At 41.6% G+C, this 144,179-nt stretch overlaps 5 protein-coding genes and 1 non-coding gene across 10 annotated transcripts; 3 read left to right on the forward strand and 3 right to left on the reverse strand.

The window, feature by feature from the left end:
• Window positions 1-1,268: 1,268 nt before the first annotated feature.
• rel (v-rel avian reticuloendotheliosis viral oncogene homolog) lies at window positions 1,269-15,583 on the reverse strand. The gene is made up of 11 exons (XM_026354638.1): window positions 15,494-15,583; window positions 15,006-15,044; window positions 13,371-13,510; window positions 13,108-13,256; window positions 12,268-12,359; window positions 5,324-5,464; window positions 4,411-4,515; window positions 3,997-4,215; window positions 3,804-3,869; window positions 3,650-3,715; window positions 1,269-3,536 (listed from the first exon to the last, which is right to left on the reverse strand). Exons 1-11 carry the CDS (start codon window positions 15,498-15,500, stop codon window positions 2,638-2,640), a joined length of 1,923 nt encoding a protein of 640 aa, XP_026210423.1. The 5' UTR covers window positions 15,501-15,583; the 3' UTR covers window positions 1,269-2,637.
• A 2,846-nt stretch (window positions 15,584-18,429) lies between these two features.
• Window positions 18,430-32,618, reverse strand: papolg (poly(A) polymerase gamma). The gene is made up of 24 exons (XM_026354441.1): window positions 32,324-32,618; window positions 31,429-31,587; window positions 30,999-31,065; window positions 30,745-30,826; window positions 27,378-27,487; window positions 27,048-27,101; window positions 26,368-26,479; window positions 25,225-25,314; window positions 24,883-25,021; window positions 24,688-24,760; window positions 23,310-23,430; window positions 23,053-23,137; window positions 22,336-22,389; window positions 22,085-22,204; window positions 21,644-21,753; window positions 21,093-21,214; window positions 20,831-20,988; window positions 20,570-20,670; window positions 20,193-20,395; window positions 19,934-20,017; window positions 19,785-19,841; window positions 19,596-19,699; window positions 19,359-19,459; window positions 18,430-19,239 (listed from the first exon to the last, which is right to left on the reverse strand). The coding sequence occupies exons 1-24, from the start codon at window positions 32,338-32,340 to the stop codon at window positions 19,064-19,066; spliced, it is 2,499 nt and encodes an 832-aa protein (XP_026210226.1). The 5' UTR covers window positions 32,341-32,618; the 3' UTR covers window positions 18,430-19,063.
• An 88-nt stretch (window positions 32,619-32,706) lies between these two features.
• haao (3-hydroxyanthranilate 3,4-dioxygenase) lies at window positions 32,707-39,116 on the forward strand. Of its 5 annotated transcripts, none has more exons than XM_026354443.1 (11): window positions 32,707-32,841; window positions 33,607-33,956; window positions 34,178-34,256; window positions 36,694-36,777; window positions 36,999-37,105; window positions 37,193-37,282; window positions 37,385-37,428; window positions 37,510-37,655; window positions 38,399-38,467; window positions 38,595-38,677; window positions 38,785-39,116. In XM_026354443.1, the coding sequence occupies exons 2-11, from the start codon at window positions 33,868-33,870 to the stop codon at window positions 38,855-38,857; spliced, it is 864 nt and encodes a 287-aa protein (XP_026210228.1). In that variant the 5' UTR covers window positions 32,707-32,841; window positions 33,607-33,867; the 3' UTR covers window positions 38,858-39,116. The 5 variants fall into 5 exon arrangements, with proteins under 5 accessions (XP_026210228.1, XP_026210231.1, XP_026210229.1 ...); XM_026354446.1 differs by having other exon boundaries at window positions 32,728-32,836; window positions 33,610-33,956; XM_026354444.1 differs by having other exon boundaries at window positions 32,729-32,822.
• An 86-nt stretch (window positions 39,117-39,202) lies between these two features.
• LOC113158370 (transmembrane protein 229b-like) lies at window positions 39,203-40,866 on the reverse strand (the record flags this gene model as incomplete). The annotated part of the gene is made up of 1 exon (XM_026354258.1): window positions 39,203-40,866. A coding segment is annotated over one exon (540 nt), but the record flags the coding sequence as incomplete, so codon positions are not given.
• A 2,979-nt stretch (window positions 40,867-43,845) lies between these two features.
• Window positions 43,846-45,959, forward strand: hcar1-3 (hydroxycarboxylic acid receptor 1-3). Its single transcript, XM_026353888.1, has 2 exons — window positions 43,846-43,997; window positions 44,499-45,959. The coding sequence occupies exon 2, from the start codon at window positions 44,554-44,556 to the stop codon at window positions 45,529-45,531; it is 978 nt and encodes a 325-aa protein (XP_026209673.1). The 5' UTR covers window positions 43,846-43,997; window positions 44,499-44,553; the 3' UTR covers window positions 45,532-45,959.
• Window positions 45,960-46,861: 902 nt separating this feature from the next.
• Window positions 46,862-46,955, forward strand: trnai-uau. Its single transcript has 2 exons — window positions 46,862-46,899; window positions 46,920-46,955. It is a non-coding gene; the product is annotated as a tRNA-Ile (tRNA).
• Window positions 46,956-144,179: the final 97,224 nt, after the last annotated feature.

The following is a 144,179-nucleotide window of genomic DNA, read 5'->3' on the forward strand; positions in this document are numbered from 1 at the left end:
AAATATTTCAGCAGGAAAATGCCAGACCTCATCTTGCACATGGTACCACAGCTTGGGTTCAAGGCCACACAGTTTGTGTCCACATCTGCCTCCTGTAGAGAACAATTGCCGACCTTTGAACAGCTGAAGACTTGTATCCAGCAGTAATGGGCAAATAATAATAATGGTGATGCAACACAGAGACACGTGTGTTGCCGCATTAAACTCTAATTTGCTGATATTTGCAAAATACAAGTAAATACTACTACCTTATTACAGATACTGCATAAAGGAGGTGTCAATCTACTCATCCAACTCTGGGTAAGAAGCAAACGACAGTGTTTGACTGATGGTTAAATTGGTTGCCCTAGCATAGAAAAGCAACACTCATTTGTGATACAGGCTAAATATTTAAACCACCAGTATTTTTACTTGGACATGAAAGTACCAGGTTTCATTTGCTAAAGCCAGTTTTCATTTTCCTCACTACCCACATTTCAACTTGAGTCTAGCTTTGTTAGGAAATTTGCTGTTGTTTTATTTGACTGAATTTAGACGAGGAAGATAATGTTTTGACTTTGACCAAAACATGACGATAAGTAATGTGATCATGGACGCAGTGTAAGTCAAACTGAAACTACAAAGGCATGTTGCTTAATCTGCTCACCACTTGGCTAAGGACACATAAAGAAACTAAATACAACTGATATTAGTCACTTTAAAGTATAGCTAGGAAAATTAAAGACAAACATAAGCTAAAAGTGAACCTTTACAAAGTCTAAATACTTCATATCATGACCATGGAAAAATGGTTTCTGATTGTCTGGTAGTCAGTTTAACCATATGGAAAAGACACTTACGTTAAATGTCAGATAACAGTAGCAGCACTGATCATCTACAGCATTACAGGTGAAACTAGGTTCAGTGGTAATGGAGTAATGGTAATAAAAAAACCATTACCAGGGCAAGATTTCAATTTAAATGTGCTACAATAACTTATTTAAAACCACACAGTAGACAGATGTGAAGTATAGGTGAGTTGACACTTTTAGAAATAGTTTGATTCAAGACATCTTGATGTTATATTTATAAATACACTTCATCTACTGTATGTGGCAATCTATATTATGGTCGTATGTAATATTACACTCACACTTGTCCTTCTTCTGGTCTATTTTTTTTTAACTTTCCTTGTTCAGCATTATCACGTTCACAAATTTATATTTGCCTGTTGTAGCAATTAAAACAGTGTAAGAATACAAAATCAAATTATTAAAAGTGACAAAAGATGTGGAAAACGGACATCCTTTATTAAGAAATGATCCTGTAAAAAACAAATAAAAGTCTTATTATCACAAGTATTAATCAAAAGATTTACTTTCATTAAAACAATAAAGCATAATAATAAAACATGTTAGGCTGAGTTCAGGCTAGAGGTGTCAAAGTTGCCTAGTTGGCTCCTGGCAGAAGCCAGTGACTCCCCATCTTCAACCATATGTCCCACCAAATTTCTCTTGAGCGAGGCACTAACTTTGTTTAAGCACATTATAAAAATGAATAAAATGATAACAACAACAATAACAAAAATCTTTGTCTATAAAACAGCTGGTAGAAATGTTCTGAGAACTCTGGATAGAACATGTGATCACCGGTATGACATAGTCATTACAAAGGAAAGACACAACTGAGTGAGCTTCCTCCCACTTCCTCAATGGAAATTTCAGTACCTCGCCAGTCCTTGAGTGTTTCAGCTAGGCTGCTTTCACTCTCAACTATGGCTAACGTGTATGTACAGAGTGCAATTAATAGCAAATACTCTGTTAAAAAATCATTAAACAGTGACACACCATAAGTGACAAGTAGAACATGTTACAAACAAATATAAACCCATGATTATAGGCTGTTGCACTGTACTTTTAAAATCCATTTACCTCTGCTTTATTTAAGATCAAACACCCAACAAAACATTCATTACTGTACAGCATGTTGACAGTGAATTCAGCTTCACCTGAGAAAGACAAAGAAAGAAAGTAGTACATTCACTTCTTCGGAAATCTAACTGTGGCTTTAAACCATCGCCACTGTTGTTTGATGACATCATCATCCTCATTATAAGTTAAGGCAGGTTTCACATACAGGTCTCAACCTTGCCTTGAGGACTGTTGAACCCATTATGAGCTCAGTTCTATTAACTACATTAGAACAATAATGCACCATTGCATATTTAAAAACCACCACATTTTGTAGGTCACTGGTACAGCTAGAACCTGTGTACAATGGTAAAATAGTACTTAATAAAACTTAAACATTATGGACTTGCATGGCCTATGTGATGTTTAAATTTAGTCAAGAAACCAAATTTGTTATAATTTAGTTTTCAAATTAGATTTGAATTGAATCAAATGTAGGAAGAATTCTTGATAATGTTAAGATGGAACTAGAGAGTCCTCAGCTATACCACAACGAAACCATCCAGTTGGCTCTCAATTGGCTCTCAATAAATTTGGTCACTGGTGTAATAACCCAAGCAAAAGACCACTGAGCCTCATCAGGTCAGGATGGGTGAAGCAAAACTCTGGCTTTGTAAGACTATACAAGACCAATGCCCTCCTTGGCGTTGCTTTTGTTTATTTCTTGATGCCAAAAGTGTTGCCCCATTTATTCGCTTTGCCGAGATGCTTTGATCCAGTCAGTCACTGTTGAAAAGTGGGGTTCTGAGCTTATGCCGTTGTTTGAGTATGGATGCTGCAGATTTTTAAGAGACTGGCCGTCTTGTCTCATGGGATCCATGTTGGTACCATTGCTCATAGGACGAGGAAGTAAGTTGGTGTAAGTATTTCCTTGACTCTCCCTTGGGGACGGCATGAGAGAAGCGCGGGTCTCTTGCCCCACTGTCATCTGGGGTTCCTGCTTCAGCTGGAAACTAGTCTGAGAGCCTCCTCCCATAAGGTTCTTCAGAAAATCATCCCCTTCTATTCCTTCAAGGAAGGGGTAAGAGCCCAACCCATGTGACCCCCCTCCACCTCCAGGTACTGACCCATTAAAGGTGTTCTGGGATGCACCGAGGGTATTGAAATTAGGCCACATAGTCTGAAGACCCTGATTCTGGTTGCCTAGATGGTTCTGGGCCCGGGTCTCAGAGGTTAGCTCATCTCTTTGGTGCTGCAGGTGGAAGAGAGGCTGGGAATCTGACTGGTTTATTGCAGTGGCCTGGGTGTCCAAGCACTGCAAGTCCCCCATGGAGAGCTGAGGGAGGGAGTTATTCTCACAGCTGTTTTGCTCCAACCTTTGGGGGTAACCAGATCCACGGTTTGGCTGCTGTTGTCTGTTGCTACTAGAACGCTGTAGATTGCTCATAGCACCAGACTGGTTTATGGTGACAGTGTCCATTGAGATTGCTGGGTTGGGATTTGCCCACTGATGGCCCATTTGTAAATTAGGAACCTGTGATGGCATCATTATGTTCTGAGTGCTTGGTTGGTAGGACTGGTTGAATACAGTAGATTGCTGATGCATCGTAGGTGTGGCCTGTTGCCTCTGGTACATGTTGCCGAAGTCTGGAAAACATAGTGACTTTTAGTGTCATGGCTGAGCTTTATTATCCTAATATGAATAGAAATGTTTTAATTGCCTGAATCATTGATTTTTGAGGGAAAATCCATTAAGTTACCTTTTCGCATGTGACTCTGTGACACTGCCTTGGCCCTGTTCATAGCTAGACCAGCAAAATGACCACCTAAAAAAGATAAGAGACAGTATGTTTGCTGACATGCAACATCCTTATACACGTGAAAATCTTTTTAGATGAGTAACACATCTCTTACTTGACAATCCAGACATCTTCATCAAGTTCTCTCTTCTGCGCTTCTTCTCATTGTAGCCATAAGGATCTAGAGAAAACACAAAATGGTCACATGTCATCTAACTGAGAACTAGTCCCCATGTCTTGGAACACTGCATAGAAAAATTATATTGATTGAAATACAGATTCAATAGGGTTCTGTCATCACTGCTCACCTTTGTCGTCGGGCAGATATCTGAAATCCATCGGCTCACTCACTTCCTGATCGGAAGGCCGCCGCAACTGCATGTGCACAGTGACCGACTCTGTTATAGAGGTGTTATAGTACTGCGGGGTCTTGAAGACAATGGCCACTTGGCGATGAACATCGGCTTGGGAGAAGGAGCCTTTGGCCTCCCAGCCGTCTGAGGAGAAGAATCGTACCTCGATGTCATCTGAAGGAAAGAGGGATGAAGGGATGACAGGAATGGAAAACTGAATGAACTGGGATGGACATTGTGAGTATAAAATGCAAAATGGATTGAATGAAGGTAAAAGAAGAGAAAACAGTGGAAAAATATGTAATATACTGCAAATGTGTATAATTAAAAAATGTTGATCAATTCTTTATTTATATGTTGATTACGTACCTTTCTGAACTTTGTCACAAAGTAGGAAAACCTCATCCCCTCCCTTAACACTGCCACTATTCCTGTTGACTCGGCAGATCCTCAGCTCGGCTGTGTTTGGGGCCCCTGATGATGAAGACAAGAAAGTTGAAAACATGCACATGCAACCAGTCAATAGATCCAACAAATAAGAAAAAAGTCAGATGGAATACTACACATACAACACAGATTTGCCCAAGGATAATGATGTCAGAAATTGTCTTTACTTGATCTGCTGGTGCACCACTGTACCGAAAAAAACTGCTTTTGTGACTCAGTGTAGCTAAGCATTATCTGCCTCCATTTAGAAAACAAAAAGCAGAGCCAGTTTACAGTTGAAGCCACACCATGTTGAGTCACATGTCACATGTCTGCTGTCAGAAGAGGAAGTGCTCCATGGTAACAGTGTTGTTTGAGGGTTAGTGTGTATAAAGCACTTCCCTTTTCTCAATGTGTGTGAGGAACACTGAGCTACTTCAGTAAGTGCAAAACATCAGACTGGACACATAAAAGCAGGTCTTGCAACAAACACTGACGTGAAAGCTGCGGCTGCAGGTACATGCTGTATGAGCTGTACGTGCAAACCCAGCCACTTGTGAAATGTCTCAACTGTTGCATAGCGCTGTTATGGCTTCATTTTTGTTAGGAGGACATTCATAAAAATCCATCTAATGGTATGAAATGACCTGAATATTAACACAAAAATATTTGTCTATTTAATGATGCGTTACCATCAGCTCTGTTAGGTGTGCCCCAAGGTGGCCACGCCTATCATCAGGTAGCCTGGATTCCCGTAAGTCACCCGTAACTGTTCAATAGTTTTATTATGTTCTCATCACTTGTAATTGCCTAACATTGACGTCAGCATGAACACAGACAGAGCTCAGCCACTTACTGTTGTCATAGATGGGGTTGGTGACAATAGGGCTGAGTGCTCGGGTGTACTGGCCGTTCTCGTCCTGCAGGAGAACCTGGATGCACAGGCGGACCACATTGAGGTCATACTCCTCCGTCTGCAGCAGCTGCTCACGTGGCACTGAGCACACAAACATGTCAATGTTAAATTGCAGTTAGGATATGTGAGTGAGAAAAAAAAACACACACACAATTTTTACTTTTAAAGGACCAGCTCACACAAAACATCAACAACTTGAGCCTAGTGAGCTCTGATAATGTTATATATAGTTATGTTCTTAGGTTCCTTTACTTTAAAGACACTATATAAATACTGAAGTACACTGAAACAGTCCCCCAAAAATGTGTTATTTAATTATAACAATGTTAGTATCATCAGCAAAATCATTATTTGATCATTAACGAGCAGCAGCATATTCAAGTTGTTGGTCAAGGTGGCACTAATTTCATGCTGTCATGTCTTGTGTTTTACAGGTAAAACTGTATGTTGGCAGACAGATGAGCTGGTCTAAATATTTCAGAAATTGCTGATCTAACCAGCACCTAACCATCTCTAGGGTTTACAGAGAATGGTCTGAAAAGGAGAAAAGATCTAGTGAGAGGCAGTTCTCTGGGGAAAATGCCTTGTTGCTGCCAGAAGGCAGAGGAGAGTGGTTGGACTGCAATAGTAACTCAAAAAAAGAAAACTAGTACAACCAAGGCGTGCAGAAGAGCATCTATGAATGCACAACACAGCAAACCTTGAAGCCCACAGCAATGAGTTCTAGGCTACAGCGATGAAAGACAAAATTAGGTGCTGTTCCTGTCAGTTGAGAACACGATACTGAGGCGTATTCACATGAGCTCACTAAAATTGGATATTAAAGTATTCATTATTATTATTATAGACTGAAATAACATTATCTGGGCTGATGAGTGCAACACAACTACAACAAATTTGTCATAAACAACATGAAAGCATGAATCCATCCTGCCTTCTATCATCAGTTGTTGTGATGGTGTAGAGATATTTTCTTGGGACACTTTGGACACCTTAGGACCAACTGAGAGTGAGCAAAATCCCACAGCCTGCTGAGCATTGTTGCTATCCATCCCCCTTCATTTACAGCGTACCCATCTTCTGATGCTTACTTCTTATCACAAAGCTAAAATCATCTCACACTGGTTTGTTAAACATGACAATAAGCTCACTGTACTGAAATGGCCTCCACACACCAGATCTGCATCCAATGGAGCACCTAGAACACCTTTGGAATGTGGTGGAACAGGATATTTGCATCATGGATGTCAAGCCGGCAAATCTGCACTAACTATGTGATGACTATCATGTTAATATGGACTAAAAGGAGTTTCCAGCACCTGGCAAAAGTAGGTCCTACCCAGATCTAGCAAGACGTACGCAACAATAATGAGTGTAAACAGATATTTAAATACTGCAGATACATTTATATAATGTTCACATGCTTTTGACACTTCATCTGTAGGCTGAAGAGTCCCCAAAGCCTCAACTTTGAATAAACATAAACACGTCACAGATAAGCTTTTTCTAGAGTCCCCCACTCACTCACACACTAACACACACACACACACAACATACATATATGCACACGTCACACATGCCGCCCTCAGAGGCAACAGACAAACACACTCTTTGCAGGGAGAGATTTTACTGAGAGACGCCCACACACCGACACACACACACCAGGCTTTCACATCTGCCCACTTTCTCTTCCTCCACCTCTCAATTTCTATCTATCGTGCTCAGGCTGAGGCCATCCCCGCCCACAACCTGTCGCTGCGGTGACGCTCTGCGACGTCACCTCAGGATGGAAACAAGTGTGCGTTAGTGTCTGTGTGTCTGTGCACATCACAGAGGTAAAAAATGAGACTCCCTGCATGAGTGACCAAGACGGCTCCTGACGTGTGTGAAAGTGATGGGACGTGTTTTAAACGTCTAACTTTCGAACAAATAGCAACGGCATTTCAAAATAATATAATTAGAATTTGGTTTTTAACTGCTGCAAACATACTCAATGGTAATATGTGGATGTTTGTGGCAGAAACACTTCTAACTCTTCTGCATTTCCAGTTTCTGATTGACTGAACGCATCTGGTCAATTAGAAAACAAGCAGGACAGTGACCTGCAAAGAGCGGGGTTAGTCGCCTCTGGATTCAACAAAAAACCTCAGTGCAATAACACACCAGATGAGGGAAACTCCTCAATCTCAATATGTCACTGGACATGATCAGCGCAGACAGCTGGCTAGGTATTTTTTCAGCTCTGTCCCTGCACGCACTGCTGGCACCAGTCATTATTCTCCTCGCAGCTCGATTCCAAGTGAAGTCACAGGTCATAAGTGCATTTGCGAGTGTAGTTCGCTTAGTCCGGAGTCGTCAGATTTGCGAGTTGTCAGCGTGACTGGGGTCTGTAGCTGCAGAATTAAGAAGCAGAGCAGCTACTAACATGTCTCTCCAAACATTATATATGCTACTCGAGCATTTTTGCTGACAAATGATACAGTGCACTAGACCAAAGTTGTCTGGAGCTGACATGAAGCTTCAGGTGTTGTTAACAAGCTCTATTAGATATCAGATCCAGCCAAAATATGTCTGGCTTTAACTATTATTACAATGTTATATTAGATGGCATATAGTGAAGTATACAGGATTTGTTTTAGAGAGTTAGATAAGAGGATCAACATCACTCTCATATGTTGATGTTAAATATGAAGCTTAGCTTAGCTGAAGATCTGGAAACAGGAGGAAACAGTGTAGCTCGATAATAAAGGCAACCAAATGTGTCTACAATTCGAAACGTGTCTAAATTGTTCAGTTTGTAAAAACAACAGTTTGTAAAAATAACAGCAAGACATGTTTTTGTTAACTTTAAAAAGAGCGTTTTCTACTATAGCCATAGCTTCACATTTATAAATTGATTCAGTGTTCTTGCCTAACTCCCAGCCAGGATATGAAAAAGCATATTTCATCAAAAATGTATTCTCTGCTGACTACACTGATTTTGAATTGCACTGTGGATTCAAAATATTATCCCTGACTCATGAAAATAATAATCATTTCATAACACTATATAGCATGCAGTGAGTATGTATGCTCACTGAGCAGAGGACTATTAGTGGCTTCAACAGTGGCAATAACAACAATGAATCCATGTGTAAATTGAACTATTAATTTCCTGGGTTAAATGTACAACTCAAGTGTTGCAGCTGCATTGATCTCTGCTCTATTTCTAATTTCTGTTTGGTCATCAGGTTTATGCTCTGTAGGAGGCAGAGACAGACACACAGTGGAGAAACTGAAGGAGGGAGAGATGAAGACTTGCTTATATACGAAAGCGGAACTGCTATAGCAAATATTGATGGAACATACTATGTTGGTCTGTATGCGTGAGTGTTTGTAGAGTCTGTTGATTAAATGAGGCAGATGCTGGACAGGTGCAGGAAAGTGGGTTGTAGGTAAAATAAGTGCGGTGGAAAGAAACCGTGCCCAGAGTCATTAGGCATCATGGCTGCATGAAGCTGAACCTGCAGGGAGGGAGGGCGGGAGCCAGGTCATTGGCTTTGGTAGTGACGGGACAGAGGTGGCGGGGGTCTCGAGATGAGTGGGAGGAAAAGTGCGGGGTAAGTGGTTAGTGTGAATGTAGGAGCACGCTGTGAGAGTGAGAAAGAAGGGGAGTTAGGTGCCAAGCCTCACCACAAAGAGTGTCTCCACTGCATGACTCACAGTGTCATCAGCTCTCATGACACACAATGTTCAATTTGTGTTTTACTGAGTCTGAGGCACTGACGCCAGAACCATATATAGTTATATGATGCATACATTCACCCTGCTATAGAACTACACAATATTTAACATTAACATTTTTGTTCCACGTAAACAGTGTTTCCTCTGAAATCTGCTTTATAGCACAAGAGTAGAAGATGAAAGGAAAACAAGTGTGTTAGTCCTCTTCAGTAAAGCAAAGACAAAGAGGAAGGACAAGTGGTGAAACACACAAAATATTCAGATTTATGGATTTGGATAATTACCAAACCAGTACCAACATTTCCCTACGTTCCTCTTCACCAAAATCTCAGCATTGACTTGCAACACAATAAGCCACAACTTCCAAATACAGAGTGTTGTATGAGTTTAAATATGGGTTAAAACAACAAAGTAATTCCCTCTGTTAGCCTTTCATTTTTAAATGAATAGTATTCACGGTTAGGCTACACAAGGACTAGGATCTTATGTGAATAGTGTGAAAGTATATAAGATCTACTGAGACATAATCACAACTTCGAAATGATTTTGGAACTTCAGCAAATTCTTACTGACCCTTATTTCAACCCATAGCTTTGCTTCTACTTATCTCATGATCGTGTTTAAAACAATTGCGATGAAATCTATCACTTTAATTATAGAAATCTAATTATAGACTGTTTCAGAGTTCCTGGAAAAAAAGAACTACCCCCCTATGTGAACTGAGTGAACATTTCCAGGTGCACCACCATAAAACTGAAATGTGCGGGAGTATTCAGACAGAAACATGTTACTATGTCACAGGCAGTATTCAGTTCTGTGTCATCACCAGTTCAGGTGAGGTCTACAGTGCAACAGTGACCTCATCAACTCTGTGATGTCCGTAGATGTCAATTGTTCTCCAATTGCTTGCACTAATACCGCTGATGTTGCACGAGGAGAGATCGAAAGGGTTTGTAAGTGTGCAAACTGTGGTTGTGCAAGTGTGTTAGGGCCGAGGTAAGGGGTGTTGGGGGTTGGTGGGGAAGCTGGTTTATCTCTCCCTGATGCAGGAAGCAGCTGAGTTTCACAGCAGAAGTGAGCTGAAGGGAGGGGAAGGTTAGAACCATGTGAAAGCAGCTGCCCATTACAGCATCTGTACAGAATATGTGATCAGTGTGTGCGGTTGTGCCGTGCATACCTGCACCCTGACCACTAACACCATCTTCACTGGACACAATCGTCTGAGTGTCGTACAGGTCTTGAATATCCATCGTCAGAGTGCTCAAACTGAACGCTGTACTTTAGTTACTTCATTTAGAAATCTCCTTGCTCTGCTCCTCTCAGTGTAACTCGACAGCTTCATCAGCTGAATATCAAAATATTCTAAATAAAACTGCCCATACATCTCAACAGTTAGTATTGTTGCTAGATTTTTAACTGCTGGATAATGGTGAGGCATCCTTATGGGAACAGCTCCTTCTGAACGAGTCATTTCTGGGATATCTAGTCACTCCCTATACTCCCTCTGAGATAAATATGCAGAAAACAATGGCCACTGGAATTGTGTGCTTCCATGTAAGCAAAGAATCTGGTGAAATTTCATCGACAAAATAAAAGAGTCTAAGAGGAGGCGTGTCTAAGCTAAGAAGAGGCGTGTCTAAGCCAACAAATATTCACTACGTGATCCCATAAACCACAGGAATCACACACTGTAATATCCATACTGGTAGCTGTAATGACATTTGTGTCTGATATGACTATTGCTGTTTCATGTGCTCCATTTCTAAGAACTTCCTCAGTCTGTTTTAGTTCTTTAATTCTAATGCTGATGCTTTCGAACAGCCTAGAGGACAGTTCAGTGTTTTTGTTAAGTCGCTCACCTGTCAGATTGTGTATCTGTGCACAGATACACAATAGCTGCTTACAAGTGACCGTGAAGTAGCAGCTATGAGTGCTTATGCAAAGTGAGAAAGTAAAAAGAGTAAATTCAAATCGTGGGGGCTCCGCTGAAGCCAGAAATGTGAATAATATAGTTATTTCAAAGCTGTTTCAATCACCACATTTGTCTCCTGCAATCCTGAAAACCCACGATAATACTGCACATCCTTCCCAATCTAATGACAGGATTTCCAACAAACACAGAACTGTACATGTTCGTATCAAACCTGCTCATAAACCTTCTGCTCCCTGCACACTTTTACAGACTGTGCCCTTCTCTTATTATCATCTTTGAGAGCTGGGGAACCCCCCTCTGTTCACCCTCCCCCTTTTTTTAATGAATCCTGCATTCCCAGCTCTCACGTGGCATCCTGCGCTCCGCTGAATTGAGCAACTGTGAGCAAGAATGGGGAAGTAGCTCGACGCCTGTTTGTACACGAGAACCGCCGTCTGTCTTCACCCCGAGGACCGCAGAATGAAAGCGCAGAGAGGAAATGGCACCGCTGTAGATAGCGCTGAGCTAAAAGAGCGGATTTCTGACTGCCTCGATGTTAGGAAAATCTTCTCAACCGTCTGAGAACTGGGTCAACAAGCATTTGAAAACAATTCTTTTGAAGTGTTTTGTACCTGAAGCGCCTGCAATAACAGCAAGCAGAAGTAAATGATAGCGGCAATTGTAGTAACAGCAGCAGAATTCAAATGAGTTATGTGGTTCTCTAAATGCAGTGGTGCTTCTATTTTATCTATATCTAATTACAATCTATATTAGTCAGATGTTTACGATTAGCTGGTCAAAATTACATTTAAGTTATATTTCCATTATTATACTTTCCAACAAAATCATTTAACAAGTAAGAGTCTTTTTTTAAGATGCTGATTTTTCAAAACAGCTGGACATTTTAGTTTTGCTTTTGTTTTTCTGTAATAACTGGAGTAAAGAATGCATTCGTTGGGGACTATTTTCATCTGGACTATAATACATCATTTATTTCTACTCGAGCTCACTCTAAGTCGGAGACATATAAGGATATGTATCACAAATTCTTATTTCATTGAATCACAAATCACTCTATTATTTTCTATCTTCCACACGACGCTGATGCAAAGACAACAGAAATGTCAATTGAGAATAGCTCATACATAAAAGAGGGGGGGCTACCTTTCTTTGGCATGGATGAAGAGGGTTAGACAGACCAGAAAAACCCATGAGGGAGAACAGAGTAATGTGGAGCATGTCGACTCACCGTTGAAGGGGTTGATGGCTCTGGTAATCCTCTGTACGATCGCCTCCTTCACCTCCCTTCTCCTCACGCACTGGATCCCCAGATTCTGAAAACTGAAAACATTCTAATAAGCAAAACACACGGGGCCCACACCTGAGTGACGTACCATCTAAACAAAAGGATGCTGTTGTGTATAAATTTGCGTGCAAAGGTCAAAGCGATGATGTAATTCCTGTCGCTTGTCTGGTTTGGCCAGTGAAGCACATTCAGGCAAATTTATCAAACGTTCATCAAACATTTACAAATGACATTCTGGTCGCATTTCATCCAAATGTATGGAAGCAATTCAACGTATGTACATAAATCTGGATTCACTACAAAAGTCCATGAGGGATTTGCAAATTATACACACACCAAAAGATCCTGACTCATTCACAGTCTCGCACACATGCTCGAGTACACACAGTTTTCTCTCTCTCTCAAGCACACAGTAAAAGGGTGATGTCAGTTGGGGAATTCCCATATTACCATCCACAGAACAGACATTGGTTTGACAAATATGCTTTGTGTGTGTGTGTGTGTTTGTGTGTGTATCTGTGTGTTTCCTCTGTATCTGAGAGGACACCGATTTACACTGGGCGCCTTCTGAAACTGCCAAGTGAAATACGAAATATTGTTAATAGAGAGCAAATTGATTACCTTGTGGTGTATACTCAAAAGAGAGAGTGTGTTTACTTATTTTGATGACAGCATGATGATTAAGACTGAGACTGACGGGATAATTGCTGCCGATGACGACAGTGAGAGTGAGGTTGCTGCAGAGTGTTTCTGGTTTGAGGGGTCTGTGGGAGGAGAACTCACGCGATCACTCTGCGGTCTGGACCGAACTCAGCCTCGTAGAATCCGTCCTTGCAGTCCTTCCCCACCAGGTCATGTGGATGTGGCCGGTACGGCTCGTTCTTCGTCACCAGGTAAACTCGCACCTTCCCTTTCCCGCAGTAATTCAGGATCTGGGGAGGAGGAGCAGCAGGTTGCTTTACCATACATATGTACAGTACGTTCACGGCCACGTATTAAGACCTGCATGCAGCCAATGTGCTCTGATGTCTTTGCATTTGACTGACCTGCAGGCTGGGGTAGGTCCTGTTGTTGTCGGAGCTCTTCTCGCCGGGGATGCTGCCGGCTGAGCGGCCCTCACACTTGTACCTGAAGCGCATTCCCCTCTGCTTCGGCTGCTCAAAGATCTGGATCGCCGGTTCGGCCACTGGAGAGCACATAAATTAAGAAAACAGTCAGTGAAGAAGTGCATGTCTGTAATGTTTGGATCACATCAGGTTTTGAGAAAGTAAATTCACTAACAGACCTACTTTCATCATCCACGACTCAGATAACTGGTTTAAAACGATTCGACTCAGAACAACAAATCAAATACTTCCTCCATAGTTTTACACATGGCTGCTAAACATATTTAAATAATTATTGCTCAATTTACTGCAATTACACTGGGTTAAACAGTCTGGGTGTTTCTTTTTTGTTTGTTTGCTTTTTAAGGCATTTGACTTTAGAAAGAAAAGGTGCAGATGATAAGACGGATGGCGGCTGAATTCCATTTAGCTGCTTCGTTTCAGGGTCCTGCTATTGCGCACACAGGCTCTCCATGACATTATCACGGCTTAACTGTAAGGTATGGAACCACTGTGAGTGGATTTAGTAACACTTGTGCTTTTCCTGCTATTAAGTCTAAATTACTGCTGTGAAAAAAGGCTCTGTAAATCTTTTTTTTTTTAACAAAATCATAAATGCCCTATTTTGACTTGGTATTTGCAGGAAATAGCAACTGATGATTGCTCTGTTCACACTGTGTCTTTATTTCCCCTTTTTGTTTTCTACACAAAGATGTGGCGCTGTTTAAATCTCTGCGCAATTAACTCTGTATTTGTGTGCGTAGCAGATTTTTGTTCTGCATTGTCTGGTTCAATAATCCAGTCGACCCTGATTCCGTAATTTGCATTTAGTTTAAACACATCGACATCTGCTGAAATGACACTATATGTATGCAACCTGTGTTTTAAGTAGCAAATCCTGCAATCACTGTTTGCAGTGAAAGCAGGCTTTGGCCGTTCTGCATCCAAATCAAGCCATCAAAGTTTTGTCAGTGCTACTTTTAATGTTTTGCATGAAGCTGAACCAGCCCCACATGATGCCAGTGTGACAGAGGAACTAAAGCCAATCCGGGAAGTGTGTCTGTTTTTGTCCTACAGTGTTTCCAGTGATTTAACAACACAAAAATGTGGTTATGTGGACATGACAGACGAGCGGCCAAAGTGAAGCGCGCGCACACAGATGCTATATATGCAAGTATGAAACAAGTCAAGTTACATTTCTGAAATATTTAAAAAAAACGTTGCCAATAAAAGGTGGCTTAGCTGTGTCCCGCCTTCCTCATTTTGCAGCAGACGCAGAATTGAAAGCTGATGTTGCTCACACACACAAACACACACACACACATATCCATTTATAACACAACATACAAACTCACTCACCACAAACTATAAAGATGATAGTTACAAGAAGCTCTGGTTATCACGTACACACACTCACACCACAGGTTTGAAAAAAAAAAAAAAAAAAACTAAACAAAAACAAAATGAGGAAGTGAAAAGCTACCAATACTGTGGGCTCTGTTTTTCCCACACACTGTATAAAGGTTGACTTGTAGAGACAGGCAGATCATTTTGACAGTATTAAAGTGCACTTACTTAGGTGTGGATCATCCCCTTGCATGGAGGACATAAGAACTGAGGAGGAAAAAATGTGACATATTGGAACAAATTACTCAAATCTATATGCAAATCTCATTCCAAACCGTGCTGGACAGCAGTGATACGTTGTGACAAAGTAATCACATTTCACTCAGACCGGTTGGTAGTGTTTTGTCAGCCCATTCACTTGTGCCGAAGCTGTCCTGTAATTACTGACACGACTGAAATCACACTGTCAATCATTGCAACAAGGAGGAAGTTTCACTGTTGTTAAACAGACTCCGTAAAAAGCATTTGACTGACTAAATACTGAAGTGCTGCTCTTATATAGTGATGACATTTTTTAATCTAATCTCCACTTGAGTCACGACCTGTTTTTAAACACAGGCCTGATTTTCAATAAAGGGGTTTAAAACCCTTCTGAAACCGGTCGCTCTACGTGATGCCACTGTTATTCTACAGTCAATAAAGGTGTTGCTACTCACCATCCATGATGCGCACACGCACTCTCGGTCGCACCGCAGCTCAGCGTCTCTCGGAGAAGAAGCAGTGTGGTGAGTGACGGCGAGCAGGAGGTGGTATTAGTGAGGAGCTGCTGCCGCGCGGGGATTTCCCCTCCGTCACGGCCCCGCCCCGCCCCCTTCGTCCGAACCCACCAATGACAGGCACGGGCAGGCGGTGACGTCACAGCAGCGACGCTAACTGCGCGTGTTTTTTTTTTTTTTTTTTTTCTTTTTCAAGCGGCGTCCGGGGAGTTTGCGTTTGAGAGACAGACGTGGAAACCGAGCCGCCGGATTCAAGAAACAATACACAGCCCGTAGGACAGCCACGAACAGCACAGCGTGCTCGAGTCAGACGCATAGGACCGAGATCGTGGGCCGTGAGAACGAACGCGAGCAAATAGAGGAGTCGCAGCGCGTCATGAGGCGCCCGCTGCCAGCACATGTGACCTGAAGCACGAACCACGAAGTTGAACTCCTGATGTCGACCAGGATAGAAAACAGTGACTTGGACATGCTGCTGTCATCTAACTGGTTTATGTCCAAATATTCAACAATTTAGGAAATACAGTTTAGGAAATAGTTATGTAAATAGTATTTTTTTTTTAGCTTAAATAATCTTAGTTTTTCTGCTACAGTTTATATCAGATTAATAGCAAAATTACTACAACTTAGTTGGAGCCAGTGAATACCTAGACGGTCTCTTTCTTAAAAAAAAGAAAGCTAAACAAAAATTAACATTTTAGAATATCTTCATAGGTTATTAACTAAGTTCACCGTGTTTCCAGTTAGCCGGTGCTATGCTAAGCTAACTGGCTTTTTTTGCTCCAAAACAAACTGCCACCCAACGGACTAAACTACATTTGTCTTTTTAATAAATAAGCATTTTGGGAAAGACACCATTTGTTTTTAAAAAAAGCAACAAACGTACAATTTTTTCTATCTGGATAGTTTCAGTTTTCATTAAATAGATTATTTTCCCCGTGACTTGGGTGTACTGGGAATTCACAAGAAGCACAAATTGGGTCTGGCTATTACCTGGTTTGTGTGAAATGAGATGGCAAACAGCAGCAGGTCATTACATGTGTAAACACAAACAGCATAGTGGCAGCGGTTATTAGAGGGCAGCTACACATAGTTTCATTACTGAAATCTCAATATACGGTCACAATGAAACTGGCTTTAATGAAACTGCACTCAAAGATTTTTTTTTTTTTATAATTTAAAGCTAATTCCTCATTTTCATATTAAAAGCTCATTCTTGATGCCATTGACAAAACAATCACAAAGTCTGTTGAGTAGCTGCTCTGGAGTTTCCTGTTGTATTCCTTAACTCAAGTGAAATCTGTCCTGTAGTAAACACAACAACTAATGTAATAATAAATGTAACAAAACACAGACACCAGAGTAGTCTTTAGGGGTTTAATGGGTGTACGGATTCATTTAAAGGAAGTGATAAACACATACAAAAATACCCTTTCAATACATTTTAGAAACAAACAACTAAATGACCTGTTTTGTTAAATGTTTCCAAAGAGCAAAACATGAGTTGTCCGAAACCAAGTGGTGCAGATTTTGTTCAAAAAGACCTACCTGCTATGAATGCTATTTAAAAAAAGATCACATGGTACAAATATGCAAATATAAATAAAGTGATAAGAAAACCCCCAAGAATTAATAATATGCCTTTTTGAAAAAAACTGTTCTCTGTACATTTAGTTGGGGAAACTGATGTTGGGGAAAAAAAGAGCCTGTATCCCGACTCTACCTGCTGCGATGAAGAGGGCGCTTCTTAAGCATCACTTTACACTTTTACTGTATACATATAACCTCTGTGCTGGAATCAAACACAAAGACACCCAGCTTCAGACCATAAAGATGGAGGATTGGGGCCCCTAGGTAGGAAAGGGGAGTGGGTGGTGGTGGTGGGGGGGTCTTCTAACCCACCTCACCCCCACCTTTGGCCCCAGGAGATGCCTTTTTAAGAACCTCCACAGGAGGCGCAGAGGGTTCAACACCCAAAACTAAGGGAATTCTGTCCGTCTCCCAACACAAGCGTGACCATCTATGCATGCACGCTCACACACAGTCAACCAGATATGCATGCACACACACATAAACCAGTACAACTCATCAAAAAGCTCTGAACCATTTTTTTTTCTCAACAAAGCACCACAAACTCTTTCATAGACATGGAACACGAAAACAACCACAACTTCGCTTCATCAGGATCAAGCTTCACTAACGGTGAAATGGTGCAGATGGTAGGGGTGAGTTTAATTTCTAATTTTTTTTTTGTTTTTGTTGTTTAGTCTTCCTGATAGACCAGAGGATAATATCAGGAGTCTATCAACCACAGATGTACACAAATGATGTTTAAACACTTTTTTGTGACTGTCCAGTGTTTGTGTTCTTGTGTTGACCACACTTACCTCTTTAGGACTTAAACGCACCGTGAAAAGTAGGTGTGACATTGTTGCGAAGCTACACTGAACAGAAGGATGTGCGTTGCGATTTGATATGGTTCTTCCAACACTCTATACTAGTCATTCCCGGAGCTTAACAGTGACTGAAAAGCTTTAAACCCGTTTGATCAGAAAATGCTTGTTTCCTGTCGAAAGGATGATCTCCTTGCTCTTACCTGCACCTGAGAAGTGTCTACGGTCACCTACCTACACACTGCAAGTTCATACTAACCTGGAGTCCCTCTGGGTGGTCGTGGTGGTCCAAAAAGTCGTGGTTGTGATATCCGTTTTATCCAAACAAACCCTCAATAAATCCTCCCTGCAACTGTATCCAAACCTATACAGTGTTTACAAAAAATATCCAGGGCCAGAGACATTTTTTTTTGGGGGGGGGGGGGGGGGGGGGGGGGGAGGGCTGTAGAGAAAAAAACAAAAACAAAAGAAAACAAACCAAAAAAAAACAAAACAAAACAAAAAAAAAAAAACATTTTTTGAAACTTTTTTCTTTTAGATAAAACTACAATGGTCAAAAGATTTAACAGTGATCTTTTGCATTTTTTTTAAGACAAAAAAGTTATGTACATCAACATTTACTGTACAGATTTCTGTTTAGGAGATGAAAAGAAAAGAAGAAGAAACAAAACAAAAATCAGCATACACTTGAAGTGCGTGTAGCAAGCGTCGATAAAGGTTCTGGGCTGTTTTAAAACATTAACTGGAAAGAAGGGAAAATCAACAGAAGAACAGCTCATTTTCTGTCTGTACTGTGTACATCTTTAAACACTCAGGGAGAAGATGAGTAGTTGCTTTAGTTCTCGTGTCAGGTATCTCCATGAAGTTGTGTTAAATTCCCTCTGGCTGTGAATGCAACAGAGGGCACTGACAACATTGACCAAATCGCCTAACCACTGGCAAATCTGTAATCTCTCAAGATTCGTGGAGAGGTGTCCATCCTGCTGCGTCACTCTTCAGACTGACTGACCTGAACACGCTCCCTTGTCCCTGTGTGAAGTCATCTTCTCGGTGTTTGACTTAACTGTAAAGTCCCACCTGTGTGTGTGTCTAGGAATCCAGTCTGCTAGTTGTGCGTTCAGGCTATGTGGATTCTGGCCTTCTCTGTTTCTTTCAGCCTCTTGGCCTGCTCCTCCAGAGTTGGGGAGTGGGGTCTCTTGGAGGCCGCTCCGTTCAGCGGGTCGGTGCCTCGGCTCACTAATGTGGGGATGGAGCTGACGACAGGGGGACCCATGTGTTTGGATGCCACGTGTTCTACAGGTAGAAACAGAGAGGACCAAAATCATCTTAGATCTTATTGCACTTCAGCCATTTGATGCTTGCAGAAATATTTAAGTCTGGTTGCTTGCTAGCAGGTCAAAACAGAAACTCACTTGAGCCAATGACTGGGATGGACATGCCCTTTTCCTCACTGGCAGGGGCAGCATCTGTGGTGAGGGTGCCTTCAAACACTGGGGGCTTGGGAGGTGTGATGCTGTAATGAATTGAATCGGACGACGGCCAATATGAAGTAAAGACGTTAGAAATGCAATCAAACACAAACATCGACAGTTTAAAGCATCCCGTGATGCAGGTAAAACAAACAAAAAAAGCAAATAGATGAAGCTCACTTGTGGCGGTTGAGGGCCAGTTTGATGGAATTTTTCACAACGCGACAACTGTTGCTGGCTGGAAGAGGCGAGGAGGCGTCTGGCAGCTCCATGCTGGGAAGTCTCTGAGGTAAAGAAACAACAAGAGTACCAATCAGAGCATGTACACTTTCAAGTCAAAACTGTTCAGGTTTGCAGAGAAGACATTACCTGTGTTCTTGAGGTATCAATGGTTGGAATGGGCTTAGCCTTTGATCCAAGTGGGGTCTAATGGTGGAGAGACAAAATGTGAAAATGTTACTTTTTATTGCCTGGCTTTCTGTAAACAGAAATGAAAGCAGACAGGAAACAACACTTGCCACATTGGGTGCTTCTGCATGTGGACAGGAGTCAGAGGATGGTGGGTATGGCTCTTTAAACGTAGAGTCGTCATTAGACACCGTCTGCAGCAAAAAAAAACAAACAAACCAAAAAAAAAAAAAACAGCATCAGTATCACAATATCTAGTCTGAATGACAGCTACTGCAAATGCCGTTCAATCTGCCACCAAGTTTAAAGTCATTCAGAACATATCCACACTGGTTCTCCCCCCCAGGAACTGAGAACACCCTCCTCTACCTCGGAGTCTTTGTGCCTCTTAGCCAGGTCCTCTTGTGTAGGCGAGTGTGGTCTCTTGGCAGGAGCCCCATTGACGGAGTCCTCCAGCCCATTGGGCTCCTCTCTGGGGCTGCTGGTGGTGTTGGGCTTCACGCTGCCACTGAGCACTGTGGTGACAGAGCTGCTGGCTGGCGGGGAGGGAGGCTTTGCTTTAACCGAGGGCTCTTCAGAATGAGAAAGAGTGAGATATTGAGGTTGGACTTTGGTTAGGTAATTGAATGTCAACTACACCATGTGACTCTTTATGCAGTCAGTAAATTTAACCAGACTAAGTAAAACCATGGTATGTTTCCATTCTTTATCAACTGGATCTGTGTCCTAGTCGCTGGGAAACTCACTTGAACCGATGACAGGGATAGACATGCCCTGGTCTTTAGCAGCTGGTGCGGCACTGGGTGCTGGGGAGCCTTCCACAAAAAGCTTCTTAGGTGGGCTGACACTGAAAAACACACAATTCAGAATAAAATATAGAACAGAGCATGTTGGGGGAAATCTAATAATTTAAGAAGAATAAGAACATTCAAGGTAAGAATGGTAACAAGGTAAGAACATTCAAACTTTCACAAGTGAAAGTAAACCAGCAGAAGAAACCAACGTACCCGTCATCAGTGTCAGATGCGGGTTTTGAGGGTTTGCTTGTTGGGGAGCTAAAAGGAGTTCCTGAGTCTGTGTCTCTGGAGCTGTCCAGGTGACTGCTGTCCAGAGACAACCTCTTGGAGTTCCCGCCGTTAGAGCTACGGTTCAACTCGGCTATGCTCTGCAAAAAAAGAGAAAAATGAAGTGACTCCTCCACTGAACATTATTAACAAAATAATTCTAAAACTCTAAAAATGATGAACGTGCCCAGGAAGACACCCTCACCCTCTTCTTCTTCTGCACCAGTTCAGGAGGAAGATACTGGTGGAGCTGCTTTTTCTTTACATGTGTTGCTTCGATCTTCATTCCTTCCTTCAGCATGTTGATGTTGTTGGCTTGTCTGTACACTGCAGAGGACAACGTGTCTTAAGAGTCACTGACATGTTTGCAAATGCTCTCTTTACAACACAGCCTTTTTGGGCACTGGCTATTTCTTGCACTTGGAACTTTGTTGTTATGGTATTATTTTCAAACATCTCTTGCTGTAACACATTAAGCCCTCATTATCTTTCTGTCTCTTGAATTCTGTGTCTGTTATGTTTGTTATATGGCTTTCACTCGCAGACTGCCACTATGCACCATTGCATAAAAGCCTGTTAAAAAGACATGTCTCAAAACACAAACTAGTAGTGTATTTCTATTTGTCCACTAAAAATGCTGCAAGAAGTGAAAAATGTGACAAAAAGTAGTAAATATGGAATAATATATTTATTAAATATTTGATATCTTTTGTTATATTATCTTACATGACTGGATTGTGGTACAACAGAACTTACCGGTGTCTGTGAAGGACTGAATGTCGTATGTCAGGTCAATGTTCACACTTTCTGCATTCTCCACTTTCTTGAAGATGATCCCAATGAACCACATGGATACAAAGTCATTCCTGAGATTTAAAATGAGAATAATTCTTAACGGTTCCCGACTGGCGCTTGTGGCGTTTGGCAGATGGGCAGAAAAATGAACGCTGACAGAACTTTCAGAGGTGTTGTCAATCAGTTCTACTGTAAGTGCCTGGTAACATCTTCACGCCTCACTACAGAAGCAGAACTCTTACTGTACATGCCAACAAGCTCCAATTATGAAGACAAACCAAAAGAAAAGACAATTAATAATTTATTCTCCTTAGAAAAGGTTTAACAATTAGCAGAATTTGTTCTTCTCTGATCCACAACTTTCTCACTCAGATCTCTGTAACATGGGTAAACTGGACTTACTCGTTGCGATTCTCTTTAGACCCTGGGAAGGACTGGGGGTTGACATGAGCCAGGGTAATATACTCATTTCTTTCAAGGTTTCCCACCAGGACACGGATCTTCGACTCCACCAGACCGATCCTGAGGGACAAACATCAGTTTGTATTCAGAGAGGTGATGACAATACATGTTGTCTTCACAGTACTGCGAGACTAACTCCAAGACTTATTTGTTTGAACAGATCCTATTTCTTAGTGTTCTCGAATGCTCACCATTCTAAGTGGTTTTCTTCTGTGGATGCACTGGCAGTCAGAACAATGTAATGCCTGCAGCACAAATCAGAAAATCAGTCAAGTCAGGTAAAGTGACAAATTCAAAATGTCTTTATAAAGCATTTACATTTGCTGTACACTTTCAAAACAAATTTATGATGTAATTTATGGTGTGAGAACCTTCCATGACATGAAAACCTCTCAAAACAAGCAGTATTTCTTGCATGTCTTTTCATTCTGAGGTGGTTTAGCAGCATTTTCACCGTCAGAAACAGGCTTCATTTTTCTCCACGGTGGAATGTTATTATAAAAACTATAACAACTATCACACCAGGTGACTAATGGAGCTCCAGTGATGGAGCAGTAGCAGCAGAAGCCGGCAGAAAAAGTCACTTGTGATACCATGTGGGAGGAACTTTCATAAACACGAGTCGACCAAACTCTCTACTGTCCACATGTGGATGAGTCAAATGTGCTTAAACTCCAAACCGCAAACAATAAGTTTGGTTGGAAAAAAAATTTAAGAATTGGCATCATCCAGTTTTAGTTTCAACAGCACAGTCTGTGGCCTGGTAGAACGGTTAAACATGCAAAAACAGTTTCCACACACTACTTTCTGCTTTTATAAAAAGGCAATTAAGCTTTTAAGTGTTTTATTCACACAAAATAAATTTAAAAAACCTCTCCCCATCTTTGACTGACAATATCAGTACGTACTTGTACTTTTGGAAAAAATTGGGTGGTTCAAAGAGTTTGGACCATTCTGCTTTTCCTTGAAGAATCTCATCTGTGACACTGAGACCTGTTCATGACACAAAGAGAGACAAAAGTTTGATACTTCCAGCATTAACGTGTTACTCAGATAAGCAGAAGGTTATGTATGTTTTCAAGAACTCGTCAAACAGGTTGACCAAAAGCACAAGCGTGCTTGTTTATGTATTTTCTGCCACTTCACTCCTGCAATTCTGCATTACCATATTTGAACTCCTCGCTCATGATGGTGCGCGTCGACGTCGAGACGTTGTACGTGGAGTTCTGCTGGGGGTAGGCAGGGGTGATGATGGGCATCAGGTGGTATCTGTCGGACGGGTTCACCTAAAAACACGGCACAGGGCACCACGGTTTGTTTCTCTGCAGGAACGAGAGCCCTCACAAACACATACGAACACACCCCGCCCACCATTTATAAACGAGTAGGATGACCTCACACCCACACACTGAAAAACACATCGACACCAAACGCCACACATCCCACACATGCAGTACATCCCTGTTCATTTCACTGTCTTCATGTTTCCCTCATTTGCATTTTTTCCTAAAGCGATGCAAGGAGTGAGGAATCATTCTTTAAGTGTCGTGTTTTTCTGTCAAATCTCGTGAAAGCTGCACACCTGGATCACCTGTCGTTTGGCTGCAACCTTGGAGTTTACATTTACACAGAAAATGTGACACACTCCCTAAATAATGAGTTCTAAATCACCAGTTTAAGTGCCGTTACTAGTTGCCATTTATTCTAAAATCCTGCAACATGGCAAAACAAATTTTCTCGTGCAACTTGAGCCTCAATATCAACTGCTTTGATCAGCAAATTAAACCATGATTCCATTTAAAGTATCTGTTTTAAGCTGGATTTTAGAGTGTCTCTGTTAAAAAGGTGGCTGTTATACTGCTTTTTAATCACCAAATAGTATTTCTGCACTTCATTTTGTTTTTGTTATTTATTAATAGTTTATATTGACAATGCCTCGTAGTAAAGAGAAGCTATGATTAAACATTCAGGAAACCACTTTCTATTGCACAGTGTTTTCTGGCTTTACTGTGACTGAATGGAAACGACACCAATTGACAATTGAAATGTGTTTATTGCTGAAGGGTTACTACACACATAACAGCAGTTACAGCAGCTGGAAGGCTTTCATAGTACTAACTGGTTTGGGAGAAGTAACTTTATATGGAAAACAGGAAAAAAAGAAAAAATCTATCCAAAGACCTGGCCTTAGAACTGCAAATGGATGGGGTCTTTTACTTTTTGGCTGTGAGCCACTATGCACATTAGTACAAGAGTTCTTGACATGAGTTTATGGGCAAATGAAGACACAAGAGTGCGTAAAGGTATACTTAGTAAATCGTTACTGCACTGCACACAGCTCTGTCATTTAACTGACCACACAGGATTTGACTGCAGCTCTACAGAGCTAATCAACTGCTAATATGTTTTCAGTGAAGGTGTGTGTCTGTAAAAGACGTCCATGAAGGAGGTCTTCCTTGCTTCAAGCTGCTCTGGGAAAACTCCTACGGGGGCATAATAAGATTATAAACACATGGAAATAAAAACATTGGTGTCATACTCACTCTGGGATCCCACACTGGTAAATTCAGGTTACTGTCCTCGGGTTGTTTCAATAGCACAGGATTCGGCCACTCCCTGCAGAGTTAAAGGTTGACATTTGTACTATAAGAACGTATAAAATTCCACTCCAACATAGCTGTGAAGTGCTGCCACCAAGTGGAAAATTAAGTGATAGCTGCAAAGTGCCTGATTCTCACCATTTCGAGAAAACCAAGAAGAACTTGTGGACAAGTGTGGCAGCCACAGCGTTGGGGTAGAGCTGGCAGGTCCTGGCCACCAGCATGGCCCACGACACTCCACCCAGGAATCCCAGCATGTTGGAGTAGATGCCACGACCTACAGACAACACATTACAACATAAATCTATTATGCTATCCAAAATTTGAGCACTGGGAGGACATCTGTAATTGGAACTCTAATAACTTTAGCTAACAACATTGATATAATAGACTGAATGTGACCCATGAATGCAACAAAGTGGAATAAGAGCAAACATGCAGTGAAAATCAACAATCTGAAACTGTTCTGAATGCACTTACGTTTCGCCCACAGTTTGATGGCTCTCAATGTCAGCCTGAAATTTTCTTTGTTTGGCACAAGGTACAAAATTTCATCAGTCACTCTACAACCTGTAATAAGAAAGCTTTGTGAACCTCTGCTGGAAATTGTCAGACAACCATCACACACACACAGTTCAAACCACCGTTTAGATTAACACACACTTCAGTAAATTTGTTGTTGCACGCTGCTCAGAACCTAGCTAATGCCATCGCTAGGTGGAGGAGGGGAGCTCTCAGTGACACGAAAAGTGCAGCTCACCAGAATTAAAGAATTCCCTGAAGGAAGAAGTAATTTAATCAAATACAAAAGTAAGTCCTTGACGAAAACCTGCTTGCAGCCAAAATAACAAAATGGCTTCAGCACATGCCTCCGACTGTCCTTGGGTTTGCTGAACAGCCAAAATACAGACTAGAGCCCCACTAAGCTGCCATAAAGATGGCAGCTCCCAAACATCCAGTCTGATGGAGCTTGAGTAGATCTGGTCTAACAAAACTTGTAGAGATTTAGGAATGAAAGAGTGAATATGTGATCACTTATCGGGCTCTGACAGACTTAGGGAGAGTCAGCCAGCACTGGGTGAAGCTGCTCTTAGCTACTCTGGAGCACAAATATGGAACCAACTTCCTGACAAAGTTAAATGTTATGAAATCTAACCATTTGCCTTTGTATTAATCGGCTTTCTGCTGCATTTTATTTACTCAATTGACTGTGGGGTAATTTGTTTTTAACCATTACTGCACTGTAGCTGTATTTTCTGATCTACTTTGTCTAATCGTATCGTGATTTCATTGCAGGTGTAATTTTTAATCTATTATTATGTTTGGTAATTTAACATTTATTTCATAGCTTGACATTGAGAGAGGCAGAGAGGACACATGGGAAGAGAAACCTTTGTAAATAATGTCACGTCGTTAGTTACAAGATGTTAAGTGTAGACCAGTGGGAAGGGGGAAAAAAAGAAGAAAAAAGGAAATTTCATCCAATCAAAATAAATTGGAAAAGACAAAACTAGATCTCGGGGTGATGTATGTCACTCACATGTAGACTTTTTATATTAACTACCTGTTAGACTTAGACATTTTACTGTATGTATACACTCTGGACTGTGCCGTGTATCATACCGTTAAGGCTGCGGATACACCGAATGTCCAAGTTTCTCAGGATAGAGTCTCCCCTTAGGTCCAGGTTGTCTGGAATGGACTGTAAGGCCAGTCTGGCAAAAAGCAGATCAATCTGGGAAGAGAGAATCAAGATTAAAATAGTACACATGAAATTGATCATATCTGCTAATCCTGTTCAGGAAGGTTCAAATTTCTGAATTGGTGATGTCAGGATCAAATAGAAAAACTGTCCGATTCTAAATACTATAATTTACAGAGAAATGGACAAATCCCACTCTCCTACAGAAATGACAACCTAGTCCAAAGAAATAAGTCACAGTAAGATGACTAAAAGCTGGCCCACCAACCAGCTTGTAGTTTTTTCATGGGTTGGTTCATGGGTTTCTACACAGTCTAGAATAACCTCTCCAATTGTTTCTTCTGACACAAACTGTTGATTTAAACTTCCATTTGTAGCTACTGCATTAGAGAGTTATGGCGGACATTATATTTAGTCACAATCCTGAAGAACACATACTATAAAATCCAATGCAAAACACTGATTATGTCATTACTGAGTAATCTGTGTGTGGTTTTACATCCCTGTAATCTACTATTCAACAATCCAGATGAAAACAGGTCAAAACCGAGGAATTTCTGATGTCAACAATGACAGTTAATTGCATCTAATATTAACTCACCTCTATTCCATCAAATTTGAATTTTATCACTGGTACAAAAGCATCCTCAACAGCCTTAAAGCAGGGAGAGAGAAAGAGAAGACAGACGATATTAAAAACAAATCTGGGACATGCTGAAGTCACATGGCTGACTGGCATCACCACAGGATGAAATCAAACACCAGATGAACAAGAGGTGAAAACAGTTTGCAGACTGTAATATGCCAAAGTATAATTACATTTCCAGCAAACTACTACTTAAATATTATGCAAGTCTTTCAGAACGGCTGCAAGGTCAGTGGGTTCAAGTGGGAGTGACTAGATTTGTTGTTTTGTTTTAATGACACTTACCCTCAAATCTTTGATTTCTTCATGCTGTTTCAATTTTTCAAAGAACGACTGGAAAAAGTCACTTCTCTCCACATGGCGTGGAGCCACACATAAGGCATCAATATCAGCTCCTGTAAGGAAAAGTTAATTTGATTAGTGTGATGTTGTGCTGCTCAGCAGGTTAAATAGCTGTTGACTTCAGTAACCTCATAATAACTTTGGACAAAGCTGCTACATTCAAGGTTACAGAGAGTGTGATAACCACCATTGGGTAAACAACTTTGACCGAAGGTTCAAGCAGAGTAGCAGTAAATTTTATTCACTCCAGCTACCAACTGATGAATTCTCTTTCAGTTTGAGACGGTCGTAGCCTATAAAATATAAACTGTTTTGATATTTTAAACAAACATAACCACATACACAATGCTCTACTGTGTTTGTCCAACTCTACTCTCTGTCACAATAACCAGCTTCTACAATGCAGTGTTTCTGCCGGCAACATATCTCCATAGCTACAGCGGAAAAATTACATGATTAGATATCGACTTAATGAATCGATTAACTAATCAAACACTTTGGTGACTCGCTCAGGAATGGCACTATTAGGCTGTAATTATACCATCATTCAGCAGACGCTCTTAAAAAGCTCTAATAATCACCATCTGTTTGAAGACATTTTTGCACAGGCTGTCCTCTGCTCTCCTGATTCCACCTGAAGATAAGAGGATTCAGGTAGATCAGGGGTGTTAAACTCAATCGCACAGGGGGCCAAAACTCAAAGCACACTTGGGTGGTGGGCCGAACTGGATAAACAGACTAAAACTAAATTTTTTGAACATAAATATGAATCGAAACAGACAGGATACAATATTATTCCCAAATAAATTAACTTAAAATATTTTGCTCTCCATAAAAATATCAAAATTATATAGATTAAAAATATGAAAATGCTGCAAATAAAATCTGGAACAAAACTTCAAAATTGTGCTTTTAAGTTAAAATGATAAATCAAAACATTCCATTTCTCAGATTATTTTCCTTAATTACAGCCACATTTGCTCCACAAAGACATGCAGGTTAACCTGCAATGTCAGTAAACATATACTCAGCCTCCCACTGGTTTCAGCTTTTCTCTTAACCGTTGTTTGGAGCTGGCTCTGACTTGAAATTAGGGTTGTATATATCAACAGACATTTGATTGATCTGACGTATTTGACGCAGGTAGCCCATCGTTCGGTAAGGCAGCTGTTGCGCTGCATTAAGGGATTTGTAGTTTGCGTTATCGGCACTTCATATTGGCCCTTTAAAAAAAGATATATAAAATGATCTTGCAGCCTGGATATAATTGTACGCCAGGCCGAAGATGGCCCGCAGGCCTTGAGTTTGACACATATGAGGTAGATAATAAGTCATTCACAAACAATGCTAAGTTAAGGACAAATCCAGTGTTCTTTACAGTCCTATTTTGTTTGAAGTGAGCTCAAATTCTGGATGGACGATAGGAGCAGACTTGTTAAAGCCGTAACTGACATTTGATGGAGAACAGTCAGTACTAAACTGCAGAAGCAAACTTATACTTAATATGTTTGAGTGATATTCTGGTATCAACATTCAAGTGAAATGTAGAGACTGTGGGGGGGAAAAAAAGAGTGTGTGTGTGTGTGTGTGTGTGTGTGTGTGTGTATGTTCAGACACAAAACCATATAATGTGGGGTGTCACAGAGGTGACTAGTGTTTTCTATGAGGAACAACATGTTGCAGGTTATAGGCAGCTACTTTCCTTTTTGTATGTATTCATGCAAGGTCTCAGCTTTAGGTTAGTGAAGATACGTTGTGCTATAAATACAGGAAACACTCATATATTTTATTTTGTAAGAGGCATTTTTAGACATTGTACTACACCAAAGAAGATCACCTCAACTTGGTATATATGAACTGTGCTATGCAATTAAAGTTATTTTTTAAATGTGTTATATGTGTTATAAATTAGATTTGTTATTTGTCTTAACAGGTCATCAAACAAAATATGATTTGGGAAAGTTTTGGAAAGGTGGTGAAAAAGCTAGTTTTGAGCTCTCTACTTTACTTAAAACACACAATTTTGATTTCTTATTTTCAAATGCGCTAAAATATTTGCATCATTCATTCAATAAATCTCCATTCAAGTTTTTTCGTATAACAAAAGCATAATCTACGATAATCTAAAGCATCAGCTATTTACAAACTTGAACTAGTGGAACTACTGCACTGTTTCAAATCAGCTAAACTCTTAAACTTTTGTATATATTTATTTTGTTTCTGTTGTCAGCCTCCTGAGGGAGTTTGGAACTGTGACTCAGTATTTTATAATCCCAATGTCATCTGGAAAAACAGTGATGACAACTGCTCTGTAGTCAGCTATAGTTGGATTAAAGTGAGTGACCACAGTGAAGGTTAAAAGGGGACAAAAGGTTTACTTTACTGCTACAGACACTGTCCATGGGCTGGCTTAAGTCAGTGTACTGGAAATGACTAAGCCATACACAAAACCAGCCCGTCAGTGTTTTAGCAAGAAACTGACATGGTTTTAAGGGAGAAATGTCTTTGGACTGGATGGAAGGCTAAAGCAGAGAGATGACTGTCCTTTTCACACAAAACAGTGAGCTTGTCAATTTTTGTAGGTGCTGAATATCACTGACATCTAGACATATTTTAATTAACAGCAAATCCACAAGTAACTGGATAACAAGCCAAAATGAAACTTGAATTTAATCTGCTGTCAGGTTTGTTTCCTCTGAGACAACCTGTCGCGACGGCCATTTGTGATCACTTGCTTGTTTAAAGAAGCTGGTACTCGGAACCACATTTACATCAATGCCTTCAGCCTGCACCAAGCCAGTGTTTACTCGGTTTTCAGAGCTTAAAACTAGTCTTTTGAAAACACTCAATAGCAGTTGAATATGACAATGGCAGCCTTGTGCTTAGTGCGGTCAGTGCAAACTGAGCTTTTCAAAAACAATGATGCATGCCTGCTTCGACAGGGTGGAGTGTTGTGTGACAGTAGTAGTCCGTTATCTCCATCTCTGTCCATTTTGTCGGCTGATAGAGCCAAATGATGCTATTTTTATGGATAAAATTGCGACTTGCCTTAATTAACTAATATTAAAAACACTACATTTTATTTATGTTTTTATAACAGTTAGATAAACATGTTTTGTATTAGGTTAGTTTATGTACATCTGTACAAAAATAAATATATTGGATTTTATTATATGTTAACTCTTCCTATTTCTTAAACTACAAAAAAGGTGCAATATTGCCTACAGGTCAGCATCTGTATTGCAAAACACTCCAAGTGCTGCACCTGAAAGTATTTTTTGCTTGTCCACTGCTTACAAATACCACATACCTTTTGTATGCACTCCAAGACGATATGAACCAAATGTAAATATCTTGCCGCCAACACAGCTAATAGCTGATGGTGGAAGGTTCTATGGAGAAAAGAAGCAAATACTGTGAAGTCGGTATGACTTTCTCCTTCTTTACGGCAAGAAAAAAAAGTAAGAAAGCTTGAACTGCTTCATGTTATGGCCTCTGATTTGATAGTCCCATTAACGACTCTGCAATGCTTTATAATGCCTACAACGGTACAAATCAACATACCTTTAATTCACTGATCTCTGCGATCCATTCTTTAACAAAGTTATTCAACTTCCCAAGAACTGCAAGTCTGAAAGGAGAAACAACTTTCAGCATGCATGTCTTTTAACTCATCATATGGAGAGACTGACCATGATGTTAAAATGTGTATTCAAGCATTGATGCATATGCTGCACATTTGTTTAAAGTACAATCTGACAAAACTGTGCTAAATACAACATTTAAAAAAAAAAACCTACATGCATGTGATATTATATATAGCATATCTGTAGCTACAGGGTCATCACGATCTTGTGCGCACCCCTTGTAAGTGTAGTTGTGATTCATGCAACGAAAGGCGTGCAATCAAGATGTCTACTAGCAGTGGTATGGCAAATATAAAACAACAACAACAATAATAATAATAATTATTATTATTATACCAATTCCTCACCTATGGTTCAATTCTTCTTCATCTTCAAACACTCCAAAAGGTTTCATAGCATCACAGAGTTTCTTGGTGTACTGGTGGTCTATTTCTCTGGGAGGTGCAAGGCTAATGGCAGAGGTGATGCCATAGTGTTTCTGAGGCTGCTGCCCACTAGGCATGGTGCTGCGAGGGAACAAGACATGGGAAATGACAGCTACTACAAAAGCCAATAAATGTTCACCGTTCCATGTCAATGATTCAACCTTTCCTTAAACAATGAACATGATGTGAAACAACAACTCGTTACCAAGTGAACACTTTATCAGCCCTAGACAACATGTAACATATCATTGTTTGGCTGTTTCTATTCCTCTTTCTATTACCGCGTACCCATGTGTAAACAGTTAGCCACATGCTACTGGAGCAATGCGACTCACACATAACTTAAATAAAATGCACGTAGTTAAGCGTAATTCCAAATATGAGAAGATAATCTGCCAAATTTGCTGAAACGTGTTTGCAATGTGCCACTTACTATTCTATGTCAGCTAGCGGTGAACAGACGTTAGCCGACAGGCTACAAACAGGTTGGGAAGCGAGATGAAACTGGCTAATTTAGCAAGTTAGCAAATGTTCACTGGATGCTACGGAAGAATTTTGCGCCATTTACTCACTTTTAGATTAAACGCTTTGTAACAGTGACGTCTTCTCAAACAATAATAAACGAAAGACTTTATTTTTAAGGCACATTTACAGTTAGCAACAACAAACAAGCGAGCTAGCCAACATCGGTGGCTGTAGGCCTTGTTTGGTTGTTGTGACAGTTGGCTAACGTTAGCTTTTAGCCTATTCTTTAAGACTCTGTAAAACGCAAATTAAAATGCTTATAAGTGGAAAATGTTGCTCATGCATGACTTACCTTGACATTTCTTTCATGACACTCTAAAAAGCTTGCACGATTTTTTAGCTATAAACTCGTAAAAAAACTAAGAAACTCAGCAAGTGGAAATGATAACAGCTTCGACCTGATTACAACAATGGTCACTTTCCAGAGAGCAGTTCAAACCTTCCCACTGAACCGGAATCACTTCTTATAAGATAACGTTTCACTTCGTAATCCTGAAAGAACATTCATATCTTATTACATTCACCAAAACACAAGGCCGTTTGGATACTAGCAGCTAAACACGCGTTTACTCGCTGTTACGACTTTTTTTTTTTTTTTTATTCAAAACTACAAATGTAACGGCATCTGTCGGAAACAACGTCTGCGCGCCGCACGCCGAGCAACCATCGCCGGGAGGCGCCTCCTCTCTGAGGCCACAGATCATGTGACCGCCGAGGCCCGACGACGCCGCGGAGCTCGACTGTTTCCAGCAAAGCGAGCGGCAACGTGTCGTCTACTTCTGAGAAGCGAGGTGGCTGTGGAGGAGTAAAGTACCAGATGTTCCTTGTCGGGTTTAAGCAGCATATTATTATGTCTAAAATGATATGTATAGATAGATAAGCTTTGCGCTGTGAATACTGTGAACAGGAGGTAGCATAAAAGCTAACTGATGTTGGAGATTTTGTGTAAACTAGCGTCAAGCTTGTCAAATGTAATGTTTACAACTTGGAAAAAACTTTCCCCTCGCTCTTCTAAACTATTAAATGTTCAGTGAATTGCTCAAGGTTATTTAGTTAGTAAACGTACGTTAAAAAGTTGGGTGTAAGTTAATATAACAAGTCATTTTAACAGTAGTACTGTTTGATAAAATGTAACTGGTGGTTGCAGTTGGGACACAGTGACCTAACATTCATTTATTTCGGCCCTGTTTGTACTACACAAGATATTTCAGTGAGATTTAGTGTATTTTTGTGTGCAAAATAAAACTACATAGTGTGTCTGATATTGTCGTGTGCTGTTGTGTCCACCAGGGAGCGCCTCCAGACCTGGAAGATGATTATTGCCTGTTGTGACTTATACGAATTTACTATCACAGTATAACTACTAATAATATTCTAACTGCAAAAATAGGAGATCACATTAAAGCCTTTGTTAAGACTGTCTATAGTGTCCATATGTACATTAGATACATTTTTATTGTTATATAGCATGAAAATATTTATTCTTGGACAATGTTGAAGTTCTAATATTCACTTGTTTCTGTTTCTTGGAGGTTACTTCCTGATTTCTGACATGTGATACTTTGAATTTTCCAGCAGAAACCTTCCACGCAGTGCTGCATGTTACCAGCTTCACTTCATGAGTGTTGCAGTGGACTTGTACTACCAGTCATTATAGTGCAAGCAATCTTTAACCTGTGCAAGTAAACTAAGGTCCTCCCCATTTGGCACACACATCACACACATCTACTTCTGCATTTTGGACTCTCAGTATCATTGTGTGATCTGGTCGCAGCAGCAGACTTCTCAGAGAGGAACCCAGTGATTTAAAAAAGCAAAAAACAAACAAAACAAAGCATGAATAACAACCCTGCTCTTGTACATGTGGAAAAATGGATCGCAGAGAACCAGAATGCTTTTCTGCCACCAGTGTGCAACAAACTTATGTGAGTGATGCCTTTTGCTTTGTTATTAGACATGTTGTTCTATGTGTGTAATTACAGGGGGCTCTTTTGGCAAAACAGCTGATTATTTCACAAGAATTTAGACTGAAACTTTTCTCACATCTGAAAGTGTGCAATTAGTCGCACACAAACAAATAAACCGCTGACTTCCTCTGACTATTTGAGGACACATAGTGAGTACATGATTGTCTTTAATTCCTCAGGCACTTTTCCCAGTTGAATATCATGTTTGTTGGAGGCCCAAATACCAGGAAGGATTATCATATAGAGGAAGGCGAGGAGGTAAGAGAGAAGTAATGATTTAATATAATAAACTGGTAGAAATTACATTAGTCAATATTATACATGCAAAATCTAACCAGCTAACACATTTCTGTATTGTTTATTGTGCTATATATCATGAATTTACCATCTGGCCATACACAGACTGCTTACAAATATCATATTTATTAATGTGAAATAAACCATTCTGCACAGAGTATTTTTACTTATGGTACTTCATATGTTTACTTAAGCTAAAACCTTTGTACTTTACTTACATAACAGCATAATGAGCTTCTAACAGAGTATGTAACTGATATTACTAAAATACAAATCACGCAGCTCACTGGAATCTATGGGCCACTAGATTCCTGTTCTTTTCTTGCCTACAATTTATGATTTAAAATTTTTATATTTACAGTGAACTACATATCATGTCACTGCTTTCAGTTCCCCACAAAATAGCTGCCTTTAAACGTTATCCCTCCCCCCCTAACTAGGGCAAACTCCACCACACTTTTGCAAAGCTAAGTCAAATTGTTTTGGCTGCTTGCCACTACTTTTACAATAGTTTAAATTTTTTTGTTAGTTTGTTAGAAAACCACCTGTCCCCGTTTCGAGATGGTATGAGTACCACTGTTATCTGTGTCATGAGTATGAACTATGTATGGAACTCAGCAGCAGAGATAGTACAACCCTGAAGACAAAAGAACAGGTCTGCTGATGTTATCTATATGCCAGTGACGTCCAACCATTCCATAACTCTTAGTACTGACAATGATAAAGGTGCTGTGGTTTAAGGTTTCCAGTAGTTTAAAGGCAGAAGCAGCAGCAGCTTTCCATAATTTAATGTTGACAGTATGGTGGGTTGTATAATGGTTTTTGAAGTTTACAGCGTCAGAGTTTAGTGTAGAGGGTGGTCAGATGACAGCACATGGGACACGTAACCTGAAATAAGCTTTTATACTTTGTATAAATTGTAGGGTTGTGGTAACTTTCTGAACTTTAGTTTTTAGTCAAATTGTTGATACAGTAGAACCAGAGGTGCTACTTTTTTCCATTGTGAAGGGGGAGACAGGAAATAAGAAGAGAGAAAAGCCAAATCTATTGCATTAATTCATGCACATCACTTTTACAGAATGTAACAATAATTGCTTTTTGTACGCCTTATAGAAATGTGGGTTATAGTAGTAGTAGTACATGCAGTGGCATGGAGCAGGGATTAGGAGTGAATAATACTTATGTCTCACTTATGCCTACATTTTTCATGTTCAGACTTGTAGGTTGAAGGTGCCATGGGGGAAAAACTATGTTGTGTGCAAACTAAATATACATTTACAAAGAGACATCACTGAAGTTTGTCAACTCAGTTTGGATTCAGAAATGATACAAATAGATATGAATTAGTTCAGACACTCTACATTGTAAGATAGAAACGGTCATAGAGTTTAGGCTCTTTGATTTCACTGACTTCACGGGCACATGTGACAGATTTAATCATTAATCATCCCTTCAACCATCACACTCATAATCTGTAATCACCTACTCACCCGCTAATTATAAGAGCGGACATTTTAGGCACTGCACACAGCTTTAGCATTTTCAGTTTTATTACGATTAGTGTGCTAATTATTCTGTGAAGGTGATCAAGATGTGGTAAATGACACTTAACTTTGTCTCCAGCAATTATACTGTATGTTGCCTATGTGATTAAGGCATCATTGGTTTATGATGACTCTTCATCACATTGTATAAAAGTACGAAATCATCTGAACTACTTTATGTTACTACTTTTCTGGATCCAAACTAAGCCAATAAATGTCAGGGATGTTTGTGCATGGGCATTCCCTTCTGTTCATGTTACCATGCGTACAATCAGCCTGATAGATCTTTCAGGTAATGTGTGCACATCTGCACATAGCTCCCTGTCTCTGTTCTGCACAGTGAGCACTTCTCTTCAATACACCAACCACAATTCATCAATTTAATCACTCATCATTGTAAAGTGGTGCCTATTGGGTGTTGGCTGTCTTCTTCCAGTTTGCACGATCAGGAGGATGTTACCGTGGAAACAGCACTGTTTGCACACAACAACAGCTAACCTGCTATTAGCTATTAGCTCTGTAGTATAACGTGATGTATGATTTACTTTACTGCTGTGGCACCTGAATTTGCCCTTGGAGCATTAAAGGTGATCAAAAGGGTTACCTCACCTAATCAATGTGTTTTGGCATTGTACACATGTCTGATTAAAATACTCCTGACTGGACATAGTTTTCATTTATGACAGACAGTCAGATATTGGATTTTGGCATCATGTGGCTAAATACCCTGTATAGTTAGTTACATCTTTAATGCTGGATGCAGTGTGTGCCATAAAGAATTATCCAACAAATGTAAGCACAGATCGACAGAGCCCCCTTGATCCAATACTATTCTTCTGTTGTGTTCTACATAGCTATTCTACCAGCTGAAGGGAGACATGTGTCTGAAAGTGATTGAAAATGGCAAACACAAGGACGTGCACATCAAAGAGGGAGAGGTAAGCTCTAATATACCTCTATATGCCTTTTTTTAGCTATAACATACTGAGTGCAAATCACTCAGCAACTCTTCCTATCACTATCACTTTTAAGTCGCTGTGGATAAAAGCGTCTGCTAAATGACTAAATGTAAATGTAAATGTATCACTGCTTTCAATAGACGTTTTGTAATCAAAATAAATTTACCAATTTACACAGTGCTTTTGTTCTCAATTCATAGATGTTCCTGCTTCCAGCGCGGGTTCCACACTCCCCCCAGAGACAGGCCAACACCGTGGGACTAGTGGTAGAGAGGAGACGACTGCTGACTGAAACTGACTGCCTGAGGTTAACTAATATATCTTGTCTCCTCTTTTCTTGCAAGTTTTTCTTAACTGTTTCAAAGCAGCATTAAAGAGGAGTCTGTGTTCTCAGGTACTATGTAGAAAACACCACTGATATCCTGTTTGAGAGATGGTTCTACTGTCAGGATCTAGGAACGCAACTGGTGCCAGTAATCAAGGAGTAAGGCATCTTTCCGTCTTTATTGTTAGGCACACAGTCACAGACCCCTTCTATGAGATCAGCTTATTGGTCTTAATACCATAGTTGACCTTGTACTTACAGGTTTATGGCATCAAAGCAGAACAAAACAGGAAAACCTGATCCAAGTGAGTTCTTCTAAAATGTCTAGTGCTTACTGTTACAATTTGTATGTGACATTACAGTCGCTGTATCTTTTGCATGAACAGATGAAGTCTTCAGAGAGCCTCCGTTCCAGCTGAACACCATGAACGTGATGTCACCTTTCTCTTTCAAAGACTGGCTGGACAAACAGAGGCCGTCACTGGCCAGCGGCAAGCCTGTCGACATGTTTGGAGTTCAGTTTGAGACAGAGGTACAAGTAGTCTTTGTTTTTTTGTTATCAGCCAGAATGTAGATTTGCATTGTAGCACGAAGTACTGTATGCTGTCAATTAGTGATTTGCCATCAAATACACGCTAAATATATGTATATTTTGTTCTTTCTTCTAACCATGCTGTGATTGAACATAACTGTATGTTACAAACTTGCAGTGCTAATTTCATTTCATTTAAAGTTCAGTATTGTTTCCTTATACCTATGATACATGTGTATCTTCTTCCAAAATACGCTTTTGGTACACAGTAGGAAGCAGTAAGTATTTAGTTGCCTAATTAATGCCGTAAAACTGCCTGTAAATCATAGGCTGTATTGACTGTTGCCAACCTATGTCATTTAGTGTCAAACTTCAAAGACAGCTCACCTTGGAGATTTTCCAATAAGTGATTTCTATTTCTTTCTCAATGTAAGCAAGCATGTCTTCAAAATGACATGCTTGCTTACATATATGCTGTATATATACAGTAAGTTAAAGTGTTTAGCTGACACAATGTGCCATTTTAACACCTTTAACACCTGAAAGCCTTAAGCCAAAGGGATTGATAAAGTGCAAATACATCTCAGGTAGAGCCTGTAGGCATTTTCCTGCTTCTGGAAATCCCCTCTGATTTCCCTCTGAGATGAAAAACATGCTTCAGTGTATATTTCTAAAATTAAAAGGCAAAATATTGTACTGTAGATGCAAAGGTGCTACTATTCTCCTTGTTCTGATCCCGACAGGCTATGGTGTTCGGATTTGGGCTAACAGAGACAACCGTACGACAAAGTGACGTGTGGATTTGGCAACTGGTATGTTCCCTAAGAAAATGTTTGTTCTGTGGCCGCTTGTTTCCAAGGAGTCTATCTGTGTAATAATCCCCAACCAAAACAGTGTCCATCTTGTCCCTTCTCTTCTCTTTCTCTCTGTGTTTCTCAGGAGGGATCCTCCCGAGTTACTGTGAATGAGCAGGAGTTCACTCTGTCCGCAGGAGACAGTTTGCTTATTCCTGAACAGAGCAAGTGAGTCATTATTATCATTATTAATCATATGTAGGTTTAAAGCATTGCTTGATTTGGCAGCAATGACTTGACATAGCTACTAGGAAATGGCTTCTTCTTCTTAATAGGTACCAGTGGCAGAGAGACAAGACGACCGTTGCCCTGTTTGTGGTTCAGAACCCTGAGCGGAAGAGAACCTGACCATGACCTGCCAGTTTATACAAATAGGCACTATCCTGTACCCATACTGCACATAAGAGTCAGTGTTAATTGTAGTAGTGAAGTTGTGTATCGTCACATGCAATAATGTATATCCGATAGTCATATCATATATCTTCTGTTATGTGTTAAAAATTTGCTTTGACACCATTCAGTGTTAATGTGCACAGGAATGTGTAACTGGAATTCTAATTTGCACTTTGATGTAATTAATTGTATAATTAAAGGTACTTCTACATTATAGTCTTTACTGTTCTGAGCAAAACAAACACATAAATAGAAAGAAATCTATGTTGTGAGTTTGTCTGAACACACTTTCACCTTAACAGTTAAGTAATTTAATGGTTTCAACTTGTTGAAATTCATGTTGTATATAATGAATTCACCCATGACTGGATCAGAATATTCCTAATGTGAACTGTGGGAAAGTGATCAGAAACATTATCAGTATTATCAGCCTCCTTTCATGCTGCCAACTTCTCTCACGCTACAGTCTCAGTCCCATCTGATCCTGTTGGCTGAACGGATGAGCCATGCAGGTTTATGTGCCTGCAAAATCACCTTGCTATCAAATGATATTTAACATTCCCTGCCAAGTTCATCTTGCCAGATTCTTATTCAATCAACGCTGTATGATTCAGTAAGAGCTTTCCAGGGCAGCCAGACGTGACTGGGCACGACCTCAGAGCAGCAGTGTCTGTGAAAAAAGCTTCGACAATAACTGTTGATGTAGTAGGATTTCACTGAATCATATTTTGCAGGAATTACTGATCAAGTTTCTTTAGAATGAAACCCCAAACGGTGGAGATGTGGACTTTTTTGCATGAGAAACAGCGAGTTTCCTTGAGCATGATATTTTTGGAGCAGTGTTTCCTGTTAAGACTAGACGTCTGACCTACATGTCCAGTTCATTTTTATTTACGCTATTAGCAGACTGTAATCAATTTACATCTCACTAAATAGTCAGAATTAGAGATTAAAGCATTTTTGAAGCAGCAGTTTAGCATTTTGGAACAATAAATAACTTTTTAATTAAGATTTCAGTTACAAAGGAAATACCACTCTCATGTCTGAGTTCAGAGTTGGACCCTTTACCCAACCTGATTAGCTCCAGAGACCTCAAGCAAAATGTAAATGTTCTTGGCGACTAGCTGGTGAACGTGGCAACTTCCTGTGGTCTGGTCATCACCTTGACTTTGCTAAACAAGGAGTGGACCAGGGCCAAACTAACTTAACTAACTTATAATAATTAAAACTGTTAATATTGTTTATACTCCAGGTCTGTTTAGGTTGAATTTACATTATTCCTTTATAACTATAGTTTAAGTGCATCATATTAACCAATATTTAATCAAATTCAATTCAAATGTTTTAAACTCACATTAATGTGGTATCTATATTCATATTTTGTGGCTGTTTTTGGAAGCACATGATTCCAGACTGATCTCAGTTCAGTTGTGCAGTCTTATTCTCAGCGTGTTCCTGATCACATGCTGCTCTGTTATAAATGCTGCCGCAGCCCAGGGTAGTGCATATTCCAGAGTCACCAGTCCATGCAGGTTGTACCTATGCCCCGAGTAGTCCCAGGGACAAGCTCCCAGCAGCCTCAGCCCTGACCCCCAGCTGAACTCCCATAGGTAAATGAACATGGTGTGGACTATGAGACGCACAGGCAGGGGCTGATGTAGAGCCAGTAGACAGGCTCTAAGGCTCTCCATGAGATAGATGGCGGTGGCATACATGGGGAGCGCCCACAGGCTGCTGTGGCCTGCCAGCCTTCTGTCCCGGGTGCTGCACCAGTCCCACACAGCAGTGAAGGCCACCTCACAGAGGCAGCCATGCAACGCGTAGACATAGAGACGAACTAGAGCAGAGGGGGGATGGCTGGGGATGTTGCCACGTGCGTCTGCTGGGGCACCGATCCCTGTCAAAAAGAAACACACTAATGTGCATTGTGGTATGTTTGGAGAGTTTATAAGAGAATTGGGTATATTTAAAGTTTAAAGCTCCTGAAGTGCAAAAGTATATCTGTTGGACTTATATTGTGAAATTTAGCTCCATTAATGAAAACTATTAAAATACAACAAAGTAATGATTCAGTATTTTTTAAAAAGATGATTGATGCTACTCTAAAGCAACAACAAACAAAATAGCAACAATTTCTTGCTGTGAGGAGGCAAGGCAAGAGGAACCGATTGTGGACACATTTAAAAACAATTGACATTATTCCTGTGTCTCTTTCTGATGTAGCTCAGATACTCAACTGGCAGCTTATTAGCCACACCAAGCTAAAAGTAAGGCAGCCATACAAAGAGCTGGCATTTTTATTGTCATTTATAGGTTGTAGGCGTTGTTGCGCGCCTGTTGAACTTTACTGTATTATACATCTGTTATTCAGCCTACACTCATTTAAATACACGGATCAGCCACAACATTGAATTCACCTGCTGGGTTCAAAGTCGCGGTGGACAGAGGGACAAATTTAATGTGTATGTTGGATTTAATATTGTGGCTGATCAGCCTAAATAGGATAATTAAAAAGATGGAAAAGGTGTATTAAACATATTAGTTTTATCTGGTGTACCTTAAAAACATTTTTTGACAATCCAGTATTTATCTAAACATACATTTCAGCATTTATTTTAGCACAATCTTCATATTAAGCCTTAATTAAGTCTAAAGTTGTATTACATTTTTGTATTACATTTTTTGTCTTTGTGGAAGAGACCATCTTTTATGTAGTTCTTTTTTTCCTATTCATTTCTCATCCAGTGCGTCTTCATCCCAACAACACAGGAAACAAATTGTGTACATGCTTTTAATGTGGATTAACAGGTTAAAACCCAGCTTAGCAAATTAAAGGCTCGGGAAATGTTAACAGATTTTCACTTTGCACTATAAAAGAGCGCAATTCATCAAAGCCTAGAAGTTGGTTACGTCTTTTCAAAGTACACTGCTGAACAGTCAAGAGCAGTTCTAAATAAGCATCAAATCAAACTCCATATCTACACTATTTCACTCACTACAACTAAATAAAGGACAGACTGACAACAAATGACATACCAAGCATAGAAGTGTGCCATTCTGCAATCGTCAAAGATCATGGTAACATATAGAATGAACAGCAACAATCCTCACCTTGGTCATTACTATCTTGCTTTCTCGCATTTCGTTTTCTCTCCTCCATCCCTGGGCAGCATATGGGTCTATGTGACTTTCTAATCCTTTTGCTTCCTTGTGTGTCTGTGTGTGTGTGTGTGTGTGTGTGGGGATGTTGGGCTAAACATTAAGCTGCTCAATGTTATCAGTGAGACAGTAATGTCCCTGTCACAGGCTGAGGTTGTGAACCAAGAGAGAGACACCCGGAAGAAAACCTGGACCACACGAGGGCAAAATGTGTCTATGTGTGTGTGTAGTACCAGTGCTAGTATTGATCCTACGGTGGCTGATTGAATGTTCTCTTCTTGACCAACTAAGTGTGCACATACGTGTATTGATGTATGCAAACTTCATGGGTCAGCATGGGGGTTATCAGTGCACCACAGTAGCAGGGTGTGCCAGAGAAGCTGCTCAAAAATAGGCACGCATTGATAGATGACAATGAAGAACTGAGTTTGACTCTGACAACTAGAGCTATTCAAAATTTGTGTCATGATCCAAAGCACAGCTTTAAGAGCAGAAGTGTCAGCCTGATTTTCAGTCCACACCTACGGTCTGGAACAAACTACAAGATGGATTAAAATGTTTTATTTTTTGTATGTTCAGAAAGTCTCTTGCATACACACACACACACACACACGCATATATATTTGTATTGTACTTATATACAAATGGGTGCAGAGGTCTACCAATACAGGTTCTAGCACGTAGGATAACCCTAAAACCACTGCTGGGTTTTCTGAGTCTGTTATGTGTGAGCTCTAATAAAACAGTTAGATGACCTCTAGACAGAGTCCAATGGTCAGAGCAAACATACCGTGAGGGATGTGAAGGGGGACTGGACTAGTATGGATGGTACTGACCATGAAGTTGTTGAACTGACAAATGTGTGTGTGTGTGTGTGTGTGTGTGTGTGTGGGTGGCTTTATTGTATTGTTGTGTAAAGGAAGTTTGCTTAGGGAAATTAATATTCTCAAAAAAAAAAACAAAACATAGTGGCTTCATTTGTTGCTAAAGTCAAGTCAGTCGTCCTCAATCTGGCCTCGGTCTGGTACGCTGAATTTGATACCCCCCCGAATTTAGTTTAAACTAATGTATGTGACTGAAATGCCACAGGATGAGTTGAAGAATGGGAGAAAACTAAAAGTGAAATGAGATGAGATGAGATAAAAAGCACTGAGATGCAAGGAAGTGAGATGAGATTCAATTCAATGCAATGACAATATGCAATAAGGCCACAGGACATAGGATACAGTGTGATAATGAGGAGATGCAGTAAAATGTGACTGAAGTTAGATTCATTTTAATAGAGAGAAGCGTAATACTCTTCAAATGCAAGGAGAACCGTTTCAGATAAGATGAGATGAGGTTGAATGAGGTGCAATGTGAGGTTGTAATGAGCTGAAATTAACTCACTCAAATAAGCTAATTACCTTAGTTCAAATGAGTGAGAGTAATAAAAATAACATTTCCCTACACATTCAAAAAGCTGTAATGCAGGTAATTACATTTATGTATAAATACAGATCATTTAGGAGTTTAAAGCACAGAGCGCAGCATAAATTACTGCAGTAGAGGTGTACGACCGGCAGCTTTACACCTATGTATGTAATGATGAAAACGAGGTGACTTGAGGTTAAACATACTCAATAATGATTGTTGTCAACAAATAAAAAAAAATGATGATCATTGTCTGTTGACCTTCCCAGACAAATCAAATGGCAAAGGCATTTTTGAAACACAAGGAAGTGCTGGAAGGTGTTTATTGAACTGGGTTTAAAATACCAGAAGTGATTGTCTCATAGCTTGTTCTGACAAGCCCTCATGAGGAACCAGCTTCTGCACAGGGAATGTCACAACAATCTTGCATCTCACTTTTACTATGCCAGCTTGAGGTTTGCACACGCTAGACAGCTCTGAGTTCTGAAAACGAGCCTCTGCTGGAATTAAGCAATTACTCCGGGTGAGTACTGGTTCTTTTTTCTGTTATCTCATTATTAACACTGGAAAATGATCACATACGATGTCATGCAAGTCTCACGCGGAGACAATGTTTTATAACGTACAAATAGGAAAAAATTGAAATTCTTTTTGCACAGTTTTACACATTTACCCATTCGCTGTAGTGATGCTGAAAGTATGCTTTCTCATTTCAAATCTGACTCATTGATTTGTGAAATGGATAGTTTGGATTGAACGCCTTGTAAGGTACAAATACATGGCTAAGTAACTCAGTGCTTTTAGTGCTGATTTAAATTTCTTAAAACAAGATATTATCAACTAATCGATTGTGGGTTATTATACATGAACCACTTGTCTATACATAAAGCTGCACCTTACCCTGGTTCTGTTGTTCTTCAAGTCAATTTTAGGGCATGTACTGTAGCTAACGATCTTTGGCTTTAACTATTTGTTCTGAGATTTGTTGGTCTCAAATCTGTTTCTCCATCCTTCTCTCCTCAAGATTTGTTGAAGATTAACAGCTGTGAAAATAACAAAGAGATCGGATTGCATTTGAAATGAGTTTGGAGGCAAACAACACTTACATGCATTGCCCACATAGAGACGAAATTGGGGGATTGTTCCTGGCCATCGTCATGAGCATTGAGATGACTGTGGGCCTGCCAGGGAACGCAATCGCCCTGTGGATTTTCTGTTTCCGCATGAAGCTCTGGAAACCCCACACTCTCTTCCTCCTTAACCTGGTTCTTGCTGACTTCCTGCTCATCATCAGCGTGCCTTTCCGTATCGACACCCACCTGCGGAATGAAGACTGGGTGTTTGGACCCGTTTGGTGCCGCATCAACCACTTCATGCTGACTGTCAATCGCTCTGCCAGCATTGCATTCATGACAGTTGTGGCACTGCATCGCTACTTTAAGGTGGTTCATCCTCATAGCTGCATCAAGCGTATGACTACAACTCAGGCGGGTTGGCTCACAGGCCTCATATGGATTAGTGTAACCAGCCTTTCGATTCCACTGTTAACCACCAACCTCCTCCGCAAGCATAACAACATCTCCCTGTGTCGCAGCTTCAGTGCCTATAAGGAAGTCCCTCCATCCATAATGTTACACTATATGGCCTTTATTCTAGAATTCCTTCTGCCATGGGTTTTGTTGCTTTACTGCTCGGTCCGGATTGCCTACGTCCTGCGCCAACGACGGATGGATAAGCAGAAGAAGGTACGGAGGGCTATTGTAGCAGTCAGGGTGATCAGTCTGGTGTTCACTATCTGCTTCATGCCAGGTGTCATCACAGGTCTGGGAGCAATGTACATCAAGGAGTTCCGCCCCACGGACTGCACAACTTACACAGGGTTCACCCAGGCCTTTAAAGTGTGCCTTGCTTTCCTCTACCTCAGCAGCACTTTGGACCCTGTCATCTACTGTTTCTCCAGCTCCATGTTTCGTGACATCCTGAAGAGTTCCATTTGCCACCTCTGCTTTGCAAAGAAGAGTTTCAGATCAGTCAGCAGCCTATCCATTAACGACTAAAATGAAATTAAACAAGCAAGTTAAAAAAGTATTCTGCATCTTAGTAGAAGGACTGAGGTACAAGCTTCATATTGAGACACATTGTGCAGCCTTTTATTCATGTTGGACTTATGTTATTAAACTCTGTGGAAAAGTGGACCGTCCTCAACTATCTGCCAAACACCACCGTGATAGATTATTTGAAGGAAAGAACAGCACGTGCATCAGTGCACATACTGACCGCTTCGAGAACTTTCACCATACAAGACACACACACTAACACTAGCTTAATAGTTAGGTACTAGGTATACACTGGCTAATGCTTGTAAAACTAAACAGTAGAGAGAAGTAGTAGTAGAGCACAACACGGCAAGAGAGTTTCTGCATCTGTTCAATGTTAATTCTGTGTGTAGAAGGAATGTGAACATAAATAAAGTCAATAACCTGAATGTGTGTGGTGATTTGTTGCATCTGTTTCTTTCTACTGTTACTATCAGAGGTGTTTATAATCACATACACACCTCTGTAACACCTCTGTTTATATGTGAGCACATACAGCAAAGCAGAGCAGTGGACTGATACATTTCAACTACAGCTCCTGGAGAGTCAGGAGGTAGGTGCTGAGTAGATTCTAATGGTTAGGTTATACCATGTAACTGGGTAATGGTGTTGGTATTATTATGGTGGTTACTGCTACTGTTTCTTCTTAATAACAGCTCACTGTATCGTGATCTATTATGCCAGTTTCTAACTTTGGCAAGGGCAGCGAAACAAAGACAGATGTAGCCCCAGAATAAAATATAGATCATAAGTGAAGCATAATATGGTCACTTTAAAAGGATCAATAATGGTGTAGGTGAAGGTTCTCAGTCGTCCAGGGGAAGTTATCTGTTGTTTGAGTCATGACAACTCGCTACTCATCTAAGTAGCTTCTTCAGTCTGACTGACTCAACTTCCAGATAATAATAAGAAGAAGAATGGTTTGTTTTCTGATTCCACCCAAAAGCAGCAAATGGATGAAATCACTGATACACACCCATAAGAATCCACTAACGTACTGACCCTAACCAAAGACTGACTGTCTGTTGTCTGTTGTAGCATATGTATGTGTTTTGTATAGTGTCACCGATTACTGTGCTTCACACGGTTTAATTACGTTTCGTGGAACAACGCAGCGTTAATGTCGACATATTTCGATAAGTCTATAATTCTGTTGTCGTAGTTATATGTCCGATAGAAACGATCGCGGCGGACAAGTATTGGTAAAATACAAAACACCATAAAAAGAATACCAACACGCACATCAGCAGTACTGTTGTATATAAAACCATCTGCGACTCGCTCACAGTGAGCTCCAGTGGCGCAATCGGTTAGCGCGCGGTACTTATATGACAGTACACTGTAGAGCAATGCCGAGGTTGTGAGTTCGAGCCTCACCTGGAGCAGTCTTTTTGCTGCTGACTCACTGTGTGTCCAGTCCACTTCTTACCACCAAGCTTTTAGTAAGGTCGATTGCACGTCTCTGCTCGCCGTCTTAATCCTGTTAACCGACTCATCAAAGACAACGTAGTGCTTACAGGTCGTATTTGCCATGAATAAGTCATTTTGAGGAGCATATCAGGTGTCTTTCCTCCAGATCGTTTAGCCTCAAGGATGCTGTGCATGCACAGACGCAGAAACATCATGTTGTAGTAACATGGCATTTAAATAGTACATTTAAGAAACAGAAACTCTTATAGTTGTACTTCAGCTCCACCGTCAGCAGGGTGCAGCATTTCTCCATCTTAGCCGCACAGATGATGCTCACATGAAATCAGCACATGCACTTTATGTACGCTGACATTTCACACCATTCTCCAAAAATAATCCGATTAAATAACATATTAAAGTTTAGATGTTTCAAATTTGATATAAATATATATAACATATGTTAAAAGATCAGTCTCCTAGAAAAACTTGCTCCATTAAAAACATAGATCTAAAACTCTTGAGCAATGTAAAAAAATAATTGCCACGCAAAAACCAACTTGCATTTAATTTTCATCAAGCGATGATTATCAGGAGTCAGTGTTAATTATGTGTTCAATGAATTGTCACTGACTTGACATAACGAAGGCCTGTGCTGCCACTGGGGGTCGCTGTTGTCCACTGTTTGGACATTTTTTTGTCTGTTGCAGATTGTGATTGCTTGAATATAACTGGCTGTGTCTGCTATTTGAATGAAAACAGTTGGTCCAGTTTTGTGCACCCCCCCCCCCCCCCCCGTGTATTTCTGTATGTGCGCGTGTTCTCATCTCTCTACACGTTTCACAAAAAAAAAAAAAACTGATATGATCCAAACCTCGGCCCGACACACACCAGTTTCAACTGTCTTAACTCAAAGTGCGTGAGTATGATTGACTGTCACAAGCTCAAGAACAGGGCTAATGTAGAAAACATGGTTCGCTGAGAGACTGCAACTTCCTCCATTATGATAAGGCCAGATGTAATAGGCATGAGATCATCGTTTTGCAAAACCTGCTGAAGTGTGTGTGTGTGTGTGTGTTTGTGCTTGCAAAGAGCTCTTGATAATTCAAACAAGCAAGATAGGAAAAATTCTCCAAACCTCCACGAGACGTTACCCAGTTTTGTCTGATCCAGAAAACACTCACATTTACTCTGACATGTTCATCAATGACCCTATCATCACAGAGCCGTACTTGTTTCTGCAAACATTTGCAGGAGAGCCTTTTCATTCTGCCAGTGTTGTCTTGTCTCCCCCTCCTCCCACAGCCGACCTCTCTCCCCTGACTCACCTCCCAACATAAAGCAGTTGATGACTTTATTTGTGTGTCTGTTGGAACAAATGTCAAAGTGGAGGGAAAGTGAAACGGTGTGCGATGTCTTGATAGGTTTAGTGTAAAGAGCCTAGAGATACCTTAATATGGGGGGAAATTCTGGTTGTATCCACCAGAAATAATCTACTTTATGAAGACTTAGAAACTCTTGGGGTGGGGTCTAAACTTTGCTGATCACACAGCATCTTACACGTGCTGCGTTAAATAAAAACACAAACATTGCACACGTGTTCTTTTGACACATCATTGGGCTTATGCACATAATATTTCTCAGGCTTTGACCCTGCTGTGAAAATGCAAATCAGCAGCAGTCCACTGACCAGCTCGTTCTAATGGAGAGGGCGTGTGCATGAATCGTGATAGTGATAAAGATAGTGACAGTGCAAAGCGCGATAGCGAGGTGAGAATTTGTGTTTGACTGAGTGGGCTGGAAAGCAATGACGGCAGAGAAACACACACAGACTGTGTGTGTGATGAACGAGAGCTGAGAATAAACAGAACCTGAAGGCACCTTAACTGCAAGTCTGTAGATGCTGTGACGAAGGCCTGTAATCATATCTGTGCCCTGATGTGGCCGGAGGCATTGATAGTTCTCTCAATACCCACTAGCCGTCTTCATGCACACATACAGATTGTGCAAAGACGATCTTTTCGGTTAAATGCACTTGTCATGAATGCAAACCACCTGTTGTTATAATGAATCCTTACTTACCTGTTTAGACCTATTATCTTTCCAATAATTGCTTCTCACAGCAGCACTTTGTGCCAAAAGGGTGTGGGAAGGTAACAGTAGAGCCTACTGTACATACACTGACATACACAGATGAGCACTAACACAGATATTGCTGTAACTGTTAAGAGTTTGACCTACAATGTCAAATACAGCACTCACATGCTGCAATTGTATGTTAAGCTCTTTAGATCCGAACCCCCAACCCGTTACTAACCACGCAGCTATGTGTCACAAGCTATAATTTACATCTGCCTTCGGTTAACTCTCCGAGCGTTCACTCACTATCTAGCTGTCTGACAGCTCCCAGGCCCAGCTGTTATGTATTGTGGCCCTTGGGTTTTGTTCATTACGTGTGAAGGTATAATTATTATCATTATTGTTTTTCCTTCCACTGCTCTCTCAAGCCCGGAGCAACTGCACTGATGAGGCGCTTGTCAAGCTGCCGAAAGGAAGTGATGTCATCTTGCCTGGCTGTACATCAGCAAACTGTGAGGTCAAAGGTGTGTCTCGTCAAAAGGGGATGGGTGTGTGTGTGCGTGTTGGATGTATCCTAAGGCCAGGGAGGGTGAATGAGTTTTGAGGAAGACGTGAGATAATGTTTTGTTACTGGCAATCCAATTGTGGGACTTTTCTTCATGGGAAGCGTTGGTTGAATTATCAAGGTCATCTGGTATAGAATTCCCAGACGTGTCACTGACATTTTTAAAGCCTCTACTTTCTCAAGGTCAACCGTGAATGTGAACATCATCTGCATCTTCATGTTCAGGAGCTCAACAGCAGTTGTGGCGGTGTGTGTGTGTGTGTGTATGTGGAGAGGGGGGTGGCTGGGGATACGACTCGGACATTATCATACTGTGCTGCTCTCACCGGTCACACAGTGAATTTCATCTGAATGCAAACAAACCCTGTGTTTGTGAGGTATTTTGTCTCTTATATGCAAATTTGTGTTCCATCACAATGGTTGCATGACAATTTAGATTTCCACAATTTACCTCACCTACTAATAAGGTCAAACCTTATTCTAACCCTAAAACACTAGTCTTAACCCCCGAAATTGCTCTTTAAACATCCTTCTCATTGTGAGGACTGGCTAAAATGTCCTCACTTGGTAAAACTGTCTTCAGTCGTATGGTGAAAAATGCATGCTGGTCCTCACGATGATAGCTGTACAAACAAACCCAAACACTTTTCCCTGAACACACTTTTCCCTGAAATGACAGTGGATTTAAAGGATTTGCTGCACCTTCACTCTTTATGTACGCTCTCTTGGGGTAGGTATGCAACATGTTGTATGGATCAGTGTGTGTATACTGTTGGTGCTCATTACCTTTCTTTATACCCAGGACACTTGTACTTGAAACTCCTTCATGTCTGCAACTTTAGAAAAAGTCCCAGCACGGTTTAAGGCTTAAGTAAAAAAAAAAAAGCAGCATGGGGAGTATTATCACTGAAGCCAGAGACTTGTTTGTATCCCAGCCTCCACCCCCTCCTCTGCCCCCTGGGCCTAGCAGGGCCCAGTGAACGACCACATCCTCTACAACATGCCTTCCCATCCAGATAGATGTCACAAATAATGGAGGGGGGGGGGGGGGGGGGGGGGGCGCTGGGAGTTTGTTTGATTTATGTGTGCGCAGAGCCCTCTAGAAAAGGAAAAGTGTATGACCTGACGCAGGGCCAAGATCCTTAAAAGGGTCCTTCCTGAGAGACTGCGCCAGGCAGCATTCTTGGCTGGGCTGACCTGAGCTCATCAGCGAGCGAGAGGAGAGAGTTTTCATACTGTACGCCGTTAAGAACAACGTGGATCCTGCTGCAGCAGTTGTTGCTCTATCTGCGTTTTCCCACGGTCAGTTTGCATTTGTACACGAACGCACACACGCTTTTAACATCCCTACATTACTTTAAAACATCTGTTTCTGCCACATTAAACACACACACACACACATAGGAGCTTCCCTTTGGTCACCATGACATGTGTGTTTACTGCTTTGTTGCCACAACAAACACCATAATCTTCATTTTGACATGAGCCAGGTGTGTTTCATCAATCCCTCCAAATACTTAATATGGACGCGGTGATTTATAATGCGTCCATTGTGTCCAGTTTGCTCACTGTGTAGCAATCACAGCATGAGTCAGACATGGATGGTATAAATAACAGAACGATGACCTTTGATAGAGGAAGCGGCGTGTCTGATCCTGTGCCAGTGTGACTGTGTACACTACCTTTAGGGCCAGCTTAACATGACCGCGGACGGAAAAGGAGGGAAGCGCCGGCTGATTAGTCTGTTTGTGTATTTGCTGAACGTGTGTGTGTGTGTATGTGTTTGTCTTGGCAAAGACTCTTGTCGTGTGTCAGCACATTATAAGGTGTTTTTCTAATGAATAAATCAATAAATGAATCTTTTTTTTCTCTTTGATCTTTACATGTAATTTTGCGTGTGACATTATTCTTAATGTGGATTCTCATTTTGCACGCATGCAGTGTGTGAGGGGGCAACATCCACCTATGAATATTTTCTAAGGCGTCACAATAGAAGATAAATCAGTCAGAACCATTGACTGTAGTTAAGCAGCTAAGATGCCGCATGTTGCTTCAACTTGATTTGTGCTGGGGCGTGGTCAACAGGGCGGCCAATCAGATGTTGCGGCGGCCTCTGCCACCACTGTCCACCCCATCTGGCCACACGCCTTCAGAAACATGTGGCGTTGACCCTGGTGCCACCCCTGCCAGAGTCAGAAGATGGTACGTACTTGTAGCACCTTCAACACTCACACAAGTGAGGTTGAAACAAATAAAACCTGTTATGAATAATTAAAAAGAATTTGCACCACAGTTCTAATGACATGTTGTGTTTGAAGCTGGATATTGATGCAGTGCTGCCATCTGGTTCATACCCAGTGTCTGTACAGTAAGTGAATGCATGCGAACAAAAAGCATGGCCCCTATTCCTCTTCCTTCACTGCACACACCTGTATCAGCGTCTCCTGCAGGCAGACTGGGCACAACCAGGCGCACGTGCGTGTGCGCATTAGTCCTAAATGCTGTGTGGATCTGTTGGCGCCTGGCCTATCGCTCCCTGTGGGCACATGAAGGGTGGGTTATGGTGCTGGGGACTGGGAGCTGCTGACATGACCGCCCAGTTCAAAGAGATGGAGCAGGAGATGCAGGCCGAGAATGAACAGAGAGCCCTTTATATTCACCTTGGCTTAAACTCCCCCCAGTCGGCAAGTGGCCTTACAGGTGCTGCATAGTGCTGCTGAGGCTCTGTGATATGCCAGAATCTAAAAAAAAAAAAAAAAACGTACACTACAATATCCCGTGTATTTCAATGACAGGTAAGTGTTGACAGATGCAGTGCTGTAGTGGAGTGTGTGAAAATATCACAAGCCTGTTTCTCCCACTCTGTTTGGTCAGAGGTTTACGTCTTCTGAGTCCACCTCGACACCCTCAAGCGTCCGAGACCAGTTCACATTAGATCCCTGGGTGCAGTAGCACTTGCTTTGGAACAACTGCTCTTTAGTATTACACAATGCACTCTCCGATTGCTGATCCTCCCGATTTTCCTCTTCATTATGGCTTTCTGTTGATCATCATCTTCATCTTTCCTCTCCACCTTTTTTCCTCTCCTCTCATCTCCTCTCACTCTGGAACCTCCACTAGCAATGGCACAGATTTATTTTCCACTGGCTCCATGCAGCAGCTCATTAAAGTTCTCCCATTGGTATTATTCCATTGGCTTTCTATGTAACACCATTCTTCTCTGCCCTTTATATAGGCTGCCTGTTGCACAGTGTTTCTAACCTGCAGTCCATGCACCTACACCTGGCTGTAGATACTGTTGTACTTGCGCCCAGGCACCCTACCCTGCCTCAGAGCCGAGGCAAATTGCCTTCCACGATTTTTTATTTTTCCTGTATTTTTAAACTTTAACATACTTTTATGATCCCTTCCTAAGGGTTGACTATGATAACACTTGTTGCTGGCGCAGGCTTAAGTGTACACTGGCAGGGTCGGGCAGGTGTCACTCAGCAGGCTCTTGCCGTTTTATTAATAGTTTTATGTTTCGCCACATAACGACTCTGAATGTGGCTATTCAGCAGACGCCGAGAGGAAGGGTTGGTGAGCAAAGCAAAGCAAAGGAAGCCGTGTGTGACCTTCGCAAGGACTGGCTAAGTTAAACTGCTACGCTGTGCCAGTGTGTGATATGAAATGGGAACGATCTGGGGGGCGTCAGTTGTTTGTGTATGTGTGTGTGTGTGTGTGTGTGTGTGTGTGTGTGTGTGTGTGTGTGTGTGTGTGTGTCTGTGTGTGTGTGTGTGTGAAGGAAGGGAGGGGAGTAGCTGACATCACTCCTTCCAATACTGAAGGGGTTGTTATTGTTGCCATTCTCAGCTCAGAGGAGCTGGAGCTACAGCGACGGCAACAACATTTCTGTTGGACATCACAGCGGCGCTGTCATTTCCTACTGTATACACACACACACACACACACACACACAGAGACACAAATGCACACATGGCAAGACACAGTCACACTGGCACACACATTCTCACACATACGTAAGCATGAAAGAAGACCAACATACTTCCCACACACACACACACACACACACACACACACACACACACACACACACACACACACACACACACACACACCACACACTAGCAGATAATTTCCAGTTTAATTACAGAGTGTAGAGCTGACAGCGCTGCATTATCACCCCTGGTGAAACCGCCAATTATGGCTCAACATCAGCTGTAAATCTGCCCATCTTAATAAGCTAAAGCTGGGCTGGGGGGAGTTACACCTCAGTGTGTGTGTGCGTGTGTGTGTGTGTGTGTGTGTGTGTGTGCATGGGTACAAGTAGGCACTTGCTTGCACATGTTGCCCAGACTCGGGGCTTAAACACATTTGGCTGCATGCAAAGAACATGCTTTCGGGGGAAATTTATGAAGCCTGACAGCCCAGTGCGGGGGAAGCACTTATTTTCACTGGATGGAGTTTAAAGGTGCAATCTGGAATTTATTTGACCATCCAAACTCACATGCATTAAAAAGTTAAACATTTGGGAAATAGCTGATGGGAATTAAGCTTTCTTTAAAACTTTGTTAAGCCATAGTAACTTGACACAAATGTCAGAAGTGAACGGACCTTTGATGCATTGCATAAAAAAGACGTACACTTAGGTGTGTAACTGTAACTTAAGTAGCGTGACACCAATTCAGTGGGGACACTGTAAAGAAATAAGTGCTAAACATATTAAATTCAAACAATCTGCAGGATGTTTTCTTTGAAATAACACAACAGTTATGTAGTTTAGTATAAAATCCAAATTATACATACATTTAAATTACAACCATAGTCACAAAAAACAAAGCATGCACATACTGGAAAGCACTGACTAGTATGGTACAACATGGAAAGTATATGAGTTGATTGATTGCATGTTATTAGCAGCAATTGGAAGCAGTTAATTGCCACCAGTTGTGTTGGGGAAGCTACTTGTAGTTAGCTACTAAATTGACCACGTGAACACACAATACCTCGTTACGTATTTTCAGAGGCTGCGTCAACATCAGCATAGGAAACAGTCAGCGGTTTAATGCTTCTTTCCTCTTTAAGTTGTGTGTTGGACGTGATTAGTTAGTTAGTCTCCATGGAGTTTAATTGGTTTGATCAGTAGCTACATTTTTGCAGTGGTGGCCAGGATTTCTCAACAGAGAAATGTTTGTGTCACTAAATCAGTGAAACTGAGTTTTACCTTTGTGTTATAAAAGTTTGCTTGTGTGGTGGTTGAATTCATAGGAGGTAAAATGTATCACTGATGAGCTTGATGAAAATGTTTCCTTCATGTCTGACAGTGTAAGTAGGTGTTAGTCATATCAAATGGAAAGCAAACATTTCCTCTTCCTTTCAATTTCAGTTTGGAATGAAAACAGACAGAAGGCATAGAGTCCATCTCTACGCCTTTCCTTCTGTCTGTCCGTCTGTCTGTCAGCCCCTCTGTGTGTGTTTATGTATGTTTATTCTTAGTGCTCAGGGTGGAGATTAGGTCTGGTATTAATGGGATGTTCCCTGCTGCATGTCCCACCACCTCTCCACCATCACATTCCACTGTCCCAAACATACACACTTACATACACGGCCTGATGTGACCCCTTGAACATACACATGCATACACAGTCTCCCACACACACACACACACACACACACACACACACACACACACACACACACACACACACACACATTCTTGGTGATGCGTCCCTCCCTCCTCTCGTCCTCATCCTCCCGGGCCTTTGAACATCAGAGCAGGCCTTTCCCAATCCCTCTTTAGCAAGCATCCAGACCTGCTAAACCAACAGACAGCCAGCCTATTGTACTGCAGCTTGATCTGGAGTGTGTGTGTTGTTTTGGTCGGTCTGGTCGGTAGGTTAGGATAAGATTTGGACAGCATTGGATCCCCTCTAATCCCAGAAAAGCAGACGTAAAGCCCAGTGCAGGACCTTCCTTAACCTGCACACACACATAAGTACACACACGCACAGTGTTATGATTGGATCTCATAAAGATCAGCAGTGAAGTCCGCCATTACCTAAAAGCCCTGGTTACACCAAGCCCCCGAGAACAAGTCCTGGGCTATGAAGCAGTTTTGGTGTAGTGACGCACACTGGCCCCAAAAGCATTTTTTTCCCCATACACAATCACTGGAAAGTGAGCAGATATAAAACAGTGAGTAAACTTTTCCCCTGCAAAATGACTCTTTTTATTAACAGATGTCAATTCCTTTGGTCCAACATCATTTGCAAAGTCTAAAGAGAAGCACGATTGCTTTATCAAATATTCAATGTTGAATACGATGATTAGTCACTGAGCACTTTTCTGGTATCTAGTTTTCCAGTTTGAGCCTCTCATGTATTACATACATTCAAGTCCCAGTGCTATCTCTGCAGATCTCTGCAGAGTGGTACATGATGACGCTATTTCCCAAATCTGTAGATTCGTCAATGGGTGGTCTGGTTCATGGTATGAAGCCTCCTGATCTTGTAACTGCTCCCTGTCTCCAACAGTAATGTTTGCAACATCTAACATTAAATAGTAATTATTAGTAGAAAGTTAATACTAATTATTTTTAGGGGTGCAAAGATAAAATTCAGGTACGCTTAAGCACCCTCAAAATTGCCACTAGATACCAAGAAGAAAACACTAAAGAGAAACCAGGAGACACACATATATATTCACAATGACTGTAAAACGTACAGTAGAGTAATTTCCACTCCATGCCTTCAGAAATCCCCATAACTTCCATTTCCCACATTTGCAATACTGACCGTTCCCCTGCCAGGCATCCTGTTGCCATACATAATACATGATACACATTCAAACCCCTGTACATTCAAAACTAGCTTTGATATACTGCTCTCCCCTTCTCCTCCTAACCTCCAGCTCCTGAACACTCCTCTGTGACCATTTCAGAGGAAAGAGTTAAGCCGTGGGGTGTAAGTGTAATGCACACTGCCCCAGTGAATTGAGTTTAAACGGGGGAAAGAAAGTCAGAACACGGCAAACGGTTTTGATTTATGGGAGCAGAACCACATTTGATATTCATTTCCGCAGCTGTGGCCAGCTAAAAAAACAGCCTGCAAATAGACCCATACTGACAATGGCGCAGTGTAGCCCTCCAGTGTGTGTGCGTGTGTGTGAGAGACAGTGTGTGTCTCCGAGCCTGCGTGCGTCACTCCTATTTTAGGAATGTTTTGGGGCTCTTTCAGTCAAATTTGCCGCAGATGTTTCTGATTCGCCAAACACATATAATAAGTAATTATTGAAAACACCTTTCGGTTGCCCAGGGTTGTGTGGTACTTCATTTTGTGTAATCGAAGCTGCGGTTTCTCAGAGAGGCGCAGGGATCCAAGAGTTTATTGAATTCCAACAAAACAGCCCCACAGTCAGAGTTTCCTGAGTGAAGAAGAGAGAGAAAAGGGAGCTTAAAGAAATATTCCCCCCAAACCGCCTCAGTGCAAAAACAGAAAGAAAGATGAAGGGAGGAGGCGTGGTGATGGAGAGATGCAGAGGGAAGTATCAGCAGCAATCATCGCTGCTCAGTCAGGTGGAAAGAGATAAAGAGATCTGGTGGGAAGAAGCAGGAGGAAGAGATTGCTCATTGTCGGAATGATTAACTAAGTGTCCAACTCTAACTACAGTATACACTGACATTGTAACTGGCTATGTAAACAGAAATATCAGCCTATTAAACGTAACGAGTTAAAATGCTTACGCTTGAATAATTTCCTACAGTATCAGAAGGATAAATCTACAACTAATAGGAAGTACAAGCACAAGCAAATGCAATGTAGGGAATGAATGAATTGTTATCCTGTCAGTATCTGGCCTCTCTCAGCTGTAGTTCTGCAGAAGCTGGGGCAGCATTCACGACGAAAGAGTCAAATTCAGCTTTGAGCTGGAGCAACGGTACAGTATGATAGGTTATTGGCCGTGTTGTTCTGTTGGAGCATCAAAGCATCCACAACGTAGGAGTGGTTTGTAGAGAGCCATCAGACACACTTGATGAGGCAAATACTTAAATTAACTGTGAATAAACATGCTGAATAAAATTAATTAAGTGAGTGAGCTGGCAAGCTGCGATCTGACACTTGGCAAGCTCGCTCTTCCTACTAAGTAACTTGTTATTTGAAGAAATGATAAATTATCTTTAGATAATGCCAGAGGGAGCAAATACCACATATACACGGGCAACCAAAAAAAAAAAAACCTTACAAGCTAATCTAGCTTTTAACTTTCCAAGCTTTTTTTTCTAATGGGCTTCAGCAATTCTTCATTGAATTAAAAGATGCAAAGTGCTGAGAATGAAATGCCGGAGGGAGTAAACAGCCCACAGAGAAGATAGATTGAAGCACACAGTGATATTGCGGCTGACCTATTTCGCAAGATGAGACCTTCAGGGTGTTTACCTTACTCACTTACAAGCAAATGGGAAAGAGATTCAATGAAAATTCTTCCAGTCATTTCCTTGTGCTGTGTTAGTCTCTGCTCATCTCACCAGCAGAGCTGCGTTTACTTGTTGCTCCGGAAAAGTCTCTGTGACTTTATACCGTGTTTGCACAAGCTTACATGTCTACAAATTGGTGTCTGCAATTCAGTGTGGGTGTCTGAGTACTTCTGTGTGTGTGTGTGTGTTCTCTGTGTGTGCATGTCATTTACAGCGAAAGGGATTGAAGAGAAAAAAAAAAAAAAAACAGAGAGAGAGAAAGAGATTGGAGACGGGATGGGGGATGACAGGCTGGATCTGATTACGGGTTGGAATTGCTGGGAGGGTTTTTGCGGTGCGGCGCTTTCTCAATAGTACATTCCTGTGTGCAAGCTGGGGCAGGATCCACAGCTACAGGCCGGCCTCTGCCAGAGGGATTGAGCAAAAAAAAAAAAAAAAAAAGTCGTTAGAACAAGCAGCAGGCCAGGACTCACATTTAGTAGGCCCTCGCTAGATAGCAGGATAGAAGATGAGTCATTCACACGCTGTGCGCCAGCCTCCGTGACACTGGAACACGGTTTAATGGGCCTCCTGTGTTATGTGAGCGCAGCAGATATTTTCTGCAGCTTGGAGGTCTAAGGTTGGAACGGGGGTTTATTGTTTCTGGATGCTAGGTGGATGTGAAATTCACATGCCCTCTGAAGCTGTCAGCACTGAGTGGAGTGACCTTTAAAGAAGGAAGCCAACGTTTTTAGAGGCCCAGAGGTTCGCGCGGGCCAAGGTTTTTACGTGCGTGTGTGTGTGTGTGTGCCAGTATACCAGAAGGAAACGTCTGACAACTGTACAAATCAGTGGTTTTAAAAGTCGACCTCTCAGTACTGGAAAATCCAAAGACTCACCTGCTCTGTTGTTAATGTGAAGTGTTGCCAACTGCTGCTCGGTGTTCTTCCCCTTTCTCTCTACACAAACACACACACACACACACACACAAACACTCCACTACTTGCTTGCTTGCTGGCTCGTCTGCCTGTCTGACCACCTGATGCATTGGGGGATACTGAATCAGCCCCCCCGCCCCTCCCCGTGTCTTGCTCTCCACTCGACTCCATTAAAAAACTCCAGCTACTGGAGGAAACACCCACTTCCTCCACATTCCTGAAGGATTTTCCATACAGAGAATAGTAAACAAACCTGTGAACAAAGAGTGAGAAGGGAGGGTTGGGTGGTGGTGGTGGTGGGGGGGGGCTGCATGGACAAGTTAATGTTATTTCCTTCGTGTAGTAAATCAAACTAAAGGGCAAGTGGGGGGGTGGTTCTGGTGAGCTGGTGGAGGTGTTTACAGTCAGCAGTGATGGCGGCAGGAGTACGGTGAGGAACAAAGGCCTGGACAAAGGCCTGCATCACCCTCCTCATCCTCCTTTACCTCCCCACTTACCTTTCCCAGCTGCTTTGTACACACCCCACACAGACACACAGTGCCTGGCACTGTGATGGAGGAGAGGGGGGTGGGGGGTGGGGCGGTTGTTGGCAGTGGAAGGAAGGCCTCCTTATCAGCATTCAGCATGGGAACCTCTGTGTTGTCCACTGACTCGTGTCAAAACCTCAGCCTGAACTTGACGCACAGTGACTTGTATTTGTGTGTGTGTGTGTGTGTGGAAAAGGAGAGAGGAGGAGCAACAAATCTGGAGAGACAGGAAGAGAAACAGTCTGTCATTAACCGACAAGTACAAACAGCCAGTCAGACAGTTAGCCCCAGAAACACTGGATTCTCCCCAGTAGCTCTGATAGACAGGTAAAGATCCGATCTGTTAACTGTTGTGCGTGTGTGTGTGTGTGTGTGTGTGTGTGTGTGTGTGTGTGTGTGTGTGTGTGTGTGTGTGTGTGTGTGTGAGGTCTACTCCTGTAGCGCTGTAGCAAGATTCTTCCTCTGAAGTTTCACTGCCAATATAGAGAAAAAATAAAACACACATTAATCTATTATCCAATCTGGGATAATGATAATCATTAAGAACCTTGACGATTTCCTCGATCCAAATAAAACCTCAGTTTCATTCTAGTTTTTCATTTTTCATTCTCCATCAAAAACAGGTATCCCCAAAGTGCCCTTAATTAATCTGTGGACCTGGAAATATACCAACCAAAGGTTAAGATGAACATTAAAGTTGGTTAAGAACTTTTAAACAAGCATGGAAGAGAGCATTTAAAAGTGGTTAGAATAAAAAAAACATCTACAGTTTCATGATACATTCAAAAACTCCAGAACAGCTCCAACAACTCTTCAGGTTTCACTTTTATTTTCTTACATTTTAATTAAAATGTACCCTTAAAACTGAGCCCATTAAAATATGCACTAGTGAATCAATCCTTTATTTATTTCTTTATCTATCTCTGAAAAACATGTCATGATTAAAGGGTGAGTTCACTACATTTTAAAGTGAAAGAACGACAGGATTCAGTTTCGTAGTGATAATTTAGACAGCAGCACCCTTCATCCACTGGTAGTCTGCTGTGGCCAGTAGTTTATTGTTGTGCAGCAGTAGCTGTGGTGACCTTTGACTCCTTGCTACCAATAAAACACACCCCTGTAATTACACACACACACACCTGTAGTCACCTGCAGCCTTTTTTCAGTGACCCCAGACCTTAAAAATCTTCAGTAGCTACGTATAAATCTCTGCCTGTGTTTAAAGCTGTTTATGTTCGAGCGATAATATGAGAACAGTCCAGATGAAGAAAACGTGACGCCAGTAACAGTCAGAGTATTAATACTGCTAACTCCTGGGTCACAACTTTTACATTAGAACACACAGAGTTACACACACACACACACACACACACACACACACACACAGTCAAATGGCAGGCATCCCCTTGTAGGCATTTCTGTGGGCAGTTGGGGCTCTTTAGTGGTCAAGGCAGACGCAAACATAGTCAGAATAAGAGCCACATGGAAATCTAAGGTCCTCATTAACACAGATGATTCAGCCCCTTTCACAGGGCCATGCTGTGTGTGTGTGTGTGTGTGTGTGTGTGTGTATGGGTGTGTTTGACAAGGAAAGTGTATTTTGTACGTCTTTTGTTTTTTTTGTATATGTTGTGTGTGTCTCCCAGCTTGTACGTAGTAGTAGATACTGAGGCCTCCTGAACGTCTGACAACTTAATATACCTGGCCAGAAAATATATGCTTTGATATATCACTACTCACCTGACACAAAGTGTACTGTATCATCCCAGCAGAATGAAAAACCCTAAGAAAGTTTTACAAACACTACAGCTCTGGTTCAAATCAGTGTATCCGTTGTTACTTATTTTAGTAGTTTGTACCTATGGATGTATGTGCCTGTGCTGAATGTGTGTATATGACTAGGTGAGGGAAGGGGGTTAATGCATGTGTGGGTGTGTGTGTGTGTCTGTCTTTGCAGGTGATGATCTGATCTCAGGTGTGTGTTTGTGTTCGAGGAATCCGGCCGCCCATCTTCCAATCTGTCCATCTCTCAGCGCTCTTGTAGCACCAGATGAGAGTCCTATCTCTCTGTGGCATGTGATCACAGGACTCCTTTTCAGTTTTATGGAAACAGACCTGTCACAATGGTATTTGGCCCGTCTCTTAAAAACCCAACACATGCATACTGCTGCCAAATCATAGGCGCAATAGGTAAGACAAGGTCAATTTAAGCCTTAAGGGTATCGAAAATATATACAGTGCTGCAACAGGAGTGACAAAGAACTCTGATTATGTACAGGCATCATTTGCTACAGGCAAACTCCACTCTCTTATGAGAGTCCTGTGCTTTCTTATGCCATCCACCCCAACCTGCCCTTCTCTGGCAAACTTTAACAGTATCAATAGTTGATGGCTGTGCAATATTCACTGCAGCTGCTAGACTTTGTCAAATAGTACGTAATACTAAGCAAAGGAACATGATAAGCATTGTGCGTCAGCATGCTGACATTAGCACTTACTGTAGCTCAACACGTTGCTGTACTTTTGAGCAGACTGCAAAATATTGGCTTGTAAACACATTTACTGTGGCAGTATTACAGTATCAGTAACAACCTTTGGTCAAATTAAACCAGGCCCTACTTCACATACATCATTCTGCTATAACGTCAACATAACTAGAAAATCATTTACTACTTGAATTCATGGTGTTACATCTTCTTTTAAAGCTGCATTGCGTCTTTTAACGGTTTATGAATTCCAGGTGTTCTAAATGGGCGTACAGCATATTCTACCATTTCGAATTACACACATTAAGGGATTTAGCTACACTGGATCGAGTTATTTACTGTAAAAAAAAAAAAAAAAAGAGTCCACGTTGGAGCTGTTCTGGAGTTTTTGATTGTATCATGAAACTGTAGATGTTTCATGATAGATCTTGTAAATGTTCTTTTCTATGCTGGTTTAAAAGTTCCTTCGTAACTTTGGAAGCAGCTTTTAAAACTGAGTGCCTTCAGTGTTTATCTCAACCTTTGGTATGTTTCTAGGAACAAAGATTAATTAAGGGCATTTTGGGGATAATTGTTTCATGGTATTAATTGTGGTCGGCAGCGGTCAGCATGGGAAAGTTTTAATGCTGACGATAATGGACAGGTGCGAATGGGGCTGCAGCTGCAGGCTTCCTATGCTGACCACAGTGACTAATCGTCATACACATCATACAGCATATCGTATAGAATATGACCAGAACACCAGACCACCAAGTCATCAGGATGAAGACAGAACTAAAATTATGCAAAAAAAAAAAAAAGAAAAAAGCCTCGGACAGGCTGTGATTAACATTCTCCACAAAACCTCTTTTAAGCTTGAATTTGATTAACATCCACCAAATTCCAGCTTGTTTACACACCACTCAGACAGTTCAGATTAAACGAGGTTAGTATGTAAACATAAATCCAGCACATGCATGCAGTAGACAGCTGTACATAACCACAGCAACATTTCTGTCTCAGTTGTTTTCTTGCTCCAAAGGGAGGAGGTTTCGACGCGGGGCCTGATTTGGATGAGAGATGTCTTCTTTAATAAATATCCAGCACTGCTTGGAGAGACGGTTTCCCTGCATGGATGTATACAGTGAGAGGCTGCATTGCTGTTTGTGGTTAATCTTGGAGATGAACATGTAATGGAGGGGTTAGGTGTGTTTTGGATCAATAGGATTGATGTAATTGGCTGACTAAATTGCCAGGGTACAACAGCCTGGCTGTCATGGCTGAACAGACCATGACGAAAGGCTGATGCAGTTAAACACATAGGGCATAGTGTGTGTACGGTCACAAATTAAATTTAGGGGAAGAGGCAAAACAAAACATAATTTGTATGATGTGTGCGTGTCACAGTACTTAAACAAGCAGGATGGCTCCTTCAGAAAGGCAAACCACGGATGGAGATAGCTGTTGTACACCTCTGCTGTTGTGTCCCCATGAAACACACACACACACACACACACACACAACCACATAACTCACAGGCCCAGCCCAGCATTTAGCCACAGTGTTTACCATTATCTGATGGTCGTGTCATCTGATCTCTCTTAGAGAGGAAGAAGAGGAGGAGGCTGAAGAGATACAAGGGCTGGATAATGGAGTCATGGTCGGGATAAAAAGAAACAGGGACTGTATGTGTTTGAGTGGGTGTGATGTTCAGGTGGGTGGCGACTGTAATTGCTACCTATAGTGGCCCCCTGGGGTGAGCTCATGATCTGTGCTGCAAATGGGTGTCGCTTGTGGGTATGGGGGTGTTTCTGACCACTAATCCTCTTTGCCCTAGGATTCTGGGATTTAAATGACTAAAGAATAGCTTGCTTATCTTAACAAAATCTAACATGACCACCCTATTAAACCAGTATAAATCAGTATAACTTAATGCATACAAAGATAACGCACTGGCTGTCACGTAATCCCCCCTGCACCCCAACTCTCCTTGCATAGCTGCTACTGCAGTGTACACCCAAGCATTGCTCTGCTCTATATGCTTATATACTTTGAATATAACAGTCAGGTGGAATCCTAGGTTGTAGCCTCTCCTTTAAAGATAATAAATACATAATTAATAATTGCCATCTGTTTTACCTTCATTGGTGAACAAATTGGATTTGATTTCTTCTCACTTACGTCTACATGTCTGGCTTTCAACAGACTGTAAACTGTGAAGAATCACTTTTGTAAAGGTACGAGGTATGCCGAGAGGATGGCAGGAAAGTAGACCAGTATAAATCTATGTGACTGTCCTTTGTCTTTGCTTCCTCAACTGTAAACTGTTAACTCAATTGAGTTTCCCGAGACCCAGCATCTCCTCCCAACAGGTCCCACAATGCAACACTGGTGCCAGGGGAAGTGTAGTTTGGGTTCACGCTTGTTTCATTGTGTTTCCAGCGTGCCACATCCACAATGGACAAAGACATCTTGCTAGTGGAGATGGGTGAGGGAGGAAATCTAAGCAGCTGGAGTGCAGTGAGCCAAGCGGTTTTCCATTGCGAAACGAATAAATGGTTCGCTTTTGTCTCGCTTTATCATAACAATAACAACAAGAACACGGCTTTTGTTGCAATGCTTTTTGTCCGAACCCAGAGTCTGCTGCCGCCCACAATCACAGAGAGATGTTGTCATTGACACTTTGCATCGAATCCATCGCGGCTTTCTGCATATTCACAAAAATTTAGGCCTGTGCAATTTGGAAGAAAAACCAAAAGAACAGTATCACTCGGAGGCAGACGTGGGCTGGAATACAAGACCACAGACTCAACTGACATTTCCTCAGATTACACATCTATAAATAAACAATACAATATGAATGACCAACCAACTTGCTGCCCAGCCTTCTGTAGAGTGGGATCTTACTGGTTTCTTTAGAGGTTTTGTTGAGAAAAAGGAGACAATTAATAAAATAATCGAAATTTAAACAAATTAGGGTACATGCTAAGGAACCCAACTCATTGGTTGACACATTATAACAATACAACAAATCCTCTGCCATATATCAAAAAACACACAGTCATATGTTCCTGTCAATGGGCACAGCTTCAGTTGTCATGCAGTCACATTACATACTAAAACAAACAGGACCTGGTTCACCTGAAGTTTTATAGTGTCACAGAATACTGACTGTGTGATTAATATAGGCTAATCACAGCAGAAGCTGTTACTGTGGGTGAGTCATCGTCATTGTGCCAGCCACAGGCCTACTCTTGTCTCAGAATATCAGTTGGTAACCAGACAAGTCACTCATGAATAGTGCACCTGATGTGACAGTTATGCAAACATCATTTTTTTTCACAGCAGAGGTGAAAAGAGTAAGAAAATAGAGCTCAAGCTTTGTCAGAATCTTGCGGAGTGAAGACCTTAAATTCTAAAATTAGGTGTTGAAAAGTTGTTATTTTAAGCCCGAGCTGCCACCTGTGGCTTCTGAGGAGACTGAAAACATGGCTGCAGAATTGACACATTTAACTTCAGAATTCACTGATCACTGATAGAAAAAGGTCAGAGGTAACTCATTTGACTCAACTGAGAGTCTTTGTGTATATGTGTGTGAGTCCCTGCGGTTATAAAGTGAGGACTGATTGATGGGCAAGCAAGAGCGAGCTCCATAGCCGCTTCAAGTGAACCTTGGGGGAGCACACTGACATGCAAGCATACACACATATCGTATCCACACACACACACACACACACACACACACACACACGCAGATTTATAGCTGTGGTCCTGGAGGTACGAGTTACTCGCTGTCTCCCTTAAGACGAAGCCACTCACCCAGAAAATAATGACCCTTGGAGCAGCAGTCAATCATCACTGTCCAAAGAACATTCAGTCCCCTAGAAAGCTGCAAATTTATGAGAAGACTCATATTATCTGCGTTTCCCATGGGACATACCCACACAATCAGGCCCCTGGAGAACACTTACTTATCTGTCAGAGCACTGCGGTCGCTGTATGACCAGTACAAACAAAGTTGAAAGAGTTTTGTTGTTGTTTCACAGGAAAAGGTTAGGTCACCCATTAAACCACTTCCAATCAAACATATTATTAGAAGCCCGATTTAATCGTTTCTTCTGTTTTCTATTATTAAAATGTTTTGACCTTTAATTATTTACCATCTATTGATCATTTAGTAATTGCAAAAAATGCCTTAGTCATGGGGATTCTCCCATGAACCCTCTGTTCACAGCAGAGTCTGGCATTCCTTAACACCAGTCCAACCTGTCAGTCTGTTGGCTCGCAGTTTAAATCTCAAGATACGTAATTGTGGTTTTGCCTTGTATCCACCAGGTGTGGATGTTTGAGGCTCCCCATCCAACTGCTGCCCTCAGGCTACAGCTGTAAACGGGAGTGGACTCAGTGTGAACTGCTAATCAAATTCTAGCCTTTAGGAATAAAGCTAATGTGCAATATTCTTCATCTCTCTCACGTATCAACCTTTCCTGGTCGTGTTCAGGATAACAACATACACCACAAAACAAAAGGGAACTTCAAATAACACAATCTATACGTATCATTATCTTAAGATCTCAGCTCATCTGTCATGACATGACTCAGAGCTGGTGGTGACACATTAGCCAAAATAAACCTTCTCCAATTGTTTGCAGATCAACCAGCCTAATTAAACAAGAACAAATCCAGTCATGTATTAATAATCCATGCCTGGAGCAGGTCGAGTCTTGTTTGGCCTCACCTACAGCAGAGTTCAGTGGTTGTATACTCTGGCTGGTGTTCTTTAGCGTGTGGGATTTCCTTTCTGCTTTAAGAAAATACACTGTTTTTGGAAGATCGCTTCCTTGTTGGATGTGTTTGGCTGTTGGAAAAGAAGGAATCACGATCATTCCAAGCATCCCAAATGAAGCATTTCATTTAGTGGTCAGTGCTGGTGTCTAATATGAGGCTCCCTGCTGATTTGAAGATGAAGCTTCTAATAGAAGCTTATTTTAGATTTTCCTGGGGCCCAAAATGGCCCCAACAGTGACCTAAACCAGGCATGACTGGTTCTGGGATCGATGCCAGACCTCTGATGGCACCTCAGAGTCTAACACTGATCCAGTTTTGGATAAACAATCCTGCTTAACAGCTCAATCTCAGTGTGAGTTGATCATGACCTCAAAAAGTCATCTACCAGTTGTACCTGATGATATACTGTACATCTGCCACAACATTAACACCACCTGCTGGTTTCAGTGTGTTTGTGGACAGGGTCCAAGACAGGTGTGTGAAAGGATGCATATGTTGAAACTGATTAAAAAAACAACATACTGATTATTACAAATCTATACGTTTGCATGTTCCTGTAGTATACTAGAACAATATGTTGAATTAGATAACCAGTTCCTTGCTTGACATAGCTTGTGTGTATTTGTCTTGCTGTCTGTGTCTCTGGAGTCTGCAGTGTGAAGACTGTGCATGTGGAGACCCACTTTGCCAATGGTGACAGGATCCATCAGCATTTGCTAAAATCCAGAAGAAGATAGAATCAGTCAGTGGAGCCTGGCTTGGCCTGGAGGGACACAGCCGTCTTTCTTACCCCCTGCTCAGACCGCAGAGGAGGAGGAGGGAAAGTTCTCAATGATTTTCAGCAGCTTACCCACTGCATTTCCAGAAATGGAGCCTCTCTATCATTATCATCATCACCTTGCAGAATCATGGTAAAACAATCAGTGGTTCAAATCGGCAGCACAGGTCACAAATAGCTGGTTCACACTTGTGCGTATTAATGTGTGCCTTTGCATGAGCACATCACGTGTTTAACTCTCTGTGTGTGTTTTCTATTCTCGTGTATTACTGTTCCTCTGTGAGTGTGTGTCTGTGTTGCCTGTAGAGCAGCACTATGGCTGAAGGCCCGGCCATGAGAAGCAGCACCATGACATCAGAGGACAAACTGTACTCAACGTTTGTTTCCACTTTGATGGCTGGCCACTCTGGACCATCTCATTGGACCTTCAGCTTGGTAATCATCATCATCATCACCTTTCAGTGGGCTGTACAATTGCACCATCTCTTGGGCCTTGACCTCAAAGCTGATTACATACTATCTATTACACACTGGCTTCCTTATTCTTTGCTTGTGGACCTTGGTGTCTGTCCCTCTGTTTCAGTTCCTCTCCATCTGGCTTTTTACCCTCCTATCTTTCCATCCCTCCCTGTCTCTTCCTCTGTGTCCCTCTGTGTTGTTGGTGATGGCTGTTTTTCTTGGCAGGTAAAGAGGCATGATAGTGGTTTTGTCCCAGTGACACTGCACATTTTCCCCTCTTTCTCTGTCTTCCTCTTCCTTTCCCTTCTCTGACGGTCTATTCTTGGCCCATGACTCTGCGTCCTCAGCAGTTTATAGGCGTTTCTCTCCCAAGGCGTTACGCTAATTGTTCTTCCATGTCCCCATGGCTACATCACCGCATCTGAATGTGTGACTGATTGAACGATCACAGTAGAAAAAGACAGATGCAGACATGCAAACACAATCCGTTTTTGTGCATTTGTCCAACATTGCATTAGTATGCCCTCCTCTCTGTGTGAGTGTGCATTTATGTTGTCATTTTGTAAATTTATGTATGTGGGTGTCACTTATCGCCCCAGTATCTGTTGATTTAGGAACGCCTGAAACTGCGGCAAGCGTTCCACAGCAAGAACAGTGTTAGGTAGTGTAGTTAGACCTAGGTGTATAGATGCTGCAGATGTCTGTCAATGTGTGTACGTGCATGTGGGTGGGTGTTATGGTTAGCTATCCATCTCCAGGGCATCTGCTCTCCATTATGTTTTAATGGATGTCAGATAAGAACATGACAAACGGATGCAGAATGCTTGAGAGACGCCTCGGCTGCTCCACTGGGGGAGCTAGAAGCTCATGGAAGAGAGGATAAGCTCTATTTTTCCATCTCTCTTTCTTTCTCTTCCCACAAGAGGCTAAAAAAACTAAACCAAATAACATTTGACGATAATTTTCATGATTTGTGTTGGAGCTGCTTCGGTGTCAGATGGGTGGGATTTGCCACAAAGAACAATACAATGAGTGCCAGAAATATTAGACAATCATTTGAAAGTATTTGAAAGTAAGTTTGTTGAACTTTTCCTGGCTGGCAGCTAGACTTGACACTATTTGAGCTGCTCTAATGGTGTAAAATTAAACCTAACCTGCTGGTTTAAGCAGGTTAAAGTAAATGTTCAGAAATAATTTGACCTAGGTCTGCTGCACTTTCTGTCTTGTCCTGTTTATATCATCATTTCTTTCTTCTCCCTTTTACATCTTACTGCCAACTAATCAGATCTGACATTTTTTGTATGGAGGTTAGCTTGGATAACATCCCCATAGCAGACTGGCAAACCCATGAAGAAACAATTACAAACTAAAAAGCACCCTGGACCAATAGTACAGCACTATTCCAATACTGTTCATTTTACCACTGGGTTATTTTTATCACTACTGAGTTATTAACCCAAAGTAAAATGAAGTTATTTTAACACCTCATGAAGTGGAAACAGATCTTCCTTGCTTCTCCTTGGCTTAGATTTGCTTGCCTTGTACCTATTTTGTGAGTCACTTTGGAAAAAGGTGTCTGTCAAATGACTAAATGTAAATATAAATGTAAATGTTGTTTGCAGTTTGGATATAGATTATTAACATTCAGCTCACAATAATATTTAAATTATGCAGTTATGCACAAGCATAAAAGCATGCATATAATAACAATTCTGATAATCCAAGTTCATTATCATAGTTAATTTTATTAGCATGCTGACCTTTACTACAAGCCATGAAGATGCTCATTGGACTGTTAGTAGATTTGCATGTATTTGACAATAACCCAATTTATAGGACAATTATATAAAAATGACCCATACCACGCACCACCCGCTGGACGGCTGCTCCAACAGGAGTAGTAGACCTGTAACTGTATCTAATGCAGCCATATTGTGCACTGCCTTTAAAACAATTAGCAAGATTTTGGATCCAATTCTTATTCTGACAGGAAGCCTGTGTTACAGCTGGGGTAATATGTGAAAGCTGTGGAGGCTTAGCTCTGAACTGTACAACACAATGTTTGTGCTGCAGTTTCTTGGCTTAAACTAGAATATTGCACAGTTCATTAGAATGGTCCAAGTAAGAGAAGACAGAAAAGTGAATGATTTATTTGAAGTTGTTGGAAAATTACAAAAGGGTGTAGCTTTGTTATCTCAAAATAACATGATTGAATAATAAACTTCAGATGTCTCTTGATGTTCAAAAATGTATTCTCACAAACCAGAGTTTCAAAATAAGAAACCTTTTAAAGGTCGGATTTAGGAAATAAAATAAGAAGTTATCATTTGATTTAACTGCATAAACCTGCAAAATATCCAGGTGCTAATCTCATTAAACATTATAACAGCCATGTTTGAAAGATCCCAGGTATTATGAATAGAAAAAGATAGAAACCACTTGCATAGCAATGAAGTGAGACACAGCCATGTTGATGGACAACAGGAGGGATGTGTTAGGACACACAAGACAGAACCAAAGACTAAGCTCTGAGGAACTCCACAGGTCAGAAAAGAACTTCCTCAACCGTTAATACAATACACTACGGATTAGATAAAAAGGATGAAGACCATTTGAGTTACACCAGATGTCTCAGCTCACTTTGCCAGAAAATCTTAAAAACACATTTGTATTTTATATAACGGTAAAATCAGCATTACATTAAAGAACTAAGATGCCACTGTAAGACTGTGGCAAGTTATCATTTGTGACAACAAGGAGAGCCGTCCCTGATGGAAACCACGACTATCTAACCATTCTCCCTGTTACTTTGCATCTCTCCCCCTCTGTTCTTGCCTTGCCTCTCCTGGATCACCTCTCATTTTTCCAGATGGTCTTTTCACACTCCATTCGTTCCTCATAGACAGCAGGAAGTCAAGCCTGTATGGGACACTTGGGCATGAATGTATCCCCATTGGACGTAGATCTACCCATTGGTAATTAATTGGAACTTTTCAGCCGCCAAACTGGCTGCTGAGCCAATAAAATAAGTTATGATGTAGCTGAACTTGATCTACTACTACTTGTTCTGCTGTTCTACTAATTTTATTTCTCATTATGTACAAAACTGTAAACTGTACAAGCTAACTTTTATCAGGCTTTTCTGATCCTTAGTTAGTGTTCAGTATTGTTAGTAGTTGTATGTTGTAATGAATGAATGAAGTTAAATCAACTATATATCCTACTTCCTTCTTTACCCCCCGACCCCCCAACCCACCTTCAACAAGCCGTGGTCTGTTTCTCATTTTTGCTCTATGTTGGAGTGCCAGCATGCGTCAGAAGCTCCCTGTGGCCTCTTCACACAAAGACAGTAATACACATGACTTAAACCAAGTACTATTCCAGTAACTGTCTCCTTCTGATACAAATCAGGTCCACTGATTGGAGTGTCCTGTGTTATGACCCCTCTTTGAAAGTGTCAGAGTAGCTGGAAATAACAGTTTACTGAGGGTTTTAAATGCAACACTTCTCACAGGATGACCATGGGTCTTCTGTTAAAGCCTGATGTTCCAGCTAAAGACACGTTTGGTCTGTTTATAAAGACGCACTTGTTTAAAAGGCCTGCATGTTTTGTTTTTCTCATAATGTCTCTTGCACTTCTTTACTTTTGACTCTATTGAAAATACTGGCATAGTTACACACGTGTGGAAGAACAGCAGGTAACACTGTATGGACCGTTCAGGTTAAACAGTGGTGACAAAAATGCTGATATAAGCATGTCTAATACAGACAGGACTCACTTTATACTTGCTTGCACTATTTTCCTATAACAACAGGAGCTGACCTTATCCCAGCATGGTCACTACAAGCCCTGCCAAATATGTGTTTTGATAATTTAACTTGAGCCAATGTCATTTATTGGTTGACATTAAGCTTAAGAAGCTTTACTCCAGACCTACGTGAGAAGCAGCAGGGGGTTGTTGTGTGTGGTGTGTGAGCATGTGTATGGGTGTGTTTATATGCAGACTTGAATATGGATCCTTCTGTCCTATCCCAACACAACAAGCATACTACATTTATTGTCCGAACCCGACGCAAGCCTGATGCATTCGATTTTGTGCTTTGCTTTTCTAGTATGGCCCTCATGACCATTTTATGTAGTTAACATTTTATTTATTTGTCTAGTTATGAGTATGATTCCGATCTGAACCCCCCAGGTAAAGTGGGGTCTTCTTCAGATTGGATCTCCACCCTCTAATACAGACACACACTGACTCTTTATTGCTATGTCATTTAGATGAGTGATAGAGTGTGTATGTCAGATTATCATCTGCATATGTGTGCATTTGTGCGTGCTTGTACATTGATTATATGAGACAACAGAAAAGACATCAGGGAGGTTAGAAGGATGATTCACACCTGCATGCCACAGCCTGGGAATGACTGGAGAAGGTTAACCGAGACGTTTTATGAAAATCTTTACTTTCCCAACTGCATCAGAGCAATTGATGCAAAACACATTTGTATACAATCACCTCCCCACACAGGTAGGTATTACAGCTGACAGCTTGTATTACAACTACTAGTGATCAGGTATCCCTAGTCTTTTCAAATTTGTCGTTATAATATCTGAATTAGGGGTCACACAGCTCTGTGGAAGTTTTTCTTCATCTGCTTCAGTATAATCGACCACAATAAAACCACAGATGTACTAGGTGGAAGACAATGATACGGTGGCCAGGGTGCCTCCTTTTTTAGAATGAATTTTGTCTTGAAGCAAGTTGATTACAGATAATAGGACAGTGGCACATCAACATGCTATTTGTGTGCAGGCTTACATATAAAAGAGTGCGTGTGGGTGTTTTGACGTGTGTTGTGTGCAACTTGGCACAAGTGTATGCATAATGATATCTGCGTTGTGTGTGAGCGTTTGTGTGTTTATAGCTTGGTGACCTTGTGTTCCTCTGGAAATGTGTTATTTATGATTGCAACACATACAACAGGCCTGAACTTGTGCAGTCGCGTACATGTGAATTCATTAGTCAGAGTTGGAGGTGGGGTGAAGGTGCTGAGAGACATCTAATGCCCAAGCACAGACAGACCTAGCTGGAACACTGCCAAGGACACAGGCAATATTTTCTCTCTTTCCTGTCACCACACATACACGATTCTGTGAATATTGTCCAAATGCAGCACTGATGCCCTAATCTATATATGAGGAAAACAACTATACACACTGAATAGAGATCCAGAGTAGCAAACCAGCTGCTTAGTATTAAGAAAACTGTGTTTTGTTTGAGATCACTGATTAAACCAATTAATCAGTGCTGACTTATAGTCAGTCTCTCTTTCTTACTGGTTTGTGTTGTATAAGTATAAGAAGAAAACTTGCAGGGAGAAATTATAATGTTTTTCACATGATCATAGACTTTCTTAACTATTTAGGTTGTTTGTACCAGCAGCAGAAAATAACCAAGAGAGACAAATGAGCATTTGGCAAACACATTTACATCGTATTTTAGATGGCCAAACACTCGTAAAGAGGAGGTGGAGCAAAAAAAGCTTCTTTCTGCCAAGCTTCTAGAGTTCGAAATCTAGTGTTGTTATTGTGACCATTAAGATATCATGTACATTGCGCCATAAAGAAACCATATGATATTATTAACAGGGCCTGTTACTTGTGGTGCTCTTTCAACAAATTCTTCTATGTGTCGTTTCAGAGCGTAGAGACAAACCATACACACGGTTGGAGAACTAAGGCTGCCTCTTAGTCTGCCTGCTGTTCAATCAACCTGCCTCTGATTATTAAGTGGTGGGTGTTCTCCATTTGTTGTCTATAGTGGTTGGGAATGCAGATCCTTGATGAGGCGAAGCATGAGGTAAACTTTTTGGAGTGTTTATAAAGGGGCTATACAGGACTTACGGAGGATTATGCAGGATTTCCAAAGGATTGGTTTGGTTAATAAAGGCAGACTTGTTGGGTCCTGCTTTTATGAGCGACAGTAGGGAATGCTGATGGCAAGAAGAGCAACACATCCGTGCATGTATGCACAAAACACACATATCAGGCTTCAGTTCTGGAGGTGGGTGAAACCTGCAGCAACATTTCAGGAGCTCTCTTCATCTAATAGGCCTGCTCGTAAATTCAAGAACAGATTATGGAAGACTGCACTGGTATGCTTACGCTCCCACACACAAGCTTACACATCTGTAAAGTATCGCGGCCCCCCCATTCACCAGGGAACTATTGCCGGGCTCTTGAAAAACAGACAGCAATCACCATCTGAGAGAATAAAAAGCAGCAGAGTGTATAAACAGAAGGGAACTATTGGAATAAGAAAATACCACAGCTCTGTATGCTGATTTTGTAAACTGTTGATTGGAACTCCAAATTAATCAGGGGTTTGGTTTTGTTTGTTTCTCTTCTCACTATAAAACTTTCCTCCAGAAAGCTTTCTCTTTGTCCATGTGGTCAGCAGCAAAGTTAAGTCGAGCTTGAAGGTGTCTACTTTGGAGCTTGTTTCTTGGACGACAGTCTTTAAGTCAAAGGTGATGCGAAATTTGTTTGACTGCAGCCAGCGAAACCTCTGTTCCAGCAGTAATCAGTTCATGGCAGACATGGTCTTGGTGGTTCCCAGGTTTTTGCTGACCATCCAAACCAACGTCCTCTAAGCTGAGGGTGACAGTTTGGGTTTTCTTCCAGACTTTGGCAAAGTGGCTCCACCTCACAGTAACATTTATACATGTACAATTGTTTGAACAGATGAGCTTGGAATCAGCAGTAAATCTACCACCCTCTTTCTCAGATCTGAGTTGAGCTCGTTGGACTTTCTCTTCGTAGCATGTGTTGGTCAATCAAGTGAGTACAGTCAACAAACCTTTTTATGGCACAGAGCAGCTACCATCTGCAGTCAATCATGATCACTAACATGAAGTTGAGAGGCCTTGGGCTTGGCAAAGTAAAAGACATTTTGGAACTTTTAGCATCACTGAATTAGTAATCAGTCACTTTGACCCTCTACTGATTTCAGAAAACCCCAAATAAATTAAATCTGCACCGAATCCTTTGGGTTCTCTTCCATTAAATATGCTGTACAATCATTCAGCCCCAGAAAAATGACAGTTCAAAGAAATCATCAACCGTCCAGTATAGCCACACAATCAAATGTACAAGTTGAACTCTAAAAAGACTAAATGATATCATAAACTAAAAATATTTTGCACATCAGGAGATTCTGATTTATGTGCTGAGCTTGCATGTGGTTACATTTTGTGGTCCACTAAGTACAAATAACTCTCTAACTGGCACAAAAGACTTCAGCTTGGCTGTGATTGGGTGCACTAGTGTCATACAGATGTATTTTAAATCCCTAGGGTAAGAAAGACAGAGAAAGAGAGAGAGAGAGAAAGAACAAGAAGTCAAGATGGAGAGATACAGACAGATGTAGAGAACGATCCTGACAGATTGAAAGCATTCCTGGTTTTATTGTGTATGATGCAAGCTAACTTGCCTCTTTAGCCCATTGACCTTTTGTACAATACTTAGAGAATGCACATAGACAGACAGACACACACACACACTCACACACGCACTCACACACACACACTTCCTCTCTGATCCCTCATTTTGCAGACAACTCTCAGCTGGTCTGGACTACAACCAGCACCGCTGACCTTGAAAGTAAACACATTGTCAAGATAATTTAATCTTATCACCATCCACTCTCTTCTATTCAGTGACCCCCTCTTCCCCCCAACAGCCTCCTCCTTCCCACACACATATACACCTTCCAAACATCACCCCCCTCTCCTGCTTTTCTCTACTGGTAACTCCTTTTCACAGTGTGACTTGGACTGGTTTGTCTGCGCTTTATGAGGCCTAAGGTGGTGGCATTACCAAATTTTTTCCTTTTGAGAACTAAGTGTAACACATCAAAATGTGGCTGATATCCTTGAAAACAGAGCTGCTGCATTCATTGCTTTCAATAATACAGGGCATCAGTTGACAATGGTAATGTAGTTATACATTTATCCAGTACATTACAAAATATCTAAGCTTAGTGGTGCAGTACAATCTAGTTTTTAAATTGTATCAAATTGTCTTTGATACTTGTATGAAAATCTTTGGCAGTCAATGACTGCCTGAAGCTGAGAATCTATGGACATGACCAAATGCAGGGCCTTTACTGCAGCTACCTTCAGATGCTGCTTGTTTAGGGGTCTTTCTGCCTTTAGTGTTGTTTTCAGTACGTGAAAAGAGAACCCTATAGAGAATGGGTTTTGGGTGCCTGGGCCACCAAACAAACATCTGCGTTCTCACATACAGCTCCTCCGGATTCCAGCGCATGTTTGAAAGTACTATAATTAATGAATATACTTTCAAAACTTGAAACAGACCCAAAGAAGGATGAAGTATAAATATTGAGCCACAAACACAACTCAGAATGATTCATAATGTTGCTCGGTGTCAACTGAATGTGTAAATTAGCCTGTTTGCTAACAGGTTTATCATGTGTGTTATAAAAAATGATATTTTAACGTTATGTTTGTATCTTGTTCTCCTGTCCCTAAGTTGTCAAAAATCAATTAACACAGGTTTAAAGGTGATGGTTTAATGTTAAGTAGCTCAGTTACTGTTTAAGTAACACCACTAATTGATCTAATGATTACGTATTTTTTAAAAAATCTTTTGAAACATTTAGGCCCTAGGTTAAATGCATTAATTAACAAATTTTTAACATTTACAACTGCACACTGAATGGATATAACATCTGTTAATAATCATTATTATTTATAGAGACCTGATCTTTTATTAGAAACATGAGCTTTTCTGAATCATATACCAACATTTGTAACTCAGAACAAAAACTTTCTGACACGCAAAGATAAATAATCCAGTGCTTTAGCTTTAATTCCAATGTCCCAGCCATTAATTCAATTGTTTATGAAATTTAGTTTGAGCTTGTCATCTATAAACACTTTGATTATTGCATCTTGCCAAGTTTCCACCAAGAGAGTCTTGTCACCTGCTGACCAGCTGTGTTTTAGGAGTCCCTGAAGGAACACTCGGTCACCAGCCAAAGAATCAGTCAGTTTAAGCTTCTAAATAGCTTAAACACGTGATCTCATATTGAACTCATTATCATTAGCTCAAGCTTCATCCTAGTGTCTCGATCCTGGCTCTATTTCCTGTTCCATGCTTTTATTTTGGTCTCTTTCCTGTTTCCTATTGTGTTTCTGATCTTTAGCTTTACTAATTACCTTGATTGTTTTAACTTGTGTCCACTGTGTTTGGCACTAATTTTCTTTGTTGTTGTAACCTAGTCTCAGGCAAAATCAATATTCATACCTTATTCTGGACACAAACGTTAATTTCCCAACACATGGACCTATTCCTTTAATAAACCATTTGACCTTTGGTCCTGAATAAAGCAGGTTGCTTCAACTTGACCACATCTCTGGTAAAATATTGTGAGGATACATTTCTGTGATGCTCGTATCCTCATTAACAATGCTGTGGTATCTGAGAGCACTTTTTTTCTACATCTGTGGGAGAGTAGCAAACCCTCTCCCTTCTAATATTGGGCTCTATCTCACCCACATAATTAGGGTCAGATCTTATCATCACCACCACCCTTACCTTCTCCTCCTCCCTCGCAGTCACTTCAGCTCTCTTTCATCTCCCCCCAAAAGAATGCTTGTTTATCTTTTGCCCTCCACAGATAGGGCAAAAACAAAGATGCTTTTGGTGGTTTTGTGTATGTGTATGTGTGTGTGTGACAGACAGAGCACACATGAAGAAAGATGAAATGAAGTGCATGATGTTTGGCGATGAAGTGGCATGGTTTGAATAGAGCCAGCAGCAATTAGTGAGAGATATAAAGGGATGATGAGAAGGTGAGAGAGAGGCACTGTCAGTTATGGTCATTTACCTGTGCTGTTTATTCAGTAAACTACAGGAAGACATCTCTAAGTGCTGTTTTTCATGTCTGGAGCTAATTGGACAGTTTGTGTGTGGACCCTCACAACACTATAGAGCTAAGCCTGCAGAGTAGAACTACTAAGAGACAGGTTCTGTTTGGGAAGACACACTCAGAAATTCCCAAATACACATTTTAAACTAGGCATAGAAATGTGTAGTAGTAGTATTATGTAGTGTGTGTGTGTTTGCGTAGGGCACATGCCAACCAGAGCAGCTCCCTCCATGTTTAGATGGAGGGAGCGTTGATGGGGACTGAAGAATGGATCGGTGAAGGAGTTGGGCGGGTGCAGAAGAAAAATAAGAAACAGCTGGCAGCTCTGCGTTGAGGGAAGAGGAGGAGAGATTGTGTCAGAGCGAAGTGTGGTGGGATTGGATGGATTGCTGTGCAGTACTACCGCACATATACAAACTTAAAAGTCTTTATTTGTATAGTCATGCATGAAATGTGTTTCCTCATCGTTCTTATACTTCTTCAAACACATACAATCCCTGCTGAACTTCAAGGCAAAGACAAGGCCACATTCTTTGGGTTGTACTCATCTAGTTCAAAAGGTAAATATAAAGTAAAATGTAATATTTTCAGCTTTTGTTTCCTGTATTAAACAACATAAAATATAAATGTGATCGACAGGTGTTATTTCTTACCCATTGGAGTTCTGTAAGACTGAAAGTCTTATTGTGTGTCTGAGAAGAGAGAGGAAATCAACCAGAGGCATTGTTCAAACATTGGGGATAGGTAGTATAACAATTGAAATGTGTAAAAGAAAAAAACCATTGGTGTACTGAGAGGTATGCATAGAACAGTTACGCTAAGGAAAACAACACTGAGATAGCTGTAAGGAAAACCCCAATAAAAATAAAAGCCCGACCGTTCCACAAGAGGCAAACTCTTCTTTAGCCACACAAATGATGAACCAGCTAATTCAGATAACCAGATCATCTTTTTATGCAAGAAAAAGTATGTGAACCATTTTCTGCATTATATTGTCATCTGATCTTCATCTAAATCAAGAATATTAACAAATAAAATGTGCCACGTGTTTCACTCACGTGTGTCTCACGTGTGTGGCTCTCTTTGGGTCGAGGTCTGGGCTCCGACTCGGCCACTCCAAAAGGCACATTTTGTTTTTCTGAAGCCATTCTGTTTTGAACTTGCTTTGGTGTTTTGGGTCTTTATCCTGTTGCATCACCCAAATTCTACAGAGTTTCAGCTGACATACAGACATTCTCACATTATCCTGAAAAATTGTGTGATACACTCGGGAATTCATCTTCCCTCCAATCACTGCAAGCTGGCAAGGCCCTGATGCATCAAAGCATGCCAGATGTAGTCCTGTGTGTTCTCTCTAAATAGTTCAATCTCTGTTTCATCAGTCCACAAAACATTTTGCCAGTACTGCTGTGCAGTGTCAATGTGCTCTTTGGCAAACTTCAGGCGTATAGCAATGTTCTTTTTAGTAAGCAGCTGCTTCCTTCGTGGTGTCCTGCCATAGACACCCTGCTAGTTCAATGTTTTACCTACTGTAGACTCATGAAGCCAGTTCCTAAGATGCCTTCAAATCTTTAGCTGTGTCTCTGTTGCTTCTTTACCTCCTTGATGAATGTTTGTTGTGCTCTTAGAGCCATTTTGACTGGCCGCCCACTTCTTGGTAGGGTAGCCACAGTGTCTTCATTTGTACAACTTATGGTTGTTGTCAATAAAGACATGAAAGATCAGAATTTGTTTGTGTTATTACTTTAGGTGCATTAGTTTGGTTAATACTTTTGACTTAGCTGAAGATCAGACAACTTTTTATAACAAGTTATTGTAGAAAACCACAAAATTCCAAAAGGTTCACATACAGTAGTTTTTCTTGCCACTGCACCTCAACATGGAACCATCACAATGGATACAATACTTTTGTTCACTTACTATGTATATGTGATACAAAAGGTGTTATGTTCTGTATCTAATTGTTAATACCAGGATAAGGTTAAAGCCAGAAATTCAAATTGAGGTCTTATCTTACTCATTTGACCTGAAATCCAAATGTCTTTGGTGTACAGCAAACACAAATTGACCTTGCTGTTCCAATACTTTTGAAGGGGGGTGTGATACTATAATCTACTTCTTTCCTAATAATGGTGTTTCTTACGACCACTGGCCTGAACTAGACCTAGAGTCCCCACAGGGATCATTCCAGTTTAAGCTCATCTGATGTCATGTCTTCCAGCTGAGCTGCTGTAACTTTTCTTCTGGTAAACCTTGTGTCCAACAATTCAGGCCTCCACCCACTGCAGCCATTAAACAGCCCACTCTGGGGCATCCAGCGACATGGGACCTAGTGAGCTAAAGGTTACTTGAGTCAATCACAGCCTTGTTGTTGCTGAAAAGCAAAGCAGCTTATACTTTACAAAAGGGCATAAAATCACTGTTGAATTGAGGTGACTGAGGTTGAAGTTATGGTCAGTGTTTAGGAAGCTTACTGAAAAAATGTAACATAACATTTAGTATACATTACTCTGTGATGATACTATAGTTCAAATCTCTATCCTCATGCCTCACAATACTTGTTAAAAGATTAAAACATCACTTTAAGTAACACCACTACCCACATCTTTAAATATCTGGTTTCTTGAATGAAGTTGGAGTTAGTTCTTAGTCCAGGCCTGTGAGAATTCTCTCACAGTATATGGATTTAGCATTTCAAATGAGCCACACTAAAAGGTTAACTTCCAAAGTTGAAGCGTGAGTTGAGTTTTTAGTACAACACTCACTCTTTTGGTCACTTCCCTTCCACTGCAACATAACAAGCAAAACATTGTGAACCTATCCTATAATCGCTGACATCTGGGAAAACGTCAACTTAAAAGTATTTAAACTGAAATTAAAAAAAGGAGGCAAATGGTACTTAAGTATCATAACCAATTTTTCATCTTTGCTCACTTTAGGTTTAACTCCAAATTAAAACGAGCTAGTTAATCAGGCTGAACTGTTGGCTTGTTCGCAACCTGTCCGATCGTCTGACTGCACATTTCCTCCTCTGGTGTTGCACTTTGCAGCAATATTGCCTTGTTCCCAGACCTCCAGTAATTATTTTGCAAGCACAATGTTATCATTACTGATAGAAATGATGACAGAAACTATAAAAACAAGATTCAGAACATCCGGTTCTGGCAAATTGCCAGTATCTTTCTAGTAGGGCCAGCATTGGTTCAAATCCAAACATTTTAGTCTAGCCGGACTCAGAGACCTTTGCTGTGGATGTGATACTTTGCAACCACTTGATATTCCCAGTTTGAAGCAATTTAATTTGATTAATTTTAGAAGGTTGGAGGCTGCAAACACATGGAAAAAGGCATTAATCACACAGCTGTGAATTAAATATCCATGTTTTCACACTCCATGACTCATCCTGTGACAGCTCGAGGGATCATGAACCCTACACTGAGAAGCGTGTGTTCGTGGATAGAGGAAGTAACTGAAGGACGAAGAAAATAAATGGCTGTGTTGCGAGCTCCTTGGATTCAGAGCAGGGACAGAGAATTGCGGGGTGATCCCTCACCCTGCACAAATCATAGAGGAGTGTGAGTTTGGTCCATTAGTGGCCAGTTTGTGGACATAACTCAGGGTTAAGTTGTACACCACCCCCTCCTCACCGTTCCCATCTCTTATTTTTACTCCTCCACACAATACCACTCCAAGCCCTTTACCCCCCCACCCCTTCTGTATCTGCCCCACACTCAACCCTATAATTTAGGTGAAACATTCAGCGGCTGTTATTTTTATTGAATTCCCAATAACGTTGCTGAGATTACAGTTAAATGCAGGCGACTGGAGCTCGTGGCTCTTTTGCAGGAGCCAATCTGGGGCCAGTGGGATGCTGAGAGTTGGTGCCAGGGTGGGAGGTGGGGAGGTCATTGGTTGTTTTTTTTTTTACACAGAGCAGGGGAAAACACAGGGCAACAACCACCATTTCTAGATGGCTCACTCCTCTCTCTGGGGCCAGGGTACATGCTGCCAGGTTTAAAGCCAGCCAGAGGCCTAGTAGCCACTAATAAAGGGATTTCATCAACAAGGAGTTACAAACGCACTCTATAGTATGCAGAGATGTGTATGTGTGTGTGTGTTCATATCAGTGTGTAAAGATGTACACAAGTGTGACACATGCATATTCAAGCCTGTGAAAGTGTATGAATAATTGATTATGCATGCTAATGAGTCTGCCCTCGTGTATGTCTGCTCCTGCATTAGATTAAAGCTCTTGCTGTGCAGCATGACGACACTCATGACTCAAACCTTCGCTATCCAGGACTTTGTGTCCCCTTTTATGAATTTTCACTGAATCATGTTGACTAATTTGTTCCGCAGCACTTGTGTTTTTAATGGTGTTGCTAAGAAACAGGTCTGTGATTAGCGAGTATGAATGGAAACCTATTTGGATCTTTTGAAGGCCAACACAGTGACGTCAAAGACGGTTTATTCATCCTTCCTCTCTGTAATATATAAGACTTATGATCTAACATTTGTTTGTGTGTCAGCACTGTAATGTTAAGGACATGGTTATTATTCAAATGACCTAATTTAGTAGCAATATAATGCAATGAGTTGTGCAGCATTCACCTTTATAAAACACTTTGGGAACTTTTATTTTCCTGCAGGCGCAATGTCAGCGTGCCATTTTCCTCAGCGTTAGTCAAAAAAATTTTTTTTTTTTCACTGAGCCTGCTTTCATAATTTTCATGGCACTAGGCGAACTTGATTGCGTTGGTGGGGGCGAAGCGGCAAAGTGGCATGACCACAATAGAACCTCCTCAGACCTCCTTTAACCTCCTCTAGTTCTCAAACTATCACTTGGCACCGGCGCGCACACACAGGTACTGCTCCAAAATCAATAAATATCTTTGAGCTAGTGGGGACTTGTTCCATTTGCTTTGTCTCAACAATAAAAATTACCAACACTGTCATAGTTAGAGTAGTTAGAGTTAGAGTAAAGCTATGAGCTTATGAGGCAAGCATCAGTATAGCTGTTCTGTATGATGATTGAGCTTCGTCTTCTCTGGATAGTGAAAAATAAAGCTCAGGTTGCAGAATAATGTCATGATGGCTGATGTCCGGGCAATGACAGATTAGCAAATAGTGAATTGGCCCAAACAGACCATTTTATTCTCCTTTAAAATCCTGCTAACGTTATGCACTGCTGGCACAGCACAGTTGTTAGTTTCAATGGATGAGAACTATATTCTGTTCTATAAATAGGGACTGACAGTTTGTCAATACACTCATCTACTTATTGCTTTTTAATAACACACGTTTCAAGACAAGTGCAAATTAATTTTCCTCTGACCTAACTGACTGCACAGTGAAACCAGTCTGCAGCTGCTGCCTATTAATTCTATATTTAACAGCATATTTTTTATGTATACGTTGCTGTCTTTTATACACTTTCTCTCTTTCCAAGACCTCATTCTCTCTCCCTCAGGAATGTGAGGAACTGGTGTGATTTGCCATTAATGACTTACTCCTGCTTTAAAGCATTCCTCCCCTTCTGCTCAAGTGGGGTTTTTGGGTTTTTTATTTAATTCTGTATACAACTATATTTTGTAAGGTCTTAAACCTTAAACACTAAGGATTGGGCATTGAATTGAATTAAATTATAAAGACACATATTAACAGGCCAAATATAATTTTTTGTGCAGTTATAAAACTGTATGTTATAGATGTATGTCAAAAAATGTTCACAGCTAGGATCGTTGATAATCTTGATTAATGATTATCACTGCATTTTTGGACATTTACCTTCCAGCCATGATTTCACAAGGTTTTACACAGAGTAAAAACAAGTGACTGACAGAATACAAGAGTTTGATTGAGCCTAAACCTGAAACTCCACGGCATTACTCTGTGCTGATACCTGCTGATTATCTTGATTTTCATGCAGTGATTTATTGCTGTTACTAAGCCTTCCTTCTTATCCAGTTAGTTAGTAACAGGAGTAGCTAGTGCAACACTGAACAATTATTCAAAATACTGCATCAATAGCATATTTAAGACATTTAAGATTATTGTTCTAAAAGCTAGATGGAAACATTTAAAAGTCAGAGTAAATTGCTGAGCTCTAGAAGAGGTATATTTTATCTTTGGACAGAACAATAGTCAGCACATAACAGCGGTAGTGATTTTTTCAATTAACTATTGGCAAGACAGTGAAAAAGCTTTTCCAAAAATGCTACATTCAATGTTGATTAAAACAGGGAAACTGAAAGCACAGTTAACTCTCATTATGAGAAAAGAAAAAAAAAACTGAATGTAGAAACTTAATTTTCATAGGGGGAATGTGTTTCTTATGTAAACAGATTACTTTGACATTTACAACAGCGAGCAACAGTGGAAATACAGCTGGAAGGTGCAGCACTGCACCATATGTCCGCCATACTCCCGCTGGTCTGGTCAGTGTAACTTCACTATTTGAGTGTTACAGTGAAGTCAGGTCTGACATACTCTGTGTATTTTAGCCCTGTAGTGTGCAAGCTTCAACGACACTCCGCTTTCTCACGTTCTTCATCACACACACATGCATACCATGCATGCAAGCAAGCACACACGCTCCTCAGAGAGCGGGTTTTGGTTACAGCTTTGCATGAACTGAACTGGTGACACAGCAGTCACTTGACTCCTCCGTTGAGGGTAGTGTGAAGCTGAAATGGCCTCCTACGCTGGCCCACCACATTTCTCAGTCCCAGACACAACACCGTTTAAAATGGTTGCGGGGTTTGACTTTCTCACACTTTAAACCACATTGTTGTGTGTGTAGCTGTGTGTCTTCCCGCAGCTACCAGGCCACCTACACACCACAGCAACATCTGTAAAAATCTACCTGGAGAAAACTGGACAGTCATTCAAGAGGTAACGTAATATCATAGTACTGTTGTTTCGTGCCAGCTAATTTGGCTGCACCTCTTGTTTCCATATGATTATTGCTGATATTCAAAGGGAACAACAAAAGTTTGTTAGTTTTAATAAATCTGATTTGGTTTATTTGCTCATAACTCTCAGCAAAGAAAGCGATTTCCACAAATGTCAAATTATTTCTCAAGGTTTTAACAAATCATAGCTATTTAGTTGCAGTGAATGCTTTGTTGAAAGTCCTGAGAAACTACTTTGCGAATGCCACTGTCTGTCAGCATCTTTTTTTTAAAACATTGTACTAGTATTACTGTACATTCCTCTTATGTTTGTCACTGAGAAAAAGGGCAGCTGTCTCGCTTTCCTCCAGACGTTTGAAAAATGGTTTTCCAGTCTGGGACCGCCGTTCTTCTCTTTCTATGCCCCTTCACTTGATCGGAGTTGTATAGCCGTGTGACCTCTGCCCTCTGAGCGGCATGGAGCCTTGTTGACGTAGTGAGTGGATAGGAGCTGGGCTGTAGCCCGTGGCAGCTTGTCAGCAATTGCCAATAAAGCAGTGCTGTGATTTACTCGGGGCCACCGCTGCCAAAAATAAGCAGAAAAGAGTTAAACTGGTCTTTGGCAAAGAGAAATGTCTGATTCCTGATTGTGCCTCGGCCAAGAACATCTCTCCCCTGCCTCTAGTGTACACAAACACAGACACACACACACGCACGCACACACACCGGCTCTGTCGCCCATGATTCGTTGTTTTTTTTATGTGCGCTTGTGTTCACTCAGACCTAACATGTGTTGTGGCTCATCAAGCCAGAACATGGAAACTGTGAGTGGCTGCAGATGTTGAGACAGAGGCGAGATGAGGCTTTTTCTTGGTTTTAACATGCTTCCTCGCACTTCACTAAGACGCCTCGGCAGACCTTCAACTTATCCCACAATCACTGGGGCTTAGGGAAGGATCTCGTAGTCCCCGTAGTTGTTACTGCCCATCATCTCCTATCTCCATATACTGATTTCCCGAGGATTATGTGAAGTTAGTGTGAAGTTACTGCTGTGCCTATCGAGGCAAATATAGGAAGCACAAACTGATTTAGAGTCAGTTTAGAAGCCGATTCGTGAGCAGAAGGTTATAGGTTGTTTTTGACAAACATTAAAAGTAACTTACATCTTTACTGGGGATAAAGTCAGAGGAACCATAAAACAGGGAAGACGGAATTCCTCAACTATGAGTGGGCGAAGGAGACAGACAGTGCCATCCATTGATAATGCAATTAACAAGCACTCACACTATCAGCCATCATGACTAATCCTGAAATGTCACAGTGGCCACTAAGAAATCCGCCCGCAATATCCCCGTGGTAATCGCACTGGCATCCGGATGGGCCATCCGACAGACCGCCGCGCTGCACAGAGGGTTATTCACCAGACGAGACGTGTGGGAGAAAACGCTTGACCTTGGAAACTATACATTAAGCCTGCGATGTTAGTGATCTCTCACCATTGTTGTCACACTCACAGGGATTCTCACACTCCCCACACACACCTGTCTGAGTGTGTTAAGAGCGCGGTCAGTCCAGACAGTGGTTTTGTGTGGCAGTGGTGCTTTTGGGGGTTGTGAGGTCACTCTTTGTGGAAGTGTGTGTGTGTGTGTGTGTGTGTGTGTGTGTGTGTGTGTGTGTGCCTTTCTACTGACTGAACAGTTGTTGTGTCTGCACTGTGCAAAATCTCTGAATAAATCACCAGTCTCGTTTTTTGGGTTTATTTTTCCTCAGCTGCAGCTCCAAATTTATTTTGGATGTACCGAACACAAGGATTTTGCGGCCAAGTTTCTGCAAAAATATTCTGTGATACAAGCAGTCATGGGAAGGCCTTTGCTAAAGCTCCAGTTTCTTGTCATTTCCTGTCAATGTTTGCCACGAGGAGCTTATTTAAGATATTATATTTTGCTCAGGTGCGGGCACACTATGAAATAACTGAATGAATAGAATCCATAAAAGTCTCATGAAAGCAAACAATGGGTTATTATCCTGCTCTAGAAACCATTAGAGGTACAATGTGGCAGATACTGCCAAATTCCTGGACATGCTTTTCTGAGACTTAAGAGTGCAAGTCATCTCTTACATCCACCTATTTTATTTCGATATATTCAATTGCAGATGGAGGTCAGCAGCAGTCCTTCTGAAGCTCTTTCGACGTGGATCATTTTAGACTTTCTAATTAGCTGAAATGTGACCACTGAAATGGTATAAGCCAGAAGGACTGAGAAAAACTTTATTTTTTCAGAACTACAGTCAATAAAAAGTGACTTTTTAAACTACTGGGATTATGTTTAGACTCATCTTCATAAAATGATGACACAGGTTGGCAGCATTAGCAACACACAGCAAACTGTGGTAAAACGTGAGATGTCCACAATAGCAAATACAGCTGAAAACATGTGTTTTCTATATCTGGGCTCTCTTCCACGATACTATTTACATTGGCAGTATACTGGAGAAAAATGAGTTTCTGAAAACGGTAACGTATGTCAGCTGATAAACATTTTACAGTGGCGGCGTATCTCCTGCTTCAGTCGGACTGTGCTTATTTAGTATCTTATCATAAACAATCACACAGTAGAAAACCATATTAGATACATTTGAGTTTTGTTGGTGTCGTCAGACAAGTTCTCAAAACAATAGCACAAATTGGTAAGAAATAATTATTGTTACACAGTAATATGTTACTAAAATGATTAGCTGTTAGCTAATTGGCTACTATATAATCATAGTAGTCTTTATTCTAATAGAGTAAAAGCACATGGTTGTTATGGACATAGACTGTATTACTGAGGAAGAAAAGGTCACTGGTGTTGGATGGGTGCTCAGTAATTTCCTAAGTAGAGGTCACTACTATCACTACTAGTATCAGAGAAAGTTGGTGAGCACATTTGTCCGTCCTGGAATTCTCATTTACTCTTAAATGAATGCTAAACATGAATTTCGGGCACAGGACTTTACCTTGGGTAACAAGTGCACCGGGGTCAACGTTGGTTTCTGTTCATTTAGGTTAAAAAATGAACAAAGACGAAAACACAAAACCAAAATCCTTTGCTGATGTGGAGGGATTTTCCATCATGTTCTCGACAAAAAGCTTTTTGTGCCCTTTACCTTGCGTTCAACACACAGCTCCACCTTTGCTGCTCCTGAGACAAACCGTTATGGTGTGTTGTTCCTCTGGCGAAGCATGAAGGTGACTGGTCATGATGATGTTATTATGAGGTTGATGATGACATAGATGTGAATGATGTTAATGACAGCAATGATTCGTCTTACATTGTAATTTCAGCACCAAGCACTGGCGACTGGCTTACATATTTATGTAATGTTAGTGTAACTCCTCTGCTGCCAAACCAGTTCCCGGCTTGGACAAACAAAGTCGAACAGGCCAGTCATTATTCTTTCGCCCTGTCTTTCTCTTCCTGATCCCTCCGTCCTTCTCCTCTATCCCATCACCTCCTCTCCACTGAAGACCCAGAGCCCTTATGCAACCCAATCAGGACCCTATTTAGGGAAATCAAGTTAAATAAACTGTGATGTGAACCAAATCCAAATAGGGTCTCTTATATAAGAATGAGGTTGCTTCATAGATGAATGGCTCTTGGAATGTGCGTGGATTCCCAAGGCCTGTATTTATTTTCATTACTTTAAGGAATAGCTTCGCCTGTGAGCAAAGTGAGGACAGAAAGAAGACGAAGAAGAAATTCATCCTGACTGTTTTCATTTTAAGGAGTCACTCCCCCGCTCCACAGTTTCATTATACATCTGTGTGATTGATTTTTTTTCTTCAATAAACACCGATCAGTAAATTTCATTTCTCACGTCTCGTCAGCTGAGAACTATTGAGAGCTTGTAGGTACATGGCAGGTTTTACGTGTGTCGGCTCATCGGTGTGTGACAAGATCACGCTTGCCAGTCGGGATCACACATGCGAAACCTCCAAAATAAACAGCCTCCGCCTCTCCCAGTGTTGACTCTGGATCCAGTGCGTAATTGCCTAGTTGTGTTCTGACGGGATGCGAAACCGTCAAGCCCTGAGAAATAAAAGTTACGAGGAGTGCTTTGTGATTTTGCATCAGCGGTACAGGGTTTTTGCACAAGGCTCTGATGCGTGATTCTGTCAACGATACACAAAAAAAAAAAGTTCACTCAGGAAGACTTAAATGTGCAAACAGTCTAGTGAGGAGAGAAATAGTGTTTGTTTTTAAGAAGAGATGAAACTTTAATGATCCTTTTGGGGAAATCGTGTGGTTGCAGTAACATAATACGATTCATAAATGGGAGAATGGACAGCAGACAGCATGTATAGGCCATTTTACTCCAGAACAGAGGTGTAAGTTCATAAGTCTGACAGAAGAGATAGAAACACAGCCTATAGTTCATATTTTTATGCATTAAATTAGAAACTAAATCCCCATTTCCTGTATCCAGATACATACATTTTCACATATGTATGTATTGATATCAGAATTATCTTTGACCACAAATCTCTAGAGCTGCCTTCTTCCACCTGAGGACATATTAAAGTAGGAGCATCCTGTCTCAAAGTGCTGAAAAACTAGTCCGTGCATTTGTTACTTCCAGACTGGACTATTGTAATTCATTATAAATAGTTTGTCCCAATAACTACTTGAAAAGCCTCCAATTAATCCAATATGCTGCAGCCAGAGTTCTGACTGGGTTTACCAAACGAGATCATATTTCATGTACATTAGCTTCTCTCCATTGACTCCCTGTAATATCCAGAATAGAGTTTTCCTCTCCTCACAAATAAAGCACTTCATAATCAAGCTCCATCATAGCAGAACTCTCTGTTCTCAGAGTGCAGGTTTACTTGTGGTTCCTAGAGTTTCCAGATGTAGAATAGAGGCAGAGCCTTTAGCTATCTTTTCCTGTATGGGGATCAGGTGACGCTGAACCATCTCTGCTGCTACAGATTAGTCTGTTGGGGGCCCTCCTATGATGCACTGAGCTCCTCTCCTCTCCTTGTTGTGATATGGTGCTATATAAATAAACTGAACAGTATGTGTCTGTCGGTATCTGACTGCAGTCTGGCCCCATAATTTAGAGAATGGTCTTAATACAAAAGAACAGCAATGTATGTATGTGTGCATTTCACGACATTCATTACTCTAAAGGTTGGTTTGACAAAGAAGAATGCAGCAAGACTCTCCACTATTTTCCAATCATTTGGAGTCCAGGTTTTGTGTGTGGGATTATGTTGTCTTTTTCAGCTGTCATTGCAATCTATGATGCATTGCACCTTCACCCCTCCACCACCACCTGTGCCAAATCCACATCAAAGCTTGGGGGATATTGTGCTTGGCTGCAAATTATAGGGCTCCATGCCTACAGTTCCTAATCAACATGGTAAATGCCAGAACCGACTAAATAAAAACAACTGTCCAGAACACACACACACACACACACACACACACACATTGATGCTCTAACACTCGCAGCTCCCTCAGCTCTCTCTCACTGACTTGCAGATGTGAGCCGGGTAACCAGGATTGGTTAAACAGATCGTACAGTATGTGTTGAAATCAGTGGAGCAGCATTTTCCTGAGACAGGAAGGACAAGTGATTTCAGTGGAAACTCACAGTAGACAGACCATGTAGAGGCCGTTACTGATGTACTTAACACCGGGTGGATTTACACCTTGTCAACATTGGCTACAATTAGCCTTCAGAGTTTCAACAATAACATTTCAATCGGTCTGTGATTCCCTTTAAATGCATGTGGGTTTTGAGACCTGGTGGATGGACGACCATGGGTATGAGAGTGAGGTGAGGACACTACAATACCATTATTTAGGGAAGAGGAATATGTCACAATCTAAGAGGTTGATGGATTATTAAGAGTTTATTTTTAAATTCACGTGGACACTTTTATCCAAATTGACATGTTTCACGCAAAATCAGCCATTTGGTCAAAAAGGAACTGAGGTTTGAACCGCTGACCCTGCAGTTTGCGGGTTATTGTTTTACTGACCTCAAATCTCACCAGTGTGGCTGAACTTGAGACATTTTTTTAAACTAATACCTATTATTTAATATATGAATGTGCTGCTGCTTGAAAAAATAAAGGCACTTTGTTCAAATTTAAAATAACTGAGCAGCATTCAAACTCCGACCTGATCACAAGCAAAAAACCTCTAGATTACTGTATTTCACAGCACTTTACACTTCTGTATTCTGAGCCCAGCTCAGATAAAAACCTTGTGCCCTGCAGAGTTTGTAGTCTCTGTCACCAGTTTTGGTGGTTCTTTCCTCTTCGTATTTAGTAAATGTCCACTTGTGATCTAATGTGAACAGAATCATTGTCATCTTGATTCTCTCAATGTTTCTCTGTTTCTGTTGTTTCTATTTTCTGTCCACTGTTGCATCCTGAGCGGCCCCTTCCTTCCTTCTGTCCGTCAGACTTGCACAGTGTTAAACACAGTACAAGCGTCTTAGCTTTAGTGTGGATGTTCGTACAGATTATGAGGTACTGTATGGAGGTCAAGCCAACCTCAACAATACAGCTGCAACAAAAAAAAAAAACCAAACAGCTCAAACAACATTGTGTAAAAATTATTTTGGCCAACTTGAGACTTGTAATTTCTGACTAAATTTATGGTCAGTGCAAGATTTCACAGCTTTCCAATGAACTCTGCACGGCCCTTCCACTGTGTTTAGTCAAGTTAGGAGTCAGTAGGAGTGTTGTGTTGATAGTTGCTTCATGTTGTGCTGTACAGCATGCTGACATCAGAGTGGAGACTTTGCAATCTCAATTAAAAGAAATGCTGAAGAGCACAAACACTGATTAGCCACAACATTAATACCCCTTTATGGGCTTTTGGCATGTTTGTCAGATAAAGACTCTGACATCACTTCCACCCAGTAAGCAGTAAGCTCCGCTCACTGTGTCGGACTAAACATTGACACTGGCTGTGAGATGAGTGGCTGGACTTGACTGGAAAAGGAGATTACAGTTTCCCAAACTCAGACTGAACTCTGCCCTCTGTCTCTGTCTTTGTCTTGCTGATGAATGAGAAACAAAAAAGAAAAGATACAGTGAAAACGATGATGATGGGAAAGATTATTAGGGGCTTTTTAGCGATCCTAATGGTCTGTTGTATATGAGCTTGAGAGACAAGTGTCCATACACATCTCAGTTTGCACCTCATTTCAGCCTGTGTTCAAATCATCCACTAATCCCCCCTGTCTGTGAATGAAGGCTGCTTCCTAAGCCAAACACGGCTGAAGGACACTCCTCAATACGAGACACAGGTGTTGCTCTTTAATCCCAGCTGCCTGGTATAACTGTTATCTTTGTATATAAATATCCAGACATATTAATCTACTGTTTTGATTTATAAGGCAGGAATATATTTGCAGGAGCATTTAGCAGCCAGGCAGTGTTTATCTGTTATGTAAGCATGACACTGCCACAGAAGGCCCTCGCCATAGGTAAAACAAAAACATCCGTCATCCCTTCCTCTCACTTCTTCCATCGCCCTCTGTGCCCAGGGAATTTCCTGCAGCTGAGTTCAGCACTGATATCAACTCAGGCAGTCCCACTGCCGCGACCTTTGCCCTAATGTAGCGGATAAGGAAGTGTCAGTGGGAACCGGCTGGGTCAGGTCAGGTCTCAGTACTGGGTTCCTGATTCCTGGCTGCTCGGTGGGCCCGTCGTCCCTCCCTGTATCGAGTCCCCCACATGTGTTTCCTGTTGTTTTTCAGGCTAGCAGCGCTGCGTTGGCTCACTGCACCAGAGCTGGGGCCTTTTCTGGAGCCTTTGTTTGGCCTGGCCTCTGGGAATGGCTTAAATTTAGGTGTGTGTGACAGAAGACCCCACCAAGCCCTTCCCCCATGTTCACTGTGTGAGCCACAGTCAATACAGTACAGTAGAGTCTCATGAAGGCTGGCTTCCCCCCGTCTGTCCAAATGTATAACCAGAGAGCAGAGGATCCGACTGTGAGGAGGAGCGGGAGAACAAAAGTGTGTTCACAAGGTTACTCACATTTGTTAAAAATTATATGTGCAGTATTTGCTTTATAAATGTATATGTACATATATAGAGCTCAGTTGATAGAGCTGTAACATTGGACGAGATCCACCTGATGTGACTCATTAGAAGCTTTCTAATGCATGTTTTGCACAGAGGACAGTGCATATTGAACAAACCTGTTTCAGTGAAGCTATCCTTACGACTGTGTTAGAAAAGAGACACTTCACAACAATAATAAACACCTTATAAACAAACCAGCTGTTTTCACATGATTTAAGCTTCACATGACAAACTGAGCAGAGTAAACTCTAAAGATGAAAACTGTGATGCTTAATATGGCTATTGCATTTTGAAAAAACACTTCATCCAAGTCATCATGATAATGTGGTCGAACTGATTTTGTTGTTGAATGGTATTGGATGCATGATCCACACCAGGGCAGGAGTTGTGGAATTGCTTCAAGATTCAGAGCTTAATTTAAAAAAAAAAAAAAAAAAAAAAAGCTGGGAGCTGATATCAAAAAGATCTGCACCAGTTCCTTCAATTCCGTTGATTTGAAACAGCAGCTGGCAACGTAACACGCACGCCAACAGAGCACATCAGTTTCTGGAAACATACATTTATAAAAAAAAAAAAAAAAAAAAAAAAAAAAACTTAGTTCTCTCCTCCAGCTTGAGTTCATTCATAAATGTAGCTCACCTCTTTTGATCTTTTTAATACATGTGACTGTGAGCGTACGTAGGGCCTGCGAGTCGACCGAGACCACCTGGTGAGACAGCGGAGTGTCTACATGGTGTGAATAAAGCGCGGAGCGTGTGACTAAAGATTACAGAATGTCCCACTTCAGGAGACAGTTGCACAACACTGCAGCTTGGGAATATTAACCAGTGGAAATTGACTTCTATTTTTACTTAATTATCTCCAGTGGAGTGTGGGGGCCAGGCTGTTTGTACCGCCTCAGAATTTTCCATAAAGGGGAGGTGGGGGGGGTGGCTTTATTAGAAGCAGCCTCTGCTGTTTGAGAGCAGGGCTCATCTGCTCTCTCTCATGCTCTCGCTCCTCTGCTGAGCCCTGTCGTGATGCTGAGATGGTTCGTTTGTGGCCTTTTTAATTGAAAAAGACACCAAAGCCCCTCCGAGCAGAACGCAGAGCTTGTTCGCATTTCTAGGATCTCGGGAGGCCCCTCGGTGTTGCCCCCTGAATGTTTTCCATCAAGGAACCAGCGCGGTAATTTACAGTGTGGTGGGAAAAAAACTGATGGCTCAGCAGTTTTTGCCTTTCCCCGCTCCTCCTCCTCCTCCTCCCCCACCCGCCAACCGCCATTGCCGCCCCTCCTCATCCTGGATCTCTCTTTCTCCTCCTCTTCCCTGACACAGCAGCGCCGTGCCAGCGTGTGACATCACAGCACTCATCTCCACAAACTGTCCAAACATTCCCAGCAGCAAATAGAGCAGCGACAGGAGAATGGCTTCCACATGACATATGCCCCCCCCCACCACCACCACCACCTCAGTTTCTTTCTTTTGTGAGTGAAACTTGAAATGCACCTTTCATCTTTAGCTGGCATGCGGCGTTAGTCCGCAGCCTGGCCCGCTCTCCCAAATCTATCATCTTAGCATCTCTGCGTGGACAGGAAAGGCTGCTCATCAGGTCTCTTTCTCTCTCACTCAGTGATTGAGGAAACGGTAACTGGAGCTCGGTGCTGTGCTGCTCTCCTCTCCTTTCCAGCCGCCACAGGTTTAGCTTGGCCGCAGGCCAGCCAACTGCCTGACACTCCATAGCATGGGAACATCCTGCCTCCCTGGCCTGACTGCAGCACCAGCTCCCTCTGAAGAGCTGTACGCACCACGCGGAGCACACAAAGTCATTTATTTATTTGTGTCCTCATCAATAGAAGAAATACATAAAGTATCTGCATATGGGAACGATTTGAGATCACACACGCACACAATGGAGGGGCAGGTTGTCAAATACAGTATAAGAAGTGGTGCAGCCGTCTGTGTGTGTGTGTGTGTGTGTGTTTGTACTCTGGTGAAGTGGAGAGAATAGAGGCCTGCACAAAGTGATTAATGAATGTCTGCCCTTTGTTCTCTTTCAGCCCAGGGGGTTTATGGCCCTACAGTTCCCCTTAAATCTTTCACAAAATCACACACACTTACACACACACTCTGCTCCTTTATATATCACAAACACAAGCTTGGGACTCCTTCTCTTTCTCTAGGCTTTGATTTATAGGTCCTCAGTCAGAGTGAAAGGCGGCCCACAGATGGAACAGTGTGTTGGAGTGCGTTATAGCACGGGGGAGTGCGTTCGTGTGTGTGCGTATCTGTGGATATTTGAACACATGCATTCGCGGGTGTACACGCGCGCGTTTGTGCGCGCGGCCAGCGCAAGAAGATCAAGAAAGAAAAGCTTGCTTCAAAGAGGTTCCAAGATGCCGTGGAATAGGAGCCTTTGTTTGGCCTCCTTGTTATTTTTCCCATTAATCATAGTTAATGTCCATCTAATCCTTCCTGCACTGCCCTGATTGCTGGTCAGGGGGGTCATCATCACCAGACAGAAAAAAAAATAACATGAGAAGAAGAAGAAGAACGACAGAAAGACAGAGGGGGCACTCGCTGCTCCTCAACTCTGACCCTGGAGCTATTGTTCAGCTAACTGATCGCTGCTGATTGGGTTTAAATATTTTGAGCATTAGATACCGCCTTCCTGATCAAAGAAAAAAAAAAAAAAAAACGCCCTCAATTAATCTACTGCCGTGCTTGGTGGCTTAACACATTCTTGGCCTGCTGTCGGCAAACAATGTAGAGCAAGAAAAAGAGGAATTGAGGAGCGTAGGAGGAGGAGCTGGTGCTGGTGCTGTGGCATGGTAGCAGGTGACCTGAAGGAGTCGGTGTGGAAAAGGCTGCTCCAGCAATCAAGAGGGCTTAGCTGTATACTCCTCCCTCAATGAACTCCTTGTCCCGGAGAGTGTGTGTGTGTGTGTGTATGTAAGAGATGGAACCTTTCTTAAAAACATCAATATTGCTCCACTGGATTTCTACATGGAAACTGCATAAGTTCCATACATGATGATCTTTCCCAGGATGTGTAAAGGAGCTCGAGCCAAAGGCTGGAGTGTGTGCTCACCTGCTTGGCTGAATTTCCTTCTGCATGTTAATGTTAGTTTTTGATTGTACATGCACATATGTGTAAAATGAGACCTATTAGCCAGCATAATCTAAATAGTTTGTTCTAGCTGGGGACCTTTGTTGCACGTCATACCTTCTCTCTATCTCTGGCTCTCCTCGTCTGTACATTCGTGCTCACTCCATTTACTTTACATTGCAGTGATGGCACAATGAGAAGTGTTATTTTTTATTTTTACTGTAGGAAAGTTTTACTGAACTTTTAATAAACAATAAATATTCTTTTGTTGGAGACTTTTCTTGCAGTACCATGAGTGACCACTAGACAAAAACACATCCAGATCGGATTTGGATTAGGGTTCTTATACTTGAAATAGTAAAGTATTATTCTACTGATTAAGTAAAAAAGAAAAACTATTTTATTTGTGTGATGTCACAAGGTGTAAAGTCTAGTGGGAACATGCAAAGCTAAAAGCTGAAGTAAAAATAAAATGTCTTCTCCTTGTCATGATAAAAAATACGTACACAAATGAAAACCCACGTAAAAACGTTGGTAGACTGATTTGTAAAAGTTTTGTAGTCAACGAAAGACACGAGCAAAGAGAACTGAATTCAGGCTCCTTCTCTGCCTTTTCTCCCTCTTTGTTGTGTATTTACTGTAGAGGAAGAGAAGGAGGGTATGAGGAGGAGGAATAAGGGTTTAATGGGTTTGATTTCATAAGACGGACAGACTCACCCCAACGTCTGCGAGGGTTTGTCTTGGAACACGCTCTCAGAAATGTTTGGCAAAAGCTGTCTACAGCTCAGACTCATTAGATCAGAATCAGCGCCGCTTTAAATCACGGAGGACAATAAATATTAAGGATTTTCATGTTGTTACAGTACATTAATGATGACATATTGGCAAACAGCACTTAGCACAGTAGGATTCACAACGTTCTGGCGTAGTGCATGAGAAACACCACTATTGCACAAACGTATTCAGCCATTATTCGTCAATTTAACAATTGAAACTAGAATTAATAATAAAATACTGTTATTCCAGTTAGATTATTACAGTTACTGCCTGATGGTGCTGCCAAAAGAAACAATGATTAATATCTTCGAGTCGTCATGAGTTTTTACATATTGCAAAAATCTACGGCTTGTGTAACTGATTATGAAACATTACGATATTTAAAGTTCAACACTGTCGCGGTTTTGGGCTTAATTTCCCTTCGAGACTTTGCTAAAAATACAGACACTCGCTGGTGCACAGACAATTTCATGAAAATGCCTTTCAATGACATCCACCACTGGTTTTTATAATGACATATCCCCTGATACAGTAAAATGTGCTGATCTAATTGAAACAGCTCTTTTATAGCTGTGAAACAAATATAAGGGAAACAAAGTGAGAAAGTGCATGATAAACTCAAAGAAGTTCATGATATGCATTTAAATACAGAAAGGAAAGCACGCACAAACCTAATATGTCATGATTAATCGACAATTAGAGATCTTTTGAAGCTGCTTTGAGACATATTAGAGGCCGGGCACGTCTTCACTCCATGGGAGAAACTACAGACGAAGGAGAGTCAGAGAGAAACTTGGCCGTAGCAAGCTGCATAAAGACTTAGTCCAAACCACCACTATCATCACAAAGATATCTCTATCATCTCTGCTTGCATCTCCTCCACAGATACACACACATACGCCCCGCACACGCGCACACACACACTCATTCCCAGTGGAAATTCCCTCATCGTGACTCCCCCTTATGACAATAATTGTTATGTCCAACATTGCCATAGCAATGTCAGCAAACATCCTCACCAGGCAGCAGAGCTGACAAACCTTAAGAAAGATAAAACATCCAAATGTTTGGCTGTGAAGCTATCGGCCCGCGCCGCTTTGAGCACCTGTACTTACTGTAGAGAGGGTTTAATTAATGTTCACACACTGGATTTGCCTGTTTCACTTCAGTGGCACTAGTGAGGATGACGATGTGTTGACAGTGCTCTGGGCGAGGCGAGTTGCTCCTATAAACGTTAAGGCAGCATTAGCCACCATTCAAATAAAGCCACATCTGTCAGACCAGATGTGACCGGCTTGATTTAAATGGTTTGTGTGTGTGGGTGTGTGAACAGCGTGTGGGAACCTGGGGAGTGATGTAACGTCCTAATCGATGTATCCTAGTCATCTTTTATATACATCGCCAAACCTTCTCCTGAGTCTGTAAGGAAACCAAATGGCCTGCGTTTGTGTGTGTGTGTGTGTGTGTGTGTGTGTGTGTGTGTGTGTGTGTGTGTGTGCGTGTGTGTTTCAAGGCTACAGGTCAAGTTATTTAGCACAGATCATTGACATTTTCTGTGAGATTAAGAGCATAATCGCTGTCACAAGGGAACCTGTTACAGTACAGTACGTCTAGACTGGAATTCCACAGGTCTTTGTTACAGCTGTTTAACAGGGTGCAGTGCTTGAGGTGACCCATTACTTTTTAAGAGCAGTTCAACAGCTCTAATTATAAAACAAAGAAGCGGTGGGATGCACATGCACATGCCCAGTGCAGTTTATTCTGATGCAAAACCACAACTATACTAAAGTTTTGTTTACAGTAAGACATCAGGGATATAGTTCTTACACTTTGTGTGTAGGAAGAGCACTATATTTCAAGATGCTGCTCTGTGTCATGAACTCCACAGTACATGTTGATAGAATATGCCAAGTTATACGTGCATATGACTTTTTTATAGCTATGTGAAAAGGCTGAAGACGACAGTTGAGCTCTGTGGTGATACTGTACATTATGTTTTTGCTTCGTTTTCTGACAGCTGTAAGCTAAAGTTATAAAAATGCAACTTAAACCACGTTTCTAGACTTACACACCCACTCTCTCTCTCTACAGCCATATACAGTATGCCTTGAATGCTTTGCATGCGTTCAACTCTATAGGCTTAAAAAAAACCTCAGCGAATCCATTAATTTCAAATTACAAGCAAACGCTTGGCTGGCTGATGTTAACCACAGTCACATTGCTTCTTCATTTGGTGGGTTTGAAAGCTTGGCTGGAGCTCATGTCTGGGCTACCATCTCTCATTAGCAGCTAAAATCAGAATAGCAACGCGTCCGGCCTGTTGCTGTTTCACGGTTGTAACGTTCGTGCTACAAGCACGCACAGTATGCTCACAGAAATGTAACGCAGCGATATCGCTGACGGGCCAAAGCTTGAGCAACGCTGTTGACACATGCAAGGGTGAGAATAAACAGACGTAGGATTTTGTACACATTCATACATGAAAGCACACACGTGCACTCAGCTACGCACACAGGCCGTTGCATTCCACCAGCATGAAAGTGCTTTCGTGTTTACAGCAGAACAAACAGAGAAGGGCTTCACCTCCTGTGTTTATCTGTAATACGCTTGTTGCCATGACTGCCTTCCCTCCAAGCAGTAAGAAACAAAACATTTGCTCTCAGGGATTAGAGTTTGACAAGCAGCAACCGTGGAAGAACACGTAATTTGTACTGGTTATTTGCATTTTGATTCAGAATTGCTTCTGAAAAACGTTACGTCAGAAATGGGATCAAATGTATAGTTGAGCCGAACACGAACTATGACAAATGATCGTGATTTATTACAACCTGGCTCCATCGTTATGTGTACATATAATACTATACACTAATAACAGAAAAAAATGTTATATAACAACACACACCAACCTAATGTTACAATAACATTATATTGCACAAAAGAGTAGTATTATTATTCAGTAATAATATTAATCTATTACTTTTTCCTTTTTGTTATCTTGCCAGGTGCTGATGCTCAGTGTTTAGTGTTTTTAGTTGATATCAGCCTGGATCTCTGGTGCACAAGTCCAAGTCACGTTACCAAGCAAAGAAGAGATCGCTCTCTCAATAATTCCAAAGTTGTTTTATTTTGCATGGTCTTAGTTCTCTTGCTAACATTAAGCCTGAATGCATCCTCATTTAAAAGTTACCTAGCATGGTTGGTTTGGTGTTAAAGCAGTGCGGCGGAGGTCAGCTCTTCTGCAGAGCTATGCTCAGCTAATCTAGCAGCTAGACTGCTGTCTGTTATGTATGTTTACTGAACTACCTTCACATGGGAGATCTTTACTCCTGCATGTTCAGTAAAAGTCTCCTGTGTTAAGATAAAGAGCAAGTACTTGTATTAAATACAAAATGAGGGTGAAGTCCATTTGGAGTTGTTTAAATACACCTGATGATTAATATACTGGATTCCTTCTGCAAATGAGTAATGATAATATGTAATAAGAAATTCATAATGGTTTTCAAATACTTTGGTCATGAATCGCTAGTCCGATCCAGCTCTGCATGTGTCCCAGTCTTCCTGCCAGTGCAGCCACCTGACTGCACTCATCTGCACACCCGCTCCCCATTTCCTCATCACTCCCTTAGTTTATATACTGGTCAACTTAGTCTTTGCCAGGCTGTCCATTGTGCCTTTGTTTGCTGTATATGTCTCAAACCATGTTGTTTTCTGACCGTCTAACGTCTGCTCCGTTTACCAGTTAGCTGCAATAAAGATCAACAATAAAGCACTGGTTTGTTTACAACCTGTCTGATCATCTGGCCACTTGTGTTTTGTCTTGGTGGACTTTGTTTTAACAATGTCGCCGAGTTCCCAGATCCTAGCAATTGCTTTGGTGAGTAAAACCTCACCATTACAAATAGCAAAAAAAACTCAAAATAACACCCAAGTTGTAATTAACCAGAACTTTCCTTGAATAGCTGTGGCCAAGAAATTCGTCTTGTGAGTATGACACAGTGGAGTTGTGGCTAGACGGGTGTTCTTTTCAATTTCTCAACCAGCCAGGAAGATGAAGATATGAATGAGTAATGTTCTGTTTAACCTCATCAGCTCATTTCTTTGCCCTTGAGCAAGGCAGGAAGTACTATTCTGTGGCCAACAATCTATTGGCAGCTCCCAGGTCTGAAACTGATTGAATGTGAAACAGACTATTGCTCCTGGAAGAGAGAAAGTGTTCTCAATTGCCTCCCCTGGATGACTGTAAGCTACAATATGTGTATATTCATGGCTTTGTAAGACAGTCATACATTCCTAAAAACCTCAGTGCCTTGTTGTATTGTCATAAACTAAATCTAGGTAATGTAATAAGTCCAAACTGGCAGCAGGGTCTGGGAAAGTACAGTCCTCTGCTCTGTATCAGTTTGTTGTCAGTGGATGTGGTTGGAGGATAGGGATAGTGGGCAGAGTATGTAGGGCTTTCTCTGTGAGTGTGTAAGTGTGTGTGGGTATAGTACTTGTGTGTTGGGTAGAGGGCCTAGCCAGCTCTCGCCTTGCTCCATTTGCCATCGAACCTCAGCCGAAATAAAGAACACATGGGAGCTGTTTTCAAGCTCCCTCATTGCCGGTTAAAAAACGATATTTCCCTCGCGACTTCTTACTGTCTCTCTTCAACTCCCCTCCCATCCCTCATCCTACCCTTTGTGCTTGGAACTGTTCGCCCGGAACAGGCAACATCAATCGACCTCAAAATTTCCATTCGGAAAAGAAAAGAAAAACCAAAACAAAACAGATGATGAGGAAAAAGAGAAGAAAGAAGTGAAACGATGTTTGCGTGCACGGCAGTGATGGGAGGGCAAATGCTGCGCCAACTGTGTTATGGTTGGCAAACCTTGAAGTGCCTGATCTAAAGTTGAGGGAGGGGAGGGTAAAAAAAAACACACAACTGGAGTGACAAGCTGCCATACAGTGTGGTTGGCAGCCGCTGTATGTTAGAACCATGGGAGAATTTTCATGTGGTTATAATTTTCATATTGAAGTAATGGGGGTCTATCAGTGTCTGAGATGTACAGATCAGGCCGCATAAGCACCAGCTGCTGCGCGTGCGGGGGGAGTGAATGTAGCTACATTTACAGTGTCACTGAAGTTAGCATGTGTCGGGAGATATGCTGTAATTCACCTCATAATAGCACCTAATCGTGGCACTTCAGAAATGCCATAGTAAATGGTATGTTGGGCAGGGTGTGAAGAGGAAAATAACAAGTCCTTGAGTGCTATTCTCCATTTCACCATAATAGGAAAGTACTTTTGAACATTTCTTCACATATTATGGTCAGACTGATGTAAAGGAATGCTGATATACATATATTTAAAATCAAATATGGTCCAATTTGTGTCAGCCAGTACTTAACTAGATTAGAGTAACTGCACCCTGACATTTTTGTGTGTGTGCGCTCTACACATAACCACAGTGTTGTTTGCATATTCTGTTGATACAGCCAATTTCCCCACCAAAAGTCATTCTGTGTGTAAAAATGGCTTTTTTTTCCTTAAATGTAGGCCTGTTGCATTTTAAAAATATGATCAAAGACATGTTTCTAGCTTAATTTGAGGATGTAGTTACCCTTTAACATAGATTGACCTCTTTCTGATGTGATTCATTAGCAATTTGATCAGATTATATCGCTAGATACATCATGTATGTGATGCTACATGGCGTATGTTTAAATTAAACTATGGTTATTTTGTGCCTAACCCTAAACTATATGTCTTTTGCCTAAACCCAACCAAGCTGCTACAGTATGTTTACACAGTTATAATCCAGGGATTCACTAGATAAATGATTGTGTTAAGACAGAGCCATGGGGGCGCTCTTTCAACAATCGCTTCTGTGTTGTTTTTTTTTAATTATTATGTTGAGCCACAATTCAGAAAGCAATGTCTGATTTTCATGAGTTCATTTCTAGTGAATTTGTATTTATTTTGTCAGTTTCAAGTTATTTCCGTGATCTTTGTGGGTTTTTCTGTCATTATCTGTCATCAGAAGAAAAGTATGTACTGGACATACATGTTGTGAGATTAGGATCGAAATAGCAGTGAACTAGTTCACAGGATTCTCTCCACTGGGTTTTGCAGTTATTAGTTATCATGTCAGGGTCTGGTGGGGGTTTAGTCCTTCATTAGTCAGCTGTGTTTTTCCAGAATGCCTTTTAGATTCAGATCATTGTCTGGCTGGATGTTTGCTGTTATAACAAAGGCTGTAAGGACAAGACCTCTCTCTCGGTGACCCATCCAGCCCTGTTGATACTGTGAGTGTCATGTTCAGGCTTTCCAGTTATCTGTCATTACTTGGGCTTTAATCTGGCCTTATTTGTACTGCATACATATATAAATGTGTGTGTGTTTAATGGGTGGTCTAATGTTGGATAATACTAAGACTCTGTGTCTTCAGCAAAGCAAGATGACACTATCCAGCTTCCCCAAAGTAAATAATCACAGATTCCTCTTGGTGGATAAAAGCATGGTGACCTCTGAGCCTTTATCTCTTGTTGTGAAATTGAATGGATTTGACTTGCCCTTTCAGTAAACTGTTTCACCACTGAGCATCATTGTTCCTGAGTAGATTATTCAAAAGGGTAACAACAAATTGATAAATACAGCTTAAAAGCCATTAAAGGTCAGTTTTTGACACAATGTCATTCACTCATTTGCATGCATTCGCCATGACGAAAGATATGCTGAAACTATTCTTCCCACAGCTCTCAGTCTCATTCCCAAGATGTGGAAAAGAACCATAGAGACATTTATGTCTCCAGTCTTGTTATCCTTATCACTAATGAGAATATGTCAACCACATTTCTGCAGCATTGCATCACAATACTAAGACAAGAGATATTATTTCCAATTGCTGTGCGAATTGTTTTGACATGAAAAGGTTGTTTAAACTTAAACACACTAGGCTGTACTTAGGGAGAACAGACATGCTAAACCCTGCTTGCTTGCAAAATTCATATACTGGATGAGGATCTGTGGACAATTTTATGTGACTGGAAACATTCAAAAAAAAGAGCTTTGTTGATTAAACAAGTTTAATTTTACACCCCAGGCACGCTGTCGTATCTTTAAACAAAGAAAGCTGTGTGAGTGTGCATGGTGCAGGACTGCTGGAACACTGGTATTTGCTTTTGATGCGTGCCAGTAAAAATTAGGTTTGATACAACTATCATCTCCTCGAATGTACCAGCAACACAAACAGAGATTCACTGATACACCAGGGAAAAGAGCAGAGGGAAGGAGTGGGCAAGAGAACAAAACAAAGAAAGAGGGTTTATGTTTCCGTGCTATACATCACATTCCCTCTCATTACTCCAAACCAAGATATTTGCAGGGTTTTCACACGTCCTTCATAAAGCTGTGTGGTTTTGGTCGCCCACACCCAGATGGGGTCTCTCCCATTTGGACATCCATGTGAAGAAGGGCCCAGGCCTGAGTCAGACAGCAGGATTAGTGGTAATAATGCTTTGCCATGGCGATGGACGAATGGGAATGGAAAGCCTCAAAACTTAAAAAAAAAAAGAACTAAATAAACCTGCACTTGAACTTGGGGGGGAAAAAAACGAGACGTCACTTCAGATTAACGACGATGCATTTTTAATTTGCTCTTGTAAGGTTTGAATCGCTTTCAGGTGACCTGCAGGTCACACAGCTCGCTGTACCTTTACAGGCCATGTCAAACTTCATTTCTTGTAAAAACATGAAAATCCTTGTGGTTGTAGTTACATGGTTTACACAACAGACCGAGAAAGAAGAAGAAGAAGACGAAGCAAGGGAAGAAGGAGGAGGAGGGAGGGAGAGATTAGTGCTTGCCTGCTGGATGGGAGCCAAGAGAAGACTTGGCAGAAATTGCAGGATATCTGTGGCTGGAGGAAGGACGAAAGGTCTGGATGCTTTTTAAACAGGGACAGCAAGACATGGGTGCTGTTGACCTACATCCAATTTTTTAGACTTTAAACTGTGGTCTGAAAATTAAAGCTGAGTTATGTCTGTAACATCCAAGTAACTCCTTGATGTCTTTCATGTTGGCTTTTTTTTTTGCAGTGACACTAATGCTGTTTGGTCTCGCTTGACTTAAGTAAGACTTGCTGTTTATTTGGTTGTAAGATGGAATTTTTACTCAACTGGAGGCCATTCCCTCCGTGTCTCCGTCTGTGGTGGGTTTGAGCGAATGCTTGATGTGTGTCCCTCCACGAACCAGTAGTAGCGGTGATTGACAGTTGGATTATCTGAATTCATCACTTGAGGGGTCATCAAATTAGGTCAACCATAATAAGACTCCAACCACATAACATCAATGTGTTTTTTGAAGCCCAGGTCATGCTTTCGTCTCATCTATTCATACTGTGATGGGTTAACATATGGTGAACGAACAGAGGGAGGACTTGCGACAGTAAGTGACTTTTTTAGCTTGTTGTATTTCACTGAACAGCACAACTAATTGTTAGAAATAAAAACATCATGTGTGACTGCTTACTAGGAACAGTATCAAGGAGGTCACGTCGCACTAATGTCAAGACATGGGGAAGCCACTAAATGTATGTTTGCATACCCTTGGGGACCTGTAGACATAGATAACATAAATTGGTTTGGTGGGTTTAGTACTTTGATCAACTCGATTAGTTTTATTAGTTTAATTAGTAGAGAAATTTCCCTTTCCCTACTCAAAAATTCTGTGTAGTCTGGTCCCTAGAGGCTTCGATGCACACACTTCGACACTGAGCTGATTCTCCCCTCCCTGTCCTTTGTCCACAAACTTATCCTCTGTGAAACCCAACCTTAGGGACAATCATCATTCCTCAGCTATTAGCACCAAATCTTTGGCTGGCTCTGAATGTGAGGAGATGTTGTGTTGTCAGCTGCAAGGCTCTAGTTTCTCCCCAGATGAGTGGAGAAAGGGGTCAGTGACGCCTGTCAACGACCCCCAACGGCCCCTGGTTTCCTGTCCAGGGACCACTCAATGGCCTCCATTACATGTCATTGAAGAACCAAAATGGCCTCTGCTCTAGATTTTCACCCACGAGTCTTTATCGTGATGAGTTACTTGGCTGAAACTCAAGAGTTTTCATAATGAATGCCCACTGGAAGAAAAAGCAAGCAATTGAAGATATAGCTAAGATATACATAGACTGATACAGGTAATTTACTATGAAAGGTAATAAGGTTCTTTGTCCAATTTCAGAGACTCAGAGAATCTTTTCAAGGGTCTAATTTTTTCATGCAGATGTCAGAGATAGACAACTGTAACTTTAGAAGGAACTGGAAGGCTCGGCCAGCAGGGTGAAGAACACCAAGGAAGGTCTGGAAAGTAATCTATGAGTTTGTTGGATCTCTGAAAGATGGCATTGAAATATAAACACAAAGTAACCACATTGGTTTCTTTTTCGGTGAACTTTAAGTGTCCGGCACCGTTCCATCTACAAGCTTTGTTGTTTTTATGTTCGGCCTCGTACTGCTAGGTGCTGTAAATGTCAGAGCGATTTTCATCTGAGCCGGAACAAATTCCTCCTGCCCGACTCTGTGAGAACTTGAACTAATTCATCTTGTTGCTGGAAAGCTTAAAGTCCACATGGAAATGAAGAGAGTTGGACCTGTGGTGTGACTTTTTTGTGCCTGTGAAAGTGGTCCAAGAAGGCTAGTCTGTGTACCAGCAGAAAAACTTTCCATGAGACATGTGTCCTTGCTCACCTTGTTCTTTTTGTGGAGCTTTTTTGAAGCCTCCTGGTCTCGAGTCAGTGGGTCAGTATTTGCCGTTAACTTCTAAACTGCACATTTGCAAATGAAAAACTGGCAGTTTTCCATGTTAGTCACGGTCTGCCACACTGTGTGACTCCTTGCAAACATGTACATACAGTTTGTATATGTGTCTTGTCACAGCAGAATGGTGATAAATACCAGAATTATGCAGCACAGACACTTCCCCTTCTTTAATAAAGCTGCACAACCACAACTTTAACAGCTAGCACTAACACTGCTTGAACTACTATTACTACTGTTACAATTACTGCCACTGCCTCATATATCACATGTCTATGTGTGTACAGTCTGTTGTTAATAATCCAGACTGCTGTGACCTGCTTTAAGTACATCCCCAGACAAATAAGCTCATTACTGCTCTCCTGTGAGAGCAGTAGGTCAGGAGTTCCACACACACGCACACACATATACACAAAAACGACACACTGTTAATACTGTGTGTACATGTGTAGTCCATACAGCATGCTGTATACGCACAGATGAGAGCACAAGAACAGGCACAGATGCCTTTGTGCAAACAGATTCAATTTTTCCTGCATGCCTCACATGCAGACATGAATGCAAACAGAGGGAGAAGGCATACACATACACACACACACACACACACACACACACACACACACACACACATGCTCACACTCCCATCTCCTGCTACCCCGTCCATGTGTACATGCACATCCATTCATCCCCAGATCTACAGTAACCAATAGCCCAAACTGTTTGTGTAAAGTTAGAAGTGAAACCACATCCTCTTTGATTGAATCTGTGGACCTGCTGGGTCTCTGGGTGGCTGTGCAAACAAACTGAGCTGGCCCATTACAGCCTGGCTCCTCTATGGCGTCATGACACACACACACACACACACACACACACACACACACACACACACACACACACACACACACACACACACACACGCACTCTAAACTTATTTGAAAATTAGGTTTACGGCGATGAGATCCTACACCTCTATGTTTAATCCCAATCTATATCTCGAACTAACCAGCTGCACACACATTTTTATAATTTTTCTTATAATGCACATATCTCTCAAAGGTAAGATCTCTCGTGAGTTTGTTGGCAAATGAACCTCACAATGGGGATGCCAACACATTTTATTTATCAGCAGTTTCACCAGAGGCTCTACGTGACATATCTAATGTATTAAAGAGTTACAAGGTAACAGAAATAAGTGGAGCCACTGTTAGATCCAGATGTACAACCTTTGATCTCCAGGATTATTAAAACAGTATTAAGACACATTCATGACACAGTGTCCAAGAGGCTATAAAACATAGCCTTATCATTTTGTGTGTGTGTGTTGTTCCACTGAGTTCCAGTTACCTCGGCCAAGTCTGTCTATTTCACTGGTCTGATAGCTCTGATTTCTGCACTGACTCATTTAACCTGCTTATATAACTGACTGATGAATGCCGCCCTACTGCTTTGTGTTCCCATCCACCCCCACCTCCTCCTTTTCTTTCCTCTCCACTCTTGCTTTTTCCAAATCAGGCTTCCAGCTCTCTGCCGGCTCACCACATTGCATCTGTGGCTCCTCATCTTTCAGTCTATATTTGTTCGGTTATTCAGCCTCTTGTGATTAAACCTGCATTTAGAAGCTATTCAAGAACATATTTGCAGTTTGGCAGGAAGAGAATCACATCTTTTGAGGGAGATAAAAACATTCAGACCGGCAAAAATTAGCAGCACTCATGGACGGTGGGACAGTGATAAAGAAAATTACAATCCAGCAAGCACGATGAACTCACAGAATAAACACTGAACAATTCATTGACATAAAGCATTCTGTGAGTTAAATCTTTCCAGATGCACTCAATTTACAAGGCCCAAAGGATTTTTGTTTTGGAGGGGGATTCTAAGACAAGGCCAACAAGTTGTCATTTGAAATGAGCAAATATAATTACAATAATGTCTTATGTTTGCATGATTTTAGCAATCAACCAATGGTGGTTTTATATAGAGAGTATGTTATGTTGAAAGCTGTTTTAATTTTAATATTCAAAACGAAAGCAATTAAATGACAGTATTAAAAAAAAGGCTCTAGAAAAGCACCATTCAGGCTGAATGTGCTGATTTATCACATGATTCATACAGTTTTCATCTATAGAATTTTATTTACCAGTCATGCTACCTGTACACCCATTATCTGTAGGCATTTGATGTTATTGCGGCCATGATACTTATTCATTGAAAGAAAATTGGATGTCTGCATGTGGAATCAGCATGAACGGAGCTTAAAGCTTCAAATAGCCCTGGCTTGGGAACCAGAAGCTTACTGCCATCACAAATTTCACTTGGCAAGCTTGGTAACCAGTTCCCAAAAACTGTATTATTGAGAACATTGTCTATTTTTCACAGACAGGCATCTCCACAAGCAGACATGCAGACATTATGGAGATGACTATCAATATCTTCTCGCGCATTAATCGAGGTAAGAGTGGCGCCAGTGTGGCGGCGGCTTCATTTACACCTCAATAAAAGCCACGATACCACCTGCAGCACTTGTATTTGTACTGTAACAGTGACACATCTATGCTATTGAAGGTCTGTGTAAAGGATTGCTATTATTACAATCTGGTACCATGTATGTAAAACAGTGTCAGGATACTGTTTCTCATTTCATATTTTTATTCTATTATATATAGATCCAACCTGACATCACAACCTTTGACATAGAACCTGCTTGGTAATGGCTTTGGATGTGGCTGTGGGAAAGTGGTGTCAGTGATAAAAGCTAGGAACATGAGTTAGATGAGTCAGAGAGGGGGCGGTGGAGCGACAGCGTATCTTGTTTGGACAGGAGTTTCCTCAGTTGTAGATCGAGTGATGGCCAGGTTAACTGCTGCTGCTGTCAGTGAGCAGAGAGAGAGGAGGATGTTTGTCTCCATAAAATATTGCTTTTGGTGCCTATGTGCTGCATTTTTCTGGTTTATTAGTGCTAGTGTCTTATTTTGGTAATTTTGACCATCAAGTCAAAGGTCACCCAGAAGCTTTCTACTGAAGCTTTGATAATTGGCATATTAGTAAATTCTACGTTAATACATTTCTACAATGGAAGCAGCTGTGTTGATGTTATAATCGCCCTCATTGTTCTAAACTGAATCTATACTTTGTTTTTTATCTCTGTCACCTCCTGTGGGATAAAAATCCTATTGACGTTTCAAATTCAGCCTTGGGATTGCAGCTTTTCCAATGGTATGAAACTTAACACAGCAGGTAAGTTACATGGTTACAATATTTTTGATCATTAAAGAACACAATATCCCATGAGCCTCTGGGTTTGTGGTTAAACCTCATGGCCATTATCAAGTCAACAGATCTGTAATAACTAGCTTTTAGAAGAGAGCTTAAGTCAGTTTTATGAATATGAACATAAAATTACAATAATATAAGTAACTGATTCACCACAAGATTGTAGTAGTATTCTACAGTAGTAAAAAATATATTTTATTTCACATACCATAATTGTGACTCACTGTTTCTTTTCCTGTACATCTCTCTCTACAGAAGGCTCGTCTGCTTCCAGGTTTCAGAATTGTGACCCATCACCCATCACAGTGCTTCACCTGCTTTTCCCAGCGTTCTCCGCTTAGTGGAATAATCCTGAGGGCCAAGGACAATATAAACACACACAGTGGATTACACTCGGTGTGTGGCTCTCTGTATGTGTGGGATAAAAGAGACAAAACAGAAGATGACTATTCTCGGTGCAGCGTAATCCATTTGGAAGCCGGCTGTGTGTGTTGTGTGTGTGCGCTTCCAAAAAGGGCCCTATCACCAGGTAGGCCTATTCATCACCGATGGCGGTCTGTGTGCACAGGGCTTACTGGAGATCCACAGCTCACACACACCTACAAACACTCTACCACACATAACTGTATATGATGGGGCCACCCAAACTTTCTGTGCGCTCCTGATTGAGTCCTCCTTCCTCTTTTTGTGGTTTCACAGACCATCTCTATTCAACTAATGCCTAAAATTGTGGAAAATTTAAATGCATCTACACACACACACGCACACACACACACACACACTAGCCCACCCAGAGACAATTGTTAGCAGCTTAATGAAACATACAAATATTCAATGGGTTTGTCCAGCTCTGTCCCCCCTACTGTGTCTCATTCACATGCATGAGGACCATTAATATGACCGTCAAAGGGCCTGTACTGTATGCTCTATTTGAATGGTAACCCTTGAGAAAAGAACTATTGTTTTGCTGTAGCAGCGTTTGGGGGTTGGGGTGCACTGGTTGAAGAAACCTTGAAGCAGTTTGAACATGTTAATGAACATGAGTAGTTCAGTGCCGGAGTTGGACAATAAAGTCCCCCTGAGCATGAAATGGGAGGATGGGCTTCCTGCAGGTCTGTCTCCACGTACATACACGCAACCTCTATCCTCAACCCTCCTTCCCTGACGGACCTCTAAAACATGTCTTGACCCTGGGAGGGGAGGGCTTGGGGAGAGAGGGTAAGTGAGTGTGGATGCAGTGTCCAGTCCTCTTGCTCGACCTGGCCCGACTCAACAACAACATTAGCAAAAATGGCTTGCAGATGTGGCTCCGCTTGGCTAATAAATTCTTTGTAAACTCAGCAGACATGGCAGGGGGTTGGGAGTTTTGGAAGGGTGGTTGTGGAGCAGACTGGATCTCAGGGGGCTGCGTGTGTGTGTGTGTGTGTGTGTGTGTGTGTGTGTGTGTGTGTGTACTGTGCATGAATCCATGGGTTGGTGCACAAACTAGTTGGAGTTTTATGTATACATTTGCATTTATGGTGTGTATGTATGTGCAAGTCCACTGCAGGCCTCAGTAAAACATGAAGTATCAAGTAGACCTGTGGAGACAAAGACGGTAAGACTGACTGCTGATAATAGAAAGCTCTGCTGTAAACCAACTCTGTGCAACTAATAAAGTAACTCCTCCTGACTTCTGGGGACCTTACTGTACACGCTTCACCTTGACCACGGGTCTCGGGCATGTCTTCAGTAGGCCTCTACAGCCTGTCTTACAACTCCCAAATAGTGAAAGCTATCACGGGCTGTGTCTGTGGGAGTATGACTGTGTATTTGGATTCAGCTCAGCCTCTGACTGAACTCAGCACTTATCAGGATCTCTGTGTCTTTACACTGTATGTCATTTCCCTCCTGTCTTGTTTTCTTGTACTTTTCCAAAGAAGATACATGAAAGCTCTTTTGTGTTGCTAAAGCTGACACTTTTTTAACTGCCACAGTCTTTGCTTTAGCATGTGGGATATCTGTTTGCACTTTTTGCTTTAATGAAATCTTGAAAAATGGAAGAAAAATGTGCTCCTAACATACTTTATGTTTTTTTTTTTAAGTAAACGCAGCACTGTCGCCTCACAGCAAGAAAGAGCCTGGTTCAAATCCTGGAACTGGAAGGGAGGAGAGTTCATTGCAATAACTGGCTTCAAAGTAAAACATGTAATGTAACACAAAACAAGCTATCCAACAAATTACCCCCAAAACAAATGTGAGGAAAAAAGACACTTAGCCCTGAATCCGTTTTTTCTGTTTGTTTTTCCACAGACATTTCTCGATCTTACATCACTTACTGTCCATGCGTGTTTTTTCCTACTTAATTGAATGATATTTGAGTATACATTTTATAATGTAATATGTACTGCAGCGAGCAGCGAGCTATCTGGGTCACGTCTTTTTTATTGTACAAAAAACACTTTTCCACTGTGCATTTAGACTGTCAGCACTCAGATTACACTGCTGGTTCCCTTTCACAATTTATTGCACATACACTATACAAATCATACACCTTAACCTGAGTGTTACACACACACCCACACACCCACTGTTCAAACAGGCTTCCCGTACACACAGACATGTATGTACAAACACACGCTAGGCCTCTTTGCACTTTGTCTTTGGATTGAGGGAATGCTGTTTTAATCAAAACCAAAATACCAAAACTGTGTGCATGTGCCAAGATGCCGACGTGCCTGGTTTTACTCAGCAAACTCCCCCCATACTCGTACACTTTAACACACACACACACACTCAAAAAAGATGTAATCAGCAGCTCTTTCTTTCATGCATTAGTGCCTCCCTCCTCTCGTAACACAGACACACACATGTCCGTGGAGCTGCTGTTTCTTTCTCTTCTACCATGCTCCCCCGCTTGTTTTTTTTTTACATCTTATATAAAGTGTGTGCGTGTGCGTGTGTGTGTGTGTGTGTGTGTGTGTGTGTGTGTGTGTGTGTGTGTGTGTGTGTGTGTGTTTTCAGGGGGGATAGAAAAGCACTGGTGACATTAAACACGGTTGACGGGGAGTGGGCAGAACAAACAAGGTCCTGAGTAGAAAGGCTGCCCTTCAAACACTCCATACTCAGTGCATAGGCCCAGGATCAACTGTGTTTATCAAAGTCCTGGGGCTACAGAAGGTGAGAGACAAAGACTGAGAGAGAGAGAGAGAGAGAGAGAGAGAAAGAACGAGTTGGGGAGAAACGGAGATAAGGGCGCTTGGAGTATTGAGGAATGAAGTGAAATGTCCAGAGTCCAAAGAGCCATGACACACCAAGCCAAGACGCAGCTGTCCTAGGGCCGTTTAGCATTTATGGCCCATCATGGCCTGTAGTTAGCCTGCTGACTAATAGTGAAGTTAAACTTGAACTTAGCGTGTCCATCATTATTGGCACTAAAGTGCGCTGAATCAGCATTTAGACTTGGAAAAGGAAGAGCAGAGCTGATTCAGTCTGTTCAGCTGTTCAGTCCTCTCTTTGCTCTTGATGTTCGCGTCTACCTCTCATAAAGTAAAAGCCAGATGGCAGCTTTGATAGCAGCAAATATATTGTCATAGGTAAAAGAAGGATGCAGGTACTTTACTGAAATCAAACTACTAGTATGTGAAATAAATAAGTACATGTAGAAACACATTCAAATCTAACTACATGTACATAAGTATTACCAGCTAAAAGTAGTTGTAGGAGCCATTATTTGAGTTTTTTAAACATCAGTGATGTCTAACACCCCCGACCACTATGGGGCACTGTTTCTTCACAGACAATGTAGTATACACAGCTTGTGTAACTGGTTCTAGTTGGTGAGGAGGTTTATTGTTGTGATGAGTTGCTACTCTTAAAAAGCCACTACTACTACTGCTCTACGCCATGTCCCATGTTGTATGTACATCAAGTGGAAAGTTATCATGTGAAATTAGCAGTAGTGAGTTTTAGTTTGTTGATACTACTGTTATAACTATTTCATTTGTTGGATTATTTAAAATATTCTTTTAAAATCTGAATTTTATTTCTTCGTTTTAATTACTTTTGTCAGTTTTAACTTATTTCAAAGAAAGTCGTTTCTTCCTTTTTTGTGGAAGGTTAACAACAAATCCGTCCACATCTGCAGGATCCATTGAGCTCCATGTCTTATTTTGCAGTGCATTAGGAACATTTCAACCTAATTTTACATTATCCTGGCTCAAAATGTATACTGGCAAAATACTGCCAAACATAAAATGGTAATAAATGGACATAATCCAGTAAAGGACAAGTAAAAAAAGGTACTTAAAGAACAATTAAATGCACTGCACATTCCTGACATGAACTTTTTACTATGTCTGCATTATTTAGTTTGTCTGTGTGATAAGTGCAAGTGGGCTGAGAGCTGCAGTGCTTGTGGTGTAGCTAGTTTGTAAAAGTAGAGCAGAGACCTTCAAGTTTGTTAAATGTGTCAGAACCCCAACATCATGATGTGAGAATGAGAGTAACAGACACATCTGATAGACGTGTACTCTGATTGAAATCTGCACTGCTCCTTAACATTTGTGCGCACAACAAGACAAAGAAAAGTGCACTGTGCTGTCACAGAATGCCTTTAGGATTTCAGATGCATCTGGATCTGTGGCCTTCAGGATTCACATTATCGTGAGCTGTGCTGATTTAACATAGATAGCAATCCTGTGCGTAGCTCTCCTTCGCCTCCACTCTCAAGCACAGATAACAGAAATGTCTAGATATAGATATTTCAATCCAGCCCGCTTTACAACTACTAGGTGCAAATTGCTCAGTGGAAAACATTAACTCTCACCCTGGGACATTACAGGAATATAACATTAGTACACTTAAACTTAGAGGCTGCAGGGGAACAAAGGAAGCACCTGTTGAAGGTGATGTCACTTTTAGACAGATTAATCACGACTAAGAACTAGTTTAAAATTAGACAGTGGCTCTGAAACTAACACGAATATCCATTTGAAACACTGGGCACTGCTGCATTAAATGTAGTTGTGATGTTAGACTACACAAAAATAAAAATATATAGCTATATAGCTTGCCTTTGAGATCTGACAGCAGGGCAGATACTGCGATTACCCATAAGTGATGATCAGTAGGAAAGGGAATGTACTGTCTGCATTTTACAGTCGGCCTTTATTCAGCCTATTTTGTCTTGTAAGCCTGTGTGTCAGGTAGTATATGAGATTTATTCATACTTGTCTCTGCATTCAAACCTTATCTGGATTCTCTAGGGCCATGTAGCTACATGCAATCAGTCTGTAAGACAAGCACTGTATTTATACATCCATACACATATGTATGAGATAAACTGTAGCTTTGCATGTGCGTATGCTTCTATATGCGTTTAAATCTGACCTCATCTTGCAGTGGTCTTCCAGTGGGACAGGAAATTGTGTGGGAATTCAGAGTTTATTCCACAAGCTGCAGTTCAAAGGCAGAGCCAAGAAATGAATCAGACAGATCTTTACATTTATGAGAGTGGAATCCGTCTCACAGCATACATCACTCCTGCTCTGAGTACTCTAATACCTCCACGCTACAGCTACAATATGAGCTCATAAATCATAAGTTAGCACTGGGATTGGGCAAGCTCGGTTCCTGCTGCAAGAAAAGCCGGAGAGGTTGAACTGCTCCGTTTCTTTACTCAGTTGTTAACAGATGAAACGGCGACAACACCCAAAAAACATATTTACATTCTTATCTTCTGTGAAATCTACACATGCTGATAGCTTTGATAAAATTTTAATTTAAAAGATTTGAAAGATTATTATCATTATTACAAATAATAATAACACCGGGCAGCACGGTGGTGTAGTGGTTAGAACAAATATTGAGGTACTCAGGGAGTAAAATAAAGCTAAAAATGCCACACTGCATGCTTCACAATCAGGAATAATAGATGTGGTTTTTGATTTGTTTGTTTTTTGACATCTTGGGGATATCCTAACAAGCAGTAAAACATGATTACCAAGAGCCAGCAAACAGTACCTTGTGTACATGCAGTATTGTGCCAAAACACATGTAATTATCATTTATTGTGAGTGTTGACAAAAATAGTGACTGTAGCAACTATAAGTACATCTGAAGGAAACTGTCAATGTGTTAACTGTGCTATAGATCATTTAGGACATCCTGGGAAATTTGACTTATAATGACAATAACACAGTGGTTCTGTGGAAAACCTGCTCTTTACCGGATGAGCTCAACTCAAAGCGATGGAGCAGACATGCAGTAAAAACTTTGTTGTACATCACAGGGTTCTGGCAGATCAGCTGTTTAATTCCACTGCATCGCATTCATAGGTAAAACCCTCACCTCCTCTCCCTCTGTCTCTCCCCTCCATTCCTTCCTCATTCTCACTCTTCCTCCTTTCCCTTCCACACCCTCAGTAATCAAGACTTGCACACACACAAGCCCTCTTTGTTTCAGTACGGCAAAACACAGTTGAGCCCAGACAGAGAGAAAAATCTTAAGTCACGTTTGTGGTCAATTAAGATTTAAAATAATTTAAATATGCCGTGCTGAAACGCACTCCCTGCACCTCAAGTGAAAACTATTAAATGGCTTCGCCCCAGACCAGAGTGTAAAAGTGTTTTCAGTGAGGGTCACACATTAGCGACTTGTGCAGGTCTGTGAACATGCACGGCTGATTCAGAGCTCAAATCTTAACTAGTTACAAAGCAAGTTAGTTAGACATGACTGCAGTGAGAACATCTGGCCCAGCTCCAAACCAAATATAGGAAACGCACCATTAATTTGTGGCAGGTTAAACGCAACCAGAAAGACGTAGAAAATACTGCTTTCATCTTATCAGTTTGTGTGTGTGTGTGTGTGTGTGTGTGTGTGTGTGTAAAGGGGAGGGGGGGTGTAAGGAGTTGTTCAGATGGTAGAATGATAAGATTGTTCTTTGTCATCCAGTTACATCAGTATGAGCCGTATCAGCAAGCGGAGGCAGATTCAGCCGGCTTTAGCTGTGGGACTTGATTCAGAAAAAACAAACTGCCTGTTTTCTCTTCACTACAAAACTTGAAAACTGGAATTTATGGAATCAAACCTGTGACCCTTTTAGACAGACACACGGCAGCAACAGCATTCATTTGGTCACATTTAGTCCTGTTCATGTGATGAGTAAAGATCTTGATACTCCCAACACCATGTTTGCAGGCTGACAGCTTAGTCAGTTTTCACTGAATACAGCCTCTTACTGCAGTAAAGAAAACCAGAAAACCAAAACAGTGAGCTGAAAGATTCTAAAGCACCTCGTACAGTAGGCCTGAGAGCACGTCCAGAGTCCTCTGTGAAGTATGGTTACCCATAACGTCCTTCTCAGCATAAGTCTATGGACATATGAGTGATAGTTTAGCACAATGTTGAGGGTGAGCACTGCTGCCTCCCTAATATATTGAAAGATGGGACTGAGGCCCTGAATGCACCTTGAATAGGATCCATGTCTGTAGAAAATAGAGGTATTGATGGCTGAGAATTTAATGTGGGAATAAATAACTAAAAAGACTTTTTTGTTTTCATTGCTTCTTAACATGCTTCTGCCAGAAGAATACCATATAAATATACTCTGTTATTTAGTTGTTTATATGTGTTTGCCCTGTAATACTGATGTTTATAACAGAATAATATGAAACTTACTTATAAGATGTGATGAATTTGCGAATCAGGTTTCTGAGTCACAGTAGGGTTAATCCTGCACCAGCAAGTACAGACATCCTTTCCAGTCTTCTAGCTACATGATGAACAACAAAGATAACAACAGAAACATGTGCAGGATTCTCAGAAGGTGTGAGACCTTGGCATGATGCCACACACACGCACACACACACACACACACACACATACACATACACAATAGCAAGCTGTTTGTCACGCAGCATAGATGAGCTGTCATTAACTTTTCATCTCATCACCTCATGCACCGTCTTCTCCTGTTTTCAAACAACCCACCTCCTCCCCCCCTGCTCTCACCTTGTTTTTTCTCTCCCCTCCACCTCTTCCTCGTTCTCACCCTTCCACCTTTCCCTTCCACACCCTCAGTAATCAAACAGTTAATCATAATCCAGAGACTTTGCACTACACACAAGCCCTCTTTGTTTCAGTACGGCAAAACCCAGTTGAGCCCAGACAGAGAGAAAAATCTTAAGTCACGTTTGTGGTCAATTAAGATTTCAAATAATTTAAATGTGCTGTGCTGAAACGAGCTCTCCGCACTTCAAGTGAAAATCATCAAATGGCTTCGCCCCAGAGTAATCTGTAAGGGTTTAAGTGTTTAAGTGGGGGTGGCACATTAAAGCCTTTTTCATGCGTGCATGCATGTGTGTGTGTGTGTGTGTGCGCACACGCACATGCATGGCCAAACCTCAGTCCAAATCTTTACCAGTTATGAAGGAAGTCAGTCAAACATACATGCTGTGAGAACATTTGGCCCGGCTCCAAACTAAATATAGAAACACGCACATGTCCAGCCAGAGCAAATGTAGAAAATGCACCGCTTTCATCTTCTCACTTTGTGTGTGTGTAGAATGTGTTTTTTTTTTGTTTGTTTGTTTTTGTTTTTTCGGATGTGAAGATTGCTCTTTGTCATACAGTTGCATCAGTAGGGGCCGTATGAACAAGAGCAGGCAGGTTCAACCTTTAACTGTGCCACATGCAGTTCAGGGAAAACAAACAGTGAAACTGGCCATTTTCCCTCCACTGCAACACTTTACCTGCAATTACTGTTTCATAAGTTTATATTAAAAACAGTCAGTGTGGTGTGTCTGTTAACTTTACATGAGCAAAGACATCCTTTTCCAGTCTGGGAGTTTTTGACAGTGGGACAGTTTCTGTTTCTGTCAAATCTTAGTAAATGTTTCCCCCATCAGTAAGTGTGTAGATCCACACTAGAGAGGGGTGCAGCACACTAAAGACAGACAGAAACTAAACTCAAATCCTTAAGGAGAGAGACTAACTATTAAAAAGTCGCTCTTTCGCTTTCATCAACTGCAGCTGAACGGGATACTGGTACACTGGGTGCCTCTCAGATGCCTGATGAGTCTGGTGATGCCCTAGATGACTGAATGCCCTTTATTTAGTTTCAGTTTCAAAATGAAAAGCAGAACATCATCGCAGAAAGCAGGTAACTAGGAGAGTAACTGGTCATTTTCTGCTGCTGGTACAAAGGATCTGCTGAGTTGTTAGACTGTCTCGGCAAGTGGTACAACTTTAATTGAGTCCAGTTGAAGTACTGACCTGTGGTTCTCGTCCAGCTAAGATTTTTTTTTTGGATAGGATAGGATGTATGTGTACAACCATAGAGTTACCCAGCTGAACAAATATTAACATACTACACTTTTCAGTATTTCTGAATGTGCTGGCTTTTTATATTTATCTATGTGATTATTGATTACGAGCTTGTGATTGGCGATGTCCTTTTTTAGGGCGCGTAAAGTGAAATAGAAAGCAACCTCAAAACTGCAAGTGAAAGTGATCCTTCTCCAATCAATGAAGCCCACAGCATTTCCTTTGAGAGCAGAGAGAAAGAGAAAATGATCGTCCACCCCTCTCTCTCTCTCCTTCTCTCTCTGTCTGTCTGTCTTAACTTGTCCAGGACTTTATCCTGCTGTGTGTACCAGGAAATTGCCCCATTCTCCAGAGAAGACCACAAGTTTGTTTGTATCTCTGCCTCCTTCCCAACACAGCTAACCACACAAACCCACACACAGACACACGTGTAGCAGATAAACTCGCACACAAGCATTCATGGCCAGACGTGCACGGGTTCCCAGATGCACTCTCGCACACATGGCAGGTATGTGTAGATATGCTGATACCAGAGTGTGTGTGTATGTGTGTGTGTGTGTGTGTGTGTGTGTGTGTGTGTGTATTTTTAGAGCCTTGCTTGTATTGTTCTGCTGTGTACCAAAGCTTTGGGAGGTCTGATGACGAACCGCGAGGTCCTGCGACATGTTTCCTGTTTACACTGCTCTACACAATAACTACCCAGCTGACTCATTGTGTGTGTGCTGTACATGGCTGTACAGTGCTGTGCACTTGTGTGTGAGTTGCCTGTCTGTGTGTGTGTGTGTGTGTGTGTCTGCCTCAGTGATTTGCTGCACTGTTATGTTAAAGCCCTGAGCCTTGGTCCATATTCCATAATGCTAATTCAAAGAGAAAATATTATTTCTGAGATAACTGAGACTCTGGTGAGCAGAGCAGCAGTAGTGTCTGCCCTGCACGTGGAATGATAACATTCGCTGGTGAAATAGTATTCTATTATTATATGGATCAGCAGAAAAATAAACGACTGTGATATTACTGTCAGTCTGTGTAATAGTTAGGGTTAGTTCAGGTTAGCGTGGGGTTCGCTTGCCACAGAAATGCCTTGAGTAAAGAAACACGAAAATGTACCGAAATAAATACAACCAGTGGGGAAAAGGTTGGCTCAGGTCATTTCAGAGTCCACTGTAATAGACACACTAAAAATACACAGTAAACACGTTCTCTTATTTTTAGTATTAACCCCATGGTAGCTAAATAAATCTATTTAAAAACCTGTTTAATTCAGCAGATTTCTTCATGACTCTTTCCTATATTATATCTTCATCCCAGAACCTCAAGCTGGAAGTGGTTAACTAGGTGGCTAACTATTGCATGTTACTGTTTTTATGATTTTGTCCACTCTATAAGTGCGGTTACACTAAAGAACAGAAGCTCCTCTCAGTACAACACAGTACAGTTCAACAGTAGCAGAAACCACATCCTCCAAAATGGTCACTCACACACTCAATCATTTCGCCCTTAATTAAATGTAATTTCTTAAGAACATAAGCAATCTCCAGATATATATGGGTGAAGTTTAAAAAAAGACTCAAGAACATAGAAATCAGTCATCGTGATTGGTGTTTTGTCCTCCTCTCACGGCTGCTGATGTGATTCACTGCTGGGGCCGGTTTGGGAGTATGAACGATGTTGTCCAACAGAACACGGCCGAGCACAGGGTCAATATACAACGATGAAACCAAAAACAAATGGGGGACAGATTTGCCAGTCACACTGTCTCCAAAAAATGTCACAAGATACTTCTTTAAGTTACCAAGTTATCACTGGCTTTAGTGAGTGAACAACCTGATTTCAGAAAGAGGATTAAAGAAACCTCATTTCCCCAGTTAGATTTCTCCTGGAAAATGTTGGTTTATCTTTTGTGTTTGTGCGTAACAAGGTTTCAAATTAGCTTTTTCTAAGAATGCATTTGCACAACAAAAGACAACAGACAAGGAAAGTAGTGGAGCGGAGGGGCTGGATTTACAGTTATCAGGTTACTGAAGATACTTAGGTTACTCAAGTGAACCCAAGTAAACACGGTCAATGTGAGCGGAGGAGGTCGAAGGCACTACAGTAGCTACATTTTAGTCGAAAGAGAAGAGGACAGGGCGCTGTGTACCTTCTGCTGCTTCAAGGCTAACTGTTGCACACTGTACTGTATCTGCTTTGCTCCTCATTAGTCTGAAATCTCTACATGTGAGCACCAGTTGATACATGATAGTTAATAAAGCAGAAGGAGTGTGTGTCATCGTTTGCCTGTTTGTGTGTGAACTCTGTGGGAGAATCTAATCACAGAACCTGTACCTGGCTGGCCTGACACATTAAACACATGCACATGCTCAAGTGTGTCTGTGTGTATATTAGTCATCTCTTTAGCATTTCCAGGTCTCAGCGCCCTGACTGGACTGTTTCACTCAGATCTGAATAATGGGGCCAACAGATGCTTTATAAGCAACAGAGGAAGACTTTATTTATAATCATTTATACTGCACTTTGTCCTCTTTTTAAAAATAAAGTCTGTGGATGCAGCTGAAAATGCATCACCTCTGCCCTACACTCTCATAGGTCTCTGGTGTCACTGATTCATACACAGTATTATCTATTCGTACTGAAAATGTACAAAAACTCAAAAACCCACCTTGAACCCTTTCCTTTCCTTTCCTTTCCTTTCCTTTCCTTTCCTTTCCTTTCCTTTCCTTTCCTTCTCTAATGTCCCTCTCAACTCTAATTAGGTCTGACTCCATTTTGATTCCATAAAACAAGGACGTCTTTTAAGGCGACCCATCTGGAAGAACTTTAAATGTCGCTCCAACAATCTGCCAAAATGTCTTTATAGCGTCAAAGAAAAAAAAAAAAGTCACCAAATGAAAATCGAGCTGGTTCACAGGACCTGTAGAAGAAGTACTAATCAGCCGGAGATAATAAGAAACGACAAACTGAAGACATCTTAATGGAAAAAGTTTTGTTATTTAATTTTTGAAAGATTAAAAAAGGGAAAAAGTGAGAAAGGATTAAATAGATGTTGGCACTGCCTTTCAAATGAAGCTCAAATGAAGGAATAAATGAGTCAGGAGTGAAATATGGAAAGACTGGAGGAATGCTGAGATCAAGATGTTTGAGCCTGACATGACAGCCAAGTTGACATGAACGATCCCGCTCTTCCTCTGTTTATTGTTTTATGCGAGCCAGAGAATTAATCACCCCTCTGCAAACACACACACACACACACACACACACACACACACACACACACACACACATGCATGCTCCACTTTTAATTAGTTCAACTCAGAGTTTCAGTCTGCTGCGTGTCACGCGCCCGTGATGCTCGTTTGTCCCCTTTCTGGGCGCAGCGCATCGGAACAACACGTTGATCTGAGTGATGTCTTTAAGAGGAGCATCAGCAACCTGTGTGAGGACGGTGTCAGAGGTACGGGTGTTTAACTCAGCTCAAGTGTGCACTTATGAGGCACGCTCGGTCCAAGCCAAACAGTTGTGCAGGTTTTGATTTCAGACCTGCTGCAGCCTTTAATGGCTAAGTCAACAGCAGAGTATTACAGCTGCTGAATACTCCGGCTGCTTTCAAAGACAGAAAGGTGGACTCTTTACACACTAAACCTCTTGTGTGTGTGTGTGTGAGTGTGTTGAGGGATGTGGTGCAAGGAGACTGAATGAAAGCCTAGTGATATAGCGTTGTTTGGCCTAGATTGGAGTTTTGGTACCATGTAAAATCAAAGGTTGTTATGAAACATGCCGTAGCACATACTAGATTAAACCAAGACTGATGACACGCATTCAACTCTTCGTGTCTCCGCCAGACAGGGGAGTTTTTGAAGTTTCGTTTTTATTTTATTGTAGTTGTCTGATAGATGAGGGCTTTGATATTCATTAGCTGATGTGAAAAACCTCTTGGAGAAGTTCCAAATTGCTCGCGGCATCTTGCGCTTAAGTGCTTTTTGAAACACAAAACCCTCTCTGGCCTGAAGCAGAAAGTAGATTTGTTTTTTTGTATCAGTCATCTCCTCGCCTCGTCAGCACGTCAAGTCCCTGCCCTGGCAGCTGTCGCTCAGTTTGATGAGCTGTCTACCTGTGAAACAGGCGCTGGCCTCGGGGCTCTCACACAGCGTGGGTTAAAGAACCCAAGAGCCAAATGGGAGAAATCAAAAGTTGCACCTGTGTTTTGCACTGTTGTCGCTTGATGCACATTTAGCTTTTGCGTTTAAAGCTGTGCTTATATGTTCTGCACTGCAATATGAACAATGAATCAGTTGAGTATGTGTAACATTAATGCAATTATTCATTGTGTTCCCTCAGCTCGGTGTTGCAGACGGAAAGCAACAAGCTGCTGATCATACAGTAGTTGAGCATTTAGCAGCTAAGGAGCCAGATGTTTCCCTCTGGAACAGTAGCAGACCAAACAGAGAACTACAAAGAGAGTGAATAATGTACACAAACCCAGCTCGCCATGAATATTAAAGTTGCGTTGTGTCTGCTGCATGTGTGAATAGGCAGCTCTGTGCTAACACCCATTAGCCCTGGCTGAACTCCACTCTTTGCTCTAGTTGCTAATAATCTTTGAATTCCCATTGAGCTCACACTGTGTTTATAGCTCTGAGCTGTACACCACATATTCCTCTGTCATCATACCTGTTCTACACACCCTTACTAATAACTTATAGGACTTGTTACTGATGCAGGCCAGCTATGGCACCACTGGAAATTCATCTTTCACTGTCAGAACTGTGCTGGTGAATGCTGGTTCATACGGTCTAATAAGTGGTGTTTATAGCGCAGCAAGGCCCATAGAGAGGTCTACAGCTTGTAATATATTTCTAACAAAGAGGCTTTTAATGATTGTTGGACTGAGGGAACATTTGTGCACCATGTACTTGCATTAATACGCATGCACAGGACATAGCTGTATTAAAATTTATGGATGCACACACATTAGAGCTGGCATCTGAGCAAGAAGAATAAGACGAATAAAGGGGAAACAGGAGAACCGGCATTTTTGTGTATTCTGCCATGTTTAACTCAGATTCTCTGTACAAAGAGATACACACACCTAGTTTGAAGCGCCGCGCGACCGCGTTTCCATACCTACAGCATGCGCCCCTGTTTGCTTAAGTGTGTTTTCTTATGTATATATGGAAAGCAGACCTGTGTGATGGGGGCTCTCTGCAGTCCGGGGCACAGCTGGTTGTGTTTAGACTGTTTGTCATGTGCTGTAGTGTGGTCTGTGGAGCTAGAGCAACTGACAAAGAGATGCAAAGACAGACAGACAGTCAGACAGGTAAATATACTTTAAACGCATCCATTAACATGTCATACAATTTAGTAAGCTGTTTAAAACAGCATGGGGGACAGACTGAACCTGGTGCCCCCTAAAGGCTGGGAGCAGTAACGTAACTGATTTGGAAGATTTCAACTACAGACATCTTATCCATTTGTGTCACAAAGCTCAAACTACCTCGCTGGGGACTATAAAGAGTTTCAGACCATCTAATCTAATGTTTTCTAAATGCAGCGATTGTCCACTTCACTAAAAGCATTTGAATTATGCAAGTGTGGTTGAAATGTTTGGTCTTCTCTCTGTTTCGTGCAATTCGAGCAGAGTGCACTAATTACCATGCAGCCAGTCAAAAGGAACTGGAAGCTGGAAGCACACGATTTGGCACCCCTCTTCTATTTTCTCCTCATCTTGTAAACATCCCCTTCTTCCAGTGCTGTGATCAACCAAAACTGCAAACTAATGAAGTTCACATTGCCAATGTGATATTTACACATGAAGAAAATAACATAAGCAGTAATTTAGAGTCATGTTTCTTGCACTTGACAAATATTCACTCTTCAGCTGCCAAATGCTCCAGCCAGTAACTCGAGTTGCCGATCAGCTTTTTGTTGTACTGGAGAGGTAGCCTACAGTTGGTTCACCAGAACCCTTTTCACAAACCTACTGTGTGCTGTGAATGGAGAGCCTGAATCAAAACAGTAAAGTTGGAGGTTGTAAACCCAAAACAAAAAGCTGAAAGACAGTAAAATCTCCAACAACACTGCAGACTAAGGTGTAAATTCTCAAGCACGAGGGCCATACTGGTAAAGCAGCGCAGAAACTCATCACCTGCATCAGGTTTGGGTTGGGTCCAGACATAAAATGCAATGTTCCAATATATTATGTTGTTATTTCAGTTGCATGTTTTTTCTTCTGCATATAAATATCACGGGCACATGTGCTGACACACAGGGGATCAGTCAGAGATGCAGAGACATATGAATGCACACACAGAATCCTGTACGTTCACAGACAGTGAACGTACAGAGTAGCAGACAGGAGGGTCAGGTTCAGTGATGAGTAGAAATCCATTCCCTATTTCACCCAAACACAAGCCGGTACAGAATGTCCCTGGCTCATTGCCAGCAGGTGAATATAGAGACCGTCACACTCTCTTTCTGTAACGCTTCATGTTCCTCCCTCCACCCAACGCTCTCTTCCTCCTATCAAGCAACAGATGAATGGTTGACAGAGGAATGGAGGAAATATCCAGCAGCCAGATTCCCCGGCTTGTGTAGCTGCGATGCGTGTCTGGCTGCTCACATGCCCCCGCTGTACGTTACACTGTAAACATGGGGATGCGTATAGAGTTGTAAACATCTGCACATTCATTCTGTTGATGTACAGTTTTGCTGTAGGCAAAGCTGGAAGTGCACACTGACACAGACACACACACACACTTCAAACACACAGACCTGCACGTATGGACAGTAACATATGTAATAATTTATTCATACTACTGAGTGCCAACTCTTATATAACCCACTGAAGTAGTATCAGAGGGTAGTGGGTCATGCTGTAGAGCCCAACTGGAAGCAAACACACACACACACACACACACACACACACACGTGATGAATAAGGAAAGTCTCACAGCTACAAATGTTTTCTGGACCCTGTGTGTGTGGCTTGCAATAGAAACCTATGTATATAGAAAGAAAAACAAGTGCGTGAGACTCGATATGTGTGTGTTTGTGTGCAAGTGTGTGTGTGTGTGTGTTCTCCCCTAATGTACCCACAGGGCCTCTGACATGAACTCACAGGGGCAGTGTGAGGTTAACTCGTACAAGGCAGAATCCTCTCTCACCTAAGGCAACACTATCTCTCTCTCTCCCCTGTTTCTGACTCTCCCTCCTCCCTCACCTCACTCTCTCTCTCTTTCTCTGCTCAATCTTTTTGTTTATTTATTTTGTTTATTTCTGCAAGTCTTTCACTAATCAACCTAATGTTTTGTCTCTTGATTGGCCGCAATAATGAGGTCCGGAGGTCAACAATACAGATCCTTATCCCTCAATGCATGTGTGTGTGTGTGTGTGTGTGTGTGTGTATCCTGCTGTTATTGAGTAAATCCCTACTACATATGCTTCATGCTTTCAGTTTATATGCTAGAATATTGGCATAGTTTGTATTAGTAGTATTGCACACAGCCATGCACAAACACAAACGCACACACACACGCACACAGATTGATGGCCCTGTTAATGTGGTTGTGTGAAATAGAGGAGACTCAGGCAGGTCATTGCCTTCTGACACCCATCCATCAACACATGTCACTGGGGGAACATTGTAGCTGCTAAGTCAAACATACACTGTGCTGTTAATGCATGCATGCGTGTGTGTGTGTGTGTGTGTGTGTGTGTATGTATTCCTGAGCTATGAACTGAAACCTGCCTAACTTGTGGAGATGAATGAGTTTTGGAAAGTGCCACATAACCATATCAGAGTCTGCTCTTGCTCTATATCCATCATGTTTCTAATATATAATGACATGTTTATAATCGTTTTCTTTTTTAAATATATTTAACATCTGGGGGAAACAATTAAGGCATTAAGACTATTTTCAATTCTATTTTAATATTTACTTCTCACATGTATCTTCCATATGTATTTTGAAAGAATCATTCGTCCTCTCCACAGTGGCAATCAGCAGATCTTGCAGTGTAGTTGATGCTTCAACTACACTGTTGAAAATGAGGGACAGTCTTTTATGTAAAAATGCATTCTGGAGTTCAGCCAACATTAATATGAACCTTTAGTAGTGTGGCTGACGCACAGTAATAGTTGATAGGGGGAATGATTACAGTGATCCATAACTCTCTCAACATATGGCGCGTGTTCAACAATAATAGTAAAGTGTATTTGTTCGGCACCTTATAAAACAAATGTTACAAAGAGCAGGGATGCAAGAGCAACAGCAAGTCAGTAAAAACAGATGCACCATCAGTGATTAACACAACATAAAACAGATAAAGAGTGAAGCATATAAAAATACTTGAATTAAATACATTCAAATCCCTCAGAGGCCCCCAATTCTTTTTTTTTTTATATGTGTCATAGATTGAATGGTTAGACTAAATCAAGCAGAGTTCCAAAACACAAAATGCAGAGAAAAGGGCCAAACAGGGTCCAGGTACAAAAATCAGTCATAACAAGAAGTCAAAAAGGCAAGTCTGGGTAAGACACAGGCTGGAAAGTGGAACTAGTCTAACAATCTGACAAGGGTGTAATGGACAGTGAGTGTTTTTAAAGGGACAGGAAGTAACAGGTGAGTATAATTAGGCTGATTGCATAAAGCTGGATACTGGGAAAACAGAGGGACAGGAAGTGGAGCTGGGATCACGACAGTCTCTGTCTGATTGTTTCAACGTTGGGATGGGACAGTTTAGGAGTTGCCCCCTGTAGAGAGTGTTTAAGTTGTTCAAGTAAAAGTATGCAAATATAATCAGCAAAATGTACTTGAAGTCTCAAAAGTCAAACTAGCCCCTCCAGAAAAAGTCCCCTGTGAGTTGTATATTAATAGATATTACACATCTGTCATACAGTATATGTAATATGAGCCACAGTTACTAGTAATTCCACTAGTTTAAAAAGTGGAGTACAAAGTGAAAACAAAAGTAAAATAAAGGGCCCAACATGTAATCAAAATGTCAGACTGTACCTAAAAAATGATTTTAAGTTTGTCACAACTTCTACAAAAAAAGTAGTTCCAGCTCTAGTAATGCCTGCTACTGCACAGCATGAGCTCATCGTGGGTACTTCATGTTGAAACGCAGCTGTTGGACTAATCTAGTTTAGGAAAAGCTCTTGTCAAACGTGATGGGAGAAAGTATCAAGTCTCAGAGAATGAAATTACCAAAGGCAGCGTGATAAGAAAGCTCCAGCACTTTGCAGTGCTCCACAATTTCACCCTCAAACTTTATAACATCTTGAAAATAAAGTGAAATCAGACCTCCGATTGTGCTCAGATAAACATCACTGAGGATTTTTTTTAAACAGAAACTGATTCCAGTGCCTTCGAGCATGACTAAGTTATTACTGTCTTGACAGCATCCAGTGACACGGGAGTGAATAACAAACTCACAAAAACAGGAAATAAAGAGATTTGTGGTTGACATATCAGTTCATCACTGCCTGAAAAATCTTTGCCTTATTGAGGATCTGTGTGTGTTTGGATGTTGAGTGGGCTGTGAGTATCACTTCAGCTGAACACAAGGGATTGATCAAATGAGGCCAGCATGATCTTTCCATCTTTCACCATCCACACACACACACACACACACACACACACACACACATACAGTATGCTGGAGCTCCCTGAGCACTTGTTGTTCTACAGATTTCGCTGAGTGAGCACATAAAGTCTGGGAAAACTCCCTGAGCCAAGGACGAGTGGACTTTGAGAGTCATTATCACCTCCACATCTGCTGGTTTCACTCAAGTCGAGATTCCCGCAGCGCTAATACCTGTTAGATAACTTCGTGCACGAAGACAGAGAGAAAGCAGAAGAAGAGGAGAGGAGACGGGAGGGGAGGCAGGGGACGGGCTATCACTAGGGGGCAGTCTAATACAAAGCATGAGGAGCGTGTGATCTGGAATCGCTGGCAGTCTACTGGGACGTGGTTGTATGATGGTTGATCACACACAGACTTGTTGCTTGAAGCGCCGGACTTTTAAAATCCAGCTAGAAAACAATGGAACAGTCCAAACCTGAGAAGAAACAGCTCTCTTTTTGTTGATGCACACGATCATCACTTTGTAGCCGCCCACATTTTTCAAGCACATTTGAACACACACACACACACACACACACACATTTAGTCTCTAATAGTTCTGTTCAGCACTCATTAAGCCATTAGAAAGTGCAGGGCAACTGGAGAGCTGGAAAGGGGAAGTCTTTGGCCTTCAATATTCTCCAGTCTTTTACTCTTCACGGTTACATAAACAGCATCTGAGATAGTCAGCCACATCCTCCATATTAGATTCCATTGAATCTGCACATAATGGCTGTGGTGTGGCCGTGCTGCTCTAGGGTGGAGGTCTCTCTCCATCTCTCTCTCTCTCTGTTTCTCTAGGTTGGTGGGAGCCAGCGGCGATGCTGCTAAAGTGTCTGTTTAGCGGGGAAGCCAGCGCTCCTTGATGTGGGCTTCAGAGGAATGAGAGCTGCGGCCGCAAAAGGAGCTCCATGGAGCTGTTTCAGCAGGCTGTAACCTGAGTCAGAAAGCAACACCGGGCACCTCCAGCCGTGTTCGCTCACTGTGTTCGGGTTTTGCTTTCTATAAATGTTCACGTGTATGTTTGTGTGTGTGTGTAAACATGCTTGCAAAGTTTGCAGCATGCAAAGATGAATCAGTACACCATATAGTGTATCAGCATGCTTGTTTGTGTGAGTCTTTGTGTGTTGTTCCTGCAAGCATGTGCACACACGTATATACCACAGTACGTGTGTGTGTGTGTGTGTGTGTGTTTGTGCAGCTTAATGCACAGGGTAGTAGAAAAACACACACCATGTTACTGAATAGGTTTACACAAGTTAAGTATAACCAGTATATGATCTGATTGCATTAAAATGTGTTACACTGCACCCAGTGCTTGCATGCAAAGTGAATTTGTCACATATTCAATTATCAAACACTGTTCTTAGAACTTCTACTCTAGCTCTCCTTACTTGGAGGAACTCCCCAAACTACACACTTTAATTCAATAAGGACGGTAACGCACTTATAACACAGTGGCAGTAATTCTGCAGCAGTGATGTGATTAGCGATTCAAATGCAGTAATAGGAGTGCAACTGCCTCCAGTTTGACAGTACACCTTCTCACCCGTGGACCCCTCCTCTCAGGCCTGTTTTGACACTGTAGCCCTGTTGTCCAATGGTAAAGTGAGCTTTTTAAGCGCTCCGGATTCATTATGGCCATGGTAGAGGGGCTTGAATAAAGAAAAGGGGACTCTTAATAAAGCACCCTGGATTTAAGGATGTAATTAGGGGATTTTTGGGGACTATTTAAGTTTATTGTACTCATTCTCCTCAGTGGGACTCCCACAGTGGAAAGTCCCAATTATTCACCTGCTGCTGTTCCCCTTTCTGGGAAAAAAATGTAAAGACATTCTCATAATATGCTTCCTCTCTTTATCCAGATCTCCTCTGCTGTGAAGTTGGGGTTCTGTTGTTGTGTGTGTGATCAAACCAAACCTGGTCAGTCAAGACACTAACCCCAAAAATCTATGCACCCCAATACAGGGGCAGTAGTCTGGGATGAGAGGACACGCTACACATAGCCTCTTGTGTGTGTGTGTGTGTCTATGAGTTTGTTTGCACACACATGTTCCCAAGCCTTTTGGAACTGGTGTGAAGGAATCCATCTCCAGTGGTGAGCCCCCCCCCTCTACTCCACGTTCTTCTTTTGCCTCCCTTCTCTTCCCTTTTCGCCCTGTTCATCATATCACCCTTACACTAACTGCCCCAGAGAGAGACAGCTGCGGAAGACATTATGCTAAGCTGTGTGTGCGCAAGTGACAGAGGAAGACAAAAAAGAAAGGAGAATGAGAAGATGCGGGGGTGAGGGGGGGGTGGGGTGTGAGAGTCAGAGAAAGAGAGCATTCGACACAGCGGCAGCACGGACTGCTGAACTTTTGCCGACTTATATGTACGTGTTTCTACAGTCAACATTTGCATTTGATTGGAAAACAACCCCTATATAGCCCCTTCAACATATGTCCTGCAGATTTACGTCGGTTGATTAGTGAGGGGAAGCGGTGCGGTGGGGGGGGGGTCTCCCTTTTCTTTTCTACTCATTGCAAAGGATAGTCATTCTTCTGCATTTGAATATTTGACCAGAGCTGAGGGATATTTCACTTCCTGTGCATTGAACTGTATGGGTGGTGGGCTGACAGCTGATGGCTGGAGTTCAACCCTGATGTTTGTCTTTATGGTTATTTCACCACAATCTGAGGGGTCATTTCACCCACATTTTCAAAATTGCCTATTCATCATACTAAATTGTATTTCTTGGAAGATCTTGAAAAAAAAACCAAAACACTCGTATTCGCTCTGTCTTTAACATTTAAGCCTGCTGCTAGAATCAAAGCTCTCTCTGCCAATCATCTGTATTATTGTGGGCATGGGGGCTGGACAGTTGGGTTTCAATTCATGGAAAAACGTTTGGGTCCATCATCTGCTTGTGCACATGCGTGTATTCTTGTATATGCTTGTGTCATGTGTAAAGAGATGATTGCATGTAAAGGGAAATTCCAGTTTTGTACAATCTGGCTCTTATTTATGTAGCTTGAACCCCTGCTTCCCTCTGTAATAATAACATTTAGCTCAGCAGCTTCTCTGCTGAGGTGTGAGCAAGTAGTGACATCACTAAAAAGAAGTACGATGAGGAAAGAACTCAAGTGGTCCGATGATCAGACAACATACATATAAACAAATTCCTGTGTTAACTGTTTAAAGGAGAAAACAGCGGTTGCTGAAAGGCATAGGTCAAGTGGCAGGTCGAGTCTGTAGGCTACTTGTACGAGGATGTTTTCCATTCAAGAGGACCTGTGGGCATTTAGGTAGGAGGAGACAATCTGAATCCATATCTAAGGTAATTGTGAGAAGAGTAAAATACATTTTTGGAAGGGTTGGTCTTTAGCCACTTGTCTCTATTTCAACAAGTCCCCCAACCTTAATATCTCAGTCGGTTGTCGCTACACTTTCATACGAACCATAGGAGCGTCCCTTCAAATAGCGCTCCTATTCCAGGATAACGTCCTTCCTCTGTTCCTCGTCGTGTCATATATACTGCAGCTACTAGAAGTGCCTAGCTATAATATGTCACTGTTGATTGTACTTGCAGCTTGTTCTCCGTCTCAAGGTGTTAAATGGTGATGCCCTGTCAAGTCCTCTGGCGTCTCACACCTGTGCTAAGGTACCCGTTTGCATCGATATTTGCCTGCATTTTCCTGTAATGTAATTGCTGTCAGCGACGCCCGAGGACGCATTGCGTTTACACTACAAAAGAGATCTAATGCATCCCAGGCCACTTTGGCAAGTGAATGCGTCACAATCTGTTTTGGGGGCCATCAACACTTGTATTTAGTGCTGTCTGTATTTGATTAACCATATCAAACTGGAGGACAGTCTCATTTGTGTCTTGTTTAAGCAAACAGTCCAGTGCCACAGTGCACAGTGGATATTTGGAGCATAATTACCAACATTTTATATCTCGTCATCTTTAAATTTACCTACAAATCCAGCGGGTAACATAATCTATTCAGCAAAATTGTTTACAACTAGTCTGAATGCCTGAACGCTAATGTTTCTTGACCTGTCAGTCTTTATTGTATCAATGTCACCATGTTCCTATAGTCAGTATTTACCTTTGGTTAGTAAAGTTGTATCATGATTGGAAGAAATGATAGAGAAAACTAAACAAATAAGACTTATATTCTCAAAAATCCTTCAAATCCCCATCCATATGAATCTATTTGTATGTTTTTGCAGGCCTGAATGAGGGTCCCCCCCATGTGTGTTTTGCCGGAATAAGTCTACAGGACTGTACGTCTGTATGTGTCAATGAGTTTGCATTTAGTGGCAGGATTGTCTGAGTGTATTTGCAGAGTGTTAATCATTGTGTGAGTCAGTGTGTAGTTTGTGGCAGGACTGGATGTGGCTCCTTCATTAAAATGTTAACCAGGCCACATGGACAATGGCTGCACTGTTCGTCCTGCTGTCCTCTTCATGCTGAACTGTGTTTCTCTCACTGCTTTCCTCTCTCTCCCTCTCTCTCTCTCTCTCTCTCTCTATGCCCCCTTCATCTCCCTCTTTATCTTCTGAAACATCCATCAGCCTTGACTGTCGTTGAAACCGCTAGCCCACAAACGCAGACCCGTTTTTTTTTTTTTAGTTTTACCTTCAGTCTCTGACTTTTTTTTCTTACTCTCTTTTGTGTCGGTTTCTTTTTTTTCTATTCTGTGGTTTCTGTGTCAGTTCTCTTTAGTTTCAACCTGAACACATTTCAACTCTGTATGAACCAAGCGCTCATAAATTTGATTATGTTCAGGCACGCCAATGTCGCTGAGTTACCTTTGTGTTACATGAAGTGTGTGTACATGTATGTAAATGCACGCAGTCTTTTCACATGTGGAGAGGAAAATCAGGGTAGAATTCAAATTATACTGTATTTTTAGCCTATGTCACTGCAGTTAAGTCTATTTAACTCATAGTTAAGTCTGTTAGAGTAAGATTTATTGTTTAACGTTGCAGCAGCTACCATCAATTATGATTTCCTACGACTTCATATATTTACCTCATGCATTTAGCACTTTGATTAAAACAGAAATGTGTTGGGTGTGCTGCTATTTTAGTGATTTTATTGGGCAATTGACAACCAACCAGAACCAAGTATATTCTGTAATTGTGCTATACTGTTTCCAAATGATTACAATAGTACCATTAGCTATGTTATTAGTTGTCCATCTTGCTGCTGGTATGAAACTTACATCAGCTTCCTTATAAGCCATATCTGTAGGATCTGAGGTTAGAAACCATACAGTGTATTCAAATAATTAACCAGCTGCTGTCTGTAGATTTGTTTTTTTTTATTTGTTTTCCACAGATATGAGACCAGGATTAATCTTTTTATGAAACTCATGGCATGAAAATTATCCAAATGTCAAACTTCTTCCTTTGGGTGCATACAAACCCGTGCACATTCTGTACTGTGTATTTAGACTTGTAACTCCAGCATGTGTTCCAGCTCTGTGGTAATCAGTTCAATTCAACCGTGAGGCCTGGTATCTGTTTCACCTGTCCCCAAGGATCAGCACTGGGGTGCTAGGGCAGAGGCACGGGGTTAAGGGGTGAGGGTGGTTCTGGGAGCAAGTTGGTGTGTGGAGTGGGATATGGGAAACCCTCCAGAGACCAGCACTCTACATGTAGGGCTGTGCCGGGGATCAAAGTGCTCCTGACACCCGTGAATCCCATGGGCCGTGCAGCCCTGTATCTAAACGCCTGCCACACCAGCACCACCCCCACATTCCCAAGCTTCAAATCAGCTATCGATCACTGCAGAGAAACAGGTGGGGAGTTCTGCCTGTATTTTTGAGCCCTCTGTCTTTCAGCACTGCAGCTATCTTCTGGCTGTTGCCACATTAAAAACGAGGAGACACTTCTTTCCTTTTAACCACTATTTCCTCTGAAAGAGAGAGAGAGGAAATCTTTGCAATTTAAGCCCTGGCGCTCAAACACACATCCACACACAAATTGACACCCAGATTAATGTTTCTTTGGGAATCACAGCAGATTTGACCTTTGACCTTGTTGCCACAGTTACACAAACAATTATGTAAACCATAATTACACTTCAAAACACACATCAGCGGCTCATGTGGGAAGACACTTCATGACCACAGGAAGGTAAAGGGGATTAAAGAGGAAGTGATGTCATTACTTACTGTCACGATTCCAGTGTTAGAATAGTGTTGGCGGAAAGTGCATCAACTTCGATGGGGATGGGGGGCGGGCACTCTCACGTGGCTGTTTTTCTTCTCTCTCTCTCTAGCACATACACGCACAAACACTCACACACACAACACACACACACACACACACACACACACAGACAAACTCCTCAGTCACCTACATTTCCACTTTGCAAATTACAGCCTGAATTACGGCCACCACCAATCATGGCATGCATCTGTCACCAGCACGCCAATCATGGGTCTCCGGGGTGCTTGTCGCCGTGCAGGGCGGTCGAGGCAGGCTTAAGGTGGTCATTTTCTGCTGAAGCCTGTAGTTAAAGTCCATGGGAACAGGAGGTCGGCCATTTTGGCGCCCTGCAGACCCTGACAGAACTGGCATAAAACTGTACTACACATTACCATCTCATTTTATCATAAATACTTGTTTTGCTGAATGCACCCTGAGGAGACATTTATCGCTGGCAGGTTTTATGGCAGCAACTGGTCTGAAATTTCAAAGTGGTACATGCCAGATTTTACATGGGACCTCTCAAAATAGTTAGTTTTGCAAACCTGTTATGTGTGTGATTCACCCGCAAACTATGATGGAACTTTTTCAAGCTGTTTGTGGAGTACATGGGACTGGATTACAGTCTTATTGTTCTATGGCAAAGCCGGCGAAAAAAAAAAAAGCACTGTTCTTTTTAACGTTGTAAAAGAGGCCCTGGTGTCATGGTGTGACAGTTGACTCAAAGGCAACTAGAAAACATCATAAAACCAACCACAAGACAAGAGTTGATTTGGCCTTGTCTTGGTTGTCTTTGAAACTTGTCCACTGAGTATAAATAGTCTTGAGTAATGATGACATTATGGCTGCAGATTACAGCATGCGTTGCAAACGTGCATTCTGAGTTTAACTTCCCTGACCTTGAGTGCGTGACGCATTCTGTCAGGAACCGGTGTACACAAGCGCGCTGGGATGAGGTTCCTTATGTAATCCCCAGTGTGCGTGATGGATCCATCCCTCGTGGTGACTTACCTCACAAGCTCACAACTCGCAGGAAATTAAAGAGCATCCAAAGATGTGTGTGTGTGTGTCATTTCAAAGGAGACCAAGTGTAAGAGCAAGTGTGTTTTTGAGTGTGTGCATTGGTTTGCTAATGTTTGTGTGAGTGTGTGTGCGCCTGTGAATAAAGTGACTGATGCTCAGCGGTTTGTGCATTGTGTTCGTGTATGTGTGTGTGTTCGTGTGTGTGTGTGTGTGTGTGTGTGTGTGTGTGTGAGTGTGCGCTCAGTCTGGGACTGTCTGTCTTCTGTGTGTGTTAATGTGTGTGTTTGTGTGTGCGTGTCCTCCTAATCACAGTCTTTAAGGTTGTGTGATCACAGGCCTCAGTGAGCAAACCCAACCAAACTACTGACTGACAGACACACACTCTCCTAAACACACATAAACCACATGCACATATGTTTCGACAAGTACACACACTATTGTTAGGCATACTTCAACTGTCACTATTAAACCCAATTTCTCTTGCGCGCACATACTCGTACAGTCACGCAAGCAAATGCGCAAAATCACACACACACACACTGTTTTCAACGCTGGTGGGAACCTGCCAACCTGGAGAAGATGGAAAGAGTAGGGGGATATGGTGTGAGTGTGTGTGTGTGTGTGTTGTAGAGAGTCATCTTTACTGAGATTAGTAACCCTAAATACGTCTAATTAGAGAGGTGTCGTGTCACTGCTGTTGAAAAGTGGTTTGCTGCGAGGTCCAATGACAGACTAGGATCCTCCTGGGTGTCTTGTGGAGGGACACGTTATGATAGGGATGTGGTGCACTGTATGTACGTCCCTTGCTGTCATGTGGCTCAGCTCAGGGAAACACTGTGTGCTTACGTGTGTGTGGTGGGGGGGGGGTGCTTCTGTGTGTGGTGAAGTTTTGTGTACAGAGTTGTAGACAGAAGTTAGAAAGAGTTTGCTTGTTCTTCTGCGTTAACATCAGAGGTATCCAAGGCGCAGGACATATCTCTGTGTCCACAAGTTGATTGATTATTCGATCATAGTATGATGATGACATTAGTCTTCATGGTTGTCGCTAGGCGGCCTGTAGACAGCGACGCAGTGATGGAATGTTTTGCTGAGTGCAGGCTCTGAGGTCAGGGGTGAGGTGCTGGGAGTGTTTGTGTTAGGGGAAGGTCTGGATAGGGTCAGAGGGTAAGCCACGGGGTAAAGGGAGTGGGTCCAGCTGATATTGGGTGTTGTTTGATGTTTGAAGATGTGTGTGTTTTTTGGTGGGGGGGGTTGGTGGTAGATGGGGTGACTGGTGAGTTTGAACATGACTGATGATGATAGTGTTTTTACCTGCGTTATAATGCTGTGTACGTACTTGTCAATGGCTGGAGATGCAATATGGCGAATACACATATTCATGCATGTGTTGCTGTCAGCAGGTCAGTGAGATAACCACTGACCTGCTGTCAGATCCTGTCAAGTGGCTGACCTGTCACTCTAACTTGCAGGCCCCGCCCCCCACTCCAATTAACACTGCAGACTGACAGTGTTGAATCGTGAGGCATCTGGATCATGTCTCACACACACACACACACACACACACATACAAACATTTGATTACACACACTTGAAGCACACCATACTGATTCCACTTATCAAAGCTTTCATGCTCAGTTTTCTCAGATTAAAACGTCCACTGTTTCTTTTCCCTTCACCTCAGCGCATATTTAACCTGGATTTTTTTTTTCCTCAGATATCTGATCCAAATCTGAATATAGATCAGCTCCCATTCCAACTCTTTATCCTCCTCAGCTGTTGTGTGTGTTTCTGATCAGATCCTCTTCTCTTCTTTGACGTCAGTGAGGGCTGCTCCCCTCGGGTTACATTCAAACACAAATGCAGATTTGCACCTGGGAGACACCCAGCACAAGCCACAGTCCTGCGCGGTGTCTGCCTCTCCACAGGAAGTGCTGCAGAGTGAGTGCCTTTCCCATCAGCACCTCTGCAGTGGCTGCAGAGATCTAATCTATTATCGTTTAAATGTTTCCACTAATAAAATAATTTCTCTGGCTGTCATATCACACCATGGTTGCCCTGTGCTCTGCCTCGATGTGTTTTTGATCTGATTCCGTCTCCTTCCTTGACGTCAGCGCTGCCCAACTGTTTATTTTCGTGCAAATCCCAGTTTATACGACTCCAATATGGAACAAATGAGAGCTAAGGAGATCTGCAGATCTGGGGAAGAAACCCAGAGAGACCTCCGGATACCTGCTGGCAAACGTTTTCACACTCTACTCCTCCTAAATAGATGCACAGACAGGTGGCTGGTCGGGAAATGAAATAAAATACAGTGCAGCATAATGCAGTAAAATAAAATCAACTGGCAACAAAAAAGACAGAGAGGTACTAATCCAACTACAGAATGATGTTGTTATAATTTATAGGACAACTGCTTATTTAGTTGCTTCTTTATTAAATTAATTTACTGTTGCTAAGCAGAGATGTCCCAAGCTAATCATGGTATAATTTAAAGGGCCGGTACCTGCAAAAATAGGGATCAGAGCCTTTCTCTATTCAACTCTGAAGTATGACTGTATTTATACTTACCCAGACCTGTCTTCTAAAATTATGTTCCTATGCAAAAAAACTGCAAATATGTTGCATCACTTTGGCCAAAGTTAGACACATAATGATTTTGTTAAGTTTAATAAACACACTTGGCCTCATACCCAACCAGTGCCTAGAAAACCAGTACACAGGTATATCATATGGGCAATATGCATCTGTGCACCAAATATCACATCAGTTATTGCTGTACCTAACAGGATAAGACCAGTACAGAATTTAATGTAGCACCACGAAATACCACCAAATTAGGTGGAATGGATTGGACTGACTGGGACAGTTGAAAATGGCATATTTGCATATCTAGCATATTTGTTGAGATGTTCCACTCTCGCCATGCAGATAGTAGGATGAATTGTCTTACATGAGATGCCAATAAATTTGATCAAATAGATGCAGGGGCAACTTTCAGATGCTACTACACCCTTGTCATATAGGAAAAATGTTTGATTCCCAAGCCCCATGTCTGGTTAGGTCTATGCAACAAAAGCACGTAGGTTAAGGAGACTTTGGCTTGGCTGACTTGTTCGAAGTCGCTGACATTAAGCCAGACTATGATCTTTCTCTAACCTTAACCAAGTTCTGTGCATGTCTAATTATAACCTTAAAAAAGTTTAAATACTTTTATTTTGTCAGAAACTTCTGTTGTCTGGCAACATTTTACTGATCTCATACTGATGTGATCATATCATTTACATACTTTGACAGCATATTCTCATCATGTCAGAACAGAGTCACACATCAAGTGTAGTGAAGCAGTTTTGGTAAAAAAAATATAAAACGTTAATAAACTCTTCAAAAATCATTACACAGTTTTTCACACAAACCTACATTATGCAACAGTCTGATATTACATGAGCTTGAGGTATAAAGATCAGTCTGTGTATACACAGAAAAAGTGTATACACTCTGCTCCGCAGACAAAGAGCAAGCTTAACTGGATTTAAAAGGATTTACCTTCCACCTCAGCCCTGTCCACTCATATTAAAGTACTGCAGATACGAACCCAGACAGAGGAGAAGAAGCAGATTTATTGAACGCATGTGGAAAATTTATACACATCAAGGTGCATTTAGAGGCCTTTCTGGCTGTGTTTACATGTAGTTGTGTATACACACTACACAACGTTGCTTTTGTCAGCAGTTACATTATGCAAACCATAGCTGATCTGATCACATAGAAGATTCAGCTACTAATTTGTCTAAACAAATGAGGGTCGCTGCACTGATGTAGCCTCCATAACCCAGATACACACACAGGTTGTACATGAATGCATACATGTCTCTCTCTAACATGCACACTCTTTCTGTCCCACTCTAAATGCATGGCCCCTCACCCCTTACAGGCCACTGTGAGTCAACTAGCCCCAGGGTTGCAGTGATTGATGACTTCAGCTATGGCCAGGCTGCAACCACAGACACATACAAACACACATTACTCACAAGATAAGCAAATGGTCTGCAAGCCGCCAATGGCCCTAAGTGCTCCACAAACACAGGTAACACTGGCCTTGTTTCAAAAGGGTTCATTACCTAACCACAGCTGGCTACCTTTATGGATCAACAGGGGCAATATGCTGGTCTGCTTTCATCTCTTGATGATCAAATCACTGGCTCACTTTTCACCAGCATCTCTGTGATGCCCCCTGGCCATGACACTCAGAGTGATGGAAAATAACACTGTGAAATAATATGAGTGCACTGCCAGAAACATCAGCTGTTGTATGTACTGGTTTGTGGAGGTGGAGAAGGTGTAGACTTACTGTACGGCACATTACGGGTAGTGTGTCAACGGGTGCAGGCATGACTAGCATATCACACGGGGAGAACCAGTTTAGTGTTCCTGCTTGTAATCTCTGCTCTGATGATGCAACGTCTCTGACAGGTCTGTTCCACTACTGAGGTGTACAGGGGGGTTTACAGGCCCGGATGTTAAGGAAAGCAGGATTTTTTTTTTACATTACTGTGAAATTAAAAAGGATTCGAAGGAAATAGCTAATTTAAGTGCATTTTTCTGATTTTCTGAGAGAACCACTCTGATTGGCTGTTCAGCTTACTAAGCACAACAAGACAAAAGGACGTCAATGCTATTTACAACTTCTTATTGGGACATATTTTTGGTTAGAAGTAGCATTAAAGCGTCTACGGCGGTGTGCAGTGAAAAAAGTAAGCAAATGAGGCCAAATGCTGTGTTTTCTATCGGCGGTCCTATGTCTTCTTCTGTTTTCCCTCTTTCAACGCTGAATGCAGACTTCTGCCACCTGCTGGTAAACAGAGTTATTTCGCAGAGCCGCTTTCTGGCCTCAAGACAACTTGGGGCGATGCACCGGTCGCCTCTAGTCCCAGTGACATGTTTACATTCAAATGACAAACCTGTCTTTTGGCCGTGGTCTGGTGACGCTACAGATGGTTCCCAGAGAGAAGAGGTCAGGGCAAATGACTGGGTCAAGAAACACTGGACAATGACATGGGAGACCACTGTTTTTTTTTTTTCATTTCAGACTGACAGTCAATGTTGTTTCTCTCAAAGCATTGTCATCATCATTCCATAACCTAAAACATATGTTTAACTTTGACAAAGAAGTACACCAAAGTCAACAGTCTAATTTCAGTCATTTGAAACCATACCATTATCTTTCCGTCTTTCCCATAAATAAACCCAGTCACCTTTGTGTCTACCTGACCAAGCATTACCACATTATAATGCAATGTAAGGCTGATATTGTGTGATGTGTTGTGATCCGCCTGCAATCCAAGCTGACTACAGTACCTGATATCCACAAAGAAGCAAGACAGATTTTTTGTTGAATATGCCTCTGAACTAAGGGACGACAGTTGTCACAGGCCTGAAGTCCGATATATAGCACCCTGGGCTCTGTTTAGAGTCCTCTCTTCCAATCTCCTCCATCACTTACTTGTGCAACAGGTCAGAGCAGACAGATGAAAGAATCGTCCACAGCGGGCCCTGGCTCCAGCCCCCCTCCATTCATCACAATCAACACCAGCAGTCGGCCCAATTAGGCCCCCGGAACACTCAGGGCCACAGCTTGATTGTTAACACTGTGAAAACACAGAGAAAAGTAGGGGGTGGTTGTGGGGCGATGATGGGATGCTGAGAGCTTAGGGGGAGTTGGGGAGAGATGGAGGGGAAAAGGGGGAGGGAGGTCAGATAGCTGGCGGCCCCATTTCCTCCCTAATGGCCTCCAAACGATGGAATATGAGGGAATGTTGCCCCGTAAAGCAGGTGACCCAGAGGAAAAGGGGGGCAACCACACCCACCTCTGAACCCGCATTAGATTTGAACAATACACACACACACACAGACACACACACACACACACACACACACCTGCACACAAGCCATGAAGAGACAGAAATGGATGGTCATGCATGAGCGTAATTATGCATACAAGGCCCGTTAAAAGCGCTCTCGAGGGAAAGCCAGAAACAGAAATTATGAGCAAAAGTATGCCAAGGAGATGTTGTTCTTACACATAATCACGCTTGTAACACACACACACACACACTTATTTTCAAGCATTCCCATAACCCCCACCACCACTTATCACTGATTTTTCTCAGTTCCCTAATTGAAAGGCTATTAAATCGCTGCAGTGCACATGGCTGTGCAGATCAAGTTTCCAACTGTACTTTACGGTACAGCCATGCAGCATTTTGTACTTATTTGAAGAGATACATGTAGCAAGTGTTGTTGCAGAACATCCACAGATTAACCAAACAGTCATTTCTTTAGTGGAGCATTGCATGTCTGTGGTTCAAAAATGTGTGGAGAGGGAATTCTCACTCACTTTGCATGATTCCCATCATAATTTGAGTTGATGTGCTGTATAGTACGATCTGAGTCATTTGATTAGCTGCATTTTTTGGCTTTTTTTTTTTTTTTTGACATTTGACATTTTGCTTTGCCAGTTGATATACACAAGACATTTTTTGGCACTGATTGTACAACTCTCTGGAACTCTACTATTCTTTACTTCGATGTCTTGATGATGATGGTGAAGAATCTATCACACTGGTCCAAAATCTCCCACATCTGCTGACTGTGAAGGAGGTCCTATGCATTTTATGTATTACTGTGTCACCTGCCCCATATATAGAGTTATGTCATAAAAATTGAATAATAGAATAAAAAATTGTGTTTAGTTGGGTAGATAACAGCTAAACCCGACCCTCCTTGTCTATATGTAATTTGTAAGGAGCAGCCGCCCACTTTAATTACGTGTTTAATCAGGTTAGTGTCCGCTGAATGCTTTTGTTGTAACTTGATCAGGTGTGAACTGAACAACAGTGGGAGTGACCTGCACAGGTACTGCTCTGATAAGATTGTTTTCTCTAATCATTAGAGACATTGCCCAGAGCTGCAGCCAACTTGCATTACTCCAATCATTGTAAGATATTCTAGTCGTGCATTAAAATAATTAGACAAAAAACTGTGTGTAGCTTTGGCCATTTGTGGTGGCCGGTCTTGCGGATTTGCTCAGTTCTGATGACACGGGGTGTATGAGCTGTGACACACTGCTCTCTGGTTAGCTCATTGACTGAGTCAAGGTCTGTTTTGAACCGTTTTTCTCCAGCGTCCTTGCTGCATCTGCCAAGCTCTAAGCAAAACCTGCTGTTCCTACCATTTCTGGTAATATAATCTCACTTCATTTGAGTTAATAAGTGAAACCAACTGGGTTCTCTCCCTGTTCTCTGTTTGTATGAGTGCGTGGGTGTGTGAGTGTGTGTGGGTGGGAGCTGGCATGCAGTGCACACTGTATTATGGTATAATATAATCATTTTTTTATATTATGCACTATGTATGTGTGCAATGCATGCATATTAGGTTATATACGTATATCTCAAACAAATCTTCTCAGCCTAGATTTTGATGGAGATATCGACGTCCTGTGGTGGTCTAAATGCAGTTTCCCCCTCAAAATATCTGGTATAAACATTGACCTGAATGTGTTTCTTCCCCCGCATGTGCGTGAGTGCATATGTAACTGTGGTTATTAAGTAATAAATGTCGACCAGATGTCCTATTTTTAGCTGCGCTCCTCTCTCCACAGTGAGGGCACCCTCGCAGTGAGGCCCTGTGTTTGTCCCCGGGCTGCAATTCAAATTCATCTCTTTACGTTGGTCTCTTCCTCTGTCGCTCCTTCCGCACCTCCTCCCCCCTCCACCTCTGGAGCTGAAAAGGCTGCGTTTTCCTGCAGAGGGGGATCAGGGGTGGCAGCGGAGTGCCCAAGCCTGCTGTTGAGAAGGGCTGGGGGGATGTGACGGATGAGAGAACCTGTTTGGTGAAAAGGAGAATGGATGCGCGGGTGTAGCTTATACCCCTATGCTCTATACAATACAGCGTAACCAGCTCCTGCCATGCCCATACCCGCAGACAGCCGTGTCTGACGGGCCTGACAACAATACTAAAGGTGTGGAATTGCAATTGTGAGGGGGGATTTTCTGTGCTCGTCACGCTCTCTGTGCGCGAGGCACGGGGAGCGTGACGAGCGTGTCTGTGCATGTGTGTGTTCAGAAAGCTCGC

Source organism: Anabas testudineus, chromosome 15 (assembly GCF_900324465.2).
Source record: "Anabas testudineus chromosome 15, fAnaTes1.2, whole genome shotgun sequence".
Classification (NCBI taxonomy): Eukaryota; Metazoa; Chordata; class Actinopteri; order Anabantiformes; family Anabantidae; genus Anabas; species Anabas testudineus.

Bases quoted from the DNA above. Each gene is read 5' to 3' on its own strand.
- haao (XM_026354443.1), top strand. From the start codon at position 33,868: ATGAATAACAACCCTGCTCTTGTACATGTGGAAAAATGGATCGCAGAG. The intron at 33,957-34,177 runs GTGAGTGATGCC...TTAATTCCTCAG, and splicing joins CCAGTGTGCAACAAACTTAT to GCACTTTTCCCAGTTGAATA. The intron at 37,656-38,398 runs GTACAAGTAGTC...TGATCCCGACAG, and splicing joins GAGTTCAGTTTGAGACAGAG to GCTATGGTGTTCGGATTTGG.
- rel (XM_026354638.1), bottom strand. The intron at 12,360-13,107 runs GTGAGTTCTCCT...GAATGTTTTCAG, and splicing joins CCAGACCGCAGAGTGATCGC to TTTTCAGAATCTGGGGATCC. The intron at 4,516-5,323 runs GTAAGTGGCTGA...CTTCATCATCAG, and splicing joins CAACCCCATCTATGACAACA to GGGCCCCAAACACAGCCGAG.
- papolg (XM_026354441.1), bottom strand. The intron at 20,989-21,092 runs GTGAGGGTGTCT...CTTTTTTTGCAG, and splicing joins TGGTGCAGAAGAAGAAGAGG to AGCATAGCCGAGTTGAACCG. The intron at 20,396-20,569 runs GTGAGTTTCCCA...CTCATTCTGAAG, and splicing joins TATCCCTGTCATCGGTTCAA to AGCCCTCGGTTAAAGCAAAG.
- hcar1-3 (XM_026353888.1), top strand. From the start codon at position 44,554: ATGAGTTTGGAGGCAAACAACACTTACATGCATTGCCCACATAGAGAC.